We start from the raw sequence: 144,179 nt of genomic DNA, 5'->3' as shown, positions 1-144,179 counted from the left end.
CTTTGTTCAGACCATCGGAAGAAATAGAACAAATGTGCGAGTGATATCAACTTACCTGGCTGTTTCTATCAAAGGATTCCAGACCAACACCAGCGCAACTGCCACAAAGGTACTTACTATTCACTTTGAAATTTGAAAATAACGAGGACTTCCAGTTTGTTATTTTAAGATAAGTGACAGTGCACTGTGGGATTTGTATTTCAACTTGTAGCCACGTGATCCTAGAACTTTTAAAAGCAAGCACGAGCGCACCTGGCAATTAAATCGTCTACCTTCCACCTGTGAGCAAGGCCAAGTGAGGCCAAAACGTTAGGAAACTGGAAGGGTGTCGTGCTGCAGGATACTGAAAAAAAGCGTAATTTCCAGCAATGGGCCTCATCTCTTTTGTTACACTTGCTGGTGTTTAGATGGGCTGCTCCGTGCCCATCATTTTAATGAGGTCGCCCTGAAGGGTCGGGGGCTCCGGAACAGGAGAATGCTGCGTTTGGATTTCATGGAGGAGCATGACCCACTCATGCGCCCAGCCTACTTAGGAGCGCCACTAAGGTGAAAATATGAGCGCATGTTGGAAGGGATTCGGAGATGTTTTACATCCATTTCTGATCGTGCTGGTGAAATGAGACTTTGTTCAGACCATCGGAAGAAATAGAACAAATGTGCGAGTGATACCAACTTACCTGGCTGTTTCTATCAAAGGATTCCACACCAACACCAGCGCAACTGCCACAAAGGTACTTACTATTCACTTTGAAATTTGAAAATAACGAGGACTTCCAGTTTGTTATTTTAAGATAAGTGACAGTGCACTGTGGGATTTGTATTTCAACTTGTAGCCACGTGATCCTAGAACTTTTAAAAGCAAGCACGAGCGCACCTGGCAATTAAATCGTCTACCTTCCACCTGTGAGCAAGGCCAAGTGAGGCCGAAACGTTAGGAAACTGGAAGGGTGTCGTGCTGCAGGATACTGAATAAAAGCGTCATTTCCAGCAATGGGCCTCATCTCTTTTGTTACACTTGCTGGTGTTTAGATGGGCTGCTCCGTGCCCATCATTTTAATGAGGTCGCCCTGAAGGGTCGGGGGCTCCGGAACAGGAGAATACTGCGTTTGGATTTCATGGAGGAGCATGACCCGCTCATGCGCCCAGCCTACTTAGGAGCGCCACTAAGGTGAAAATATGAGCGCATGTTGGAAGGGATTCGGAGATGGTTTACATCCATTTCTGATCGTGCTGGTGAAATGAGACTTTGTTCAGACCATCGGAAGAAATAGAACAAATGTGCGAGTGATACCAACTTACCTGGCTGTTTCTATCAAAGGATTCCACACCAACACCAGCGCAACTGCCACAAAGGTACTTACTATTCACTTTGAAATTTGAAAATAACGAGGACTTCCAGTTTGTTATTTTAAGATAAGTGACAGTGCACTGTGGGATTGGTATTTCAACTTGTAGCCACGGGATCCTAGAACTTTTAAAAGCAAGCACGAGCGCACCTGGCAATTAAATCGTCTACCTTCCACCTGTGAGCAAGGCCAAGTGAGGCCGAAACGTTAGGAAACTGGAAGGGTGTCGTGCTGCAGGATACTGAATAAAAGCGTCATTTCCAGCAATGGGCCTCATCTCTTTTGTTACACTTGCTGGTGTTTAGATGGGCTGCTCCGTGCCCATCATTTTAATGAGGTCGCCCTGAAGGGTCGGGGGCTCCGGAACAGGAGAATGCTGCCTTTGGATTTCATGGAGGAGCATGACCCACTCATGCGCCCAGCCTACTTAGGAGCGCCACTAAGGTGAAAATATGAGCGCATGTTGGAAGGGATTCGGAGATGGTTTTCATCCATTTCTGATCGTGCTGGTGAAATGAGACTTTGTTCAGACCATCGGAAGAAATAGAACAAATGTGCGAGTGATACCAACTTACCTGGCTGTTTCTATCAAAGGATTCCACACCAACACCAGCGCAACTGCCACAAAGGTACTTACTATTCACTTTGAAATTTGAAAATAACGAGGACTTCCAGTTTGTTATTTTAAGATAAGTGACAGTGCACTGTGGGATTTGTATTTCAACTTGTAGCCACGTGATCCTAGAACTTTTAAAAGCAAGCACGAGCGCACCTGGCAATTAAATCGTCTACCTTCCACCTGTGAGCAAGGCCAAGTGAGGCCGAAACGTTAGGAAACTGGAAGGGTGTCGTGCTGCAGGATACTGAATAAAAGCGTCATTTCCAGCAATGGGCCTCATCTCTTTTGTTACACTTGCTGGTGTTTAGATGGGCTGCTCCGTGCCCATCATTTTAATGAGGTCGCCCTGAAGGGTCGGGGGCTCCGGAACAGGAGAATACTGCGTTTGGATTTCATGGAGGAGCATGACCCGCTCATGCGCCCAGCCTACTTAGGAGCGCCACTAAGGTGAAAATATGAGCGCATGTTGGAAGGGATTCGGAGATGGTTTACATCCATTTCTGATCGTGCTGGTGAAATGAGACTTTGTTCAGACCATCGGAAGAAATAGAACAAATGTGCGAGTGATACCAACTTACCTGGCTGTTTCTATCAAAGGATTCCACACCAACACCAGCGCAACTGCCACAAAGGTACTTACTATTCACTTTGAAATTTGAAAATAACGAGGACTTCCAGTTTGTTATTTTAAGATAAGTGACAGTGCACTGTGGGATTGGTATTTCAACTTGTAGCCACGGGATCCTAGAACTTTTAAAAGCAAGCACGAGCGCACCTGGCAATTAAATCGTCTACCTTCCACCTGTGAGCAAGGCCAAGTGAGGCCGAAACGTTAGGAAACTGGAAGGGTGTCGTGCTGCAGGATACTGAATAAAAGCGTCATTTCCAGCAATGGGCCTCATCTCTTTTGTTACACTTGCTGGTGTTTAGATGGGCTGCTCCGTGCCCATCATTTTAATGAGGTCGCCCTGAAGGGTCGGGGGCTCCGGAACAGGAGAATGCTGCCTTTGGATTTCATGGAGGAGCATGACCCACTCATGCGCCCAGCCTACTTAGGAGCGCCACTAAGGTGAAAATATGAGCGCATGTTGGAAGGGATTCGGAGATGGTTTACATCCATTTCTGATCGTGCTGGTGAAATGAGACTTTGTTCAGACCATCGGAAGAAATAGAACAAATGTGCGAGTGATACCAACTTACCTGGCTGTTTCTATCAAAGGATTCCACACCAACACCAGCGCAACTGCCACAAAGGTACTTACTATTCACTTTGAAATTTGAAAATAACGAGGACTTCCAGTTTGTTATTTTAAGATAAGTGACAGTGCACTGTGGGATTTGTATTTCAACTTGTAGCCACGTGATCCTAGAACTTTTAAAAGCAAGCACGAGCGCACCTGGCAATTAAATCGTCTACCTTCCACCTGTGAGCAAGGCCAAGTGAGGCCAAAACGTTAGGAAACTGGAAGGGTGTCGTGCTGCAGGATACTGAATAAAAGCGTCATTTCCAGCAATGGGCCTCATCTCTTTTGTTACACTTGCTGGTGTTTAGATGGGCTGCTCCGTGCCCATCATTTTAATGAGGTCGCCCTGAAGGGTCGGGGGCTCCGGAACAGGAGAATGCTGCGTTTGGATATATATATATATATATATATATATACATATTGTTTTTTGTGTGGTCAAGACACCGTAGAGTGTCGAAAAGGGTATTGAGGAATAAACCTTGGTGATTTGCAATCTCCCTTCTGAGCGTGCATCTTTATTTCTTTGGAACTTTGCATATTTCGTACTGGTTTGGGGCTCCTGCCGGCCGATGCGCCACCTGACTATGGGACTGATCCGAAGCACCCAGACTGCGCATATGTATATATATATAGACACTGAGGAAGCCTTTACGGCGAAACGCGTTTGTCATCTTGGGGGCAGGGGGGTCTGCCAATAAATCATTTTCATGCACTGAAGCTCGGAGTGCAGTCTACTTTTTTCTGAAGAGAAGCAAGTGTTTGTCGATATATATATATATATATATATATATATATATATATATATATATATATATATATATATATATATATATTCACTGAAAAAACCATAGGTTATAGACCATATATAGTTAGGAATTTGCATTTACAAAACCTTGAAAATTCACTGAAAAAACCATAGGTTAGAGACCATATATAGTTAGCTGGACATTTTATTGACATAAAACCAATGAAATTCCATATATAGTTAGTTGCACTAACTATATATCGCGCACCCGCAATCCACTGCTGATGATGTCACATATTACATCATTCATGACATGGTCAGTGACATCACTGATGACATCACTGATGACATCTCAAATGACATCACTGATGACATCACGGATGACATCTCAAATGACATCACTGATGACATCATCTAGTGTCTGTGTGTTTTTGTAAAGTTTAAATATGTTTTACATATTGAAGAATGAGTGGATGTATGGAAGACTGAGTGTGTGTGTGGCTGGCTGGGAGGTGTGTGACTCTGTGCATATCAATGTGTACTTGTATCAGTGATTGTATAAGAGAGTAAGTATGTGTTAGTATATGTGTGAAAAGTATGGTGTTCTGTGTTTAACTGTATAGATGAGGAAATCGAAGTGTGATTGATTCTTCACAGGACTGACTAGGTGTATGAGTGCATATGATAGTCTTGTAATAATGAGTGACTGTATGTATGAGTGATTGTATGGGTGAATGAGTGAATGTGTGTGTAGACGTAGGAATCAGTGAGTGCGTATGTAGTAACTGGTATTGGTGTGTCATGATGTCATCAGTGATGTCATTTGAGATGTCATCAGTGATGTCATTTGAGATGTCATCAGTGATGTCATCAGTGATGTCACTGAAGTATGGTGTTCTGTGTTTAACTGTATAGATGAGGAAATGGAAGTGTGATTGATTCTTTACAGGACTGACTAGATGTGTGAGTAACTCCATGGATGAGTGGCAGTGTGTGAGTGTCTGCATAGGTGTATGAGTGCATATGATAGTGTTGTAATAATGAGTGACTGTATGTATGAGTGATTGTATGGGTGAATGAGTGAATGTGTGTGTAGACGTAGGAATCAGTGAGTGCGTATGTAGTAACTGGTATTGGTGTGTCATGATGTCATCAGTGATGTCATTTGAGATGTCATCAGTGATGTCATTTGAGATGTCATCAGTGATGTCATCAGTGATGTCACTGACCATGTCATGAATGATGTAATATGTGACATCATCAGCAGTGGATTGCGGGTGCGCGATATATAGTTAGTGCAACTAACTATATATGGAATTTCATTGGTTTTATGTCAATAAAATGTCCAGCTAACTATATATGGTCTCTAACCTATGGTTTTTTCAGTGAATTTTCAAGGTTTTGTAAATGCAAATTCCTAACTATATATGGTCTATAACCTATGGTTTTTTCAGTGAATTTCATTGGTTTTTTAAAAGCTAATATCTATAGCTGTAAAATATATTCTTTATTACGTGACGTATCACGTAGCCACGTGAGACGCCTCATGACGCGTCGCATAACCGTGACGTATCGGCTCTGCAGCGCAAACAAAACACGTAACGTAAGCGTGCCGGAGCACGCTTACAGATATATATATTTTTTTTAACCTTAATTAGACAAAATCCACACGTGCACATATCTTGAGGCCTTGCAAAGGCACATCAAACAAACAGTCCCTACAATTTTGTCAAGTTTGCTGGAAATCTATTCCCTTAATTTTTTTTTTACTGTTTCTCTTGGTTTTCCCCTTGTTACGCTTACCGGGACGCTACCCGGTACGCGAACCGGACGCTCCAAAAACACAAGATGGCGGACTCCCGTTACGCTGCCGGTTAGCTGCCCGGTTCGCGTACCGGGAAGCGCCTCTACCGCGAAAAATCGCGGGGGACTTTAATATCCCCCTCATCAATCCTAGGGGGTCAGGAGGGGTTTACCTTGCCCCCTTTCCTTCATTTCCCCCTTCTTTTTTCACCACATCTTGTCTCTCGAACCTACCGAGAGACAAGATGGCGGCCGCTCCGGACTGTTTACAATGTTGACAGCTACGCTGCCGGTTAGCTGCCCGGTTAGCTGCCCGGTGAGCTGCCCGGTTCGCGTACCGGGACGCGCCTCTACGGCGTAAAATCGCAAAAAAATTATTATTTTTTTTTTTGCCCCGCGGGGCACTTTAATATCCCCCTCATCAATCCTAGGGGGTCAGGAGTGGTCTACCTTGCCCCCTTTCCTTCATTTCCCCCTTCGTTTTTCACCACATCTTGTCTCTCGATCGTACCGAGAGACAAGATGGCGGCCGCTCCGGACTGTTTAGAATGTTGACAGACACCGGAGAGCCAATCAGCTTCGCTTCGCGAAGTTCCGTTACGCATCAGGTACGCAAACCGGGGCGCTAACCGGAGCGCTGTCACAGATATATATATATATTTTTTTAAACGTTAATTTCTCAAAATCCACTGGAGCACATATATTGAGACATAGCAAAGGCACGTCGGGCAAATCATATCTACAATTTTGCCAAGTTTCATGTAAATCTATTCAGCCGTTCGAGCTAAAAGTGAGTCCAACCGCCCTATGGAAAAATGAATGGGAAAAACGTGTTTTGGGACCCCCCTTGTTTCTCGGCCCCCCTTGAGGAAACCCCCCCAAATTTTCAGGGGCTGCTCAGAAACGAAATGTGCCATTTTCCTGAAAATTTCAGCCAATTCCGTCCACAAACGCCAAAGTTATTAGACATAGAATTTTCAGAAATCCCATAGAGAAAAAATCCTAACTATATATACCCACTGGCTATCGCCAGTAGGTAATATACATATATAAACATATATAATCTGCATATCTATATAAATATAAATGCATGCATACATATACATATATGCATACATATGCATGTTATTTACATGAAAGTTTTAAAAACACTAATAAAAGCAAAGCTAAAAAGCCACCTCATTACAAACAGAATGGCTTTAACTTAAACGAGGGCGAGATCTATTGCATTTTCAATGCTTGTTTACTTTGGTTCTATCAAGAAGGCATTCAGATGTTTCACACATTTGCCATGAATTCTGAATGTTAGCACTCTAGTTGCTCATTAGATCACTGTAGTAAAGCTAGTGCTCACCAGGGAAGTCTGCTGCTAATCATGGTTTGCAGCCATTTTCCCGCATTTTTTATCCCGCAGACTTTCAGTCCGCATACCATTATCCCGCAAGGTCATTGACCTCGCATACCATTATCCCGCATTTTTTCAAAACGCATGTGCATTTATCGCGCATGCCTTTACAAAGAATTAAGTTTTAAAGGCATGTATGGTAAATGCATTTGCGTTGTGAAAACCACGATGACGAGAGAGGTAAGTGGGTTTGTGTTAATTTTTTCGTGGGTTAGTGATTGTGTAGTGTAGTGTAGTGTTGTGTAGTGTAGTGTTGTGTTAGTGTAGTGTAGAGTTGTGGTGGTTGTTTAGTGTAGGGTCATGCTGGGGGTAGTGTTTTAGGGTTTAGGGTTGTGTTGTAGTGTTTGCGTAGTGTAGGGTCATGCTGGGGGTAGTGTTTTAGGGTTTAGGGTAGGGTTGTAGTGTTTGCGTAGTGTAGGGTCATGCTGGGGGTAGTGTTTTAGGGTTTAGGGTTGTGTTGTAGTGTTTGGGTAGTGTAGGGTCATGCTGGGGCTAGTGTTTTAGGGTTTAGGGTAGTGTTGTAGTGTTTGCGTAGTGTAGGGTCATGCTGGGCGTAGTGTTTTAGGGTTTAGGATAGTGTTGTAGTGTTTGCGTAGTGTAGGGTCATGCTGGGGGTAGTGTTTTAGGGTTTTGGGTAGTGTTTTAGTGTTTGCGTAGTGTAGGGTCATGCTGGGGTGTAGTGTTTTAGGGTTTAGGGTAGTGTTGTAGTGTTTGTGTAGTGTAGGGTCATGCTGGGGGTAGTGTTTTAGGGTTTTGGGTAGTGTTGTAGTGTTTGCGTAGTGTAGGGTCATGCTGGGGGTAGTGTTTTAGGGTTTTGGGTAGTGTTGTAGTGTTTGCGTAGTGTAGGGTCATGCTGGGGTGTAGTGTTTTAGGGTTTTGGGTAGTGTTGTAGTGTTTGCGTAGTGAAGGGTCATGCTGGGGGTAGTGTTATTGGGTTTTGGGTAGTGTTGTAGTGTTTGCGTAGTGTAGGGTCATGCTGGGGGTAGTGTTTTAGGGTTTTGGGTAGTGTTGTAGTGTTTGCGTAGTGTAGGGTCATGCTGGGGGGTAGTGTTTTAGGGTTTTGGGTAGTGTTGTAGTGTTTGCGTAGTGTAGGGTCATGCTGGGGGTAGTGTTTTAGGGTTTTGGGTAGTGTTGTAGTGTTTGCGTAGTGTAGGGTCATGCTGGGGGTAGTGTTTTAGGGTTTAGGGTAGTGTTGTAGTGTTTGCGTAGTGTAGGGTCATGCTGGGGGTAGTGTTTTAGGGTTTAGGGTAGTGTTGTAGTGTTTGCGTAGTGTAGGGTCATGCTGGGGTGTAGTGTTTTAGGGTTTTGGGTAGTGTTGTAGTGTTTGCGTAGTGTAGGGTCATGCTGGGGTGTAGTGTTTTAGGGTTTTGGGTAGTGTTGTAGTGTTTGCGTAGTGTAGGGTCATGCTGGGGGTAGTGTTTTAGGGTTTAGGGTTGTGTTGTAGTGTTTGCGTAGTGTAGGGTCATGCTGGGGGTAGTGTTTTAGGGTTTAGGGTTGTGTTGTAGTGTTTGCGTAGTGTAGGGTCATGCTGGGGGTAGTGTTTTAGGGTTTAGGGTAGTGTTGTAGTGTTTGCGTAGTGTAGGGTCATGCTGGGGTGTAGTGTTTTAGGGTTTTGGGTAGTGTTGTAGTGTTTGCGTAGTGTAGGGTCATGCTGGGGGTAGTGTTTTAGGGTTTAGGGTAGTGTTGTACTGTTTGTGTAGTGTAGGGTCATGCTGGGGGTAGTGTTTTAGGGTTTAGGGTAGTTTAGTTGTTTAGTGTATGCTAAAGGCATATTCGTTCTAAAAGTTTTCGTTATTTTAATTTGCGGCCTAATAGTACATGCGGGATTTTTTTTGCGGACTGATGGTATGCGGGATTTCGTCATATATTCGCTAATCATACTTTCTATGGCAAAATGAACCCCCTCATTTTGTTCCTTTTTAAATTAAATGTTTTAAGAGTTACCACTTTATTCCAATCAAGATGGCTTCAGGTGTGCCATACCTTTGTAATAAGTAGGACTGTTAGCACTCTAGTTGTTCTTTAGAACACTCTGGGACATTCTGTCATTGGGCTATAGTTGGGCTACATCTGGCTGATATTTGGGCTACATTTGTTTTTTTTGTCTCTGGTGGCCATCTTTGGGCTACATTGGGCTACATTGGGCTACATTTGGGCTCCAACATATATATAGCCCAATGTAGCCCAATATATATTTTTCAAAGTTAATTTTCGTAAAAACCACTGGAGCCTATATCTTGAGACATAGCAAAGGCACATCGGGCTACCAGTCCCTACAATTTTGCCAAGTTTGGTGTAAATCCATTCAGCCGTTCAGGCTAAAAGTGAGGCCAACCGCCCTATGGAAAATTGCATGGGAAAAACACGTTTTGGGACCCCCCTTTTTTCTCGGCCCCCCCTTGACGAAACCCCCCCAAATTTTCAGGGGCTGCTCAGAAACAAAATGTTCCATTTTCCTGAACATTTCAGCCAATTCTGTCCTCAAACGCCAAAGTTATTCGACATAGAATTTTCAAAAATCCCATAGGAAAAAAATCCTAACTATATATACCTACTGGCTATCGCCAGTAGGTAATATATATATATATATATATATATATATATATATATATATATATATATATATATATATATATATATATATATATATATATATATATATATATATATATATATATATATATATATATATATTCACTGAAAAAACCATAGGTTATAGACCATATATAGTTAGGGATTAGCATTTAAAAAACCTTATTTTATTTGCACAAAACCATTGAAATTCCATATATAGTTAGTTGCACTAACTATATATCGCGGACCCGCAATCCACTGCTAATGATGTCACATATTACATCATTCATGACATGGTCAGTGACATCACTGATGACATCACTGATGACATCTCAAATGACATCACTGATGACATCACTGATGACAACACCCAGTGACTGTAGGTTTCTGTAAAGTTAAAATATGTCTTACATATTGAAGAATGAGTGGATGCATAAGTGTCTGGATGAAGGATTTAGTAGGTGCCTGCCTGACTGTATGAGAGAATGATTAAATGTGTCTCACTGAGTGCATGGGTTAGTGATTAAAGTGTCTTAATTTGGCAATTATTATTTATGTTGTTCTGTAAACTGCTGCATGTTTAAATCAGTAGCTATATCAGAAACTATATGGGTTATTGAATGGTTGCCCAAGTATTTGTATGGGAGACTGAGTATGTGTGTGGGTGGCTGGGAGGTGTATAAATCTGTGCATAGATGTGTGAGCAGTTGATTCCCTAGGTGTATGGGTTCAAAAGTGCATGTAGAAACAGCTGTATGGACAGTTGACTGTGTGCATGAGTATATTGGTGAGTGAATGGATATCTCAGTGCTACATGTCAAAGTAAGTACATATGTAAAACACACTCCATGTGAGAGTTGACATATATAAATAACTGAACATAAGAGCCAGTGAATGTGAGAGTGGCTGTATGAATCATTGTGAACTTGTATCAAGGATTGTATAAGAGAGTAAATATGTGTTTGTATATATTTGAATAAGTAAGGTGTGTATAACTGTATAGTTGAGGAAATGGAGATGTGATTGATTCTTTGCATGACTGACTAGGTGTGTGAGTAACTCCATGGATGTGTGACAGTCTGTGAGTGCCTGTTTACACTGAGTGTATCTAAGGTTATATTAGAGTCTGAAGATGTATTATCACATAAATGATATCATCAGTGATGTAATCAGTAATGTCAAATAGATGTCAGTGATGTCATCAGTGATGTCATTTGAGATGTCATCAGTGATGTCATCAGTGATGTCATTTGAGATGTCATCAGTGATGTCATCAGTGATGTCACTGACCATGTCATGAATGATGTAATATGTGACATTATTAGCAGTGGATTACGGGTCCGTGATATATAGTTAGTGCAACTAACTATATATGGAATTTCAATGGTTTTGTGCAAATAAAATAAGGTTTTTTAAATGCTAATCCCTAACTATATATGGTCTATAACCTATGGTTTTTTCAGTGAATTTTCAAGGTTTTGTAAATGCAAATTCCTAACTATATATGGTCTATAACCTATGGTTTTTTCTGTGAATTTCATTGGTTTTTTAAAAGCTAATATCTATAGCTGTAAAATATATTCTTTATTAAGTGACGTATCACGTAGCCCGTGAGACGCCTCATGATGCATCGCATAACAGTGACATATCGTCTCTGCAGCGCAAACCAAACCCAAAACGTAAGCGCGCCAGAACACGCTTAAAGATATATATATATATTTTTTAACCTTAAATAGACATAATCCACACGTGCACATATCACAAACGTTCAAAAAACACAATATGTCGGACTCCCGTTACGCTGCCGGTTAGCTGCCCAGTTAACGTACCAGGAAGCACCTTTACCACGAAAAATCGCAATTTATTTTTTCTTTTGCCCCGCAGGGAACTTTAATAGCCCCCTCATCAATCCTAGGGGTTCAGGAGGGGTCTGCCTTACCCCTTTCATTCATTTACACCTTTTTTTTTTCCACCTCTTGTCTCTCGATCCCACAGAGAGACAAGATGGCGGCCGCTCCAGACTGTTTACAATGATAACAGCCAATCAGCTTCTCCTCAGACTCCCGTTACACTGCCGGTTAGCTTCCCGGTTAGCTGCCCGGTTAGCTGCCCGGTTCGCGTACCAAGACGCGTCTCTACGGCGAAAAAATCCGATTTTTTTTTTTTTGGCCCCGCGTGGCTTTATAATATCCCCCTCATCAATCCTAGGCGGTCAGAAGGGGTCTACCTTGCCCTCTTTCCTTCATTTCCCCCTTTGTTTTGGCCTCCTCTTGTCTCTCGATCCTACCGAGAGACAAGATGGCGGCCGCTCCGGAATGTTTACAATGTTGACAGCCAATCAGCTACTCCTCAGACTCCCGTTACACTGCCGGTTAGCTTCCCGGTTAGCTGCCCTGTTAGCTGCCCGGTTCGCGTACCGGGGCGCGCCTCTACGGCGAAAAAAACGGATTTTTTTTTTTTTTTGGGGCCCCGCGTGGCTCTATAATATCCCCCTCATCAATCCTAGGGGGTCAGAAGGGGTCTACCTTGCCCCCTTTCCTTCATTTCCCCCTTTGTTTTGACCTCCTCTTGTCTCTCGATCCTACCGAGAGACAAGATGGCGGCCGCTCCGGACTGTTTAGAATGTTGACAGACACCGGAGAGCCAATCAGCTTCGCATCGCAAAGTTCCGTTACGCGAAAAGTACGCGAACCGGAGCGCTGCCCGGAGCGCTGTTACAGATATATATCTTATTTTAAACGTTAATTTCTCAAAATCCACTGAAGCACATATATTGAGACCTAGCAAAGGCACATCGGGCTAACAGTCCCTACAATTTTGCCAAGTTTCGTGCAAATCCATTCAGCCATTCGAGCTAAAAGTGAGGCCAACCGCCCTATGGAAAAATGAATGGGAAAAACGCGTTTTGGGACCCCCCTTTTTTCTCGGCCCCCCCTTGACGACCCCCCCCCCAAATTTTCAGGGGCTGCTCGGAAACAAAATGTGCCATTTTCCTGAAAATTTCAGCCAATTCCGTCCACAAACGCCAAAGTTATTAGACATAGAATTTTCAAAAGTTCCATAGAGAAAAAATCCTAACTATATAGAGACAAGATGGCGGCCGCTCCGGACTGTTTACAATGTTGACAGCCAATCAGCTACTCCTCAGACTCCCGTTACACTGCCAGTTAGCTTCCCGGTTAGCTGCCCGGTTAGCTGCCCGGTTAGCTGCCCGGTTCGCGTACCGGGGCGCGCCTCTACGGCGAAAAAATCGGATTTTTTTTTTTTTTTTTGGGCCCCGCGTGGCTCTATATTATCCCCCTCATCAATCCTAGGGGGTCAGAAGGGGTCTACCTTGCCCCCTTTCCTTCATTTCCCCCTTTGTTTTGGCCTCCTCTTGTCTCTCGATCCTACCGAGAGACAAGATGGCGGCCGCTCCGGACTGTTTAGAATGTTGACAGACACCGGAGAGCCAATCAGCTTCGCATCGCAAAGTTCTGTTACGCGAAAAGTACGCAAACCGGAGCGCTGCCCGGAGCACTGTTACAGATATATATCTTGTTTTAAACGTTAATTTCTCAAAAACCACTGGAGCACATATATTGAGACCCAGCAAAGGCACATCGGGCTAACAGTCCCTACAATTTTGCCAAGTTTGGTGGAAATCCATTCAGCCGTTCGGGCTAAAAGTGAGGCCAACCGCCCTATGGAAATTAACATGGGAAAAACGCGTTTTGGGACCCCCCTTTTTTCTCGGCCCCCCCTTGACGACCCCCCCCCAAATTTTCAGGGGCTGCTCAGAAACAAAATGTGCCATTTTCCTGAAAATTTCAGCCGATTCCGTCCACAAACGCCAAAGTTATTAGACATAGAATTTTCAAAAGTTCCATAGAGAAAAAATCCCAACTATATATACCTACTGGCTATCGCCAGTAGGTAATATATATATATATATATATATATATATATATATATATATATTCAAAAGTTGTCCCTTATTTTCAAAGAGCCCACTAGCAGGTAGGTGTGGAATTTCGTTTTAATGGGCAGATTGCATCATAAACAGTGAAAACAAAGTCCTGATTAATTTTCAGCAGCCTGACGCGTTTCATGCTCTCCTAAGCATTTCTTCAGAGGCTAATCAAACTCTGTGTGGAGCTGGAGTCCTTTTCAATGAAAAGCACCTGCCCCAGTGGGCGTTGGCTCCTCGGAGCCTGCTGGTACTTGAAGTTCTGTGTTTTGCGCTCGTGCACTGCTCCAAGAGATGAAATAAAGATGACTCCACTTAAAACCCCAGTGGGTCCGGATATTCCTTCCCTCATGTTTATGATGCCATTAATCATCTGCACAAACGTCAACTCAATGATGTTTATATATATGTGTGTGTGTTTGTGTGTGATCAAGACCGTGGCATCGTGGTCGAAATGCCTCAGGCTGGGCATTGGCCAGTATTTGACTGACATGCTATATTTTTGTCTGCATTAAAGCACTGCAATTTCTAAAACTACAAGCAGTGGTCCGTAGCTGATTTCTAATCCTTGTATGGATTTGGCACATCAGGAGTTTAGCAGCATATATATATAAGTGCGTCCTGGGACCTGTGGTCAAAATCTACAACTACAGAGGGCGTGCACACAGTCGATCATGGGGCTGAGCTCTTAAACCAATGGGAGCACAGCAGGACATTCAAATGTGCGGGCGGAGCAGTGCCGTGATTGTAGAGGCATCTGAAGAAGGCGATAGCTCCATTAAATGGCTTCAAATTTGAACTCCTTGAGTGGCCTCTTACCTTTCATGACTGGAGGGGTGTGTTTGGACATTTTACACGCTGCCAGTGGCGTGTTGAAGAGGCCCCATTCTACCAAGTGGCCGAGAGCTTTGCCGGCTCAGCTTCACTGCTGTTTGTTTTACCAAGGTATTGGTTGCTCCAGCCCGCCTCGAAATGCGGATGAAAGGAAGGGCTGCTGCCAGGAGCAGCTTGTGACTCGACAAGGAGCCGGGAATCATTGTATCCCTACACACGGCCCTCCACGAATCCTCATGAGGGGCTTGAATGTAAAAGGGACCCAGGAAGCCTGAGGACACTATTTTCCCCACAGGGCCATCCGCCTTCATTACTCTCACCTTTACCCTGGCTATTTGCACGTGAACCTTGTCTTCCCCAATGCACAGCCTATCCCGACCACGTGCATCCTGGGACCTGTGGTCAAGATCTACAACTACAGAGGGCGTGCACACAGTCGATCATGGGGCTGAGCTCTTAAACCAATGGGAGCAGGGAAGGACATTAAAAGGTGTCGGCAGAGCAGTGCCGTGAATACAGAGGCATCTGAAGAAGGCGATAGCGCCGAAATGCATAATGCTTTAGAGCTCCAGTAAATGGCTTCAAATTTGAACTCCCCAAGTGGCCTCTTGCCTTTTGTGACTGGAGGGGTGTGTTTGGAGATATATATGTGATAAATGTCTTTTCTCATTTAACAGCTCGGCAAGGACAGCACTGTGCTAGTCCTATGCTTAAAGATTTGCTGTAAAAATGGCAAAAGACTTTGGGGCAGATTTATGTTAACTGGCGCATCCCCAGGGATGCGCCAGTTAACATGCACCACAGTGCGCCACACACATCTGTGCCGGAAATGTGGCGCATTGCTGGAGTTGCGTCGCAAGCGCGATGCAGCCTCAGCAAGGCTCGGGGGTGCCCCATTTTAACAATGCTGCGTCAAGACCTACGCCAAGCAGGTGCAGGCTTTTGACGCAGCATTGGCTTAAAAGTGACTGAGTGAAATCTCATAGATTTCACTCAGCCACTTTTGCGAGGCGCACCTGCCCCGGAACGCCCACCCTGCGCCGGAACGCCCACAAGCGGCGCAGGGCTTTACAACGTGACGCATCTGCCTAGATGTGTCACGTTGTAAATCGGTCGTAGGGATGCGCCACGTTTACGCCGCCTTGCGTGACGCAACAGCGGCGTAAACGTGGCGCAAGGGCCTCATAAATCTGCCCCTTTGTTCTTTTCTATCTCGGTGTGGATGGCACTGTGCTAATCCTATGCTTAAAGACTTTGATAGAATAACAGACATTTGAGGTGAGCAGATCTAGAGTGTCGCTGGTGTTGAGATTGCTCTAACAGGAGGTGCTTTCCACCTAAACTTGAGAACTACCCAGAGTTCTCTCCTTCTTTTTTGCATAATTTATGCATCACTCTATGCCTGAAAGGGTTTTGTTTTGACTTATACTGGGTGCTCCCTTGTGTCTGCACAAAGCTATACCTCTCTGAAGAGCTCTAATTAGAGCAAAACACTGTGTCAGGGGTTGCTTTTACTTATTTCAGGTTGGCTTGAGTGGGTATTTTACCAATTCAAAGCTGTAATACTGTGCCCGAAGTGATAAATGGCTTTTGTCATTTTACAGCTTGGCAAGGACAGCACTGTTCTAGTCCTATGCTTAAAGACTTTGCTGTAATAATGGCAAAAGACGTTGTCCTTTTCTATCTCGGCGTGGATGGCACTGTGCTAATTCTATGCTTAAAGACTTTAATAGAAAAACAGACATTTGAGGTGAGCAGATCTAGGGTGTTGCTGGTGTTGAGAGTGCTCTAACAGGAGCTGATTTCCACCTAAACTTGAGAACTAACCAGAGTTCTCTTCTTATTTTTTGCATAATTTATGCTTCACTCTATGCCTGAAAGGTTTTGTTTTGTGATATATATATATATATATATATATATATATTCACTGAAAAAACCATAGGTTATAGACCATATATAGTTAGGAATTTGCATTTACAAAACCTTATTTTACTCACACAAAACCATTGAAATTCCATATATAGTTAGTTGCACTAACTATATATCGCGCACCCGCAATCCACTGCTGATGATGTCACATATTACATCATTCATGACATGGTCAGTGACATCACTGATGACATCACTGATGACATCTCAAATGACATCACTGATGACATCTCAAATGACATCACTGATGACATCACTGATGACATCTCATTTGACATTACTGATCACATCACTGATGATATCATTCATGTGATAATACGATGAACCTCTTCAGACTCTAATATAACCTTAGATACAATCAGTGTAAACAGACACTCACAGACTGTCACTCATCCATGGAGTTACTCACACACCTAGTCAGTCATGCAAAGAATCAATCACACCTCCATTTCCTCAACTATACAGTTATACAAACTTTACTTATTCAAACATATACTAACACATATTTACTCTCTTATACAATCCCTGATACAAGTTCACAATGATCCATACAGCCACTCACACATTCACTGGCTCTTATGCACAGTTATTTATATATGTCAACTCTCACATGTAGTGTGTTTTACATATGTACTTACTTTGACATGTAGCACTGAGATATCCATTTACTCACCAATACACTCATGCACACAGTCAACCACCCATACAGCTGTTTCCACATGCACTTTTGAAACCATACATCTAGTGAATCAACTGCTCACACATCTATGCACAGAGTCATACACCTCCCAGCCACCCACACACACACTCAGTCTCCCATACAAATACTTGGGCAACCAATCAATAACCCATATAGTTACTCATATAGCTACTTATCAACACATGCAACAGTTTACAGAACAACAGACATAATGATGCACAAATTAAGACAGTTTAGTCACTAACCCATGCACTCAGTGAGACACATTTAATCACTCACTCATACAGTCAGTCATGCACCTACTAAATCCTTCATCCAGACACTTATACATCCACTCATTCTTCAATATGTAAGACATATTTTAACTTTACAGAAACATACAGTCACTGGATGTTGTCATCAGTGATGTCATCAGTGATGTCATTTGAGATGTCATCAGTGATGTCATCAGTGATATCACTGACCATGTCATGAATGATGTAATATGTGACATCATCAGCAGTGGATTGCGGGTGCGCGATATATAGTTAGTGCAACTAACTATATATGGAATTTCAATGGTTTTGTGTGAGTAAAATAAGGTTTTGTAAATGCAAATTCCTAACTATATATGGTCTATAACCTATGGTTTTTTCAGTGAATTTTCAAGGTTTTGTAAATGCTAATTCCTAACTATATATGGTCTATAACCTATGGTTTTTTCAGTGAATTTTCAAGGTTTTGTAAATGCTAATTCCTAACTATATATGATCTATAGCCTATGTTTTTTTCAGTGAATATATATATATATACATACATATATAAACATATATCATCTGTATATCTATATAAATACAAATATAAATGCATGCATACATATACTTATATGCATACAGATGCATGTTATTTACATGAAAGTTGAAAAAACACTAATAAAAGCAAAGCTAAAAAGCCACCTCATTACAAACAGAATGGCTTTAACTTAAACGAGGGCGAGATCTATTGCATTTTCAATGCTTGTTTACTTTGGTTCCATCAAGAAGGCATTCAGATGTGTCACACATTTGCCATAAATTCTGAATGTTAGCACTCTAGTTGTACATTAGATCACTGTAGTAAAGCTACTGCTCACCAGGGACGTCTGCTGCTGGTATTCAAAGTGCATGTTTCAGTCTGCATGTCACAATTTTTTTAATGAAATAGAAGAGGATTTGAGAAGTCACTCAAAATGATCCCTAATTTTTCTTTCTGAAGCACTAATCATAATTTCTATGGCAAAATTAACCCCCTCATGTTGTTCCTTTTTAAATTGAGTGTTTTCAGACTTACCACTTCATTCCAATCAAGATGGCTTCTGGTGTGCCATACTTTTGTCATAAGTAAGACTGTTAGCGCTCTAGTTGTTCTTTAGAACACTCTGGGACATTCTGTCGTTGGGCTATACTTGGGGTACATCTGGGTGATATTTGGGCTACATTTAGGCTCTTTTGTCTCTGGTGGCCATCTTGGGAGACTGTGTGTCAGAATTTTTTAATGAAATTGAAGAGGGTTTGAGAAGTCACTCAAAATGTGCCCTAATTTTTCTTTCTGCAGCACTAATCATAATTCATATGACAAAATATACCCCCTCATTTTGTTCCTTTTTAAATTAAATGTTTTAAGAGTTACCACTTTATTCCAATCAAGATGGCTTCAGGTGTGCCATACCTTTGTAATAAGTAGGACTGTTAGCGCTCTAGTTGTTCTTTAGAACACTCTGGGACATTCTGTCATTGGGCAATACTTGGGCTACATCTGGGTGATATTTGGGCTACATTTGGGCTCTTTTGTCTCTGGTGGCCATTTTGGGAGACTGCATGTCAGAATTTTTTAATGAAATAGAAGAGGATTTGAAAAGTCACTCAAAATGTGCCCTAATTTTTCTTTCTGCAGCACTAATAATACCTTCTATTGCATAATATACCCCCTCATTTTGTTTCTTTTTAAATTAAATGTTTTAAGAGTTACCACTTTATTCCCATCACGATGGCTCCAGGTGTGCTATACCTTTGTAATAAGTAGGACAGTTAGCGCTCTAGTTGTTCTTTAGAACACTCTGGGACATTCTGTCATTGGGCTATACTTGGGCTAAATCTGGGTGATATTTGGGCTACATTTGGGCTCTTTTGTCTCTGGTGGCCATTTTGGGAGACTGCATGTCAGAATGTTTTAATGAAATAGAAAAGGATTTGAGAAGTCACTCAAAATGTGCCCTAATTTTTCATTCTGCAGCACTAATCATACTTTCTATGGCAAAATATACCCCCTCATGTTGTTTCTTTTTAAATTAAATGTTTTAAGAGTTACCACTTTATTCCAATCAAGATGGCTTCAGGTGTGCCATACCTTTGTAATAAGTAGGACTGTTAGCGCTCTAGTTGTTCTTTAGAACACTCTGGGACATTCTGTCATTGGGCTATACTTGGGCTACATCTGGGTGATATTTGGGCTACATTTGGGCTCTTTTGTCTCTGGTGGCCATTTTGGGAGACTGCATGTCAGAATGTTTGAATGAAATAGAAAAGGATTTGAGAAGTCACTCAAAATGTGCCCTAATTTTTCATTCTGCAGCACTAATCATACTTTCTATGGCAAAATATACCCCCTCATGTTGTTTCTTTTTAAATTAAATGTTTTAAGAGTTACCACTTTATTCCAATCAAGATGGCTTCAGGTGTGCCATACCTTTGTAATAAGTAGGACTGTTAGCGCTCTAGTTGTTCTTTAGAACACTCTAGGAGGCTGCAGTAGAACACAAAGGAATCAACTGACAGTCTCTGTCCTTGTTGGATGTACATGTTTTACTGAGAATGTCAGACTTCATTTTCACATGACTGAGAAAGATAATGTGAATTTACAGAAAATATGCTTTCAGTTTAGCTTATAGATCCCCTTCCAAACCACTGTGGGAAAATCATGAGATATTAGTTTTCTTTCAAACAATATTCATGATATCACAGCAGAAGGTTTTTTCACATGGTAAAATCACCTTAGAACCCACCACAATTCCTAAAACGAGTATGGTACCATCAACAAATGATTTATAATGTAACTAAAGTCCTAAAACCCTCTATTAACTACAATGCTTTTTAATGAGGTGCTATCATGTATATTGGTCCCAAGATGGCTGCCAACACTTCTTGGATGAAGTGCTGACAGCCAATCAGATCAGATGTGTGGTTAGGCTCCGCCCAGATATATATCTTTTTTTGAACCTAAATTACTCAAAATCCACTGGAGCACATATATTGAGACCTAGCAAAGGCACATCGGGCTAACAGTCCCTACAATTTTGCCAAGTTTCGTGCAAATCCATTCAGCCGTTTGAGCTAAAAGTGAGGCCAACCGCCCTATGGAAATTAACATGGGAAAAACGCGTTTTGGGACCCCCCTTTTTTCTCGGCCCCCCCTTTATGAAACCCCCCCACATTGTCAGGGGCTGCTCAGAATCAAAATGTTCCATTTTCCTGAAAATTTCAGCCAATTCCGTCCACAAACGCCAAAATTATTAGACATAGAATTTTCAAAAATCCCATAGAGAAAAAATCCTAACTATATATACCTACTGGCGACCGCCAGTAGGTAATATATATATATATATATATATATATATATATATATATATTCAATGAAAAAACCATTGGTTTTAGGCCATATATAGTTAGGGATTTGCATTTACAAAACCTTATTTTACTCGCATAAAACCATTGAAATTCCATATATAGTTAGATGCGCTAACTATATATTGCGCACCCGCAATCCACTGCTGATGATGTCCCATATTACATCATTCATGACATGGTCAGTGACATCACTGATGACATCACATGTCATCATTAAATTAACAAAAGTAAAATGAACCAATGAAAAGTTTTATTAACAAGTCACATGACCTGTTATGCTTACGTTACGCGCTGCGCGCCGCGCCTCGGATCACTTCCGGGTGCGCTAACGCGGCGTGTCATATAACGCATTACGCGACAACGTAGGTCAAGAATATAGTCAAAATGTCTCCACCAACCAGCGTTCGGAACACAACCCCTTTCAGCAGTCCAAAAAGTTCTGTTAAATGACAACAGAGGGGACAGGCAACAAGAACCATCAGTCAAAGAGGGGAGGGCAAGTTCTTCTCTTCCGGGTCATGTTGGGGCGCTACCGTAACTGATCGAATTGGTAGTCTACAGTGTTTCTGGATGTTTCAGACTAAAGCTGGCGTCAGCATGAGACCACTACCATCTCGTAGCTCCGTCGTGGCCATTCCACGAGCAATCATGGCAGCCGCTCCCCACCAGAAGCCTGCGGGAGTCGGGGGCCCCCAAGACTTTTGTAGAATCTTCACGGCTGAGGGGACGCTTTTCGAGAATGGAGCCCAAGCCCTAGCAGGCAAGCGTCCGAGTTCCAAGGTGTCCCAGGGCCATTTCAGTGGACCAGGCCCAAAACCGAGGAGCCGTCCGCCATTTTAAGAGTCATGTGGCAGCCGCCTATCGCTGCACTGCAAGAGTGGGAGCAACTCAACAACATGGTGAGCGAGACGCTGTAGCCGCAAGAGCGGGCGCAACTCAGCCGGATGGCCGCCACCTGGGGAGGCCCGTTCACGCCGCCTCCCCCACGCCCCCCCCCCCCCCCGGGCCGCCGCACGCCAATTTTCGGAGCAGCATTGTAGGATACCAAAACCAGTGCGGCAGTTTACTGGACATCACCTGGGTGCCTGTCGTACATGTTGTGTCAGCCATGGGACACTGGACACAGTGCCATCAACATCTCAACGCGTTCTGCTGCCTTGGGACTATTCGCACAACAGACCGCTACTGACGAGGCCTCCCCCCGCACCACCCGGGACGCCCCACGCTGTTTTTCTGTGCTGCATTGTAGGATCCCAAAACCAGTGCGGCACCCAGGCGACATCACCTGGGTGCCGTCCAGAACTCTGCACGTTGTGCTGCCTTGGGACTATTCGCACAAAAGACAGCTTCTAACCATTGTTGCTTTTTGGGTTGAAAAATGTTTAAATGTTTTTAGTTTTTGTTCCGTTCATTATAGTTAAAAGTTAATAAAGTTTTATAATCTTACTTTGTTGGAGTGTTATCTATTTTTTTTAAAACGGGTGAATGGGGCCTTGAATCGGGTTATTGTCATGTGTGGGCTTTGGAAGTGTGCTGCTGCAGAATCGGACATTTCAAACTCAAATGCACGTTCTTTTTCTTACCTTTCCGAAGCATGGAGCGCAATAGCAGGCAGAGAAAGGGTGATGCACGTGTTGAACACTACCTGACCTGGCAAGTTGCTGGCAGTGCCCCCCCGCCCGCTCCTGAAAGAGGGCACACACACACCGCCGCCCCGAGTACTTCACAAATCTTTAAAAGACCATGCGCTTGTTCATGAGGCTTAAATGGTTTATCACCTCTTCTAGAACCCCTGCATCGACCCTCTGACGTTTCCTGGAAAAATTACCATGTAACACAATACCAAGCCCTGTCAGCTGAAACCCCCAAGGAATCGTGGGGCATATTATCAAGGGGGTTTATCTCCGCTTTTTTGGCTTTAAAAGCCATGAAAGCGGAGATAAAATTATCTCCCTATTACCAAGCTGTCGCTAACACCAGTTAGTGACAGCTAAAAGGAGATAGCGACCATCTTGGGCCCCGCTTTGCATGTCAGTGATACTTATCACTAATGACATGCAAAGTGACGTGCCAAGATGTTAGCGACTGGAAACAGTCCCTAACATCGCTATCTCCTATTACCAACTTTTGGAGATATTCGCGCTAAGCGCGAATATCTCCAAAATCTAACACCTGCCCTGAGCAGTTCTTAGCCATGTTATCCAATGGGAGGTGGATAACATGGCTAAGAGCATTTGCTCGATAATACATGAATATCGCTGACTTTTCTGCGATAATAGCAAGGTTTATCTGCGATAAAAATCGCCGATGTGCGGCGATAATTTTTGTCTCTAAACAAGTTAGAGACAAAAATTATCGCTAGTTGTTCGTAATATGCCCCCGGGTTTTTGCTTGCAGAAATCGGGAGGCGGGAGACTAGCACTGAAATCAGTAGTCTCACGCCTGAATCGGGAGGGTTGGCATGTCTGAATTCTCTACAGCTGGGGCCATAAACTACATCCGCAGGGGTAGGTGATAGCCTGGGACCAGCCTGGCATCTAAAATGGCTGCTGTGCACGACAAAATTGTGGCATTGGAAAAAAGGCAAGATGGCGCAGCCGCTGGAAGAGATGTATCAACATATATCAGCCTCCTCAGCCACCCTCAGGAAACATAGGGGATTAGGATACGTCTCCCGCACCCCCTTATACCTAGTAATTTAATTAACGAAGCACAAAATGGCGAATTCCCGTTTCGCTACCAGTTTGCGGCCCAGTTCGCGGCCCGTGAAGCGCTTCTACCGTGAAAAATCATTTTTTTTTCTTTTCCCCACGGGACCCTTTTATAACCCCAACAACATTCCTAGGGGGTCAAGAGGGGGATACCTTGCCCCCTTTCAATAAATTCCCCCTTCGTTTTTCACCTCTTCTTCTCTCTCGATCCTACCGAGAGACAAGATGGCGGCCGCTCCGGACTGTTTAGAATGTTGACAGACACCGGAGAGCCAATCAGCTTTCTGCGCGCAAAGTTCCGAAACGCGAAAAGTAAGCGGACCGGATCGCTGCCCGGAGCGCTGTTACAGATATATATCTTGATTTAAACGTTAATTTCTCAAAATCCACTGAAGCACATATATTGAGACCTAGCAAAGGCACATCGGGCTAACAGTCCCTACAATTTTGCCAAGTTTCGTGCAAATCCATTCAGCCGTTCGAGCTAAAAGTGAGTCCAACCGCCCTATGGAAAACTCAATGTTAAAAACGCGTTTTGGGACCCCCCTTTTTTCTCAGCCCCCCCTTGACGAAACCCCACCAAATTTTCAGGGGCTGCTCAGAAACAAAATGTGCCGTTTTCCTGAAAATTTTAGCCGATTCCGTCCACAAACGCCAAAGTTATTAGACATAGAATTTTCAAAAATCCCATAGGGAATTAATCCTAACTATATATACCTACTGGCGATAGCCAGTAGGTAATATATATATATATATATATATATATATATGTTTCCAAAGGACCGCTTAATTCGTAAGAGATCAGAGGCCACTGCGGGGAACTGTTGGAGGAACCTTTATTGACAGGATGCAGAGCGTAATGCATTTCGGCATATCAAGCCTTCTTCGGACGCTGTAGCAAGCAGGAAACGCTGACCAACTCCTCCTTTTGTTCTCCTTCGGTCCTCCCCCTATCCAGGGAAAGTCAGCTGACCACGCCGATTCATTGGCAGCTGCAGTCCGGTGTCTGTGGACCACAGATCCCATCATGCACCTGGGTGGTAAGTGCATTGGCGAGGTTGTTGCTTGGTGCACGCTGTAATACCTGGCAAAAGCGAAGCGATAATTTGACTGTTGGTTGCGCTGTGTTCAATGTCCAGTACCTCCTCAGGTCCCCAACACTCTGCCTGAGTACATCGATGTCGGGTAGGGCTGAAGGCGGCAATTTTAGTGATCCCACCTTCTCCCAATAGTGAGCTGCTCCTGGCAGTCGCCTCTTGCCCACGCTGATGCAAACGGCTGTCCTGCGGTAATCCGATACCTCGGAAGTTATTGTATATATATATATATTACCTACTGGCGGTCGCCAGTAGGTATATATAGTTAGGATTTTTTCTCTATGGGATTTTTGAAAATTCTATGTCTAATAATTTTGGCGTTTGTGGACGGAATTGGCTGAAATTTTCAGGAAAATGGAACATTTTGATTCTGAGCAGCCCCTGACAATGTGGGGGGGTTTCATAAAGGGGGGGCCGAGAAAAAAGGGGGGTCCCAAAACGCGTTTTTCCCATGTTAATTTCCATAGGGCGGTTGGCCTCACTTTTAGCTCAAACGGCTGAATGGATTTGCACGAAACTTGGCAAAATTGTAGGGACTGTTAGCCCGATGTGCCTTTGCTAGGTCTCAATATATGTGCTCCAGTGGATTTTGAGTAATTTAGGTTCAAAAAAAGATATATATCTGGGCGGAGCCTAACCACACATCTGATCTGATTGGCTGTCAGCACTTCATCCAAGAAGTGTTGGCAGCCATCTTGGGACCAATATACATGATAGCACCTCATTAAAAAGCATTGTAGTTAATAGAGGGTTTTAGGACTTTAGTTACATTATAAATCATTTGTTGATGGTACCATACTCGTTTTAGGAATTGTGGTGGGTTCTAAGGTGATTTTACCATGTGAAAAAACCTTCTGCTGTGATATCATGAATATTGTTTGAAAGAAAACTAATATCTCATGATTTTCCCACAGTGGTTTGGAAGGGGATCTATAAGCTAAACTGAAAGCATATTTTCTGTAAATTCACATTATCTTTCTCAGTCATGTGAAAATGAAGTCTGACATTCTCAGTAAAACATGTACATCCAACAAGGACAGAGACTGTCAGTTGATTCCTTTGTGTTCTACTGCAGCCTCCTAGAGTGTTCTAAAGAACAACTAGAGCGCTAACAGTCCTACTTATTACAAAGGTATGGCACACCTGAAGCCATCTTGATTGGAATAAAGTGGTAACTCTTAAAACATTTAATTTAAAAAGAAACAACATGAGGGGGTATATTTTGCCATAGAAAGTATGATTAGTGCTGCAGAATGAAAAATTAGGGCACATTTTGAGTGACTTCTCAAATCCTTTTCTATTTCATTCAAACATTCTGACATGCAGTCTCCCAAAATGGCCACCAGAGACAAAAGAGCCCAAATGTAGCCCAAATATCACCCAGATGTAGCCCAAGTATAGCCCAATGACAGAATGTCCCAGAGTGTTCTAAAGAACAACTAGAGCGCTAACAGTCCTACTTATTACAAAGGTATGGCACACCTGAAGCCATCTTGATTGGAATAAAGTGGTAACTCTTAAAACATTTAATTTAAAAAGAAACAACATGAGGGGGTATATTTTGCCATAGAAAGTATGATTAGTGCTGCAGAATGAAAAATTAGGGCACATTTTGAGTGACTTCTCAAATCCTTTTCTATTTCATTAAAACATTCTGACATGCAGTCTCCCAAAATGGCCACCAGAGACAAAAGAGCCCAAATGTAGCCCAAATATCACCCAGATTTAGCCCAAGTATAGCCCAATGACAGAATGTCCCAGAGTGTTCTAAAGAACAACTAGAGCGCTAACTGTCCTACTTATTACAAAGGTATAGCACACCTGGAGCCATCGTGATGGGAATAAAGTGGTAACTCTTAAAACATTTAATTTAAAAAGAAACAAAATGAGGGGGTATATTATGCAATAGAAGGTATTATTAGTGCTGCAGAAAGAAAAATTAGGGCACATTTTGAGTGACTTTTCAAATCCTCTTCTATTTCATTAAAAAATTCTGACATGCAGTCTCCCAAAATGGCCACCAGAGACAAAAGAGCCCAATTGTAGCCCAAATATCACCCAGATGTAGCCCAAGTATTGCCCAATGACAGAATGTCCCAGAGTGTTCTAAAGAACAACTAGAGCGCTAACAGTCCTACTTATTACAAAGGTATGGCACACCTGAAGCCATCTTGATTGGAATAAAGTGGTAACTCTTAAAACATTTAATTTAAAAAGGAACAAAATGAGGGGGTATATTTTGTCATATGAATTATGATTAGTGCTGCAGAAAGAAAAATTAGGGCACATTTTGAGTGACTTCTCAAACCCTCTTCAATTTCATTAAAAAATTCTGACACACAGTCTCCCAAGATGGCCACCAGAGACAAAAGAGCCTAAATGTAGCCCAAATATCACCCAGATGTACCCCAAGTATAGCCCAACGACAGAATGTCCCAGAGTGTTCTAAAGAACAACTAGAGCGCTAACAGTCTTACTTATGACAAAAGTATGGCACACCAGAAGCCATCTTGATTGGAATGAAGTGGTAAGTCTGAAAACACTCAATTTAAAAAGGAACAACATGAGGGGGTTAATTTTGCCATAGAAATTATGATTAGTGCTTCAGAAAGAAAAATTAGGGATCATTTTGAGTGACTTCTCAAATCCTCTTCTATTTCATTAAAAAAATTGTGACATGCAGACTGAAACATGCACTTTGAATACCAGCAGCAGACGTCCCTGGTGAGCAGTAGCTTTACTACAGTGATCTAATGTACAACTAGAGTGCTAACATTCAGAATTTATGGCAAATGTGTGACACATCTGAATGCCTTCTTGATGGAACCAAAGTAAACAAGCATTGAAAATGCAATAGATCTCGCCCTCGTTTAAGTTAAAGCCATTCTGTTTGTAATGAGGTGGCTTTTTAGCTTTGCTTTTATTAGTGTTTTTTCAACTTTCATGTAAATAACATGCATCTGTATGCATATAAGTATATGTATGCATGCATTTATATTTGTATTTATATAGATATACAGATGATATATGTTTATATATGTATGTATATATATATATATTCACTGAAAAAAACATAGGCTATAGATCATATATAGTTAGGAATTAGCATTTACAAAACCTTGAAAATTCACTGAAAAAACCATAGGTTATAGACCATATATAGTTAGGAATTAGCATTTACAAAACCTTGAAAATTCACTGAAAAAACCATAGGTTATAGACCATATATAGTTAGGAATTTGCATTTACAAAACCTTATTTTACTCACACAAAACCATTGAAATTCCATATATAGTTAGTTGCACTAACTATATATCGCGCACCCGCAATCCACTGCTGATGATGTCACATATTACATCATTCATGACATGGTCAGTGATATCACTGATGACATCACTGATGACATCTCAAATGACATCACTGATGACATCACTGATGACAACATCCAGTGACTGTATGTTTCTGTAAAGTTAAAATATGTCTTACATATTGAAGAATGAGTGGATGTATAAGTGTCTGGATGAAGGATTTAGTAGGTGCATGACTGACTGTATGAGTGAGTGATTAAATGTGTCTCACTGAGTGCATGGGTTAGTGACTAAACTGTCTTAATTTGTGCATCATTATGTCTGTTGTTCTGTAAACTGTTGCATGTGTTGATAAGTAGCTATATGAGTAACTATATGGGTTATTGATTGGTTGCCCAAGTATTTGTATGGGAGACTGAGTGTGTGTGTGGGTGGCTGGGAGGTGTATGACTCTGTGCATAGATGTGTGAGCAGTTGATTCACTAGATGTATGGTTTCAAAAGTGCATGTGGAAACAGCTGTATGGGTGGTTGACTGTGTGCATGAGTGTATTGGTGAGTAAATGGATATCTCAGTGCTACATGTCAAAGTAAGTACATATGTAAAACACACTACATGTGAGAGTTGACATATATAAATAACTGTGCATAAGAGCCAGTGAATGTGTGAGTGGCTGTATGGATCATTGTGAACTTGTATCAGGGATTGTATAAGAGAGTAAATATGTGTTAGTATATGTTTGAATAAGTAAAGTTTGTATAACTGTATAGTTGAGGAAATGGAGGTGTGATTGATTCTTTGCATGACTGACTAGGTGTGTGAGTAACTCCATGGATGAGTGACAGTCTGTGAGTGTCTGTTTACACTGATTGTATCTAAGGTTATATTAGAGTCTGAAGAGGTTCATCGTATTATCACATGAATGATATCATCAGTGATGTGATCAGTAATGTCAAATGAGATGTCATCAGTGATGTCATCAGTGATGTCATTTGAGATGTCATCAGTGATGTCATTTGAGATGTCATCAGTGATGTCATCAGTGATGTCACTGACCATGTCATGAATGATGTAATATGTGACATCATCAGCAGTGGATTGCGGGTGCGCGATATATAGTTAGTGCAACTAACTATATATGGAATTTCAATGGTTTTGTGTGAGTAAAATAAGGTTTTGTAAATGCAAATTCCTAACTATATATGGTCTATAACCTATGGTTTTTTCAGTGAATTTTCAAGGTTTTGTAAATGCTAATTCCTAACTATATATGGTCTATAACCTATGGTTTTTTCAGTGAATATATATATATATATATATATTTATATATATATATTCACTGAAAAAACCATAGGTTTGACACATGTTATAGTTAGCTGGAAATTTTACTGATATAAAACCAATGAAATTCCACGTTATAGTTAGTTGGACTCACTATAACTTGCGCGTGCAATGCACTGCTGATGACGTCACATATTACATCACTCATGACATGGTCAGTGACTGTGTCATTCTGTGACTGGAACAGAATTTACCGCCCAGGCCTAGTTCTAACTCAAATTTCATCAAATTCTTTCTCAACACTGAAAACTCATTAGGTACAGTAACGTTTCCTCCTCTTTCATGGCAACAAATCTCATATTGTTTCCTCCCAGCCAATACTGTAAATGTTTCCCATTCCCTCACTAGAAACAGCTCTATACTTCCCTCTTTGTTAAGCCATATCTATATTCCCCTACCAAGTTGGTCAGTTTATCCTCAGTTAACTTCCCAATTGAAACTATGCTCCCAAGCTCCTACCATTCCAGCCAATAACTTTTCCTTGTGCATTCTGTGATTGACTTCTCAACTACCTCAGCAACTCTTACTCCCCCAAGCCCAAATATATTGTGATAACTGTATCTTCAGGTCTTCTGCTCTTGGTGCCAGCCTCCGCATTCGCTGCCACTGTGAATAAGATAAAGCATTTGCCTTAAATGCAATATTTAACTGCAAAAACATTAGCATAAAATGTCTCAGCAAATGCAACACCTGAAAGTCATGTGCTTTCTATCTGTTCACCAACTCCACCACTGTTGTGTTATCCACATTGATTTTTTATTTTTTTACTTTGGAAAAGGTGATGGACAGAGTTTCTGAATGATGCAGAATACTCCTACCCAGTCAAGAGATCAGGGCTTGATCCATCACCGTTTTTTAGCTCACTGCACCATCCCAGCTCAGAACCTGGCTACATGCAAATTAGTCTGTTCCTGTCCCAGTGCATGATGGGAACAGGGCAGACCAAACTACCAAGCCAATTCTTCACTAGAAAGGAGACAATCTACCGGGGACAGGTTTCTGGCATTTCAGCCGTCATCGGCCCGGCTTGCTTGAATCCTGATGGTGCAATGAGCTAGGGACTCACGTCTGAGTATACCCTCCCACACTTAGTGTGGATAAAATCAATTTTGGAAAAGGTGATGGACAGAGTTTCTGAATGATGCAGAATACTCCTACCCAGTCAAGAGATCAGGGCTTGATCCATCACCGTTTTTTAGCTCACTGCACCATCCCAGCTCAGAACCTGGCTACATGCAAATTAGTCTGTTCCTGTCCCAGTGCATGATGGGAACAGGACAGACCAAACTACCAAGCCAATTCTTCACCAGAAAGGAGACAAGCTACCGGGGACCGGTTTCTGGCATTTCAGCCGTCATTGGCCCGGCTTGCTTGAATCCTGATGGTGCAATGTGCTAGGGACTCACGTCTGAGTATACCCTCCCACACTTAGTGTGGATAAAATCAATTTTGGAAAAGGTGATGGACAGAGTTTCTGAATGATGCAGAATACTCCTACCCAGCCAAGAGATCAGGGCTTGATCCATCACCCTTTTTTAGCTCACTGCACCATCCCAGCTCAGAACCTGGCTACATGCAAATTAGTCTGTTCCTGTCCCAGTGCATGATGGGAACAGGGCAGACCAAACTACCAAGCCAATTCTTCACCAGAAAGGAGACAAGCTACCGGGGACCGGTTTCTGGCATTTCAGCCGTCATCGGCCCGGCTTGCTTGAATCCTGATGGTGCAATGTGCTAGGGACTCACTTCTGAGTATACCCTCCCACACTTAGTGTGGATAAAATCAATTTTGGAAAAGGTGATGGACAGAGTTTCTGAATGATGCAGAATACTCCTACCCAGTCAAGAGATCAGGGCTTGATCCATCACCGTTTTTTAGCTCACTGCACCATCCCAGCTCAGAACCTGGCTACATGCAAATTAGTCTGTTCCTGTCCCAGTGCATGATGGGAACAGGGCAGACCAAACTACCAAGCCAATTCTTCACCAGAAAGGAGACAAGCTACCGGGGACCGGTTTCTGGCATTTCAGCCGTCATCGGCCCGGCTTGCTTGAATCCTGATGGTGCATTGAGCTAGGGACTCACGTCTGAGTATACCCTCCCACACTTAGTGTGGATAAAATCAATTTTGGAAAAGGTGATGGACAGAGTTTCTGAATGATGCAGAATACTCCTACCCAGTCAAGAGATCAGGGCTTGATCCATCACCGTTTTTTAGCTCACTGCACCATCCCAGCTCAGAACCTGGCGACATGCAAATTAGTCTGTTCCTGTCCCAGTGCATGATGGGAACAGGGCAGACCAAACTACCAAGCCAATTCTTCACCAGAAAGGAGACAAGCTACCGGGGACCGGTTTCTGGCATTTCAGCCGTCATCGGCCCGGCTTGCTTGAATCCTGATGGTGCAATGACCTAGGGACTCACGTCTGAGTATACCCTCCCACACTTAGTGTGGATAAAATCAATTTTGGAAAAGGTGATGGACAGAGTTTCTGAATGATGCAGAATACTCCTACCCAGTCAAGAGATCAGGGCTTGATCCATCACCGTTTTTTAGCTCACTGCACCATCCCAGCTCAGAACCTGGCTACATGCAAATTAGTCTGTTCCTGTCCCAGTGCATGATGGGAACAGGGCAGACCAAACTACCAAGCCAATTCTTCACCAGAAAGGAGACAAGCTACCGGGGACCGGTTTCTGGCATTTCAGCCGTCATCGGCCCGGCTTGCTTGAATCCTGATGGTGCAATGAGCTAGGGACTCACGTCTGAGTATACCCTCCCACACTTAGTGTGGATAAAATCAATTTTGGAAAAGGTGATGGACAGAGTTTCTGAATGATGCAGAATACTCCTACCCAGTCAAGAGATCAGGGCTTGATCCATCACCGTTTTTTAGCTCACTGCACCATCCCAGCTCAGAACCTGGCTACATGCAAATTAGTCTGTTCCTGTCCCAGTGCATGATGGGAACAGGGCAGACCAAACTACCAAGCCAATTCTTCACCAGAAAGGAGACAAGCTACCGGGGACCGGTTTCTGGCATTTCAGCCGTCATCGGCCCGGCTTGCTTGAATCCTGATGGTGCAATGAGCTAGGGACTCACGTCTGAGTATACCCTCCCACACTTAGTGTGGATAAAATCAATTTTGGAAAAGGTGATGGACAGAGTTTCTGAATGATGCAGAATACTCCTACCCAGTCAAGAGATCAGGGCTTGATCCATCACCATTTTTTAGCTCACTGCACCATCCCAGCTCAGAACCTGGCTACATGCAAATTAGTCTGTTCCTGTCCCAGTGCATGATGGGAACAGGGCTGACCAAACTACCAAGCCAATTCTTCACCAGAAAGGAGACAAGCTACCGGGGACCGGTTTCTGGCATTTCAGCCGTCATCGGCCCGGCTTGCTTGAATCCTGATGGTGCAATGTGCTAGGGACTCAGGTCTGAGTATACCCTCCCACACTTAGTGTGGATAAAATCAATTTTGGAAAAGGTGATGGACAGAGTTTCTGAATGATGCAGAATACTCCTACCCAGTCAAGAGATCAGGGCTTGATCCATCACCGTTTTTTAGCTCACTGCACCATCCCGGCTCAGAACCTGGCTACATGCAAATTAGTCTGTTCCTGTCCCAGTGCATGATGGGAACAGGGCAGACCAAACTACCAAGCCAATTCTTCACCAGAAAGGAGACAAGCTACCGGGGACCGGTTTCTGGCATTTCAGCCGTCATCGGCCCGGCTTGCTTGAATCCTGATGGTGCAATGAGCTAGGGACTCACGTCTGAGTATACCCTCCCACACTTAGTGTGGATAAAATCAATTTTGGAAAAGGTGATGGACAGAGTTTCTGAATGATGCAGAATACTCCTACCCAGTCAAGAGATCAGGGCTTGATCCATCACCGTTTTTTAGATCACTGCACCATCCCAGCTCAGAACCTGGCTACATGCAAATTAGTCTGTTCCTGTCCCAGTGCATGATGGGAACAGGGCAGACCAAACTACCAAGCCAATTCTTCACCAGAAAGGAGACAAGCTACCGGGGACCGGTTTCTGGCATTTCAGCCGTCATCGGCCCGGCTTGCTTGAATCCTGATGGTGCAATGAGCTAGGGACTCACGTCTGAGTATACCCTCCCACACTTAGTGTGGATAAAATCAATTTTGGAAAAGGTGATGGACAGAGTTTCTGAATGATGCAGAATACTCCTACCCAGTCAAGAGATCAGGGCTTGATCCATCACCGTTTTTTAGCTCACTGCACCATCCCAGCTCAGAACCTGGCTACATGCAAATTAGTCTGTTCCTGTCCCAGTGCATGATGGGAACAGGGCAGACCAAACTACCAAGCCAATTCTTCACCAGAAAGGAGACAAGCTACCGGGGACCGGTTTCTGGCATTTCAGCCGTCATCGGCCCGGCTTGCTTGAATCCTGATGGTGCAATGAGCTAGGGACTCACGTCTGAGTATACCCTCCCACACTTAGTGTGGATAAAATCAATTTTGGAAAAGGTGATGGACAGAGTTTCTGAATGATGCAGAATACTCCTGCCCAGTCAAGAGATCAGGGCTTGATCCATCACCATTTTTTAGCTCACTGCACCATCCCAGCTCAGAACCTGGCTACATGCAAATTAGTCTGTTCCTGTCCCAGTGCATGATGGGAACAGGGCAGACCAAACTACCAAGCCAATTCTTCACCAGAAAGGAGACAAGCTACCGGGGACCGGTTTCTGGCATTTCAGCCGTCATCGGCTCGGCTTGCTTGAATCCTGATGGTGCAATGAGCTAGGGACTCACGTCTGAGTATACCCTCCCACACTTAGTGTGGATAAAATCAATTTTGGAAAAGGTGATGGACAGAGTTTCTGAATGATGCAGAATACTCCTACCCAGTCAAGAGATCAGGGCTTGATCCATCACCGTTTTTTAGCTCACTGCACCATCCCAGCTCAGAACCTGGCTACATGCAAATTAGTCTGTTCCTGTCCCAGTGCATGATGGGAAAAGGGCAGACCAAACTACCAAGCCAAATCTTCACCAGAAAGGAGACAAGCTACCGGGGACCGGTTTCTGGCATTTCAGCCGTCATCAGCCCGGCTTGCTTGAATCCTGATGGTGCAATGAGCTAGGGACTCACGTCTGAGTATACCCTCCCACACTTAGTGTGGATAAAATCAATTTTGGAAAAGGTGATGGACAGAGTTTCTGAATGATGCAGAATACTCCTACCTAGTCAAGAGATCAGGGCTTGATCCATGACCGTTTTTTAGCTCACTGCACCATCCCAGCTTAGAACCTGGCTACATGCAAATTAGTCTGTTCCTGTCCCAGTGCATGATGGGAACAGGGCAGACCAAACTACCAAGCCAATTCTTCACCAGAAAGGAGACAAGCTACCGGGGACCGGTTTCTGGCATTTCAGCCGTCATCGGCCCGGCTTGCTTGAATCCTGATGGTGCAATGTGCTAGGGACTCACGTCTGAGTATATCCTCCCACACTTAGTGTGGATAAAATCAATTTTGGAAAAGGTGATGGACAGAGTTTCTGAATGATGCAGAATACTCCTACCCAGTCAAGAGATCAGGGCTTGATCCATCACCGTTTTTTAGCTCACTGCACCATCCCAGCTCAGAACCTGGCTACATGCAAATTAGTCCGTTCCTGTCCCAGTGCATGATGGGAACAGGGCAGACCAAACTACCAAGCCAATTCTTCACCAGAAAGGAGACAAGCTTCCGGGGACCGGTTTCTGGCATTTCAGCCGTCATCGGCCCGGCTTGCTTGAATCCTGATGGTGCAATGAGCTAGGGACTCACGTCTGAGTATACCCTCCCACACTTAGTGTGGATAAAATCAATTTTGGAAAAGGTGATGGACAGAGTTTCTGAATGATGCAGAATACTCCTACCCAGTCAAGAGACTCAGGGCTTGATCCATCACCGTTTTTTAGCTCACTGCACCATCCCAGCTCAGAACCTGGCTACATGCAAATTAGTCTGTTCCTGTCCCAGTGCATGATGGGAACAGGGCAGACCAAACTACCAAGCCAATTCTTCACCAGAAAGGAGACAAGCTACCGGGGACCGGTTTCTGGCATTTCAGCCGTCATCGGCCCGGCTTGCTTGAATCCTGATGGTGCAATGAGCTAGGGACTCACGTCTGAGTATGCCCTCCCACACTTAGTGTGGATAAAATCAATTTTGGAAAAGGTGATGGACAGAGTTTCTGAATGATGCAGAATACTCCTACCCAGTCAAGAGATCAGGGCTTGATCCATCACCGTTTTTTAGCTCACTGCACCATCCCAGCTCAGAACCTGGCTACATGCAAATTAGTCTGTTCCTGTCCCAGTGCATGATGGGAACAGGGCAGACCAAACTACCAAGCCAATTCTTCACCAGAAAGGAGACAAGCTACCGGGGACCGGTTTCTGGCATTTCAGCCGTCATCGGCCCGGCTTGCTTGAATCCTGATGGTGCAATGAGCTAGGGACTCACGTCTGAGTATACCCTCCCACACTTAGTGTGGATAAAATCAATTTTGGAAAAGGTGATGGACAGAGTTTCTGAATGATGCAGAATACTCCTACCCAGTCAAGAGATCAGGGCTTGATCCATCACCGTTTTTTAGCTCACTGCACCATCCCAGCTCAGAACCTGGCTACATGCAAATTAGTCTGTTCCTGTCCCAGTGCATGATGGGAACAGGGCAGACCAAACTACCAAGCCAATTCTTCACCAGAAAGGAGACAAGCTACCGGGGACCGGTTTCTGGCATTTCAGCCGTCATCGGCCCGGCTTGCTTGAATCCTGATGGTGCAATGAGCTAGGGACTCACGTCTGAGTATACCCTCCCACACTTAGTGTGGATAAAATCAATTTTGGAAAAGGTGATGGACAGAGTTTCTGAATGATGCAGAATACTCCTACCCAGACAAGAGATCAGGGCTTGATCCATCATCGTTTTTTAGCTCACTGCACCATCCCAGCTCAGAACCTGGCTACATGCAAATTAGTCTGTTCCTGTCCCAGTGTATGATGGGAACAGGGCAGACCAAACTACCAAGCCAATTCTTCACCAGAAAGGAGACAAGCTACCGGGGACCGGTTTCTGGCATTTCAGCCGTCATCGGCCCGGCTTGCTTGAATCCTGATGGTGCAATGAGCTAGGAACTCACGTCTGAGTATACCCTCCCACACTTAGTGTGGATAAAATCAATTTTGGAAAAGGTGATGGACAGAGTTTCTGAATGATGCAGAATACTCCTACCCAGTCAAGAGATCAGGGCTTGATCCATCACCGTTTTTTAGCTCACTGCACCATCCCAGCTCAGAACCTGGCTACATGCAAATTAGTCTGTTCCTGTCCCAGTGCATGATGGGAACAGGGCAGACCAAACTACCAAGCCAATTCTTCACCAGAAAGGAGACAAGCTACCGGGGACCGGTTTCTGGCATTTCAGCCGTCATCGGCCCGGCTTGCTTGAATCCTGATGGTGCAATGAGCTAGGGACTCACGTCTGAGTATACCCTCCCACACTTAGTGTGGATAAAATCAATTTTGGAAAAGGTGATGGACAGAGTTTCTGAATGATGCAGAATACTCCTACCCAGTCAAGAGATCAGGGCTTGATCCATCACCGTTTTTTATGTTATGTTAAGTTATGTTATGTTAGTGCTATTTGTATTGCGCACGGCTGCTCCAGCGAAGGAGCGTCCCGGCGCACCGACAATGTGGCGAACACAACACAACTGGGGAACAGAAATAATTATTAAGAAATTGGGGAGTGAAGGATTTAACAAAGCTCAGAAAATAAATGAGTTTTAGCGGCCTAGCGGAAGGAGAGCAGGTCACCAAACGGTCCGGAGTTTCAAAGGGAGAGCCTTCCAGAGTGCGTCTGCCCGCACCTTAAAAGAGCGACCCCCCCACCCGACTGAGTTTGAACCGAGGGGCTACCGCCAATTCTTGGTCTAGCGAGCGCAGAGTGCGGCCCGGGATGTAAGGGCGCAAGAGTTGGTGCAGTAAGGGAGGTGATAGGCCCTTCAGAATTTTGAAGGAAAGGCACAAAACTTTAAAGTATATCCGCTGCCTAACGGGTAACCAATGCAAGGCTCGCAAAGATGGACCGGCCGAGCAAAACCTAGGAAGACCTACGATCGCTCTGGCCGCAGCGTTCTGCACTCTTTGAAGTCGGGTTAACTCAGCCTGGTTTAATCCTATAAAAAGGGAGCTGGCATAGTCCAACCGCGCCAAAACCGTTGCTTGCACCACCAATTGACGAGTTGCGGCATCGAAGTATTTAAGGCAGGGCGCAGATTGCGCAGGATGCCAAAGCAGCAAGCCGCCGTCCTTTTGGTGTGGCCAACGAAGTTGAGGGAAGGGTCCAGCCAAACACCAAGGTTTTTGATCTCCGCAACCGGAGTGGGGGTCGGCCCCAGCTCAGAGGGGCCACCAAGTATCTCCCCATAGGTCCGTCCACTTCCCAAAGATCATCACCTCTGTTTTTTTGGCGTTTAGTTGGAGACAGTTGGACGTCATCCAACCAGCCACCGCCCTGAGTCCTTCTCTGAATCTTGGGGCATTCACCCCAGAGTCCCCGCTAATCGTGACCGCTAGCTGGGTGTCATCTGCGTACGACACCATGGTCATACCACAGAGCTTCACAACCTCAGCCAGCGGCCTCACGTAGATGTTAAACAACGTGGGGCTCAGTGAGGAACCCTGTGGGACCCCAAGAGACAGAGGATGACATTTGGACTGGTAGGGCGGGGACGCCACACAGAAGGAACGATCCCTGAGAAACGAACGGAACCACTGGTGTGCAGTGCCAATCACCCCTATCTCCTCAAGACGTTGCAGGAGAATGTCATGGGAGACTGTGTCAAAGGCGGCGCTTAGGTCTAACAAAACAAGCGCCGCCGTTTGACCTGCATCCAGAACTACCCGAAGGTGCTCGACCATAGATAACAGTGCTGTCTCCGTACTGTGGCCAGCCCGAAAACCATTCTGGGTGTTGTCCAGAATGTTGGCACGCCACAGATGACCAGTGAGGGCGGTGTTGACATGCGCCTCCGCGAGTTTGGCTGGCCACGGGAGAAGCGAAATCGGGCGGTAGTTCTCCGATTTTGTAGGGTCGAGAGATGTTTTTTTTTTTTTAGCTCACTGCACCATCCCAGCTCAGAACCTGGCTACATGCAAATTAGTCTGTTCCTGTCCCAGTGCATGATGGGAACAGGGCAGACCAAACTACCAAGCCAATTCTTCACCAGAAAGGAGACAAGCTACCGGGGACCGGTTTCTGGCATTTCAGCCGTCATCGGCCCGGCTTGCTTGAATCCTGATGGTGCAATGAGCTAGGGACTCACGTCTGAGTATACCCTCCCACACTTAGTGTGGATAAAATCAATTTTGGAAAAGGTGATGGACAGAGTTTCTGAATGATGCAGAATACTCCTACCCAGTCAAGAGATCAGGGCTTGATCCATCACCGTTTTTTAGCTCACTGCACCATCCCAGCTCAGAACCTGGCTACATGCAAATTAGTCTGTTCCTGTCCCAGTGCATGATGGGAACAGGGCAGACCAAACTACCAAGCCAATTCTTCACCAGAAAGGAGACAAGCTCCCGGGGACCGGTTTCTGCCATTTCAGCCGTCATCGGCCCGGCTTGCTTGAATCCTGATGGTGCAATGAGCTAGGGACTCACGTCTGAGTATACCCTCTCACACTTAGTGTGGATAAAATCAATTTTGGAAAAGGTGATGGACAGAGTTTCTGAATGATGCAGAATACTCCTACCCAGTCAAGAGATCAGGGCTTGATCCATCACCGTTTTTTAGCTCACTGCACCATCCCAGCTCAGAACCTGGCTACATGCAAATTAGTCTGTTCCTGTCCTAGTGCATGATGGGAACAGGGCAGACCAAACTACCAAGCCAATTCTTCACCAGAAAGGAGACAAGCTACCGGGGACCGGTTTCTGGCATTTCAGCCGTCATCGGCCCGGCTTGCTTGAATCCTGATGGTGCAATGAGCTAGGGACTCACGTCTGAGTATACCCTCCCACACTTAGTGTGGATAAAATCAATTTTGGAAAAGGTGATGGACAGAGTTTCTGAATGATGCAGAATACTCCTACCCAGTCAAGAGATCAGGGCTTGATCCATCACCGTTTTTTAGCTCACTGCACCATCCCAGCTCAGAACCTGGCTACATGCAAATTAGTCTGTTCCTGTCCTAGTGCATGATGGGAACAGGGCAGACCAAACTACCAAGCCAATTCTTCACCAGAAAGGAGACAAGCTACCGGGGACCGGTTTCTGGCATTTCAGCCGTCATCGGCCCGGCTTGCTTGAATCCTGATGGTGCAATGCGCTAGGGACTCACGTCTGAGTATACCCTCCCACACTTAGTGTGGATAAAATCAATTTTGGAAAAGGTGATGGACAGAGTTTCTGAATGATGCAGAATACTCCTACCCAGTCAAGAGATCAGGGCTTGATCCATCACCGTTTTTTAGCTCACTGCACCATCCCAGCTCAGAACCTGGCTACATGCAAATTAGTCCGTTCCTGTCCCAGTGCATGATGGGAACAGGGCAGACCAAACTACCAAGCCAATTCTTCAGCAGAAAGGAGACAAGCTACCGGGGACCGGTTTCTGGCATTTCAGCCGTCATCGGCCCGGCTTGCTTGAATCCTGATGGTGCAATGAGCTAGGGACTCACGTCTGAGTATACCCTCCCACACTTAGTGTGGATAAAATCAATTTTGGAAAAGGTGATGGACAGAGTTTCTGAATGATGCAGAATACTCCTACCCAGTCAAGAGATCAGGGCTTGATCCATCACCGTTTTTTAGCTCACTGCACCATCCCAGCTCAGAACCTGGCTACATGCAAATTAGTCTGTTCCTGTCCCAGTGCATGATGGGAACAGGGCAGACCAAACTACCAAGCCAATTCTTCACCAGAAAGGAGACAAGCTCCCGGGGACCGGTTTCTGCCATTTCAGCCGTCATCGGCCCGGCTTGCTTGAATCCTGATGGTGCAATGAGCTAGGGACTCACGTCTGAGTATACCCTCTCACACTTAGTGTGGATAAAATCAATTTTGGAAAAGGTGATGGACAGAGTTTCTGAATGATGCAGAATACTCCTACCCAGTCAAGAGATCAGGGCTTGATCCATCACCGTTTTTTAGCTCACTGCACCATCCCAGCTCAGAACCTGGCTACATGCAAATTAGTCTGTTCCTGTCCTAGTGCATGATGGGAACAGGGCAGACCAAACTACCAAGCCAATTCTTCACCAGAAAGGAGACAAGCTACCGGGGACCGGTTTCTGGCATTTCAGCCGTCATCGGCCCGGCTTGCTTGAATCCTGATGGTGCAATGAGCTAGGGACTCACGTCTGAGTATACCCTCCCACACTTAGTGTGGATAAAATCAATTTTGGAAAAGGTGATGGACAGAGTTTCTGAATGATGCAGAATACTCCTACCCAGTCAAGAGATCAGGGCTTGATCCATCACCGTTTTTTAGCTCACTGCACCATCCCAGCTCAGAACCTGGCTACATGCAAATTAGTCTGTTCCTGTCCTAGTGCATGATGGGAACAGGGCAGACCAAACTACCAAGCCAATTCTTCACCAGAAAGGAGACAAGCTACCGGGGACCGGTTTCTGGCATTTCAGCCGTCATCGGCCCGGCTTGCTTGAATCCTGATGGTGCAATGCGCTAGGGACTCACGTCTGAGTATACCCTCCCACACTTAGTGTGGATAAAATCAATTTTGGAAAAGGTGATGGACAGAGTTTCTGAATGATGCAGAATACTCCTACCCAGTCAAGAGATCAGGGCTTGATCCATCACCGTTTTTTAGCTCACTGCACCATCCCAGCTCAGAACCTGGCTACATGCAAATTAGTCCGTTCCTGTCCCAGTGCATGATGGGAACAGGGCAGACCAAACTACCAAGCCAATTCTTCAGCAGAAAGGAGACAAGCTACCGGGGACCGGTTTCTGGCATTTCAGCCGTCATCGGCCCGGCTTGCTTGAATCCTGATGGTGCAATGAGCTAGGGACTCACGTCTGAGTATACCCTCCCACACTTAGTGTGGATAAAATCAATTTTGGAAAAGGTGATGGACAGAGTTTCTGAATGATGCAGAATACTCCTACCCAGTCAAGAGATCAGGGCTTGATCCATCACCGTTTTTTAGCTCACTGCACCATCCCAGCTCAGAACCTGGCTACATGCAAATTAGTCTGTTCCTGTCCCAGTGCATGATGGGAACAGGGCAGTCCAAACTACCAAGCCAATTCTTCACCAGAAAGGAGACAAGCTACCGGGGACCGGTTTCTGGCATTTCAGCCATCATCGGCCCGGCTTGCTTGAATCCTGATGGTGCAATGAGCTAGGGACTCGCGTCTGAGTATACCCTCCCACACTTAGTGTGGATAAAATCAATTTTGGAAAAGGTGATGGACAGAGTTTCTGAATGATGCAGAATACTCCTACCCATTCAAGAGATCAGGGCTTGATCCATCACCGTTTTTTAGCTCACTGCACCATCCCAGCTCAGAACCTGGCTACATGCAAATTAGTCTGTTCCTGTCCCAGTGCATGATGGGAACAGGGCAGACCAAACTACCAAGCCAATTCTTCACCAGAAAGGAGACAAGCTACCGGGGACCGGTTTCTGGCATTTCAGCCGTCATCGGCCCGGCTTCCTTGAATCCTGATGGTGCAATGAGCTAGGGACTCACGTCTGAGTATACCCTCCCACACTTAGTGTGGATAAAATCAATTTTGGAAAAGGTGATGGACAGAGTTTCTGAATGATGCAGAATACTCCTACCCAGTCAAGAGATCAGGGCTTGATCCATCACCGATTTTTAGCTCACTGCACCATCCCAGCTCAGAACCTGGCTACATGCAAATTAGTCTGTTCCTGTCCCAGTGCATGATGGGAACAGGGCAGACCAAACTACCAAGCCAATTCTTCACCAGAAAGGAGACAAGCTACCGGGGACCGGTTTCTGGCATTTCAGCCGTCATCGGCCCGGCTTGCTTGAATCCTGATGGTGCAATGAGCTAGGGACTCACGTCTGAGTATACCCTCCCACACTTAGTGTGGATAAAATCAATTTTGGAAAAGGTGATGGACAGAGTTTCTGAATGATGCAGAATACTCCTACCCAGTCAAGAGATCAGGGCTTGATCCATCACCGTTTTTTAGCTCACTGCACCATCCCAGCTCAGAACCTGGCTACATGCAAATTAGTCTGTTCCTGTCCCAGTGCATGATGGGAACAGGGCAGACCAAACTACCAAGCCAATTCTTCACCAGAAAGGAGACAAGCTACCGGGGACCGGTTTCTGGCATTTCAGCCGTCATCGGCCCGGCTTGCTTGAATCCTGATGGTGCAATGAGCTAGGGACTCACGTCTGAGTATACCCTCCCACACTTAGTGTGGATAAAATCAATTTTGGAAAAGGTGATGGACAGAGTTTCTGAATGATGCAGAATACTCCTACCCAGTCAAGAGATCAGGGCTTGATCCATCACCGTTTTTTAGCTCACTGCACCATCCCAGCTCAGAACCTGGCTACATGTAAATTAGTCTGTTCCTGTCCCAGTGCATGATGGGAACAGGGCAGACCAAACTACCAAGCCAATTCTTCACCAGAAAGGAGACAAGCTACCGGGGACCGGTTTCTGGCATTTCAGCCGTCATCGGCCCGGCTTGTTTGAATCCTGATGGTGCAATGAGCTAGGGACTCACGTCTGAGTATACCCTCCCACACTTAGTGTGGATAAAATCAATTTTGGAAAAGGTGATGGACAGAGTTTCTGAATGATGCAGAATACTCCTACCCAGTCAAGAGATCAGGGCTTGATCCATCACCGTTGTTTAGCTCACTGCACCATCCCAGCTCAGAACCTGGCTACATGCAAATTAGTCTGTTCCTGTCCCATTGCATGATGGGAACAGGGCAGACCAAACTACCAAGCCAATTCTTCACCAGAAAGGAGACAAGCTACCAGGGACCGGTTTCGGGCATTTCAGCCGTCATCGGCCCGGCTTGCTTGAATCCTGATGGTGCAATGAGCTAGGGACTCACGTCTGAGTATACCCTCCCACACTTAGTGTGGATAAAATCAATTTTGGAAAACGTGATGGTCAGAGTTTCTGAATGATGCAGAATACTCCTACCCAGTCAAGAGATCAGGGCTTGATCCATCACCGTTGTTTAGCTCACTGCACCATCCCAGCTCAGAACCTGGCTACGTGCAAATTAGTCTGTTCCTGTCCCAGTGCATGATGGGAACAGGGCAGACCAAACTACCAAGCCAATTCTTCACCAGAAAGGAGACAAGCTACCGGGGACCGGTTTCTGGCATTTCAGCCGTCATCAGCCCGGCTTGCTTGAATCCTGATGGTGCAATGAGCTAGGGACTCACGTCTGAGTATACCCTCCCACACTTAGTGTGAATAAAATCAATTTTGGAGAAGGTGATGGACAGAGTTTCTGAATGATGCAGAATACTCCTACCCAGTCAAGAGATCAGGGCTTGATCCATCACCGTTTTTTAGCTCACTGCACCATCCCAGCTCAGAACCTGGCTACATGCAAATTAGTCTGTTCCTGTCCCAGTGCATGATGGGAACAGGGCAGACCAAACTACCAAGCCAATTCTTCACCAGAAAGTAGACAAGCTACCGGGGACCGGTTTCTGGCATTTCAGCCGTCATCGGCCCGGCTCGCTTGAATCCTGATGGTGCAATGAGCTAGGGACTCATGTCTGAGTATACCCTCCCACACTTAGTGTGGATAAAATCAATTTTGGAAAAGGTGATGGACAGAGTTTCTGAATGATGCAGAATACTCCTACCCAGTCAAGAGATCAGGGCTTGATCCATCACCGTTTTTTAGCTCACTGCACCATCCCAGCTCAGAACCTGGCTACATGCAAATTAGTCTGTTCCTGTCCCAGTGCATGATGGGAACAGGGCAGACCAAACTACCAAGCCAATTCTTCACCAGAAAGGAGACAAGCTACCGGGGACCGGTTTCTGGCATTTCAGCCGTCATCGGCCCCGCTTGCTTGAATCCTGATGGTGCAATGAGCTAGGGACTCACGTCTGAGTATACCCTCCCACACTTAGTGTGGATAAAATCAATTTTGGAAAAGGTGATGGACAGAGTTTCTGAATGATGCAGAATACTCCTACCCAGTCAAGAGATCAGGGCTTGATCCATCACCGTTTTTTAGCTCACTGCACCATCCCAGCTCAGAACCTGGCTACATGCAAATTAGTCTGTTCCTGTCCCAGTGCATGATGGGAACAGGGCAGACCAAACTGCCAAGCCAATTCTTCACCAGAAAGGAGACAAGCTACCGGGGACCGGTTTCTGGCATTTCAGCCGTCATCGGCCCGGCTTGCTTGAATCCTGATGGTGCAATGAGCTAGGGACTCACGTCTGAGTATACCCTCCCACACTTAGTGTGGATAAAATCAATTTTGGAAAAGGTGATGGACAGAGTTTCTGAATGATGCAGAATACTCCTACCCAGTCAAGAGATCAGGGCTTGATCCATCACCGTTGTTTAGCTCACTGCACCATCCCAGCTCAGAACCTGGCTACATGCAAATTAGTCTGTTCCTGTCCCAGTGCATGATGGGAACAGGGCAGACCAAACTACCAAGCCAATTCTTCACCAGAAAGGAGACCAGCTACCAGGGACCGGTTTCTGGCATTTCAGCCGTCATCGGCCCGGCTTGCTTGAATCCTGATGGTGCAATGAGCTAGGGACTCACGTCTGAGTATACCCTCCCACACTTAGTGTGGATAAAATCAATTTTGGAAAAGGTGATGGACAGAGTTTCTGAATGATGCAGAATACTCCTACCCAGTCAAGAGATCAGGGCTTGATCCATCACCGTTGTTTAGCTCACTGCACCATCCCAGCTCAGAACCTGGCTACATGCAAATTAGTCTGTTCCTGTCCCAGTGCATGATGGGAACAGGGCAGACCAAACTACCGAGCCAATTCTTCACCAGAAAGGAGACAAGCTACCGGGGACCGGTTTCTGGCATTTCAGCTGTCATCGGCCCGGCTTGCTTGAATCCTGATGGTGCAATGAGCTAGGGACTCACGTCTGAGTATACCCTCCCACACTTAGTGTGGATAAAATCAATTTTGGAAAAGGTGATGGACAGAGTTTCTGAATGATGCAGAATACTCCTACCCAGTCAAGAGATCAGGGCTTGATCCATCACCGTTTTTTAGCTCACTGCACCATCCCAGCTCAGAACCTGGCTACATGCAAATTAGTCTGTTCCTGTCCCAGTGCATGATGGGAACAGGGCAGACCAAACTACCAAGCCAATTCTTCACCAGTTATCCACATTGCACATAACTGATCGGGTTGATAATCCTTTTCTCCAAACTACTAGAGCTACTACAGTTGCGGGGATTCTGCTCATGCACAGAACCATCTGCAGGAAACCACGACCTCAGTGTATTGTGGTGTACCAAAAACCCACCTAAGTGCCCAGAAGGCCTATCCGACTAGCATCAGTGTCTTATGCGTTCTCCATACTACTGCGAAGCTACCAATGATTAGAAAACCCAAATAAGCGACTTTTGGACCTCTCAGGAATAGTGGAAATCAAGAACACTCTTTCATTTTTATTCTCATAAATGTCCACAACGTGAGTAATCAGAGACGCAGTATAGTTTAAAATGTTTATTTCAACTGCTTGCTCTAAGATGCAGTATCTTTGCTAACATAAGTAAAACGATACATAAAATAAATACAATCAGCATTGTTACAATTCCATAAAATACAAAGGGAGAAATTATATTATATTGATAGAGGAACAAGGTCTATAGCGCCGTGTGTACCAACCTCCCCTTGCTAGGAGCTAGGTATTATAACAATAGAAGATCTCTAGGTTAAAATGGGGAGCCCAATACCTCCAAAGTCAGGTGAAGTGAATAACATCCTAGATCTGCACAGCTCTTTGTCGATGGAAAGGTTTCTTCCAAGTGCTTGTCTCATGCATGCAATGCAATATTAAAAGCACCCGACTTTCAGAAATGAGCAGCTGTGTTTGTGTTTTGTCTAGAGTGTGGGCTAATCAACTTGCATCAGCAGCATACATTGTTATTTTAACCTTGAACACATTGTGCAGACTTGAGGTCGCAGTGTGAGTCTAGGGATGTGAAAAACAGGAAGTTCTCATGTGAAAGAAAGAAAGTAGTTTGTCTTTATGAATACTAAGACATGTAAAAGCAGCAAAATGGCGTTTCAGCAACTAACCCACTTATGCTAATATACCAATATATGCAGGCAGAACCATATACTCACTACACTATTAAGGGAAAAAATCCAAAAAGGTAATGCTCTTGCTTTGTCTGATCCAGTGTTCCCACCATTTCTCAGCACACCACCTTCCTTCCCAAAAACAACCAAAACCATGTGAACCTGAAGCATCAGAAAAAGTCTGAACCTGCCAGAGGGTGTTTTCATCAAAAAAAAACATAGTAACTCCATTAAATCCTTCCAAAACTTTTCCCCAAGTGCATAAATCAGCTCTATATAATCTTTACTTTGTGGTGCGGAAAAGTCACCCATGACATGTCCATGCCCAATATCCTTTAAAATGTTCTACCTTCTCAATACTCTACAAGCAAAATTAAGGAAACCCAGAAGCATTTGAGCCTGCCTCAATTCTAGCCTCCTCATGCCTATCATGCTATCCCTAAAAAATCACTTATTTCTACAATGCCACTTAGAGCCCAAAAATGTAAATACTGTGCTAGGCCCTTCCGGTTTTTTCCAGGGTCAAAGAAACCCCTAAGTCCATTGACATGTCCTCAAAATATGTTAAAGCTCCCCTATATTCTGCCTTCCATTGAACAAAAAATAATCCAAATAACGTAACACTGCTCTGTGCCCACTTCTTTGTGAAAAGGCCCACTGCAAAAATGTATGAAACATTTCAAATAGGGAACAAGCTATAACATATCCCTTGACAGAACTCTATCCACGTAACTTGTCGTTTCCAAAATATATGCCTCTTAGACATGACATCCTTGGAGTGGTTTCCCGTAGCTTTTTGCTTTCTTACCTCCTTTTCGGCTGGCTTTAGGATTTTGGGCACTTTATCACTGTTGACCTGTGCTAAAGTGCAGTTGCACTTACCATCAAAATATGGTAACATTGGCTTATCCACAATTGGCATTTTCAATTTACTTACAAGTCCCTAGCAAAGTGTACTGTATGTGCCCAGGGCCTGTGCATTAAATGCTACTAGTGGGCCTGTAGCACTGATTGTGTCACCCACTTCAGTAGCCCTTCAAACATGGTTCAGGCCTGCTATTGCAGAGCCTGTGTGTGTAGTGTTAGACTACCATGTTGAACTGGAAAGTTAACCCTGTTGCCAGGCTCAAATCTTCCTATTTAATACATATAGGTCACCCGTAAGGTAATCCCTAGATAGCCCTAAAGGTAAGGTGCAGTCTGTTTAAAAAGTAGGACATGTGCTTTTAAGTTTTACATGTCATGGTAGTGAACAACTATTACATTTGTTTTTCACTACTGCGCGGCCTATCTCTCCTGTAGGTTAACATAGTAACTACCTTATTACATTTCATAAGTGTAATTTCCAATTAGGAAAAGGTAGATACTTTGAGTTTGGTGTCTCTGGACTCAATATTTGAAATCACAACTTATGGTAAAGATGGATTTTACGGTGCAAGTCAGAAAATGCCACTTTTTAGAAAGTTGCCATTTTCTTTCTTGACCATTTAGTGCCTTCTGCCTGCCTCTAAATACACATCTGGGGTGGATGACAGCTGGACATTGTGCATTATATCCAGACAGCAACACACAAAGAGAGCTTAGATGTGATTGATGGGCCATCAACATCCTGATGGGCCATCCTGGGCAGGATGGGAGGGAGGAGCTGACACTTCCACCTGAAGGGGCAATGCCTGTCTCCACACAAACAGCTGCATATCCCCCTGTAGTGAGTCTGGAGCCAGGACAGAAATGGCAGGGACCTTATGTACTTTAAAGGCCTCTCTTTGAAATCTCCCTCACCTCAAAGGCACAACTGGGTAAAAGTACTGGGCATCAGACACCACCACTTTTGTACATTTCTGGACCTTAGGACATTCTGTCAGTAAAAAGGACTACTGTATGGCTGAAAGAACTGTCACTCTGCTGGACTCTGCTTTGCTGTGCCTGCCCTGCTGCCCTCCCTGGTGAAAAGGACTGAATGTGCATCTATTCCTCCTCAGTATAATCTTTAAAATTTCATAACTCCAGGTCTACTTATTAGATTTTTGTTGTTTTGGTCTTGTTTTACTCAATACAATTTCTATACTTTTCTAAACAGTTGTAGAGTTTTTTTGTTTTTTTTCCCTGTGTTCCCTGCTCAAATACTTTACACATTGCCTCTTAAGTTAAGTCGGATTGCTTTGTGCCAGGCTACCAGATAGTATGCACAGGTTAATTTAGGGTGCGTATCTGACTTACCCTGAGTGGGATTGTGGTCCCTACTTGGACAGGGTGATACCTCTGCCAACTAGAGACCCAATTTCCAACAATGACTAAAAGGGGAAAATCCTCTGGATGTACCGTTAATAGTATAAACACACATTTTTTGCCACATTTCGCTAGCTCTGCTCCTTTTCCACTCTTTCTCACCAGCGTCAAAGTATCATCAACTGATGCATAAACTACCCTTGTGTCTTCCGGAGAGATGAAATCATGAACTGATGTCCCCGCACGCCAGAATACGTGATGAATTAATCTGAAATCTACTGCACTCTTTCCGGGAGCTACTAAAGTGGAAACTATGAAATCTGGCATAGGCCATTCATAAAATGGACCTGCTACCTTCCTTTCCTTCAATGAATTTCAATTTGTTCTGCTGCAAACCATGTGAAAGATTTAGCCAATTGTACATTGTCAGTCCACCTTTGAATTCAGGACCTCAATACCCTAATCTGAAACCCCACTCAGGCTTAATAGCATCTTTCCTGTCCGTGTATGTCCTTAGGAGCTCACTTAATTTTGTCACATTGACTGGTGTATGAGTTCTTGGTAATAGAATGTGCATGATATATACTGCCTCTGGGGATCCCTGCCAGTTCTCCCAGATTGCCCATTGAGAAAAATTGTGAAATCCAATGCTCCCCCCCACATTTCAAACAATCATGCTTAAATCTGCAGAACTGCCTTGAGCAAAAACATTTGTTGAAATTCCAGCATGCCCCCATATTGGGACCTTGTCCTCTTGCATAAGCCCCTGCCCACTGCTGGGTGGGGTGGTACTGAAAGGGGTGGTTAGTCACCAAGAGACTGCTTACCCTATGGGTCATTGCTGGGGACTGTGTAGAGGACATCCACTGGAGCCATAACTCTGAGTCTGCATCCACCAATGATTTATCTGGGTTCAAACTCATCCATGTTCTAAACTCATCATATCTAGGCTAAGCGTATCCCTCAAAATGCATCGGTACCTTATTAGTTTTATCCATACATTTAAAAATCGCTACTGCCTATGCCTCTACATGCTTTTCACAGTACACACTGGCATATGTTAAAATGCCAATGTCCACTTTTCCATATGATTGGCACTCTAGGACGCCTTGGCAACTTCCACTTCTCTTTCTTAGTCCTCCTTAGAATGAATGTCCATATGTAACAATTTAAAAACTTCCACATATCAATGTTTCCACATCCGGCTTGTGTTTTCTCTGCTAAGTGTGAACCTAAAGGCATTGCTAATCCCATGTACGGTAATTTCTTCTTATGAAGTAATTCATCTCCACTTTCTTCCCCATTGTGTTCTCCACGGATTTTGTATCCTCTACAGCTTCACTCTGTATTTCTTTGTCACACAGTATTGTAGTCAACTGGTTTGTTTTGTCGTGACTTGACGTTCCAAAATTTGTGCTGTCATTACTCTTTTGCTTTTCGCCCACTTTTGCAATAACTCTTTCCCCCGCACCAAATGATTTACTCCTTTTGTTGACCAACTTCACATCTCTTGCCTACCACTCAGACATCCAATTGTCATTACCTTGTTCAAGTAATCTTTGACTAACTCTTTGTATTCAAGACTAAGATAGATTCCTTACCTCCGTCACACAAGACTCTGTGGTGCTTCCTTTGTCTGCTTGTGACATCCAAAAAGCACTAACTCTTTGCTCCTTATTAGTTAGCTCATCTTCCTCCCTCAACTTTTGGCCATGCAAAAAAAACTGTTCCTGCCCCATATCTCCCCTCAGCTCTCCCTCCTCCCATTCATCACTCTCATCCCCATAATCTAAAAAACAATTCATCCAGACCAGGCAAATCTTTCCACGCACACGTACCCGAGGGTACACCTTCAAAGGCCCCAACACCCAACAAAATGCTTCCCAGCAAATATATTCAGATTCAAATCACAGTCCGTGTGTAACATATTCTACTATGTGGGAAAGGCCAGTGATGACCCTCCCCTCAGTTCTTCAAGCCAATGTCCGGGAGATGTTGTAAGCTCTTTTGGCTTTCCCACCTGTTTGCCAGTTTCTCCTATTGGACTTGCAGAAACATCATGCTTCAGGTTGCACCAACCTGAAGGTCCCCTTTCACCACGTGCCCCATGAGCTGCCCCCAATCTCACTAAACCTCACTGCGTCTCTATATTGTCTGGCACCCAAACCCATTTCCATTAAAAGTAAGCATGGGTGGAAAATCCGTTCCGCTCGCGGATTTTGCGGATTTTCGGTAAATTCGCAAGATTTGCGAATTTCCCGCAAAATCCGCGAGCGGAACGGATTGGGTCAAAAGTTCAAGCTGACTTTTGTAACTCTTTTAGAATGGCGCCGGCAAGCTGCCAGAGCCATTCTAAAATGGTTACAAAAGTCAGCTTCAACAGGAAGCTCTAATAGATAAAGTAAAGCAGGTGCTGCTCAAATTCAGTTACACAATCATTAATCACCCCAAACTTGGGGTGATTAATGATTGTGTAACTTAATTTGACCTTCAACTGGAGCACCTGCTTTACTTTATCTATTAGTGCTTCCTGTTGAAGCTATTTCTAGCTATTTTAGAATGGCGCTGGCAGCTTGCCGGCGCCATTCTAAGTGGGGCTGAGGGCAGAAGGGCACAAAAGGGGACAGAGGGCAGAAGGGGACAAAAAATGAGTGGGGCAGAGGGCAGAAGGGCACAGAAACGAGTGGTACAGAGGGCAGATGGGCAGATGGGCATAAAAACGAGAGGGTGGCAGTGATTAACCAGGATAAAAAAAAACGCGAAAACTCAAAGCGCCTCCCGAACACGCAAAAATAAAAAAATCCGCAAATTCGCGCGAATTCGCGAATTTTGCGGATTGCAAATTTGCAAATCCGCGGATTGCAAATTCACAAAATTCGCCCATACTTAATTAAAATAACTATCCTTATATGACCTCTGAAAAGTTGCCTCATACCTTTCTGCTTCAAAATAACAGACTTAATGCTCTCATGTTCTGTCCTACCCTCACTGCGACTGCATAATTGCTCCCATTCCGCCTCATGTTACTGTAACTGCAACCTTTATTTTTTTATTCGGACCTCTGTCTACAGTTTGCCATTTGTTTGCTTCCATGTGTGCTTTGTTAACTGTAGGTGTGTTTGTATTGTTTGTTGTAGCTAAATGGACTACAAATCACATGATGCCTTCCTCCACTGTGCCTTCCACCTGTGAGACTGCTGAGTGTTTCTTATTTGGTGCCCCCTGATGGTCACCGCCGCTTTCCACATTCTCTAAAAGAGGCCCAGTTTGCACTTAGGAAAAAGATACAGGCCCCTTCTCGCGAGCATGTCTGCTTTTGCCGGTGCTGCAGACCACAACTCTGATGGCTGCCTGAGGCACTGATGTGCCTGTTACCTCAAAAAAAGCTTTGTTGAGCAGAGCTCCAACATTCTCCTCCAGCAAAAGACGAGCTGTAAGTTTTTCCTTCTACTCGGGTACACTTAGAACCTCACTTTACCTGAGGCTTCCTTTTTTATACACGCTCCCTGACTCCTGCGCGTATAGCTGAGGGGAGCATGCTGCTGTTGCCACCGCCACTCTGCATCTACGGCATAGATCTCACTGCGCACACCTGCTCAAGCATTTCTTACCTAATAAGGTACTCTCAGCCCACAGATCGCGCAAAGCTTTCCTCACTTTGTCGATTCCTGCATTATAAAGTAACACCTTGCAGAGTTGCCATAAACTTTAGTGCTGTTCCCAGCACTATTTTAAATAATTTCCACCAAAAACTAACCTCAGAGAAAAAACACTATTGCTCTAAAAAACTTTCCCTGCCTGCTCACAGTGAATGGAGTCAGCAAGAGGCTGTATTCATCATCATCTGTCCCTAAATACCTTGCTAATTAACCCAGCCCCTATTGTCCCTAAACCTATCACCTTCCTAACTGCCTGTGGCCTGTTCTACCTGCATGAATACACCAGGGGGATGACTGGCGCTGCCCTGCTCCCCCAGGTTCCCTCACTGAAATTTGTCTAATTGGGGGACTAGTAGGATATTAGTAAAGACAGCTCTGGGGTCGCAAGAATGTTCAAATATACAATGGGGTCCTGGGGGGCAGCCGACCAGAGGTAGGTCTGGCCCAGGGGTGTTTGGGGAATTAATTTGTTCAAAGGGGTGACTACTCCTCCCATTTGGACTAGTTGGGCGGCTGTTTTAAAGCCTAAAGGATATATATATGCCCCCATTTTGTTTGTCCAGCCACCAATTTGTGTTTTTTTCGGGTAGGTTAGGGACTAGCTCTCTACTTGTGTCATGGCACTCTCACACTAACGGTGACAGTTCGATCCCTGACTCTTTTCTATTAAAAAAAAGAAGCTGGGCGTCCTGGCCTCGTCCCAAAAAAGAGTGGGGTGAATGATGTCGGCCCATTAAGTAGAGCTTGTAGCTGTCTTAGAGTTCTCGCTGCCACGCCGGACCCTACGGTACCTTGGTAACAGGTGAGGGCTTGGGTCTTTCTCGACTTTGGAGAGTGACCCTGGGGGGGCGTGCAACAGTCCACAGGGTGGGGCTTGAGCCCGGTTGGCCTGTAGAGGCAGCCCGACGCATGTCGGAGTACGGCTGAGGGGCCCTGTGGCCTTGGTGGTTGGCTCCTGTTAGGAGGGTAAAAGACCTGAGGCAATGGCAATCGATGGTAAAGAGGAATGTACTGCGCCATCAATGGTGTTGGATTTTCCTGGTGGGGTCAAGGTTAATCCATGGGAAGGAGCAGCACAAACCCAGGAAGATTCTATGGGAAGGGCACTAGGTGGGCAACTAGTACGATCGTCCAAGGGCGAGTTGAGGTATTTAGGGAGTAGAATAGATTTGGTGGAAAGGTAGGTGAGGGAAAAAGCCAGGTCAGGATGCAGTTAGTGACCAGCACACTGGACCATATAGATTTTTACAGCAGGATAATTTCAGCAGCATTCCAGATTCAGGGGATCTCTATGCAGCTCCATTACCCCGTGATGAAGAGAAGGCTGGGCCCAGTACCGCCGACTGGAAAGTGGCAGGGGATGGCAAGATTGCTGCCCCATGAAGGCCTGCAATGGACTCAGCGTTTCACTGGGCCAAGGGGGTCAGTACTGCCCTTGGTGGAAGTGGACTCAGAATGCGATGCTCCTCATCAGTTGTAGAGTTGGGAGAGTATGGTACGTGCACCTAACATAGGCATGAGGTGTCCACAGATAATGGTGAAGTTGTTAGGCCGAAGTGGCAGACGGGAAATGTTGCCACACGTTGGAAGACCCAATTATTGATTGCGAGGAAAGTTTAGAGGTAGGGGAGTGATTAGATGATGATGAACAGCAAGAAGTGGAGATTTTCCGGAGCGGGGGAACCGCGGCATGGGGGTGAGGGTGGAATCTCACCAATCTGTTCATTACATTTTCAGGGTACTACAGCTGGCAATCGGCGACAGGAAGGACAGAGGCATCAGGACATCTGTGGAGGTCCCAAAAAGAGGAGCATGGCACGCTTCAGAACGGGCACTGATCTGGCACCAGGTAAAGAGCACAACTGCATAATCAAGGTGGTAGTAATGGTGGTGGTGGGTGTGGATACAATGAAGTTGCATGCTGAGGGTTGCAATGCAGATGCATTTGGGTTGGTAGGTATCAGGCAGAGTAGTTGGCAAGGACGAGCCAGGCATAGTTGAGGAAGAAGCCTCGAAGCCAGAGAACAGGAAGGGGTTAAGGTACAAGGGAAGAAAAACACTGAGCTCAAGACCAAGGAACTTACCTACCTGGGTGGTTAGAACCTGTTGGAAACCCAAATGATGCTGACAACTAAAGAGAAAATCTGGAAGGGGGTCAGGAGTGATCTCACTTGTGCATGTTTGAGCTTTAATACTGAAGGTCTGCACAAAGGTTTAAAGGCACTGAAAGCCCACCCCCTTCCCAATTCTTACGGCACAAGCCGCCAGCTCAGTCTTTCAGCCAGGCAGTGGCCACAGCAGCAGGTGTCCAATGGGACACAGCAGCACAAACTAGAGGGGGGAGGGACGAGGATTTGGAGATAATAGCTCATACGCCCATTAAGCTTGCCCTTTAAAATAATTGACAGGTTATGTTGATTGACAAAGGTGACACCATGTTTTCCGGCTAGGATACAGAGGTACTAGAGTAAGGAAGTGGGCAGACAATATTACATCAGTTAGTGCATAAGACCATCTGGTTGAGAGAAACTGTGCAAAGATGTAGAAGGGGAAAATGGCCAGCCCATTCAGTGATTGGCCTAAGTCAGACTTTGTTGTATCTGCACTAAGGTTGAGGAAAAGTGTTCTTCTGATCGGCATCATTTATACCGAGACTTCATTGCTTTTTCATTGCCTTCTCGTGTCAAAAAATTCCACACGACCCACCTGGTCGTTTCTGCTGATGTCTGAGGAAAATCTAATGAACACAACAACAGTCATCTTGCCGCCTGCATTTTTGCCCAGGAACTGTCGCACACCCAGCCCCCCCCCCTGTTCTTCCAATTCAACAGAAAGCCATGAGACACTCACACCCTGTGTAAATGATTTGTTTTTCATCTCCTGCTCCCAGCCTGGTAAACATCCTTGACACAGTGATCAGGCTATCTGGACAATGGTCTGACTGCTGGGCCTTGATCAGGGTGATTAAACAATGATCTGATAATTGCGGATCCTAATGCAGGTATCCTTACTAATTCCTTTTTAGAATTCAAAAATTCTTAGGATTTCGAGGACTTCATGGATGTTGTCTTCCCGATTTTAGCCCGCAAACTTTTTATCCAATGGCGACATGGCACTTTACCCCTCAAGGCCGTCACAAGTAAGTGGACGGCCTCTTCTAATAAGTCTTGCCCGGGCTGCAGCTGTGACTAAGAAGATGAGCTTCTTTAAAATATTGGTTGATACCATTGTGCAGAAATCTGGGTTTTAAACATTGCTTGAATGCTTTTAGAATTTTTAAAACAAGTACATTGAGCCCTATTGTGTTTGCACTATCTAAATTTCTGCTAGCTATGTGGTGCAAGCGGCGTAAATTAATTGATATTGATTGCTAGCCTTCATGTCGAGAAATAAGTGCTCAGAATTTGACATGATTTTTAAAAAATTTCATTGAAGAAAGGGTATTTTTGCCTGTACAAAAATATTACCATGTGTACATAAATTAATTTTAAATGTTACCTGTTTTCTCCCATCCCTCTTTTTATATACCTTCCCTGACCCACTTTTCCCGTCTGTGTTTTATATTGTACTCTTTTATGGCCAAACTGGCCGAAATAAAGAATTTTTGAATTAATTAAACAATGACCTGAATGACTGGGCTTTGATCAAGGTGATTAAAGAATGACCTGAAAGACTGAGCCTTGATCAAGCAGAGTGAACAGTGATTTGTGTACCAAGCCTTGACCAGGGCACCATCTACAAACGTCGTCTGGATCTGGTTATCAACTGCAAACATTGCCCTGATTGAACAATGAACTAACAGACAAAAGACTGAGATGAAAAAGTATAAAAGGCTTGTAAGCTGCGGAGTAAAGCAGCAGCCTCCTCTGTCTTGTTTCTGACGAGCTTGGGACTCTGTTCCAAAGCCCGGACTATTTGAATAAATCTGGGTTCCTCCTGCAGACGAAGGCTCCTGTGTCTCCTTTTACTAAGTATGAAGGGTATGGAAGGCTTGGGCGGTTCTCCTGACGCCGAGACCCAGTAAGTGGGTTAATTCGGTTCTTCAAATGGCGCCCAAACAGGAACTCCACGAGCACGAAGGTCAGGCCCGGTGGGTGTGAGGAGGTGCACGGAGAGACTCCGATGGAGTTACCCTACCCGAGGGATTCTTGCAATCCGGTAAGCCGAACGACTCGCCAGCTGTTCCTCCCCACCCGGTCTGGGCCACATGACCGCGTTCTCGCTGGAGTCCCCTAGCAAATAATTTATGGAGCAGGACTCAGCCCTACATCTGCAGAAGAGAACTACCCCTGTAAGGTAAGGGTGGACTGATCACCCACCAAGTCTGTATGATTCTGTTATTGACTTCTGCAAAAGCCAAGCTGTTATTGACTTTTGCAAAAGCCAAGCAAGCGAGGTGAGTTTTTTAAAACCCGCTGGTGTCTGTTTTGTATGATTCTGCTGTTATTGACTTTTGCAAAAGCCAAGCAAACGAGGTGAGTGTTAAACATGCTGGTGTCTGTTATCTGTTTTCAAACATGCCAGTCAGTAGTAAGTTCAAGAGTTTATGTTGTTGTATGTGTACGCAGGACTCCCAGCTGGAGACGGGTTGTCCGCTTCCTCCAGAAGGGACTGCTGGCCATATGATGTATGTTAAACATGGCCCTTCTGCCATAATGTTTTCCTCATTCTGGGTAAAATATACGAAACAAAGTAACGCGGAATTACAGTGGCCACTTTATAGCTCCTTTAATTCCCAAGTTCTCGCCAATTTAGAGGAACAATTAATGAAAAGAAAAACACGCCTGTCTATGTTTGAATCTGTCTGATTTTGGAGGAAAGAGATAGAGTAGAGAGCTAGAAAGCAGAAGGCTCAAGAAAGAAAACAAGATCGTGTGTAAATGGCCGACCACGGCAGAGAAAATTTACAAAATCAAATGACAAAATCAGTAGAAATAGCCGATAGGGAGCATGGGGCCCGGGTACAAAAATGTTATCCAGCTCGTGAGGAGAAAGGAAAGGGCCATATGGAAGGGGAAGAAGAAGGTGATTCCTTGCTTGATACCATGCTAGAAAGACCTCCTGCATATGCTCCAATGTACCCTGTCCTGACGCCTCACACCCGGCATGTCCCCCACCACCGCCCACTCCTGCTCCCACTGCCCCTCTTACTGTTCTCCCTGTCACACCATCCCTCCCGATTTTTCTTACGACACCAACCACGCCCGCTAACCCTGTCCTTGCTGCAGGAATGACAACAAGTCTCCATCCGCCCAAACCCTGCGGCTTTACCCCTACACGCCTTTTTCCTACTTCCTCGTGGTCTACAGTTAAGCAGGATTTATATAAATTGTTGAATTCCCCCCGACTGGTCTCTTTGCGCTCTGCAGTCAGCTTTTCGACCTACAGAGGCAACAGTGTGAATGTTGGATAAGTAACGGGAATATTTATGCCATTAAGAAATGTGGTCCACCTTTTATCCGTGGACGATTATGGAACATACCACCTGGGCTGAATACATGTGTACCCTGGTCATGCAAAGATTTGAGAATGCGCTTATGCAGATACCCACAGGATTAATGGACCTTAGGTCGCAAATAAAAAGAGGCGATGTTCAGGGAAGGAATGTATGTAGGAGGTCCCGCTAGGTGGGTGGCAGACGAGGGCATGGTTGAAAACACAGTACAGAGTGTGCTTGATATTCAGTCCCATACTACTCCTGAGGAACTAAGGGTGTGGAAGGAGCAATTAGCAAAGGAGGGAATTGATGGTTGTTGGGTCCGTACGACTATGTAAAGACAATGGATGTTACCTGACACTCACGTGCTACCAGTAGTTACGATGGCCCATGGTCCTGCTCACATCAGTGCAAAAGGGATATGTAATCTGTTGGAACCTACATGGTACAACTCTAAGATACCAGCATATACTGACAAGCTGGTCAAAACATGCATGATTTGCCTAATGTATAACCCAGGAAAAGGCACAGTTACTCCTGAGGGAGGATTCTCTCCTCCTACCTTCTTCTTTTAAAGTCCTCCAACTGGATTACATCCAGATGGACTGATGTAGCAATTTGAAATATGTCCTAGTGGTGGTCTGTACCTTCAGCCGATGGGTGGAGGCCTACCCCGTCAAAGACTGCACCGCTATCAGTACAGCCAAAGTGCTATTAAAAGAGTACCTCCCACGATTCGGTTTGCTCCGCTTGGTCTGGAATGACAACGGGACCCACTTTACGGCCCAAATGATGGAATATGTCTGTACAGCATTGGATATAAAACAAAAATGTCATGCAGCTAACCACCCCCAGTCAGCAGGTCTAGTGGAGGTGTACAATGGCATCCTAAAAACTAAAATGGCCAAAATAGTAGCCGAGACAGGTGTCACTTGGGTTGATGCTCTGACCTTAGCCCTACTGTCCACATGAACAACGGCCCACAACAGAATAGGGCTATCCCCCCATGAAATTGTGTTCGGGAGGCCTGCTAATGTATGGGGTGTCCCGTGGCCTAAGAAACTTTCTGATGTTGAATACCCTGTATTAACTGATTATCTGTACAGTCTGACTAATACCTTTCGTACTCTTTATCGCCAGGTGCATGAGGCCATACCTGACAAAAGCGAGGGACCAGGACACGTCATCCAACCTGGGGATTGAGTCTTGGTAAAAAAATGTCAACGGACTAAGAGCCTCGAACCCCGCTGGACACAGCCCCGTCAGGTGTTACTGGCCACCCGCACCGCAGTGAAAGTAGAAGGTCAGAAGAATTGGGTGCATTCGTCGCACTGCAGGCGTGTGCCTCTGCCCCTCCCCTATGATCATTGGGTGAGGGAAGGACAAGGAGACTCAGAAACAGAAACAGTCCCGACGTTTGTCCCCTTCAGCGATGCCAGACTGCATTCTACATCCACGGAAGCAGAGAGTGACAGCATACTGAAAGTAAGGGTGGAACCCTCCCTTAACTCTGCTCAACACCAAGAACAATTGTTTCCCGACCATACTGTCCCTACTTCCGACCGATACAACTTGCGCCCCCAAGGGAAGGCTTGCCCATGACTTCGCCAAGTGCCTATTGGCTGTACGGCTGTGATCCTCCCTGGCTGAGAGTAGTGGTGCTGGTGTGTCAGACTGACTCAGGTACGCCATAGGGCCCTTGGTACCTTCACCCAGTGAAGCAACCACCAATGACAGACAGCCATTAGAGGTCCCTGGCTTAGCACAATGGCAGCCATCCAAAACACCCGAATCCAGAAACAAGATGTCCGTCTCCGACATCGTAAATGCTTCATGGCCACCGTGGTGACACTGTTTGTCTCCCTCATCCTGTCTACCCTTGGTTGGCTGTTACTAATCTACCATTCTGTTACCTCACCAACTCCTACCCCGACTCCTGCAGAACACCAGTATTTCACGCTACCAGCACACAAATTACTCCGCCGTGCAGAATTCTTCAACAACACCTTCATCCAAATGTTGCATCATCACCAGCTGATCATGAACACTTCCAACTGCTGGGTTTGTGGACTGATGCCGCATTTCATGATACACCCTGTCCCATTCTTTCCCTAACCCTTTTCCATCTCTGGGTCTTGTCTTGCATGGTGGATGTTGATGCAGGAGGCCTACACTGTCAATGGTTCTGCCAATTCTGCACTAGGAACATTTCGGGATGACTTCTGGCCGAACAGATCTGGCCATGTCAATGCTCCTTTTTGCCCGACCAGCTCATCCACAACGCTACTATCACCAGATGAACTCGGTGAGATGGTAGTATTCAACTCAACTGATCAACAAACATTTTCAGATTCCGCACAAGAAGGATGCTGCCTGATGAACAGACACTGTGAATGTCATAAATGTGCAAGGCTGTGTCTGCATTCATGACCTAGGGACTAAGAAAGTTGGTACCAGTATGTGTGATATCATAAAAGCTTTAAAATCCACATCTCCTCCTAAGCTGGTGGCATCCCCCAACACCTATTTCATCTGTGGCACTGCCGCCTACACTTGGCTCACCCGTAACTGGTATGGTACCTTCTATCTGGCCTTCCTTCTTCCACCAACGTATTCTACCCATGAAGGTTATCACCTGTCAATGAAGGGCCCTCTGCGCCGCTCATGTAGGGGCATCATATCAGCCAAGGATACAGCAGGCCAGGAAACCGGGGACTTCTTTAAAGGTTTCCTTCCTTTCTGGAGCCCCTTGGCCAAGAGTCGGGCTGTTATAGGACTGACCAGGGTCCTTGAAGCCACCTTCACAGTAACAGCTGGTGCCCTTCTCCAACAGCACTGCAGAGCTGCAGGCAGACCGTCTCATATTTAAGCATGGGCGAATTTTGCAAATCTGGCGTTCGTGAATTTTGCGAATTTGCGAACTCGCAATCCGCAAAATCCGCAAATTCTCGCGAATTTGCAGACTTTTTTTTTTGTGTTCGCAAGGATTTCTGCCACTTCGCAAGGATTTCTGACAGTTCGTGAGGGTTTTGTAACAGTTCGCAATTGCGAACTTACATGTCGGCTCTCAACGGTCACGATTATGTTGTTTCTACGTCTGGTTCATCATCACAGGTTCCCAGCACCCTCTGTTTCACCCCTGCCACCCTCTGTTTCACCCATGCCACCCTCTGGTACATCAATGCCTTATGCCACCCTCTGGCTCATCATCACTGTAGATTATGGGGGGAAAAAGCAAGCACACCTGCCTGCTTCAACTGACATGAATTAATTTGGGGTTGATTTATTAATGTGTCACTGTTTTAACATTCCAGTCTGGCACCTGCTTCCTTATCTGTAATTTGCTTTCTGTTGCAGTGCAATTTTTTTTCCAGGACCTTTGTGGCCTACTTGTAGCTATTCTATGAGCCTGCTGTGAGGGTCAGAGCAGGGTCATACAATTGTTGCAACTAGCAACTGAACTCTGGAGGGGCCCTTGTCAGGAAGCACTACAGGGAACGGTTACTAATGATGAGTTTGAACTTTTGAACCTGCTTTCACTTTTGCAAAACTCGTTTTTCTGCAGAACAGCATTACAGCAACTGTAATGCCCCACCAAGCTTATATGAGAAAGTTGATTTCTAATCCAAAAGTTATCCGAAGAAAATCAAAAGGCCTCAAATCCAAAAAAGTGCAGGCAAATGTCAACCTGAGGAGTTATTCTGAAAAAAATCATCATTTTCAGAAGGTGTATGCTGCTTGCTAGTAGATTTCTTGTGCAGAATTGCAATTTTTGTAATTTCGCGAGTGCGAGATTGTTGCTGCCCGCCGCACCTATTCTTTGCGGTGTAAGTTCGCAATTGCGAACTTACACCGCAAAGAAAAAAAATCTGCTGCGTGCGAATTTGCGGATTTTGCGGGAAATTCGCGAATCTCGCGGATTGCGAATTTACAGAAAATCTGCAAAATCCGCGAGCGTAACGGATTTTCCGCCCATGCTTACTCATATTGCTCCAGAACAGAATGGTCCTAGATGTCAACCTTTCTGATCGTGGTGGTGTGTGTAAATTGATCGCCTCCAGCTGCTGCGTGTACATCCCAGACAACGCACCTACAGTGTACGATGCCATCCAACGTCTGCATCACCTTTCTTCCGAAATTCATCTGGATAAAGGCAACTGGTCCCTCACAGGCTGGATCTGGGGCCTCCTTTCCCAGTGGTGGTGGAGGATCCTCATCTTCCTTGCCTTGGGAGTAAGCATGGGCGAATTTTGCGAATCTGGCGTGCGCGAATTTGCGTATTTGCGAAATCTCAATCCGCAGAATCCGCAAATTCTCGCGAATTTGCGGATTTTTTTTGTGTTCGCAAGGGTTTCTGCCACTTCGCGAGGGTTTTGTACCAGTTCGCAATTGCGTACTTACTTGTCGGCTCGCAACATTCGCAACTTTGTTGTTTCTACGTCTGGTTCATCATCACAGGTTCACAGAACCCTCTGTTTCACCACTGCCACCCTCTGATTCACCCATGCCACCCTCTGGTACATCACTGCCACCCTCTGATTCATCACTGTAGATTATGGGGGGGGGGGAAAGCAAGCACACCTGCCCTGCTTCAACTGACATGAATTAATTTGGGGTTGATTAATGTGTCACTGAATTTAAAGTTCCTGTCTGGCACCTGCTTCCTTATCTGTAATTTGCTTTCTGTTGCAGTGCAATTTTTTTTCTCAGGACCTTTGTGGCCTACTTGTAGCTATTCTATGAGCCTGCTGTGAGGGTCAGAGCAGGGTCATAGAATAGTTGCAAGTAGGCAACTGAACTCTGGAGGGGCCCCTCAGGAAACACTATAGGTAATGGTTACTAATGATGATTTTGAACTTTTGCACCTGCTGAGTGCTTTCAGTTTTGCAAAACTCGTTTTTCTGCAGAACAGAAACTGTAATGCCCCAAACAAACGTAGGCAACTGAACTCTGGAGGGGCCCCTCAGGAAGCACTACAGGGAATGGTTACTAATGATGAGTGAACATTTGCACCTGCTGAGTGCTTTCAGTTTTGCAAAACTCGTTTTTCTGCAGAACAGCAACTGCAATGCCCTAAACAAACTTACTTGTGAAAGTTGATTTCTAATCCAAAAGTGATCCAAAGAAAGTCAAAAAGGCCTCAAATCCAAAAAAGTGCAGGCAAATGTCAACCTGAGGAGTTATTCTGATAAACATCATCATTTTCAGAAGGTTTACACTGCTTGCTGGTGGATTTCTGGTGCAGAATTGCAAATTTTGTAATTTCGCGAGTGCAAGATTGTTGCTGCCCGCCGCATCTACATGTTTGCAATTGCCAACTCTCGCGATGCGTCGCCAAACTCCCGCGGGATCCTGAAGCAAGATCCAAAATGGCGCAGCACTCGCAAAATATCGAGAAAAACAACTCGGCAAACGCTGAATGACGGTAAGTGACCGCCGCACGCCGCAATATTGTATCACCAAGCAAAAAAATCTGCTGCGTGCGAATTTGCGGATTTTCGGTAAATTCGCGAGAGTTTGCGGATTGCGAATTTACCGAAAATCCGCGAGCGGAACGGATTTTCTGCCCATGCTTACTTGGGAGTAACTTTCCTGGTCTCCTGCTGTTTGTGCTTTCAGTGTTTGCCATTGCTCTGTACAATGTGTGTCCAGACCGTCAAGCCTCCACCCTCTAACTTTCCCAACACCAATATGATGATGATGCTCCAACAAGAAACTGATGGCCTTATGAACATTGACATTTCTTAAAGTATTTGCCACTCAATGGCTGAGGAAAAGTGTTCTTCTGAACGGCATCATTTGTACCGAGACTCCATTGCTTTTTCATTACCATCTTGTGTCAAACACTTTCACACGACCCACCTGGTCGTTTCTGCTGATGCCTGAGGAAAATCTAACTAGCACGACAACAGCCATCTTGCAGCCTGCATTTCTGCCCAGGAACTGTCGCACCCCCCCCCCCCCCCTGTTCTTGCAGTTCAACAGAAAGCCATGAGACACTCATACCCTGTGTAAATGATTTGTTTTCCATCTCCTGCTCCCAGCTGGTAAACATCCTTGACACTGTGATCAGGTTATCTGGACAATGGTCTGACTGCTGGGCCTTGATCAGGGTGATTAAACAATGACCTGTAAGACCAAGCTTTGATCAAGGTGATTAAACAAGGACCTGAAAGACTGAGCCTTGATCAAGCCGAGTGAACAATGATTTGTGTAACAAGCCTTGACCAGGTCACCATCTACAAATGACTGTCGTCTGGATTTGGTTAACAACTGCAAACATTGCCCTGATTGAACAATGAACTAACAGCCAAAAGACTGAGATGAAAAAGTATAAAAGGCTTGTAAGCTGCGGAGTAAAGCAGCAGCCTCCTCTATCTTGTTTCTGACGAGCTTGGGACTCTGTTCCATAGCCCGGGATATTTGAATAAATCTGGGTTCCTCCTACAGACGAAGGCTCCTGTGTCTCATTTTACTACGTATGAAGGGTATGGAAGGCTTGGGTGGATCCCCCGCCGCCAAGACCCAGTAAGTGGGCAATCCGGTTCTTCAGGGTGATTCCCAAGAAAGAAAAAGGTCAGCACCGGCTTCCCATCAATTTTCCTGACTGGAGGGGAGCTCGCTTAATAGCTACATATCAGATGAAGAGTCTTTCACTGCTTATTCTTCAGTGGAAGTTTCACAGAGTACAAGGCATTTGCAGGTGACACACTACCATGAGGACTTTTCTTTGTGGGGAAGCCAGTTTTCTGCAGACTGCCAGAGGATGCTGGACAGTTTAGGGAGCTCTTGGGGGATTTTGGTGTACCTTTGACATAAGAGCAGACACCTGGACCATGTAGGGGAGATGTCATTCTAGGACATTGATATCGATTCTGTGGCCATTGAAGCCCAGTTACCAATGGTGATAACGCAAACATGCCCAGTTCCACGGACTGCCAGAGGATGCTGAACAGTTTAAGGAGCGCATGGGTGATTTTGGTGTACCTTTGGAAACATAGAAGACAGTTTACCCAGTACAGTACTGTCATTGATTCTGTCGCCATGGTGGCCTGGTTACTGATGGTGATTAGTGGTAACAAGCCTGGTTCCGTTGATTGCTAGAGGATGCTGGACAGTTTTGAGAGCTCTTGGGCAAACTTGGGGTACCTTTGGCAATGGAGAAGACAGCTGAACCCAGAATGGTGGTGCCACTCCTGGACATTGTGATTGATTCTGTGGCCATAGAGGCTCGGTTACCGAGGGGATGGAACTAACAAGCCAGCTCCATAGACTGATAGAGGATGCTGGACAATTTTGGAGAGCTCAGGGAGGACCTTGGTGTACCTTTGCCAAAAGAGAATACAGTTGGACCCAGTGCAGTGCTGTCATTCCAGGGTATTGAGAATGAGTCTGTGGCCATGGAGGCCTGTTGGAGGAAAAGCTAACAATGCAATTGATATGGGACACCATGCTGGTTAGAAAATGGTTCTGGCAATGAGTGACAAACCTTCTGGGACATTTAAATTTCACAAGAAAGTTTTAGTTTGCATTGATGACGTAGCGTTGGGGTGGGTCTCCATGCTGGTTAACCACGAGGTTCTGTCAAAGAGGGGCAAACTTTCTGGGACATCTAAGTTTTGCAAGAAAGTTTTATTTCACATTGATAACATAGCAGTGGGGAAGGTCGGTAATAAACAGGCTGCAGGGTATTCGCGGGGGCTGAAATTGTTGTGGGCTTTTGTGTGAAATGTTTGAAATTTGATTGCATGTTCAGAACATGTCATGTGCTGGGGGATGACAATGACATCACAGATGCTTTCTCTTGTTCACAGTGGATGAGGTTCCATGGGATGGCCACGGTTAAGAAGGCTTAGGGGAGGTCTTGATTAGTGGTGAACAAAGGAGACAGGAGGCCTGAGGATGTGGTACAGTTTAATTTACAGCTGATTGAACAGGGACAGTCTAGAGTACCTAGTGCTGGAAAACAGACAGGCATTGCCTTCATGGGTAAGCTTTTGTGGAGATATGCCCTGACAACAGGCAAGTGGTGTCCAGGATTTGTGAGGGCTGGGTTAGAGAATCTGGGAGTGTGATCCCCTCTGGGAAGCCACTGACATGGGAGCTATTCTCTGAGGTTTTTGATTCTTTATCAGTGATAATCTCTAGGTAGCAGAGAAAGGTGTTGTCCTTGACCAACCTCATGACTGGGATGTTTTTGGGACATTTTGGTGTATCTATATTATTGAGGGCAGGGGGATTTAAAGGGGTTATTTGGGAGGAAGTCTTTCCGGGTGCAGCTGGCATCCAGATTTGGTTGCATGAGTCTAAGATGGATCAGATGGGTCTTGGCAGTACTGTGTTGTTGCATAAGTACTCACTTTAAATTTTGCCCTGTAAAGTGAGCCACTTCCCTCTGAGAAGAGTCGAACAGTGATGTGTGTATGTTTTTTTTCTACTATGGTGGTGCACAAGTGCCAGCTTTTTCATTTTTATCTGTACTTCTGAGGAGCTGCCAACACACAGGGGCTTGGGACACAATCCTGTAGTAGGTTCAGGTTTCAAGTCTTTATTTCGATTTTGACAAATCATAAAAGACACATTATAGTACATTAATAAAAACAAAAGTTAAAAAACTTTTTACAAAGAAAGAAATACAAAATGTTAGTAAGCAAAGGCTACATACATGTAAGGCAAACCATATGAACCACACAATAATAACCTGAAATAAGTTGATTTTAAAAAGGTTAAGAAAAAGTATTAAACATCTAAGGTGGGAAATCTGAATAAAACATAAAGGTTAATAATTACATAGCGAGTCATGACAATCAATGGGAACCCATTTCTTACTTAAAGTGCAAAAAGTGCAGATAGTAGAAGTCGGATGTTTGAGCAATAAACAGAATATGTCACTTTATAAAGCGCTATTGGGGGGCTCTGACAACTTTGACATGTGTTTTAACCTTATGAGCCAAGCCCACCCCAAATATTTGGCTAGGCTCACTACAAAGACCTCAGAGGTATTAGTCTTTAGCGCCCAGATGGCATCGGCAGATTTTCTAAATGGTAGACGCTGAAACAGTGGTTTTAACCATTTGTTTCGCGGCACCGAATAACTGGGGCAAGCAAAAAGAAAATGGCCCTCTGATTCCTTCTGGCCCCGGCAACCTTTACAAAAATTTGATACCCCCGTGGACCATTTGTTTATGAAGGTATTCAAAGGCAAAGCACCCACTCTGAACTGGTGGTACAGTTTCTTGTCCAGCGGTTTGGTAATAACATCCCAATAGGGCTCACGGGACAGGTCTAGCTTGAATGTAAGGAACCTGCCCGTGAGGCTGATATGGCTGGAGAGTGAAACTCGATTTTGACGAACAGAAGCCCAATACAAGGCTTTGAACTCTTGTTTAGAGGGGAAAGCGTTAGATGATGGAGATGTCCAAAGCTGTTCTAAACCCATATCTATGAGGATGTTTTTTACAGCTTGGAGCCATGGGATTTTTCCAGATCCACTAATTGACCTGACTTCTGCTAGTTCTTTCGCGAATAGAGACAGGTCAGGGGAGGTCCATATTCGCCTCCACAGGGCCACCAACCTAAATCTGGCCATCTCGTTGATCGGTTGGCACCCCAAATCCAGGCAAAGGGGGATTGATGGAGACGACTGCGGTAGGCCTACCAGGTTCCGTAGGAACTTACATTGGGTTTTAAAGAGATTAAGGAGATCCATGTAGCCCCAAAGATCTGTGCCATATAAGATTGCAGTAGTAATTTTGGCGTCATAGATCTTGAGAGCTGGGAGGACCCGCTTGGTGATGGATCTCTTTTGCTCTTTTATAAGACAGCCAGTTAACCGTGCTAGCTTGAGATGTTGTGTGCTAATTTGGTCCTTCCATCTCAAGCGGCTGTCAAGGGTAACCCCCAGGTAGGTCATATCTCGACTTGCTCGAGGTTGACTCCATTCAAGCTCACAGAGCTCCGAACAGGATGATTTCTTGAAAAAACCATGAACTTTGTTTTGGCCACGTTCACCGCAAGATTGTTAATGGCACAGAACTCCTCAAAGCGGTCCAAGGCCCGCTGCAGCCCGCTGCGTGTTCTAGAGAGGAGAAGGGTGTCATCGGCGAAGATGAGCAGTGGGAATCTCGTCCCAGCCAGCATTGGGGCATCAGTGGGTGTGTCCATAAAAAATTTCACCACTTGATCGATAAATAGGAGGAAGAGTGTTGGTGCCAGGACGCACCCCTGACGGACACCTCTGGTTACGGGAAATGTTTCTGTCACTTGACCCTGGCCTCCCCACCTCACCCTCGCATAGTTATCCTCATGGAATTTAATTATGAGGTGAAGTAGTTCTGGTGGACAACCCAAGTTTTCCATCTCTCCCCACAGTTTGTCCCTTGGCACTAGGTCGAAGGCGGACTTTAGGTCAATGAATGCAGCAAAGATGGTACCGCCGCCAAGCAAGACCACTTTCCAGTAGATCAGGCATAGTCTGAACACCTGATCAATGGTGCTTATGCCTGATCTGAAGCCCGCCTGCATAGGAGATAATATGTCCTCAGATTCAATCCAGCCCTGAACCCGTCCCAAGACCATACATGCGATAATTTTTTGTATGGAATCAATGAGACTGATAGGGCGGTAATTCCCTGGATTGGACCTGTCGCCTTTTTTGAATATTGGTATTATCTCGGCTCCCTTCCATGATTTTGGGATCATAGCTCCTTTAGCTAATGAGTTAGCGATCATGGTTATGTAGGGGAGCCACAAGGGTGGGTTTGATTTAAACAGGTCCGCTGGGATGAGATCCATGCCCAGAGCTTTCCCTCGCAGGGTCAAGCCCAAGGCCAGCTCAGCCTCTGATACTGAAAAAATGAGTTTGTCCCCGTAGGTGAGTAACGGGGGTGCCGTTCCCGGAGTTTTTAAGGGTTCGGAATTTTCGGCTCTGAATTGGGCAGAATAGAATGTTACTCACTCTTCTAGGGGTACATGATTTGCCGGGGTACTCGAGTCTGGATCCTTCCCCCACTTGACTAAGTCCCAGAACTTTTTCTGATTATTCGAGGTGGAGGCATCCAAGAGATCTGACCAGAACCAGTCCTCCCACTCCCGTTTAGATTCCCATTGGGTTTTTCTATAATGTAGCCTAGCCGCTTTGACTGCACCCATGTCACGAGATTTAATAGTTTTGATAAGATCAGAATGGGCCTCCCTGCATTTTTTGTTGTACCATTTCTGGCGAAGGGAGTTGGCTTTGGTGAGAGCACTCCGGCAAGGGAGGGAGAGTAGGGACTTTAGGTGGTCAAAGCAACTAATGTGGAGATTAATAACATTGTTTGCCAAGTCCGGACTTCCCCCCAACAAATCAATTTTTAACATGTCATTGTACACATTTTTAGCCATTGTGTTAACATTGTCCCATAAAGATTCATCCTCCATATTCCTGGACCATTTCAACCTCCTCCTGTCATTGGTTAACAAAACATCCCCTGTTTGTGAGGTGGTGGGCTCCTCTAGTCTCTTTATATCTGGCAGTTTCAATGATAATAACAGCGGGTTGTGGTCACTTTCTGGGCGCTGTATTACTACCATGTCCACTAGTGAGGACCAATATTCCAATTTTAACAAAACGTAATCAATGCGGCTCCGCCTTAGGCCATTATCAAAGGTACAGTTGGCTTCTTTATCCGAACTTGTGCGGCCATTACAAGCTCGGAATCCCCTGTTTAGGCAAAGAGCCATCCAGTTCACTGCCGCCTCGGTTGCTTTAACCATTTTATCAACCATCAGATCAGGAATGTCCCAAACAGCATCCTCAGCCGAGCTCCAACTGTCCCCCAAATCAAACAATGGCTCGATGGTGCAATTTAAGTCTCCAGCTAAGAGGGTAACGTTCCCACTACCCATTTCAGCAAGTTTGTGGTCGATAACGTTCAGCAACGGCGGACTACGGTCACCAGGCAAACCTCTGGCATATATGTTGAAGATATACAGATCCCGTTGGTTAGCCTTACTCAGTTTGATTAAAAGAAGATCCGGGTGCTGAGCAGGTAGCTCTGTTGGATAAAGTCCCAATGACTGCTTCACCCATATCAATAAGCCACCTGAGGCACGCCCTTTACCCCCTCTAATCGCAGGTTTGAAGAAATTAGCATAGCCCAGCTTGAAGACTGGTTCAGTTGCCCAGGTTTCTTGGAGCAGGATAATGTCAAATTTGTCCACAAATTCCAGCCAATCTGCAGAGAACATACAGGCCTTAATTCCTGCGATATTCCAGGATAGGATTTTCAGGTTGTCAAAGATTGGAACCACAGGGGGAGGTGGCAAGGATGAGACTAAAATAGGTGCCTGGTTGCACCCTCTATCCTTCTTGTTCTCCATGAGCTTAAGATTATCCATGGGATCCCCACTTGTCATAGCCTCTGGATCGTCTTTGGGTGCAGGTAAATTATCCACCCTTGTAACTAGGCCTCCCCCAACTGCATCTAAGTTATCAATTAAATGCAAGGTCTCCCTACTCCACCTTATCGGCTCATGACCAACTACTTTAGCAGGGGAAGACTCACAGGATGTTATATGAAGTCAATCTATGGCCTCAAGGTCGGAGAAGGGGCCAAAGTGGTTAAAGAGGAATGGGCGTTGGCAGTCAAGAGGGGTTAATGCCAAGGGGAATCTTATAGCTGGGGGCTGACGGAAGGTGGAATGTGGTTGAATAGGTCTTTGCCTATGAGGATAAAAATACGATAGGCCCAAAGTTTGGACGTCCCCCTGTCTAGCAAATCTTGCTTCTCTTCGAATGGTATCTACCACCCATGGATCCTTGAACGAAATCAAAATACAGTCTCCCTCCAGATCCTTGGTCCCATGGCCCACCCAGTCCACTCTCCTTACAAATAAAATTTCAGTTGGAGAGGAGGGGGGTAGAGGTCGATTTTTATTTAACCAGAAAATGACTTTGTTACGGAGGTCCCCATACGACTCCTTACTGCCAGGTTTTAATGGGGCAACACCTGTCAAGACTATTGTGTGTTGTGTTGCTTCAACCGGTAAATCAGCGCGAGGGGTGGTAAACCTTCTGTGTCTCCCTTCCCTATGGTTGGTGTAACTGCGTTGGCCAGCTATATCTCTTTCTGCCGGGGGACGATGGGGGGCAGGATTTATTTTAACTTGTGGGGGTGGCCCAATGCTTTGATGCCCACAAGATTTGTGTTTGTCAGTAGCCTTTGTCTTGGGTGCCTGTGTTAAGGTACTCGCGGATGGCTTAGAGGATGTGGCTTTTTGCTTCTCCCCCCCTATGGTCGTATTGGTATTTAGCCTTGATGTTTTATTATGGGCAGAGTTGCTCGTTGGAATATTGTTTGTGCCTAGGATTTTTTGGGCTGTTTGTGTTTTGCTAACTCCTATATGACTAGTGCCAGCTAATTTTTGTAACACAGCATGATTTGAGTTGATTACAGCCTCCATGCTGTCAATTTTTGTGGTCATTAGCCTTGTCCGCTCCAAAACAGGTAGTAATAGAGTTTTGAACATGGCCTCCATTTTTACTAACAGTATTTCATCGCTGTTAAGGCACATAGGGCAGGTGTTTGAAGAGCCCAAGGTAGTGAGGGAGGGGCACAACATATTAGAAAATGCAGAGGGATTTTGTGTGTCAAAAGGATGCTCGGGGCCCTGACTCCCTTTATCTGTGGCATCTTTTATTTTTGGGATCTTTCATTCTCTCCCCCCCGACAGTCTGGAGTCTTGCTTTCTCTTTCTAGTATTAACTTCAGTGCTTGAAGAATCTATAGTGGCAACGGTGTTAGAGACGTTAAGGGGTAGGTACCCAGATATCTGGCTAGGTTCAAGCCCCCCGCTTGTCTGTAAATCGTCCCCCTGGCTAGCTTGTGAGTCATCTATGCTGTACCCATCTTCCTCCAGAGTACAAACAGTTGGGCTCACCCCCACGCTTTCTAGATGGACAATGGCGTCCGTGGAAGAGGTTTGGACACAGTTGAAGGCGGCATGTGCTACGGGGCTGGTGGTGGTAGCTAGTCCCCCCAGCGATGAGCGCTTTCCGCTGTTAAGGTCAAGCGAGAGTCTTTTTTCGACCATGGCAATTTCCTTCTCCAATATCCCCGTGGCCCGTGTGATGAAAGCGTCAAGGGGACCTGATACGACTCACTTGGTGGTTTGGATTTGGACTGTGCGTTCTTTGCCTGACCTTAAGGGCATTGTAGGATGTGGGTGATAAGAAAAATCACACAGTTACTTTTAATCCATCCTCGCAATACCAAGAGGCAAAAGTTTGTATGCTAAGGCGCGCCGCCTACCTTAGGTACTTCCAAACGGCCAGGGGGGGTGGGCCCGGGCCGGACTCTGCCGTACTCGAACGGCCTCAAACGGCCCGCTCTTTGCCCGGTCTTCGCCCCGGTCGCTCCTGCGCGCTCCCGCGCAACGGATGTTCCGTCCTATGAAATAGGGCAGGGCAGGGGGCGTTGCCAGCAGGGAGAGCAGCCACAGGTGTAGCATGCAGGGACTCCTGGGCAATGGAGTCCCTGCTAGGCTGCTCGCAGCCCTGCCGGTGACCAAAGAAGTTGCTGGGTATAGGGCTCCCCTTCTGCGCCCCACAGGGTGTCTTTGTGCGCAGCGGGACCCGCGCAGCGGGTCCGGCAAGTAGTTGCTGGTAAATCCGATGTAAATCCAATGTCAGGCAAGAAGTCGCTTGAGCCTCCTTCAGTGCTCCGTGATCCGATAAGGTTTCCCGCTTTGGCAGGGGAAACGCTGGACTTTCAATCCGCTGTCAGGGGGCGTTGCCGGCAGGGAGAGCGGCCACAGGTGTAGCACGCAGGGACTCCTGGGCAATGGAGTCCCTGCTAGGCTGCTCGCAGCCCTGACGGTGACCAAAGAAGTTGCTGGGTATAGGGCTCCCCTTCTGCGCCCCACAGGGTGTCTTTGTGCGCAGTGGGACCCGCGCAGCGGGTCCGGCAAGTCGTTGCTGGTAAATCCGATGTAAATCCAATGTCAGGCAAGAAGTCGCGTGAGCCTCCTTCAGTGCTCCGTGATCCGATAAGGTTTCCCGCTTTGGCAGGGGAAACGCTGGACTTTCAATCCACTGTCAGGGGGCGTTGCCGGCAGGGGGAGCGGCCACAGGTGTAGCACGCAGGGATTCCTGGGCAATGGAGTCCCTGCTAGGCTGCTCGCAGCCCTGCCGGTGACCAAAGAAGTTGCTGGGTATAGGGCTCCCCTTCTGCGCCCCACAGGGTGTCTTTGTGCGCAGCAGGACCCGCGCAGCGGGTCCGGCAAGTCGTTGCTTGTAAATCCGATGTAAATCCAATGTCAGGCAAGAAGTCGCGTGAGCCTCCTTCAGTGCTCCGTGATCCGATAAGGTTTTCCCTGTAGTATAGACATGGCCACGGAGACAGGCAAATTGGGACACAGCAGGGCGGATATTATGGGCCTGGGTAGATGGGCATTGAACTGCTTTCATTGATATTCACGGGTCGGGGAGAGGGTTTGAATGAATGAATGAATGAATAAAATATTTAATAAAGCGCGCGATGGCCAAGCGGCTTCCTGGCGCTGGGGACCTGATCAGAAACTCGGCAGAGGGGACCCAGGAAAGATTTAAGAGGGAAATGCCTGAAGGAAGAGGAAGGTTTTAAGGGCTTTGCGAAAGTGGGAGTAGATGGGAATGGAGCGAATAGAGAGAGGAAGGCTATTCCAAAACTGGGGGGCAAGGACTGAGAATCGGGTTCCCCCGGTTCTGGATTTGCGGAAACGAGGGGTGTGAAGAAGAGAGAGAGAGGAAGAACGGAGGGTGCGGACAGGGGCATGGGAAGAGACAAGAGAGTTGATGAACAGGGGTGCGGAGCGAGAGTGAGCCAAGAATGCTAGACAGGCCAGTTTGAAAAAGGATCTGAGACGAACAGGGAGCCAGTGAAGTGATTTAAGAGCCGGGGTGATATGAGAGGATTTGGGGAGGGAGAGAATGAGACGAGCGGCTTGGTTTTGAATGGCCTGTAGGCGGCGAGATTCGTAAGCAGGTATGCCCACATACAAGCCATTCCCGTAGTCAAGGCGAGAGATGACGAGGGCCATGACTATGGATTTGAGAGCATCAGAGGAGAAGAAGCGGGAGATTTTCCGGATTAAACGGAGAGAAAGAAAGCAGGAGGACACAACCGAGCTGATCTGACTGTGCATGGATAAGTCATGACTGACTTTGATGCCAAGAGTGCGGACAGAAGAAGAGGGAACAGGGGGGGGACCAAAAGAGAGGGGCCAATGTGCGGGAGTCCAGGGGTTAGAAGAGCCACCGGTGAGAACAAGTTCGGTTAAGCTAAGACATATAGTGTTCTCAATTTTAATATTGTATTCCAGGTTCGGCTCTAGGTTCAGAGGTCACCGGTTTGTCTGTTTGGATAATTGAGCATTTATTGGTACCATATGCTGAACAGCAAGCAAACAGGAGCAGACTCTGGTTCACCTTGGGATTCGCCCCTTGTCACTTTCACATCCAATTGTATGGTAGAGGGGGATTGGGGTGGAAGCCACTACTAACCTCTTTGAATAGATTATTGGTAGGGGGTGATATCAGGAATTTGCTATTACCAGGGTGACAATGATCTAGTGGTGGGAAAGAGCGTATTTTTGCTCATAGCAATGTAAGAGGGCTTGCAGATCGATTAAAGTCAATGGTTAGGTTTCCCGCTCGGTGGACTGAGCTTATTCCCCGCAGGGAGTGGCATAGGGCTGTGAAGCGGATGGGAATAAGAAAACAAAGGGTTCATAGAGAAATTAAGTATTTTTGTAGAGACAAAGCGACAGGCGCACTTGAGCAGTCTGTCTTTAATTATGACATGATTAAATCTTTAAGGGGTTTGTGCATCTTTTTCTGATTTTGGGATGGAGTCGTATTTGTTACAGATTAAGGATTTCCTTGCAAAGGCTTAGAACGTGCCTTAGGTTTTGGGGGGGCATAAAAAGGGGTAGGTGCACCCTTTTGCTGGGTTGCAGTTGGTAGTCAAGTCGCCAAGTTTATTTGTAGTTGACAGAGGTAGTCCAGGCTGAAAGGGAATGGGAAGACAAGTTCTCACCTGGAGGAGGTAGGATCTTTAAGGTGCATAAGGAAGTTAGAGGTTAAAGGTGAAAGGTTAAAGGTTAATGGCCAAAGGTGAAAGGTTAAACTTCAAAGATTAAAGGCTAAATGTTCACAATGGCCGAGGAGCAACCTAGGAGGGGGCACTGAATTGCAGGTTTAAACTGATGTGGGGGTGAGGAACTTTAGGGGTGGGGGTAGTTTAACCTAGGTAGCATCTTGTATGGTGAGGCTGTAGTTTTGTAAAGAATCCAGCCAAGGGCTTTTAATTGTGATGTGCACCTGTTTCAATAAAAACGTCCTTTTTCACACTATTCTGGTGTCAATGGTCTGTGGTGCTCCCCATATTCCCCAATATAAAATATTATATAGAGTTAAGTATGAATTGGTTTGGACTTAAACTGACTTACGGCCACATGCATCATTGCACCCGTTTGCGATTCCTAAATTGCGAAAATTAAGGAATCGCAATTTAGAAATGGCAAATGGCAATGCATGAACCAATCGCATTAATTTTTGCGATTCGGTATTTTTCCTTAATTGCGATTCACAATTTGCGAATCGCAATTAATGAAAACCCTTCCCATTGATTCCTATGGGCCAAAAGGCCCATAGGAATGAATGGGAAGGCATTCACATTTTGCGAATTTCAAATTGCGATTCGCAAAATGTGAATGCAATTTCAAGGGTGCAGGGAGGGGTCCAAAGAACCCCTCCCTGCACCCCTGAAATTTAACTTTAAATGCAATTTACACACACACATGCCCCAAGAGCATGTGTGTGTAAATTTAAACTTTCAAAAATGCAATTTATGCATATTTGAAAGTTTTCGGTAAATTAGCATAAAGTTCAACTTCATGCTAATTTACCACTTCCAAATTGCGAATTCGCAATTACAAAATGATCATGCATTGCATTTAAGAAATCTGAAATTGCGATTTCTTAAATGCAATCGCAATTTTAGAAATCGCAACATGGTTGCGATTCCTAAAATTGAGAAATGCATGATGCTTTCCAAATTAGTCAATTGCATTCGCAAACGGCCGAAAATTGCTATTCGCACCGTTTGCGAATGCAATTGACTTTGATGCACGTGGGCATTAGTTTCTTTGTGAAAGCTCGGAAACATTTCCTAAGGGATTCTACAGGCTCTGTGAAAATAAATACAGACAGATCCCTCCCAGGACTTTTTATCTTAGGTGAGCACCCTCGTATCATTTGCTTCATGGGTATTCTGCAAGGGCCATTTATATATCTATATATATGATTTTGTTTCCTTTTTGCTCCAACTTAAACCTCAATCCAAGTCTCCTTTAAGATTTCCGTAGAAGATACATCCCGAAAAAAAATGTAGCTGCGGATACATGAGGCTGGGAATTCACCTGTGATACAGGATACCGTTAAAATCTGGACTTCCAAATATTACAAACAAATAAAGACTTTAATTTCATGTTTACTTTGAAGCCAATGTAAGCTGCAAGGGCATTTAATGTGCTGGTCTTTTGTTGGTAGGTTTTTTTTATATTGTTGTATCAAAAGTTGAAGACTTGATTAAAAATAATTATCTTCAGTTTTTATTATCTTCATCAAAGACTACCACCTGTCCCCTTCAGCGACAGAGTACACTGTATCGCTTTTACATATGTAAAAACACATAATTACCCGATCGACATGGGAAGAATTGAACTCGTGCTTTGAAGTCATTGTAATGTCAGCTCCAAAGAGAAGATACAATTAAAACACGATAAAATCCCTTTTAATTAAACTACACAGATAATAGAATCAGCGGTAATACCTTTCAGGGAAGCGCGGCTTTTCTTTGACAGCCTCCTGGTGTAAGATGGCGCCGGGAATCAGCTTAGTGTATTCAGAAAGTGGTACCTTGAACGCTGCTGGCATTAAACATGAAATTGCATTAGAATTACGGCACGGCAGCCTACTTCCATCACTCACAAGCCACTGTTTAAGCTAAATCAGTCTAAAATAAGAGGAATACATGACCTAATCCCGACCCCGGGCTTTTTTCAAACCTTCTTTTAGGAGGTACATTCTGTGCTAAATAAAATGAGATATGTTTCTAATTTTGCTCCAGTCTATGTTTTGCCTATCAGGGCAGAGACAGTTCCACGCTGCAAGGGAAGGGAAAAGGAAAGACATGGTGGGTGCACACAGATTTGTATCTGCTGAGACAAAAACTGAGAATTACAAACGACTCCTTGACAGTGACTATGTTTTGTCACTTAAAACCATGTAATATATACAATATTGATGCATTTCTCTGAGTGGATTAGATGTTGGTTTTACACATCGCCTCAAAATGAAACGTAATAAGAAGTTAAAGTTATGTAGCCTTTCCAGCGCGATGTTAAATATTTAAAATATAAATTGCTAATTCCTCCTTGTAGTGTTTTTGTGCTTATGTAGGTAGCAATAAATAGTTCATATATTAAACACCAACTTTTCACTAACACTTTGCTAGCGTGGCGTGTGACCTGTGTAATTCACAATAGGGTGATGACTGAATTTGTCAATCCTATTTTTTATTAATTTAAGATTAAGTGGGATCCACAAGAGATTCGTGTTTGGATAAGAATAGGTTTGTCTCATTCTTTTTTAATTTAGTCCACATAGTTAGTGAAATACCTTCTAGGTGTCCTCTGAATATCGAATCAACAACATCGATCTGATGGAATATTAAGGATAGAATATTAAAAGTATAATATAGACAGGTAAGTCTAGATTTTCTACACCTAACTCCATATGTGTGTGTATATATATATACATATATTCACTTAAAACATAGGTTTCAGACTTTATATAGTTAGGAATTAGCATTTTTTTAAAAAAAACATTGAAATTGCTCCTATATAGTTAGTTGTACTAACTATATTTCGCGCACCCGCAATCAACTGCTGATGATGTCACATATTACATCATTCATGACATGGTCAGTGACATCACTGATGACATCACTGATGACATCTCATTTGACATCACTGATGACATCACTGATGACATCATCCAGTAACTGTGTGTTTCTGTAAAGTTTAAATATGTTTTACATATTGAAGACTGAGTGGATGTATAATTGTCTGGATGAAGGATTTAGTAGGTGCGTGACTGACTGTATGAGTGAGTGATTAAATGTGTCTTACTAAATGCATGGCTTAGTGACTAAACTGTCTGAATGTGTGCATCAGTATGTCTGTTGTTGTGTAAGCTGCTGCATGTGTTGATCAGTAGCTATATGAGTGGCTATATGGGTTATTGATTGGTTGCCGAAGTATTTGAATGGGAGACTGAGTGTGTGTGTGGGTGGCTGGGAGGTGTGTGAATGTGCATAGATGTGTGAGCAGTTGATTCACTAGGTGTATGAGTTCAAGAGTGCATGTGGAAACAGCTATATGGGCGGTTGACTATGTGCATGGATGTGTTGGTGAGTGAATGGATATCTCAGTGCTACATGTCCAAGTAAGTACATGTGTAAAAGACAGTGCATGTGAGAGTTGGCATATATAAATGACTTTACATGAGAGCCAATGAATGTGCGAGTGGCTGTATGGATCATTGTGTACTTGTATCAGTGATTGTGTAAGAGAGTAAGTATGTATTAGTATATGTTTGAATAAGTAAGGTGTTGTGTGTATAACTGTATAGTTGAGGAAATGGAAGTGTGATTGATTCTTTGCATGACTGACTAGGTGTGTGAGTAACTCCATGGATGAGTGGCAGTGTGTGAGTGTCTGTATAGGTGCATGAGTGCATATGATAGTGTTGTATTGATGAGTGACTGTATGCATGAGTGATTCTATGGGTGAATGAGTGAATGTGTGTGTAGACCTAGGAATCAGTGAGTGCGTATGTAGTAACTGGTATTGGTGTGTCAATGGTTTCAAGAATGGTAGTCTGTATTTAACACTGGGTGTATCAAAGGTTATATTAAAGTGTGAGGAGGTGCATCGTATTATCACATGAATGATATCATCAGTGATGTGATCAGTGATGTCAAATGTGATGTCATCAGTGATGTCATTTGAGATGTCATCAGTGATGTCATCAGTGATGTCACTGACCATGTCATGAATGATGTAATATGTGACATCATTAGCAGTGGATTGCGGGTGCGCGAAATATAGTTAGTACAACTAACTATATAGGAGCAATTTCAATGGTTTTTTAAATGCTAATTCCTAACTATATAAGGCCTGAAACCTATGTTTTTTAAGTGAAATACAAGGTTTTTAAAATGCTAATTCCTAACTATATAAGGCCTGAAACCTATGTTTTTTTAAGTGAATTTGCAAGGTTTTTTAAATGCTAATTCCTAACTATATAAGGCTTGAAACCTATGGTTTTTTCAGTGAATTTGCAAGGTTTTTTAAATGCTAATTCCTAACTATATCAGGCTATATCAGGCGTGAAACCTATATTTTTTTCCATAAATTTCAAAGGTTTTGTAAATGCTAATTCTATTAGCGGATAACTTCTTGTTTCTCAGGAGAAGTAAGGCACAAGAGAGCACAAAACAAGAGTGGAAAACGAAAAAAGGAGGCAGGGTTTTGTTTTTAAATCGCGGGGTACGCACACGGTACGGTGCGCGTACCCCGCGATTTTATTTTTTTTGCCCTTGTTTCGGGACCCCCTGAGATGGGCTAAAGGGTTGGGGGGTTCTCTACCCTGCCCCCTTTTCGTGTATTCCACTCTGGTTTTGGGCTCTATTGTGCCTCAGTTCTCCTGAAAAACAAGATGGTGGCCAACACTTCCTGGTTTGGACAGTTTGGAATGTTGACAGTCGACTGCCAGTCAATCAGAAACTCGCTTGCGTACGGTGCGCGTACGGTGAGCGCATATAGATATAAAATGTGCTCAAATTCAATTTTCTCAACAACTACTGGAGGGATTTTCACCAAATATAGAAAAGGAACTACTGCATACCTGTCCCTACCATTTTGCCAAGTTTGGTGTAATTCCGTTCAGCCGTTCGGGCTGTAGCCGTGTCTAAAGGTCCCATAGAAAATGCCATTTGAAAAATTTCAAATTCAATTTTCTCAAGAACTACTTTAGGGATTTTCACCAAACATAGCAAAGGCACATCTGCATACCAGGCCCTACCATTTTGCCAAGTTTGGTGTAATTCCATTCCAAACACATTTTGGGACCCCCTTTTGGGCCCCCGCTTGACGAATCCCCCGAAACTTTCAGGGAAGGAGCGGAGCGGAGCTGGCCAAAATTCTGGAAAATTACACACAGATTCCTCAATCAGCGCCAAAGTTATTTCCAATAGAATGTTGAGCGCATATAGTTATATAATTTGCTCAAATCAAATTTCTCAACAATTACTGGAGGGATTTTCACCAAATATAAAAAAGGCACCTCTGCATACCTGTCCCTACCATTTTGCCAAGTTTGGTGTAATTCCGTTCAGCCATTCTGGCTGTAGCCGTGTCTAAAGGTCCCATAGAAAATGCCATTTGAAAAATTTTAAATTCAATTTTCTCAAGAACTACTGGAGGGATTTACACCAGACATACAAAAGGCACTGCTGCATACCAGTCCCTACCATTTTGCCAAATCTGGTGTCATTCCGTTCAGCCGTTCGAGCTGTAGCCTTGGTAGAATGTTCCCATGGAAATTAACATGGGGAAAACACGTTTTGGGAACCCCCTTTTTTCTCGGCCCCCGCTTGACAAATTCCCCCCAAATCTTTCAGGGAAGGAACGGAGCGCAGCAAGGCAAATTTAAGGAAAATTACAGGCAGATCCCTCAATCGGCGCCAAAGTTATTCCCAATAGAATGTTCGGAATTTCCTATGGTAACTAGGTCCTAACTATATATACCTACTGGCGACCGCCCGTAGGTTATATATATATATATATATTTTGACCCCCGATATTTTGTCCTCAATATTAGTACGCCACAATATTGTGGGTGTTGATATTCAGTGTTTGCATCATCAAGTGTAAAGCAGTTGTATTTTTAGGTGATGTTATATAGGAACAAAATTGTTTTTTACACCCCAACCTAATTAATCGGACTCGTCCGGTCTACTCCAGTAGACAATATATTTATAACAAAGAAGAGGCAAAGTCAACTTATGGCCAATGATATCATGGATAGTTCCATTCGGGCTTTCAATCTTTTGTCCACAATGATTTGCTGTAGGTGGGTTGGCCATCTTCTCCGTACGCCACACTATTTGGATGCAATTGAAATGATTGTTGACTCTTCTATTATGGTAAACCATGGATTCTTCTAGTTTCATGTGGTAGAAAACATAAACCATTGTGGATTTAGCCAATGCTTCTTGGGACAAGATAGCTTCATATAATTTAATTGAAAATCTTATATCAAATTTCAAAACAAAAACAATCATTAGGGAATATATGTATCTGCCCTACCTTTTTCCAGGAAAGTATTGTTCTAAAATTCACTAAACAAAGTAAGGTGGAAGCAGGTACATTAAAAGAGTAAGATGACACACATATATGTATATATTATGAGGCTTGCCAAATTTATCTAATTATGGAGATTCCTCAATAGCTAGGCACTACATCAACAAGATGTGTTAGGGAAAAGTGTGCATTTTGATAGGAGGCATTGTCGATTGAGAGTTATGGGGAATGTTCTAGAAAAGCAGTTATGGTATGGGGGCAACCACAAAATTGCTTTCTAAAATATACCAAACTCTCTTTATGATTCAGTAAAGCATTTCTGAATCACAAAATGGGATTACTGACTCATTCCGAATTGCAAATAGGAGTGCATGAAATGAGCCTGCCCTCCGCTTTGTGACTGGCAATCGTATGTATCAATATTTTGCATTGCCAATTGCAACCGCAAACCATTGATAAGTTAACAACTCCTAGGGGTATGGCTTGAATAACGTAGAGGCCTAGTTGTGTCAACCAGGGCTCCCGCACTACAATGATATGAGAATGGCGTTTTCTGAGACCAGTGATAGCAGGTGGAGGCCCTGACGGGTTCAAGTGGAAAGTAAAGGGAGAAGCGTTGACCAGGGCTGGCTTTAGCGCTGATGGCGCCCAGTGTGACAATCTTTTTTGGCACCTCCCCCCATATGACCAGTTTGGATTCCCTCACTACCACCTGACACAAGGGCCCCTCCTCTCTCCATTGACCCTCTCTCTAATGCATTTCATTTGTTTTAAAGCGCTGGTACAGGCTAGCTTTACTAATCCACACAACTAACCACATAAAATGCAGATCTGTTCTTTGCAGCTGGAATATTAACCCTCTGCGTTACTTTATGGTGAGTCAAACCTACAGATAGGCAGAATTCTGTTCTCTCTCTAGCAGGAACATTATTCACAAGAGTTATGACATTTGCATTGCTGCCTGAAAGCTGGATGTACAGGGAACTCTGCAACAGGTGCTTTCAAATTGTATGTTATTGCTAAACACAGTCCCCCCTGGTCAGGGCCCAGTGTGGTTGCACTGGTTGCATTGCCCTAAAGCTGTTTCTGGAGCTGGCTAAGCAAGCCAAGACTGCATGGACTAAAATAAATGAACTGTGACCTACCAGAGCTGACTTGACTCAGCATGTGCAGAGTGCACACATGAATGTAGAGCTGCTGTGTGGAGACCCTCTCTAGCTGGAGGGGACCTGCAGCAGCAGCTGTAGCTGAAGACCGGATGAGCCGTGGAGAGCACACAACGAGCTCAACCTTGAGGGTAAGGCTCCCCACTGAGATGTTCAACAGGCTTGGTAGGTGCTGGAGGGGTGAAGCCTGCCGGGTGAAACAACCACCAGCTACCAAGACCAGGCCTTCCGTAGGCCTGCTCCTGCGATAGATAAGGTGGATGCACTTCCAGAGGAATGACAGGTATGGGCTGCACATAAATAATAAATTAAAGGAAAAAAAGAAAAAAAGAGAATAGTAATAAAGGGCATGTACCTGCCTTTGAGATGGTTTCAAGTAGGAATTGAATGGAAATAGAGAATGTTAGTGCGCAACTGTGTTACTCAGGCAGTAAAAACATTTTTAAAACACTTCTCATTATTGTACTCATTCTTAGTCGAGTTAGGTTTAACTTATGTTCACAACTCGAATTATAGTGCCTGATTCACAAACTGCGCTTTTGAGTAAGTTTACACTCCTGAGTAAATTTACACTTTTGAATAAGTTTGTTATTTGACTTAAGGTTATTAAATATTTTGCAGTTAAACAATTATTATCTACTATTTTGTATATATTTTCTTTAACATTAGTTTATATTTATTTGTGTTTTAACTATTTAGAATAATTGATATTAATATAATATTATTTCCTTTGGGGTTTTAGTTTAAGTCCCTACCACCCTTTTGTTTTATGATAGGGTGTTACAGTATCAGTGGTTGGCCATGAGTCATAGTGGACTAAAGTGTAAGTTACAAAAAAAGTGCAGTTTGATTTCCCCCCCACCCTGCTCCCGGTATTTAAAGCTAGTTTCATAGCACAAAATGGAATCTGGCATTGAAAAATGGTTTTCATGATACATTTTATGCTAGGAAAATAGCACTTAAAGCAACAGGTAATAAACAGCAGGGTGAGAAGCCATTCACACTCACCAAATGCGCTCTTGTGGTAGGATCTTCCCACTAAATAACTCGTAAATGTGCAAGTGGGCATATTATCAGTAATTCTGCATCAAAGAGTAATGCTGAAAACGGCTAAATTACTCTGATTACCAGAGCATGGTTACAATTATTCCTAGGCTTGTAAAGAAGAATCCCCTTGGTGTAACTGAGGAAAAGCATGCACCCAGCAAGAAGCGAGTCAGAAACAAGTACTAGTCAGAGCAGAGACAAACAATGAAACAAGCCAGACGGGAGAAGCAAAACAGTAACAGATTTGATGGAATTGAAGTAGATTAGGCGAGCAACAACAGACACTCCAACAGAGTTGAACAGTGCAAGATGATGTCGCTGCCTGAAACACCATTAGTGGGCTCTGATGCAGAAGGAGTGCCCCAGGTGACGCCAAGGACTGTAGATGACCTGTTGTGAAGCAAACACTTTACATACCGTTGAACTTGCATTGTTAGAAGCCATCGATATGAAAATGGAAACTGAACAAATGCTTCGTAATGAGAGGAGAGAGAGTTGGTTTTGCAACAGAGGTGCCTGGTGTGGTTGAATACCTGAAATTGGAAAACTCATATGAGACTGCGTAGAATATGATAGGTCCGCAGACCTACGATGGAGAAACATAAGTGCAGGAGCCCCTTCCTCTTTCACTTTGATCGGAGGCATACAATTACACAAGGTGGAAATAGATCCAAATGGCAGCCATGTGTTCTTAAGTGGGTGGTAGACCCCTGAATCTGATCTGTATTGATGTGCTAAACTCAGACCAAGGCTTCATTCTACTCTCACTGTAGCATGATTTCCATGCCATCCATACGACCATTATATTCTAACAGTCTGCCGGATAGGGTACCTCTGCCAGGCACAACAGCATCAATGGTCTTAGAGGCTCTGAGAGCTTGGCTTAAACAGTGGGGGCTGTGATACTCCTGGCAATTGGCCTATGTCCATTACCTGTACTGCAGGCTGGATTTGGTCTTACACTTGGATGGCTTATTGGGTGCAACAGAAAGAACAGTGTGTCTAGCAAGAGTTGTGTACAACAATGCACTGGTATTGATTGTGTTTAAATGGTGGCAGATTAGGCCATGTATTGCAAATTGAAGACTAAGGGTAGACACATTGGAGGACAGAGTATTCAAGGAAATGGTAGGGAGGCACATCAGACAATACTTTTAGCTGAGTGAGGCATCAACAACTGACACCAGAGTAGAATGGGACACCTTTAAGGCAAATATATGGGGCATATGAATCATTACATCATATGGAGTGAGATTATTCTTAAATCGGGAACTAGATCAGGTGAAAGAGAAATTGCCTAGTTAGATGATGAGGTGAGCTCATTTGAGATGTTGTTGCAAACCTGAAAGAAAGAAAAAAAGAAAGAAAGAAAGAAAGAAAGAAAGAAAGAAAGAAAGAAAGAAAGAAAGAAAGAAAGAAAGAAAGAAAGAAAGAAAGAAAGAAAGAAAGAAAGAAAGAAAGAAAGTGACTTGACAAGTCATGTGTCCAACCTAGATAATAGATAAAGGGCCCTCCCACATAGATATTGTCCCGAGTTGTGTCAAAGGTGTCTGGAAAAACCATGGGCCCTACACCATTCTGGTTAATAACTACCTCGGAATATACCCCCTTACAAAATATATCACTTGTAAATCAGGCCAATAAAATCTGATTTTTAATTTCTTTAAATTCTGTGTCCAGTTGTGTGTGTTGATGGTCTTTATTGGTGTAAGGTTACATGAAGTAGAGCTGTTTTGTTTGAAATAGCTTTCTCAGTTTTTTACTGCTGAGGCAGATTGGAGTGAATTCATGTGTTTGAGCATTGAGAAAAAGAGTTCATCAAAACGATGATAGCAGATTTAAGTCAAACGGAGAAGAGGCATGAGGAGCTCGCCCGCACCGTTGCCCATAGTATGGACTCTCAGCTGTGAACGGACTTAGTAACGGAGGATCCCGCCACCTTCCTGCGCCACAGGGATACCTGGAGAAGGTTTTCTGCAGGTGGGCCCGAGCCATAGCAGCCGCAGCTGTGGACGCTGCTCCTGCCCGCGGGGGCCCGGCGCCAGCAGATGGGTTCCTACTCCTGAGCTCTGAAGTCTAGTTCCAGCAATCTCGCCTTCTCCTGCAGATCGGCTCCTGCAGACGGTAGGAACACTTGCACAGATCCCTGACGCCATTGACCAAGTTTACCCCCGCAATGGAGTCCAGAGACCAGTGAGCTTCCGCACCTGAATGCTGTGCTGCAGTGCTGGCACTCTGAGTTTCAATGTTTCAGCATTTAGTTTTTGCCGATCAGCGTCCTCTGGATTCTCCCCGTGCTCAGTTTTGTTTTCTCATGGCCGGGACGGGCCAGGGGGGGGCCGAGATCGGGTCCGCTGAGACCGGGTGCGTGGCTCATGGGGAGCATCCCGGTTTGGCTTGGGAGGTCAGCGATCCTAGTGGAGTGTGGCGCATGAGCCTAGGCTTGTCCCTGAAAAAAGGAGAAAGGAGTCTGTTAAGGCATTTCTTCCAAAAATAATAGAGATGACCCACTGAATCAATGTATGTGGGTGGAAGTTGCACTCGATTAATCAAAAGAAATCTTAGTCAAACGTTTATGTGTGCTATGTTGTATTAATGCCTGCTAAGCATTGAGTTTATCAGTGAAAGTGGCCTAACCCCAAGATTTGGCAGCTAGGGCTACAACATGCATCAACTAAAAAGAGATTTACAAAATCATTTGAACAATATTTTATCGGTTTTCATCAACACATTTAATATGTTATTTTCTTCACATATTACACTTTTTGTGATTTATCACTACGAATCCATAATACATTTTCTTTGAGCATGAATACTACCAGCAATTACAATTCTTGAGAACCCAATGCATTTCGGGACTCACAAAGGTCCCTTCATCAGGGGCACCTGAATTGTGAAAGAGATAAAGAAATTGCCTGGTATCACCGTGATCATCACGGTAAATGATAATATAATCTGCTTGAATAGCGTTTTAATCCTTCGAATAGCGAGAGCAGGGTTCGCCGACCTAGTGCTCGAAAAACCGCAGCCCGGTCGCTAGGTCCTCGGAAGATTGTTTCCGGTCCAGGGAAGGCATGGCTTAGCAGTTCGGGCTGGACTGTTTCCTTGAGGCACAGGGTCAGACTGATTTGCATATGGCCATGTCTGAACTGGGGTTGTGTGGAGTGCAAAAAAACGATGGATTTAGGCCCAGATCTCTGTACTGGGGTGAATGTATGACATTGTTCTGCATTCTGTCCATCAACTGTCGGTTTTGCACGAGACTCCATTGCCCAGCATTACTTGTGGCGGAAACGGCCGCCAACACAAACTGCAGCGCCTGGAGGCGCCTAAAATCAACAGGGGACTCCCACAGAGCCAAGGGCGGACCCGTCTGAACCCGATCAACACTGCACTGGGCAACCTCCCTTGACCCCTTGTGTTTAGCCCCTTGTGTTTCTACTCCAGGGGCTTATTTAACTAAGATATATTTACGAGCGGAAGACACTAAGGGGCATATTATCAAGGGATTTATCTCCGCTTTTTTGGCTTTAAAAGCCAAGAAAGCGGAGATACAATTATCTCCCTATCAGCAACAGGGTGCTAACATGCAAATTCGCATGTTAGCACCCTTTTTCTCTACGCTTCCCCTTGCATCTCTAATGAGATGCAAAGGGGGCGTTCCAGAGAAAAATAATAGGAGAAATGTTGTTAAGCGACATTTCTCCTATTATTCGCATGTTAGCACCCTTTTTCTCTACGCTTCCCCTTGCATCTCTAATGAGATGCAAAGGGGGCGTTCCAGAGAAAAATAATAGGAGAAATGCTGTTAAGCGACATTTCTCCTATTATCAAGGATTTCGCTAACCATGTTAGTGATAAAAACAGCAGCGCTAACCGCGGTTAGCACTGCTTTTTTTACACCTGGTATTTTCCTGACTTAGCCATGATATCCTATGGAAGGTGGATATCATGGCTAAGTTTGTGAGCCCCTATCATCAAGCTAACGCCACACTTCGAGAGATTATCGTTGGTTTTCCAGCGATAATCTCTCAATTGGCAGTTAGTGCAAGGATTTTTATCACCTCTGAGATAAACCTTGCTAATAGCAAGTTATCTCTGCGATAACTTCCGGCAATGCTTAGCGTTAAAAAATTCGTTGCTAAGCATGGATAGCGATAAATATCGCTAAAAGTTGGTAATATGCCCCTAAGTGAAGTGAAGGTATCCCACTTAATGATTGTTTGACTGTTTGTTTATTTTCTTCTTGAACAATGGGGAAACAGAAGCCCACTATCAGGTCTAAAACAATAGATACAACATTGGATGGTTTTTTACAAAAAGCGGTAGGGGCTCAAATGAAGGAGATCGAAATAGTTGAACGTAGACTCTCTTCTGCTCCCTGTGTGGTTCCTACCGAACATGTTGACTCTGAGATTACCATACTGGGACTGATGGGCATAGGACACACCACCTTTATTTCCTGCTGTAAATGCCTCAAGACAGAGAGTTTTACCTGCCCTAACCCAAGGAACTGACCTGCTTACTGGTCCCGCGGAGAGATCTACTGAGTCTTGCGTAGAGAAAGGAGGGAAGAGAAAAAGAGCTGATGGAGCAGGACCTGATAATATATTGAGGAGTCTTTCGCCAAGAGGGAAGAGAACTTAGAAAACTACCCCAATTGGCAAGAACTCAAGAACTCGGCTGTGAGGAGAGAGGGCAAAGGTATCACAGGTATCAAAAGTTCCAGTTACTAATGTCAATGAAATTGATGACAATGGTAATAAATTTGGTATAGTTATAAGAGAGGCTCTGAGTCCCATTTTGACTATACTAGCCAGTATTGAAAAACAGTTAGCTGGTATTTTAAGAGGTCTGGTTGATAGGCCGGGCTCCAACCAATCTGAAAACATTAGTTATCTGAGAGGTTCTAATGTCAGTACTACTACATCCAGTGTCCCATCAAGGAGATTGAACCTAATAAATGCAATACCTACTATGAATGATGTACAGGCCCCTCTCTTTGACACACAACCTATTAATGAGGGTAATGGTGAAGCAACCCGGGTAAACCCTGAGCAAGTCTTGTCTAGGAACACTACAGGGAATAACATGACACTTGGGCAAGGGAATATAAATCACTCTCTGACACCTGTGACAGCAAGGGCCGGTCTGCCTCAAGTTAATATAGTTGGTTATGCGACTGATCGAGAACATAGGGTCCGGAGGGGTGCTAAAGATGTGTTGAGTTTGCCTCCACAATGTACACCATATATCCTGGTCTTGAAGTGTGTTCCCTGCTTGGAAGTAGGTCTGGAAGAAACTTGCCAAAGTCTCATAAATAAATCAGCCCCTTGGTGTTCCAATAAAATTTCATCAAAGATAAACTGGCTTAAAAATATAATCATGGCCAGACGAGTGAGCTGGTTGGGCCACACCACCAAAAGCGGGGTCGGGGATTGTGTTGTACTTAACTTCAATAATGCTTGGTGTGCACATTTTGTATTGACGCATTTCCAAAGCCCACATGCTGACTCTATAGAGGCTTATCCATTAGGCTTTTTTTAATCCATCGCTATACAAACGCAGGACAAGGGAAATTACACATAGGATGGGTCCTAGAGAGAACATGCCTATGCAGCCACCCTCCTTTATTCATCAAAATCGTTTTGATGTCCTCTCAGGGGTGTTCGAAATTGATTGACTAACTGGGTGCTCTAACACTCCTGTAGCTCCGGTGACAGCAGGGTCTTCCCATAAAGATCAGGGGGTTGGAGCTCAACTAGATTTAACTGTTGTTAGGGCCTAAGGTGTTCCACCAGAATCCCTCACTAACAATGTAATTCTTAATATGAACAAATGGGACAACTGTGAAAACTCACCCTCTACCAAAATGTATCCTTAAGTGAGACCTTATCTATGGACGCTTCTGGGTCGTTTAACATGGACACAAGTTATGCATAATGTAGCCACTCAATTGGATAAATGTGGCGAACCAAAGTTTCTTCTCAAACTCTTCTCATGAAATATTGCAGGTTTTGGCTCTAAACACCTGGTACACAAAGGATATTGTAATGAATGGATATAGCTCCTACATAGTTAATGCTATTCCTTCACCATCAGGAAGGGCTGAAGGCAGCGGCGGTCGGTAGTGGGAGTACTTGCCAGGCGGTGATGTGGGAAGGGGGAGGGGCATGGTGGGGGGTAGCAAATGATGGATTACGGAGGTTTACAGGTAAGTAAACATATAAATAGATCAAATGAATTTTGTTGCTTGCACTGCATCCCCAAATGAGATGCAGTGCGCGCAACGAAATTTGTTTTATTTATTTATTTATATTTTTACTTACCTGTAAAACTCCGTAATCCATAGTTTACTACCCCCCACCCTGCCCCTTCCCCTACCCCTCCCCAGGTTACCGCCCAGCAGGTACTCCCACTACCGACCGCGGCATACCGTGCCAACTTAGGGCGAACAAAGCAATACCAAAGTTGATGATGGATGGAGCGCTTGAGCAAATCAAACACTCACCCCCAGTCAACTGCTCTGGGTTTAATCCATTACCATTCTTTAGCTCACTACACCACCCCAGTTCAGACATGGCTATATGCAAATCAATCTGACCCTGTGCCTCATGGGAACAGTCCAGCTCGAACTGCCAAGCCATCATCACCTTTGGTATCGCTTTAGATTTGACCTCAGCACACCATCCAAGTGCATCAATTTCTGTAGCTGAGGTTCAGGTAGCCATAACTAAAGGAATCAGCATGAAAGCACCTGGCCCGGATGATGTCCCACTGGATCTTTTTAAAACTAATCCTGAACTGTGGGCCCCATTACTGTCTAATGTTGTTAAGGCTGTGGTGATTGGCCCTATCCCGGCATCCTGGAAGGAGGCTACAGTTATCCTTGTGTTAAAAAAAGGCAACAGGTCAGATCCCTCTTGCTATAGGCCTATTTCCTTAATTGATGCACCTGCAAAAGTATTGATTAGGGTCGTCCTTGCGAGATTAGAAAAGTGGACCAGAGACTCAGGGATTATTGAAAGATCACAGTATGGCTTTAGGAGGGGTCTGGGTACCACGGAACATTGCCTCAACTTGTCACTGATTGTGGGCAAGTACATGTTACCCAGGAAGGTTTCTATCCATCTGGCCTTCATGGACTTGTCCAGTGCCTTTGATACGGTAAATCGGTACAAGTTATGGGACCTGATGGGAAAAATGGGAATCGAGGAACCTTTGGTTTCTCTTCTCCATAGGCTCCATACCTCTACATCTGTAAGCATTAGATATGTTGTCAATGACGAAAATACTAGGCGCATTGCATGAACAGAGGGTGTCCGCCAGGAATGCATACTAGCGCCTTTTCTTTTTATAATTTACACTAATGATCTAGAAGCATTCCTGGAACAGGAAAATCTTGACGGTCCGCACATTGGAAGCGTCCAAGTTCCACTCCTCTTGTATGTGGACGACACTGTTTTCATGGCCATAACGGCAAATGGCCTTCAAAAATCTCTTGATGCATTCTCTGAATTTATGCTACCGCTGGACTTAAAGGTTAATTTAGTCAAATCTTATGTTATGGTCTGTGGACCTCAAACGACCAAAACCAGAAATCATGCATTTGTTTCAATGAGAATTGATAAAATGAAAAGTTTTAATAATCTATTGACTATTTTTACTAACATGCTGAAATGGGATTCGCTTGTGACATCAAGAATTCATAATGCTAGTAGGGTGGTTGAAGGACTTTTTCGTTTTGCATCTAAATTACGGCAAAAACCTGTGACTGAGCTTGTTACAATTTATAAGGCCAAATGTGTCCTGAGGATAACATGTGGTGCAGGTGTCTGGGGGTACCATAACAGCAGCCAGCTGCAAACTATGGAGAATACATTTATTAAAACGCTACTGATCGCTCCAAAAGGTGCCCCTACTACCTTCTGTCATCATGAGGTGGGACTTGACTTTGTTGAAGATTCTATAAACATTGCCACCCTACTTTTATGGGCCAAAATTTGGCTGTTGGAGGAGCTAACATTTACTATAGATATTATCACAGACGGTCTTAATCTTGATGGTGTTTTAGATATTCGCTGGCTAGTTTTTGTCAGGGATTATTTTTATAAGTTGGGCCTGGAACAATATTTTTATTGCCCTGCAAACATTCCTGAGAATGCAAAAAGAATTATTAAAGAGGCATATTACAGCAGGTCAAAAGCCCATTGTTACCAATCAGAGGTAGCAGGTCCTCTGTGTTTATTTCCGGCCCAACAGCAATTTTATTTAAAGTTTACCTCAAATATCCAGACTCCCTTTTACCTAACTAGATTGTGGCTATTGACCCTGCATTTTTTAGTAGCTTTTCCAACACAAGCTGGTTGGACAGACAACCCAGTGCCCTGCCCTTGCCCAATTTGGCAGTTAGAAGCATATTGCACCTTATGCTTTTTGCACCCTATATAAGGAGCCTAGGAGCAGATTTTTAGTCCCTATTTTAAAAAGCTCTAGGCCAAGCTCTTATACTGATGGTTTTAATATCTTGCATTCTTTTGCCACATCAGACACATGTATTGGGGTTTCCAATTTTATTATGGTGGTAATTGCTATCAGAAAACGAAATTGAAATCTGAAATTGATTCACATTATTTAGAATTAATAATGAATTTCCTTTTAGTGTTGTTTTAGACTGATTTTAAGGTGGCATTTTTAATTTTTATTCCTTTTAATAATTGAAATAACTGAAGTGATTATCATGTGTATGTAATTGGGCTATGGTAACTACAAAATGTATAATTGATTTTATGTGCTTTTATGTATTTTTTTCTCTGAAACCGAATAAAGTTACCTTGATGATGATGATGTAGTCAAACTAAATTTGAGAAAAAGTTTCTCCTATGATTTTCTCAAGGAAATGATAGTTACGGACACGCAAAGTTTAATTCAAGACACAAATATGTTTCTTGTTCATTTGACAAAATGTCTGACAAGCTCAGGAAAATGTCCTTTCAACATCAGCAGCAGCCGGGCGCTTAGGGCCATATGTAGGAAGCATAATTAAGCTTGCAAATGCTGAGATTCACAGAATTTCAGCATTTGCAATCGCAATTAGGGTAGTGTGCTATGTAGCACACAAAAAACCACATGCAAAAATAAGGAATCGCAAAATTTGCGATTCCTTATTTTGCTATTGCATTTAAGGAATCGCAAATTGCGATTCCTTAAATGCAATGTAGAAAGCACTCAAGTTGTGCAAATTTTGGCTTAAGGAATCGCAAAATACCACCAACTTCAGGTTGGTGGTATTTTGCGATTTCTTTGAATAATGCACCTTTTGGCATTTTTCAAAGCGCCATGTGGGTCACATACATGCCCTTAGGGCATGTATGTGGGCCACATGTGCACACATGTTCATTTCAGGTGTGCAAAAGGATGTCCTATTGACACCCTTACAACCCTGAAATTGCATTCTCAATATGCGATTCTCTAATAGAGAATCGCAAATTGAGAATGTCTTCCCTTTCATTTCTATGGGCCTTTATGTTTCTTAAAGGACATTGCAGCTAAGTTTTTCTTTCAGGATATGCTGTTTGCCTGGGAAACGTTATTTTTCCTAAAATGAGGGTGAGGTAATGACAGAGTGCCCCACTCTGTAAGTTACAAAGTGTTTTGCTTAGAAACCCTTCCAAGGACATTAAGTGTGCTGAGTAAGTTTGATAAGATCAGACCCTATATGATGCTTAAACACCTGGCTTGAGCCACTCTGAGATTTGAGCAAATATTAACATAGCTTGACTTGAAAATTCACTGCTACTTTAGCAATAAAAACTTGAGACAAATTTAGGACTGGGACATTGCATCATAGAGCCCAAAGAGTAGCCTGTATGTACAGTACTGGAGAATATCAGCCCAAGATACAAATTCGCACGAAATACTCAAAATGATAAGTTAATGGAAAAACCTTTGCAGTGACCACTTGTAGTTGTGCAACACAGAGGAGGTAGAAAGATTTTTCCAAAGTTGTAGGACAGCTATATTTTATGCTATTGTCTTTAAGAATAGCCAGTTGGTCTCATCCAGAATTTCATTCAATTTAGTTTAACCTCACTGACTTGACTATTTAGTGCCCCGGGATCACACTTAGACTCTACTTCCTGCTTTGGTCTTCCACAAGTGAGTCCCCTGCTTTTATAATAAAGTTGGGACTATCAGTTGCCACCATGGCTTAACAAATTGCCAAACTGGTGTCACAGGTTAGGCAAAATTAACAGAAAGTCAAAGCAAACTGCAAATAAGTTGCACACCATAAACAATAAGCTGATCTAGAATATAAGAATGGCCATGTCTAGGTATCTACTAGACATCAGAAATTACCTAGATCCTTTTTTGATAATTCGATAAATAAACCCAGCCTCTTAAGAGTCACCCCATATTTCACCCATAATTAGTCAAACTTGCTTCTGACAGGGCCAATTATAGACCCCTCACCTCGACCGATAATGTGGAGGTCTATATAGCATGACGTTTGCCCCATTAAAGACCCAAGATGGCAACATTGGGAAGTTATGGTACTTAATTTCCTGGGTCAGGTATAGACCTGAGAATGATTCTTGGGAGCCAGTTGTCTCAGTTCATGCTTTGGCCTCAATCAGAAAGTTTCACAGAACATATCCTGACAAACTCAGATAACTGCTGCACGATGAACCTGAATGTGGCCCAACTTTCACCTACTGTTGTAGACGCATTTTTTTACCGGCCTAGCAGAAGTAATGTTCTCCCCTAACAACGAGAATAATATTTGAAAACGCGAGCTCACAGCGTTCCCTGAACTCTGAATTCGGCCTTCAGTTTTGATAAACAGAACTCTAAAAAGACAGTGGAACTATTTTTTTTCTCCATCCCCGAGAACAAAATTATTTTTCCCAAATTTCCAAAATATTTACCATTTTCTTGGCACATGGTACTCTGCTTAAAGTAGAACTATTCTTAGAGAACAGAACTTTTATTTTTAAAGACTCTAGAGACAATATTTTGAGTCAGTCTCTAGCACATGTACAATCTTGTATGAATATGTGATGAAATGGTCTCAACCTTTTTTCTGTATTTAGAGCCATTTCATAAATGTAATTTTCGCAATTCATTCAGCCAATATTTATATTTGCATTTCCTGAATGATAACTCTGCTTGAAAGCGTACAGTATAATACTCATTTTCGTGAATCTATACCATTTCAAATGCATCCATTGTATTTAGGGGTGGGTTGGAAAACACATGCATACCTATATGTTTATATATTGCTTAGTAAAGCCGCTCCCCCTCAATCCCCCTCCGGTGTGGAGTGCCTCAGGGCTCCTCATTAAGCCCCACGCTTTTCAACGTGTATATGGCCCCACTGGAGGAGCTGGTCGCCCCATTCGGAGTCACGATCGTCAGCTACGCTGACGACACTCAGCTGGTGGTGACTCTCTCACACCCCAAGCTAAAGCCCTCCAACCTGCGAGACTGCCTCTCCACCGTCCATCGATGGATGAGCGACTCCGACCTAAAGCTGAACGGGTCAAAAACTGAGATCCTGCTCCTCGGTCACAAAACTTCGAGTCTCCCCCCTAACATCTGGCCCGACTGTATGGGTGACCCCCCCCCTCCCCTAAGACAGAGGTTAAGAGTCTGGGAGTGTGGCTGGAGTCAGACCTCACCTTCAGGACACAGGCTAGGAAAACAGCCGGCACCTGCTATGGGCTACTTAGATCATGCAGGAAAGTGCTTCCCCTACTTCCACTCCAGTCACGCCTCCTGCTAATCCAAGGCTTAGTGCTAGCAAGGCTAGATTATAGCAACGCTATCTACCTCGGTGCGCCGGAAGCCACCTTCCAAATACTGCAAGAAACCCAAAATGCCGCAGCCCGCCTGCTCACAAACACCCCAGCAAGAACATCGGCTAAACCTGCTCTGAGAAAACTTCACTGGCTCCCCATGAGGGAAAGAGTCGCCTTCAAGGCCCTTTGCCTGGCACACAAGGTCCTGCATAACGCTGGTCCCCCCATTCTGAGTACTTGGATCACTCCATACAGACCGCCGAGAACGCTCCGGTCTGAACAGGGAAACCTTATCGTTGTCCCTAGGGTGAAGAAAACCCGCATCGGCGGCCGCAGATTTTTGGTAAACACGGCCAGAAAATGGAACGCTCTCCCCCCGAACCTCAGAGCTGAACCAAACCTCCTACGATTTAGGAAGTCCCTCAAAACCCTCCTTTTCCCCTGATTCATTCGAAGCTTCCCTGTGCCCCCCCCTTAGGATTCTGAGGTTTCAGCGCTGGGATACTCGAGGGTGACTACGCGCTCTATAAAAACCTAAAATAAATAAATAAATAAATTTAGTAATGATGGACATTATACATGGAGTGGGTGTTTTGAATGTATCTAGGACCCTAATTAAATATTCCTGATTCATGCCCTTATGTGGTTATGATAAACCGTGTCCTTATGAAGGCATAAGAATCTTACCCATATTTAGTCATAGCCCACGCAGCCCAAATACGGCAAGGCTACTTCCTTAGATTCCTAGAGAGCACAACAAGTTCTTTCGACACACCAAACCTCCAGCAACCTGAGTATTCCCCATGTCTTTGTTTTGATTTGTCATTGAACTCCTGCGAGCACTAGAGGAACAGTCAGTTCTTAGTGACATCTTTTATTGACGTGTTATGTCCAACCTTACGTCAAACACGGCACCTTCCAGGTATAAATATACCAACACTTGCCTTAAGCAAGACAGGGTATTGTGGAGCAGAGCGGCTATCTACTTATCCGAAGTCCAGCTGATGTGAGAGCCGAAGGCAGCCATCCCTCCCCTTTTTGACACATCGAGAAAGAAGCTGCCTTTTCTCACGCCGAGAAATCCAGCTCCGGTGTTTCCAGTCACCCTCGCGGGTAACTGGGAGATAGAGTCCTGAGAAACGAGATACAAGACCTCCTTCATTCTATAGCCAAGGTATGGAGCTGATTCAAACCTTAGAGAGAATTCTTGATTCAGATTCTTGGCAAAATCCTAACTTAACTTAAAACTGCAACTTACTTACTCCTTCCCACGTATTAGGCTTAGGTCAGGTACACCGGGGTAGGCGTATCTTAGAAGCACCAGTTGAGTTCGTTAGTCAATGTTTTTATGTATGTAAATATTTTATCCGTTTTAAAGTATCATATGGCTAAGAAACCATATCAATGCTTTTACAGTATTATTTCATAATATTCCTTTTACTGTACGCCCTTTACTTCATGATAAGTATTGCAATTGGGGCAATTCATTTCTCTTGCATGAGAAAGAAGACTGCTAAATAAAATAACACCATTTATTGAAAACGCCTGTCTCTCTATTTTCTCTGCACTCTGGTGAGAACTAAGCATGCACGATTGACTGAGTGAAATAGCTGTCTATTGTTTTCACACGACTCTGGAGATATACTCTTTATTCTGGGGGAGCAAAGTTGTCATGTTATATGGTTGTCAGGAGCTAATCACTTCTTGTCTAAATCAGGGAAGTTAACCCCTCCCTATTCATTCGAGAAAGTTTCTTGTGACCTCTGAGCTAGCTAGCAAAACTAATTAAGTCTAACATAGTCAGTAGAGACCTAGATGACCTCAGTCCTATGTCTACACTGCTGTTTATGTTATTCCAATGCGCAGAGCCTATTGGGAATATAGGAACTACACTACAAGTGTATTGCCAAGGATGCCCATGTTGCCCTTATGCATGCCCCACTGCTCTCATCCTGAATATAGAAGCCTGTCTCGCTCACTATCTTACCTTTAAAAATAATTTCATATATGGCAAGGCACATTGGTGAGCTCGAGCATTAATGTGAAGTCAAATATTCCTATAGAGACAGGGCACCAAGAAACTTTGTAAAATGGCTAAACAGGAAATGCTTTGCATTCATTGTCGGCGGCATTTCTTTTCCAAGTGTGAGAGCAAGTCTCTCTTATTTGCTACTCATGTGATGTTTGGAAGGTTACAGCAGCCATCTTGGCTTAAAGTGTATAAATAGAGATGGCCCCCTTTCAGCAATCCTTGATATTCTGGACGATTTGTGCGTGCACTAAGAGAGCTGCAGTCCAGAAGGGGCCACACTCGGAAAAGCCTGATCAACAGTTAAGAGTCAACATTGCCCACACCATGTTCTGCTTATGATCTCACAGATTGCATCAAATCATAACATGTTTCTTGACATAAATGATGACATTATTGACAACATCTCAATCGACATAATGGATGACAATACTGAGCATAGTGGGGGCATAGTTCTAGTTGACTGAATAAACTGTAACTGGTGATTTACATCTTCACCTAACTATAATGTCACATTAACCTTCAGTTTTTCAGTAAATTTCTGTGGTTACTTTTTAACATAAAAGTCTGAGCTAACTATAACTGCATGTCAACTATATATTACATAGGGGTTGTCGTTACTGGGTAGTTATAGTTAGGGCCATGTTTCCATTATTCATTAAACTTTCCAACAAAAGTCTCATCAACCTCAACTTCCTGAAAGGTTTTGGGGGTGATCCATCCAGTGGGGGCTGAGAGAATAGGTGGTCTCAAATGAGTTCTCCGTCAAGCAAGTTGCCCATGGAAAAATGAATAGTGATGCTGCGAAAACTGCTAAATGTAATTACACAAAATTTGCCAAAAATCTAGATCTTGATTAAATAATCGTGCTTTTTGGGATTGGATGTAAATCCATTCAGAAGCTTTGAGAAATTAAGGTAAATAATTCATGTACATTTTTTTGCACAGCAGAGGATCTGCAGAACTGACAAATTGAAAGATAAGAGCTAATTAGCTACTATAACATCAACAACGATTTTGCAGCAGCTATTTTATGATTCAGGGACTCAATCCTGTGTCCTAAAAAAGGAGAAAAAAATAGGTTGGGGCAGGGTGTAGATACCATGACCCAACCACTGTGGCCTGGTGGAGGATCCCACACAGATCACTCTGGGCCAAAAACAGACACTATAACTAGTGCCCTTGCCATGTTTTGCTTGTAACTTCAAATATTACATCACCCAATACATGTTCAATGATTGCACTGATGACAGTCCTGAAGAGATCTTAAATGATAACATTGATAACAACACAGTTCATGGCCGGGATATGAGTGATATTTACTTTAACAAATGAGTTACAGTTACTTGAGATAACTTAAAATGTTATGTTTTAACTGACATTTTCGCCTAACTATAACGTTCCTTCCACCTTTGCTGTTTTTCAGTGAATATATATATAGATATTTTTACTGAAAAAACTAAAGGTCAAAGTAAAATTATAGTTAGGTAATGGAACATTTTAGGCTACAAAACACTGAAATTGACCAGTTATACTTAACTGAAGTAACTATAAGACGTGCCCCCACCATGCCCAGTCTTGTCCTCAATGATGTTATCTACAATGTCATCAGTGATATAAATAATGATATCTTGAAACATGTCAAGACTGAGGTAATATGTGAAATCATGAGGACGCAGGTTAGACGTGGGATCCTTGGAGTGGTTTCCCCTGACCTCCTTTTTTGATGACTTTATGTTTGCTGGCTTTAGGATTCTGGGCACTTTACTACAGCTAACCAGTGCTAAAGTACATATGCTCTGTACTCAAAACATAGTAATGTTGGCTTGTCCACAATTGGCATATGTAATTGACCAATTCGTCCCTAGTAAAGTGTATTGCATTTGCCCAGGGCCTGTTAAATAAATGCTACTAGTGGGACTGCAGCACTGATTGTGCCACCCACCCAGTGACCCTTTAAACATGGCTCAGGCTTGCCACTGTAGAGCCCGTATGTGCAGTTTAACCTGCCAATTTGCCCTGGCAAGTAAATCTACTTCCCAGGACCAAACCTTCTCTTTTATTACATATACGTCACCCTAAAGGTAAGCCATACGCAGCCCTATGGGCAGGGTGCAGTGCACTGAACAGGTAAGACACTGCCTTTTGAATTTTACATGTTCTGGTAGTGAAAATCTGCTAAATTCGTATTTCACCTCTGCAAGGCCTATCTATCCCATAGGTTAACATTGGGATTGCCTTAAAACATTGTTTAAGTGTAATTCCCAATTGGAAATCGGTAGTGATGTAGAGTTTGGTGTCTCTGGACTCACAATATAAAATCACAATTGATGGTGAAAGCGGATTTTAAATTGTAAGTCTGAAAATGCCAATTTTAGAAAGTTGGCATTATTTTACTTTAACCATTCTGCGCCTCTGTCTGTTTCTGAATACACATCTGGGTTGGGTGACAGCCGGACTTTGTGCATGCCCTTCAGACAGTCATACAAGGGGACCTGAGATGTGACATTTGTATCCTGTTGGCCCATCACCAGGCTGAACGGCCTTCCTGAGGTAGATTGTGAGGGAGGAGCTGACGCACTTGAATAGGACTGTGCTTGTCCCCACACACAAAGCTGCATACCTCCATGTGTTGAGTCTGGAGCCAGGGCAGAAAAGACAGGGACCTTGTGATCTTCAAAGGCCTCTTTGATGTCCCCCATACTTCAAAGGCACGTTTGAGTATAAGTACTGACACATCAAATCAGAATTATGCTGGAACCAAGGACATTCTGCCTGGAAGAAGAGCTGTTGTGCTGTAGGACGGACTGTCACTTTGCTTCCTGCATTGCTATTTTGGCCTGCTGCCAGCTGATTGTTATGCTGTAGAAGGGACTGCCACTTTGGTACCTCCTCTGATGTGTTTGCCTGCTGCTTCTTGATTGGAGTGAGAGGAACTGAACCTGCTCTCAACATCTTTGAACAAAAGTTTCTCCAAAGGCTTGTTGCCTTGCCTTCAGTTCTCTGAAGTCAAAGGGTCACAAAGGACATATTGCAACTCTGCTGGTGCTGCTGGACTCTGCCATCTGTGAGTCCTCCCCTTGTCTGAGTTGCCCATCCAGTCATGGGCTTCAAACATTTATTCTGCATCTGTTTCCTGCAAAAGTCAATGCAGTGACCCCTTTGGGCTGATCGGAACCAAGGCAGTGCCCTCTGGGGCAGTGCCAATTTGACAACTACGCAGGTCCCAACTACAAGGTTCGACAACGATGCAGCACCAATCCTTCAACACCAACTGCGCGGATCGACTCCGACACATTGACTGGACTGCATGAATCAGAGCCAATGCAAGGAGTCCTCGACACTGATGCTTGGTACCCACAAGGCACCTTTTCAGCGGGTTCTGCACAGGTCCTGTACCTGGCCTACCCTCTATCCCGGTCGGCCTGAACTTTGAACTTGTCCTGGTCTAGCAGGACCTCTATTAACCTTTTTTGCGCTATTGCGTTTTAAGCTGGTGGACCTTGAATCTGAGAAAATGGGTTCGAGTCTCGGCAATGACGCTGAACATCCTGTGATTCTGGGCAAATCACTTAATGTCCCCGTGCCTAAAAAAAATGAATGTTTCCTCACGTAATGCAACTGGTGCTATGCATGATACCCGATTCGGGTCAAGTTTGCACTATATAAATCTGTAAAACAATAAAAAATAAAAAAGCACTGTTTTGGGATTTAATCTTTAAAAGGGGATTTCTCAAGTTCTACGTATTGGATTTTTGTTGTTTTGCTCTTGTTTTACTCGGATTAATATTCTCAATTTTTTAATACTGGTATGGAGTCTTTTGTGGTGTTTTTACTGTGTTACTATAATTAAAGTCTGCACGAATACTTTACATGTTGGCTCTTAATTTAAGCATAATTGATCTGTGCCAATCTATCAGAGTGTGAGCTCAGGTTAATTTAGGTTGTCTATCTGACTCACCCTGACTAGAATTGTGGCTCCTGCTTTGACAGGGTGTATTTGCTGCCAACCAGAAACCTCAATTTCTAACAGTATGATTTACAGTTACCTCAGTTAAGTAGAACTGGTGAAATGTTGTGGTTTCTTTTAATTTAAAATTTTATGTTGCCTAATTATTACATAACTTTAACCTTTGTTTTTTTCAGTGACCTTCTAGGGTTTAATTTTAAGCCATAGGAAATTATTACTTTGTTCAGAGATCACCACATCGACATACAAGGCCAGCCTATTTGTTTAGTCAAAGGGTCACTCATATTGAAATTCAAACTTTAAAAACATTCCTCATTAATAACAAGTATTGTAATATGAACACAGTGTTACTATTAAAAAAAATGTGGTGAGCTGATTCAGTCTCTACAGCCCTCCACAGAACGTATAAAGCAGCTTAGTGGTGGCCCTGTCCAGATTGAGGCACCACTAGACCCAAAAAAAATTATAATAAGCAAATTAGCCTATGAACGTCATTACGGGGTGCTCCTTACAGGAGCAGTAACTAAGCCGCTTCGACCTCTCATTTAATATTGCTTTTATGTAGCCTCGAGTCACATTCAAAAATATATATTTTTGATAGGTTTCTCAGTCCCTCTCTGGATAGACACAGCTTGTTTTTTTGTTGGGAGCTGCGATGGGCATTCCAAGGCCCCACGTGGTCCTGCCAGCACCACTCATGCGTCCCCTGCCATATAGATTAATGTGAGAGCTGGTATTCTGTTTCTGCTTCCACTGGGTGGGGGCATCTTTTTCTTTTCACTCCCGCTGGTCAGAGCAAAACAGTGTTTCACTGCCTTCCAACCCATGTTGAGGGCCGGCAGGGAAATGTATTATTAGCACGACGCCCCTGGTGGAGTGCAGGAAGGTGAAGGCTGCTTTGTGTCCCAAGAGATGGGGTTTTCAGGATGCCAGTTGCCAATCGGCCGCCGGAAAGGGGTCCATTGGGCTATTATATGGTTCAAGGACAGGGCCCACGTCCCTTCTTCAAAATATATAAAAAATGTAATATAAGATACATTAGTCTCCAGGGTATTGGGTCCCAGGGGCCAATAAATGGCTTGGAGAGGGCCCACTCCCCAATAAATTAAATTTGTGCCAACCCTGGGCACCATTTTTTAATGGATCCTGCTGGAGAATTGAGGGATTGCAGTACAAAACAAATTATTACATTTTAACGCACCATGTGATTCCCTTACGGACCTCTCCCACAAGGGCTATGTGGCAAAAAGCTCACTTTCTGGGTAAACATCTAGATTTCTGTCAAATTTGGTGTAATTCCGTTCAGCCATTTTGGTTGTAGTGGTGTTTAAAATTTCCAATGGCAATTGCACTGGGGAACAGCATTTTGGGACATCTTTTTTTCCCAGCCCCCAGCTTGATAGATCACCCCAAAACTTTTAAGAAATGAGATGAGATGGATGAATGTTTTATTAAGGTTGCAGGTAGGTTCATGAAATGGTTATGAGCAAACCAAAATATCAATTTTAGATGGTCACCAAACTTTTTTCTTATTTTGTCGAGGTGGTGAGGAAGTAATCAACACCCCGTCAACATTAAAAAACACAGTAAATCTCCTTGGTCATTGAGTCCATCTACCATGGTCGGTTTACCATCATCGGGCTAATTCCCACTCTGTTTACCTTTCTAGGGTCTTATTAATCAATTCCGTTGTTTTAGAGAAGATCAGATGCTCTACATCACATAAATTATAATCTAATTTCAGTTAATAAAGAAAACTTGATATGAGTTAAAGAGTTCTATTAATCAAATCTTTTTGTAAATAATCTTTATTAAAGTCACAAGTTAATTTGTATTTTAATTTCAATGATACAGAAAGCAAGGATCCATACTAATCCGTATAATCGTAATAAAAGGCATTGAGCTTGTTCCATGAAGGAAAGAGCCCCCTTGTCTATGAATCGGGGAAAAGGTATCAGCCAGAACCCATAAAGAGTTTTAGTTTGAGAGAGTGAGTGAAACGCATAAAGCTTTAGCATTAAAGTTAACACAATTGTTCAAAATTAGTTCAAAGCAGAACTTCTCACAAAGAGAGGGTTAAAAGAAACTCAGTCGGGTCTCAAAGCAGCATGAACGCTGGCCAGGGTAGAGGGCATGGTAAATAGTCTAAAAGGTGAGTAAAAAGCTCCTGGGTCTGCCCTAGGAACTTGCAATATTAGAACATTGGAATGTTTGAAACTCCATTGAAGACTATGGAGTTCTCCGAGCATCCAATGGCCGGGCAGAAGCCTGGAGTTCCAACATTTCAATGTTTCAATGTTTGTTCACAGCTGTTGCTGTGAACTAAAGGCCTCACAGAGCCCAAGTGGGTTTCAATCCCCTCAGACTCCCTGAGGCCTTTGTTTTACAAATTAGAACAATCTACCCTTTAGGGGGCAGAATGTTTTAATAGCCTTGGAGTCCTCCATAGTGGGCTCTACTGGCCATTAAAGGTCTGGTCTCTTGCTAAAGGTCCTCACCTCAATGCTGGAGCTGCCTTTAATGGCCGGTAGAACCCACTACAGCTGGCTCTAAGGCTATATTTCAGACTACACATTTCATGAAGCTTGCAACATTTTGCTTCTTCTGTCTTTAGTCAGTAAATCAGTTTTTTGAAGGTCCCCTGGGAACAGGATCACTTCTAGTCTTCTCATAGAAATACAATAGACCACAGACAGCAATGTAGGGGTGAGCGGGAAATCCGTTACGCTCGTGGATTTTGCGGATTTTTGGGAAATCCGCAATCCGCGAATTTAGCGAATTTCCCGCAAAATCCGCAAAAAAAAAATCTGCGAACGTAACGGGTTCAAAAATTGAACCCCCACTCATGCAACTATTTTACAATGGCACCAGCAAGCTGCCAGCGCCGTTGTAAAATAGTTACAAAGTTAGCTTGCACAGGAACCACTAGATAAAACGAAGCAGGTGCTGCTTTATTTTATCTAAGTGCTTCCTGTGCAAGCTAACTTTGTAACTATTTTACAACGGCACTGGCAGCTTGCTGGCGCCATTGTAAAATAGTTGCATGAGTAGGCTCACTCAAGGGACCCCTGCGCCCTTCGGGGCGATTGCATAGTAATAACACACACATGGTCGCTCAAACTAGTTGATGCTCAAATTCAGTGACTCATTCATTAGCCCAAAAACAATCGTGAGCATCGTCGAGGCTGGACAGGTGTGTCTCTTCCCAAATCTACCGTGGAAAATCAGCAGTGATGCTGGATAGGCTTTGCATCCTTGACTTTCACGAGCGCAATACCCGTGCTGTTCCTGTGACCAGGAGCTTCTTTCTCTTCATCGGCTGAACTGATCTTTCTCTGACCTTTTATTCACACATGAGGCACATACCCTACTGGGCACATTGTGTTCGCACGGGTTTCTGCAAGTTCGCACGCGTTTTGTACAATTTCGCAATTTGCGAAATTGTACAAAACCCTCGCGAACTTGCAGAAACCCGTGCGAACATAAAAAAAAAAAACAATCCGCGAGGATTTGCGGATTTTGCGGATTTTCGCAATCCGCAAATTCGCAAATCCGCAAATTCGCGGATTGCCAATCTGCAAAATCCGCTCATGCCTACAGCAATGTTTAGTTTGCAAAAGATTTTATCATTCAGAGTTTCGGTATAGATCATTCTCTCATTCAGCTCTACTTTCCCACTACAAACTACATTGCTAACATTCACACATATCAAGGTTACTAATAATGGTCTATGTAGAAGTTGTAACAACAATATACAAAAAGAAAACATTTAACTGAACCATACAGTTGAAAGAAAATACATGTTGAAAGGGTCAATATCAAGTTTAAATGCTGAATGTACATGTTTGAACGCATTATATCCCCATTAAAAAACAAATTTTTACCTGATTTTCTTTTGTAACCTGATTTTCTTTTGTAACCTGATTTTCTTTTGTATCATAAAGCGTTTATTCTTAAACAAAGTTCGTTATGGTTTAATATATCTCCTATGCTTACTCCCCCTATCTGGTTTCATATTGAGACTTCCCTTGTCAAACCTTTTCCTTTATTATCCCTGTTAACCATGTCCCCCGTATCTAAAATTGTACATTCTTCTTCCATAATTAAATCATCAAGATTAATTTTTAATGATTTAGATTCCAATTTTGAATCCCCCTTACTCTCTACAGTACATTTGTCCTTGTGGCATAGTGCCTTGCTCAAATTAAATAGGAATATTTCCTTTTGGTCTTCCTGGATTGCTAAAGGTATTTTTTATCTTGGAGATGTTTTCAAAGATGATGAGTTTATTCCATTTATTCAACTCCAAACGAAATATAATCTGCCTTTATCCGATCTCTTAAAATATCAATATCTCTGTAATTCTATTTTAGATTCTTTCCCCAATGGCATCCCTTCAAAAATGACACCTGATTTTCTGCTTTATGTTAATACTGTTTCTTTATCCTCTAAAGCGGTGTCTGTATTTTATAAAAAACTTACCGTATCCTTAGGTTCCAATGTTGATACCATTTCTACTTTCTGGAATAGTGAGTTATCTCTATCATTGCCAAATGATTCCTGGTCTTTAATATGGTCCCTTTCTATTTCTGGATGTTTACCAGTATCTATTTATCAAACTAATGCTTACCTTTTATTTAATTCCTTATGGACACCATTGCGTTTATTTAAAGCTCGTTTATTACCATCTAATATATGCTGGCATTGCAATTTACACCCTGGTTCCATATGTTATTTGATTGTCCGACTATTTTGAAATTTTGGTCTGAAGTATGGAACGTGATACAGAAAATTTTGCCTATTTCTGATTTACCCTCTTATAATTTAGTTATATGTAAATCTGTCGCTTTGAGTGTACCCCTTGATGATATTGAAGCAAAATTATTTAATTTTCTTGTATCAGCTGCGTTAAAATCCATCACCTTTTGTTGGAAGGATGCTTCCTCTCTTTCAGTCCATGCTTGGTGGTCCTGGATTGTCTTTACAAGAAGAGGTGCACAATTGTCATTACAAGGTGTTCATCAAAATTCTTCGACTTTTCAATCTTTTTGGTCTCCTGTAGATTCATATGTACAGCTATAATTATTATTGTTGTATTGCTCATGTAGTAATCGTAACTCTACTTATTTAAGTATTTATGCTATGAATTGTATATTTCCATTCCCTTCTCCCTTCCCCTCCCTTCCCCTCCTTTTCCCTTCTTCTGTTTTCCTTTGAATTACAAATTTTGTTATGTTGCGATACATTTTATTGATGACTGTATTTTTATGATTATTCTTTTTCGCTTCTTTGTATTTTAAGGAATTTCTTCGCTTTTTTATATGTCTTTCTGTACTACTCCTTTCTTAAAATTTCAATAAAATCTTACTGAAACTAAAAAAAAAACTAATTTTTAATACTTTTTAACAGTGATCTTTGTATTAGTAGAATAATGTTGTAGAAATATATGAAAACATTTATTCAACTATTAATTATTATTATAATAAAACATATTCATGGAAAAGTTCAAGAAATAAAAAAAATAGGTTATATCAGTATTCTTTAATCATGTCAGCTTTGGTACAAGCAATGCCATTCTACCTTTTCAGGCCTAGTGAGTAAATATATTATCCTACTACAAATGTTGACATTTAAACGCATTTAATTTTTCTTTTAAACTACATGTTAATTCTGCACATTTATTATAAACTATAATAATTTAGATTTTATTACAAATGCTACCCCAATACCTACAAGGTGCAAATCCTGCCTTTGTTGCTGCTACTAAATTCTATGTATGATTCTAAAGTTTTCATTTAGTTTTGTCTCTAGGGGAGAAGACTGCTGCCGGTTGGGAGCGAAAAGAGTGACAACCTAGATGACAGGGGCATATTTCTGGATTATGAATGTTAAAAATATTCATCACAATCCATTTGCTAATTGATATATGTAACTCAAGAAAGCCACCTGTGCTTCTATTGCCACCTCACAATATTCAATTCTAGCTATCAACAATGAGGCTCTTAGTGTCAACGTGGTGTTCATACATCACGTTAGGCTAGCACTATAGCTGCGGCACATGCACTGAATGTGAAAGCATATGCCATTAACACTGAGCATATTGACTGAGGCATGTTGAGCAAACATCGGACAAGCAAGGGTCAGAACTGAGGGGTCTAGAAAGAAGACAATTCTCAATCTAAATGGAATTTACTATAGTTGCGGGGGATTGGAGGAAATTGAGAGAGGCAGCCCTCATGCATGTTTAAAGCAAATTCTGGGCTGGCATTGGATGTCTGTGTGAGTCTTCTGTTCTCAGGGTTTAGACTTTATGAGACTGAATGTGATTGTTGAAATAGCCAAAGTTTGAAACTAAGTTCTGGTTTTCACTTGTATAGCTAGACGGTCCCTTTGTGCCACTGAATGTTTTTTGTAGGTGAAGTGGAGCGAGTAGGTTGGTTTTGTGATTCATCAGACTTCTCTTTACACTATGGTTTAACAAATAATGGTCTACTCAGGAAAATTTGTACCCAGTATCTTTCTACTTACTTCCATTAGACTGGTGACAGGTAGCAAACTTTCATAGTAGTGCTACCAGTTACAACAATGCAGTCAATTAATCAAATTGACCTTAGCTGTCCCTAGGCTGCAGTAATTGGTTGGGTATAAAATACTAACTGTGTGATACACCTTGCAACCACATACTTTTTCTTTTCTTAGTCATGTGCCTGTGAGAAAACCATCTAGGTGTAAAGTGGCATGTCTCTCCAGAACCTACAAAGTATGAAGACAATTTCTCTCCACAGCTCTAATACTGTATTAGCTGACACAATATATTTATTTTCATATTGCATAGAAGAGGGAGGTTACCTGAGTATGGCACTGTGGGAGTTAAGGACACAAGCAAGCTAGCATCATCTGAGATAGACTTTACTTTTTATGTAAATGGTAAATTATTTAACTGTTGGTGGTAATTTGGAACTTATGAGGCATAGTTATCCAAAAATCATGCAGCGCAGCAAGCCACCCTACTGTGCTGTGTGAAAGGAAAAGGACAAGAATGTGCGGTATTTAATATCATACGGTGCATCCTTTTCTTTTCCCTGCTCTGGCACACAATGTGCTGCTTAGCACCAATGCAGCCAGCGTTGTAAGCAGAATTGATTTTGTGCAGGAAGGGACACCTTCCTGCACATAAACAGTCTCCTGAAGCAGTTTCCTCTTTCTATGTGAGCTGACTTAACATGTGAAACATGATTCTCCCCGTTATGCTTTTCCTGGGGATAAGTAGCATTTTGACGCATTAGCAGGTTTACTAGTATTGATAAATCTGGGAATGTGGCAAAATCCATAGGTGTGTGCATAAGAACACCCACGCTCCACCCTAGGAATGCTTCTCTGGGGCAGAGTAACACAATCCCGCGGTTTGCACTGTGTTGCGTTACTCCAGCTTTATCGAGTCATTTGGGCAATGCAAGGTGTCCTTCGGATGCTTGATAGATCTAACTTAGGATTTGTGTTGTTCTTGCACCCCGTTGCATGACATCAAGGGTGACGCAACTTGTTGATAACTTTGGCCATGGGTTATCAATAAGAAACCTTTTCAGAGTGGGAAAATATTGTCTTCAAGGGTAACTCACTCGCCCAAATTACCATTGGCCTTAAAATTAGAAAGGATGGTGAAATGCTTTGCAAACCACTGTAACTTCATCACCACAGACTTTATATTACAGTAAATACAACAATGAAAAAATAATATGACTTACCACTGAAAATATGTTGAGCACCTAGCTGGTCTTATGTAGCATCACCAGGAATTAACCAAGGTTACAAGACATTCAGGTAACAAACAGTATTAGCATGTTTGTGACACAGGGATACAACACAGGGATACTGTCACTCTAGATTTAATTTCCACTTTTATTACGAGCCCTCTGTTATTTCACCATTTGCAAGGAATTTGAAGCCCTTTGACTAGTACTTTTGTACAAAGTAATTTTTATATGGCCATATTTTTACAGTAGGCCCGGGTGAAATTTAATTTACGCTGGTGAACATAATTATGCCATTATGCCACTTTGCATAATTATGCTACTGTTTGTGACAAAACTTTAGAGCAGGAGCATAGGAGCAACATGAACAGCTGACCGCAAGCAGCTGTTGTTTGCAGCAATTGTGTTTGCACTTTTGTTTGCGAAAATTTCATCCTTGCGTCACAAATTGACGCAAGGATGCATATCATGCTAAGAAAAGAGCTAAATGATGGATTTGTTTTTTTGCATAATTTTCCAAAAGTTTTCCATATTTATATGAATCCGATGTCTGCAACTTTTGCACACACCTGCTTTACATTTGGAATTTAAGCGACACCACCAGCTAAAATACACAAAATTAATACCAACAATATCACCACCGAGTTGCAATATCAGCACAAATGTAATATAAAGCCTGCTATAGGCATAAGGTTTTAAAGCAGGCAAACACGTTATTTGAAATTCAATTTATTGTATGTTTGCGCACCATATTTATAAGAACTTTTTCAGGAAATGTAAATAGCTTCTCTCAAAGAAGGAAGTCCAAAGGAAATTGACTTAACCATTTGAAAAGAGCAACATATAGATTTCAATTTGAAATTCAAATAAATAAAACAGGATTTCAAACTGAAATAGGAAGGTACTCTCAATAACATTTGAAAAACGTTGATGTCTCTTTGGCAAACTGACATAAACACAAGGTTAATAGTATAAATGCAAGGTTGTTTAGTCAACCACTGGTGGGGCTGCACTGGCATTCTAGTTAATTTACTATTAAGGTCATGTACTTGCCATTTCCCCTGGCTTTATCTGAACAGCCAGAAAATACATATCATTTGGGAAAAAAACGACAAGCACTTTATTGTGGCAAATGCTTCCTCGTGTGGCGTAACTACATTTATGAGTTGTTGCTTCAAAATTGGAAGGTACCAAACTAGCATACATTGCCATTCACAAAGAAAACAGACTTAACAAACCTCTAGAATATAGTGAACTTCTTAGCTAAGGCCACAAGTAAAATGTTGTCCTGAAAAATATCATACGGGCTAGTTAGTACAAAACAGATCAACTGATCTGAAAACACCACAATTCATGTTACATATCAAACAATGTACCAACACGGGTGTATAAAACCAGTAGAAACAAGTATTATAATTTCAAACAGAAGATCATAAACCCCAATAGCGTTCTGGTCTCAGCTTTTTTCAGAAACCATAGTGTGTGTAATTTGCGGGGTGTTCACTCAAAAGAGAACTGAATGCCTCAGATACAAACACCAGTAACAACTCACTTCAAATACTTTGCGAACGAAATTGCTGAGGTTGAGGATGGAATGGAGCAAACTATCGAAGCCCTGGACAGGTAAGGTGTAACAAACGCCACCCGGAACCCTCCCCCCTAACCCTTTGCGGAAGCCCGCGAAGAAGAGGAGACCAGGATTGGTCGCCCCAGGGTAGGTTACAGCACCCTCCAATCAGGGGTCACGATGGCGAGCAGCTGTGGGGGATAAGAGGGGCTCTGGGCCCAAGGTAAATGCATACCCTCCCCTGCTGGAAGAAGGAAGAAATCCCAGCCACCCACACCAAAAGGATGCGGGCGTCGCAGCTGCAGAGAGGGAGGTGAGGCAGAAGAAACCCAGGAAAGACATGCATAAGAGAGTACATTACTAGAGGTAGATGGAAGGCTCACACAGTGCCCTTGGGATGCCTCACGGCAGGAGCACTGAGGGGGCTAAGGACGGCACACTGCCACAGACAGAGTAGATGGTATGCTCCTACAGGGCCCTTAGGATGCCTCATGGCAGGGTTACTGAGAGAGCCAAATGGCAGGACACAGCCACAGGCAGAGTAGATGAAATGCTCACATAGGGTCCTTGGGATGCCACATGGCAGGAGCCCTGAGGAGCAGGCGAAGGGGCAAACAAGGGATCCAGGGCAAGCCGAACAGCACTTGCAGCCCAGGCAGGTCCTGACGGACACCCACCAAATTCAGTAATAAGTTGATGCCTGGAACCGCTGACACTGAAGCCTTGGAAAACGCCACCCAGCTGCAATATAGACTGCCTGGGAGCGCGTAACTGCAAGGAATGTACAAAGATAATCACAAAGGCAATGAAATTATGCGTTAGCATGGAGGCTGCTGAGTGACCAATACAATCGCAAAATGTACAACTAGGTTATGTATGTTTGAATAATCTGTAGCTTTTCTAGGCACCAAAGCAAGTTGTGAGTGGTGTAATTTAAAGGAAAGGGACACAGGAGAGAGTCAGGGAGGGGGAGGAGGACTCGCCGCCTGGGTGGGGTTTTCTTGTAGATTTCTGCTGTGGTAGCACCTGAAAAGTACGTGACAAAAATGTTGGAAAATGTAAGTGAACCTCCTAATTAATCATAGTGGTGAGAACTAAATGCATCAAAACCAAGGCAAAATCCTTATTTTTCTGCTAAGAAAAGGGCAGTTGTGTATCAAACAGACGTAAATAAGAGTAGGACAAGAGTTTCACTCATATCTCGATCTGGAAATGTGCCTATTTGTGAGGCCATTGGAAGATCAATTGAATGTTGGGGAACATGGGGTGGGGAGAGAACATTTTGGATTCTTCTGTGTAAACCATGCCTGAGACTGATGTATTGTATTTAGTTTTTGAAAGTCACATTCCCAAATGAGCATTGGCATATTGGAATTTGTGCTCATGAGTTTTAAGATGGCACATACATAAGTGATGGTGACATCAACACAAATGCACCTGAGGTGAACACTCTACTGGACATCCCTAAAGGAAGTCACAGGTCTTGGATGCCCTTAGCTTTGGGGAGGCCCTGATGACTTGCCAGCAGATCCACAAACCATTAACTAATACGGCTGTCCAGAGGGCATGCAAAGAACCCACCAGAGCGAAACGTAAGTGGGCAGGAGTTGGAGGAGCCCTTCAGTGTCTCTGATCAGCTCCTCTTAAGGAAGGAAAAATCAGTAGGGAGAACAAGCAGGTGCACAATTATAAGAGGTCTCCTCCAGGCAGGAATGGAGACTTTCTCTGAACATCTGTGAGAATCTATCACAGTACTGTGAATCTGTAAATAGATGCTATAGGAACCCAAAGAAACAAATGTCTATGAGGAAAATTGATATTGTATTCACCTCTTTGTTATCAGTTATCATTGCATTGCATCATACGTCATCTAATTGGTAAGAGTATGGAAGGAGAGATTACTGACAGATAATGTAGTGCCTTTTCACGTGGGCTAAATAAAGACAAAAAAGAAGTAGCATCAGGTTGCCACTTTCAAATATTCCCCAAGCAAACGTTATGAGGCTGTGCAGTTTTCTTCGTCTGTGGAATTTCAGTCATTTTAAGAAATTGGCAGATTGTGTGTGCATTGACAGCTGTGTGGGCTGAAGTCCGGCTGCGCTGATTTAGAAGAGATGAGCGGGTCACCAAGGGCAAATGGGTCAAAACGACCAGCTCATATTGTAGGTCTGCTTTTCCCCAGGACACATAGCCTGTATTTTCCGGAAATTTTTCGAGCAGCAACTTTTGTGTCATGTCTCACAGATAAATGTAAAAATATTCCCTTTTGCTCTTCTTTGGAAAGTGTCTCCTGTCACTGACATCAGCTAGATTCACTTCATGACATCTTTTCACTGGGGCATCTTGTTTCTCCTGACAGGTCTTACTCACTGCCGCTGCATGAGCCTCTGCGAAGCTATGTAAATTGGGGCGCTTTTCTGTGATGGTTTGTTCCCACAGCACTGGACAGAAGAGACCCGCGCTGATCCTTGCAGCAGGTGTCACTTCCGTCTCCTTGCAGCTCCCAGCGTCATAAGAGTATAACGTCCGCGTGGCGTCCGATTTGACACTCAGCACCTTGGGCTCTGCTGCTAATTTTAGTGTCCCTAGCTTCACGTGGAAATCAAAAAAATCTGAAATTAATATCACCTCCACAGTACAGTTATACAAGTGTATCACAACAACTAGCAGTTATTGGGTAAACTTTCTCCTCATGAAAACCGGGCGTACTCTGTCAAATAATAGTTTTGTCTTTCTTTTACACGTTTCAATATTGCTGCGCTAATGTTTCTAAAATAGCAGTTTTTGCTTTGCGAGCGTGTTTTTTTTGTTTTACACATATTGTATATTTTGCCTTCATTGAAACGTCCGTAAAAAGTGTTATTGTTTTGCAAAGTGTGTGTTTCATATCAGTATAGAGCTAATTCTTGTAACATTACAGTTTTAATTTTAAAGAGACTTTTTTGTTTCCAAACTTACTCTTTTTCTATAAATAATAACATGGTTCACCTTTTTTTTCCCTTGCATCTCTAGTTAGTTACTTTATTTTCAGCGCCGTGTTTGTTTCAGTTAAACAGTACTTGAAGGAGTCAGCCAAAAAGCACAATACATTGTATCAAATACAGGAGCATATTGCCAACAACTAGCGATAATTATCGCTATGTTGGCTTAGCGGCAATATTATTATCGCCGAGCTCCGCCGATTTTTATCGCAGATAAACCTTGCTATTATCACGGTTTATCTCAAAAGCGATAAAAATCGGCCTAAATGCATGAATATCGCTGAAAAGTCAGCGATATTCATGCATTACCGAGCTAATGCTCATAGCCATGTTATCCACCTACCATTAGATAACATGGCTAAGAACTGCTCTGGGCAGGCGTTAGCTTTTGGAGATATTCGCGCTTAGCGCAAATATTTCCAAAAGTAGGTAATAGGAAATAGCGATGTTAGCGACTGTTTCCAGTCGCTAACATCTTGGCACGCCCACTCTGCATGTCATTAGCGATAATTATCGCTGACATGCAAAGGGGGCCCCAAGATGATCGCTATCTCCTACTAGCTGTCGCTAACTGGTGTCAGCGACAGCTAGGTAATAGGGCGATAAAATTATCGCCGCTTTAGCGGGAAAAATTCCCGCTAAAGCGGCGATAAGGCCCTTGGTAATATGCCCCACAGTGGGTAGCTTTAGCGACAGTTTGCTCGAGTCCCAGAAAATATGTGCTAGCCACATTTGTAAAAAACGTTAATGCAAGGCCAATTGCACAGCGTGCTGCAGAATGCCCGTCCCAACACCGCTCACTGACCATCACTGTAATTTTAAATCTAATTCAGAATATTTTGGGTTATTTTGCCACAATATATGCAATACCATTGTAAAATGCATTAAGGGAAATAACTTTGCAATTGTTTTTTTTAAGTATTTTGTGACTCTTAATGATTTTTCATAAAGGTCTATAAAATTATGAAATACATAAAATGGTCATGCCTGTTCAGAACAAGCATTTGCAATGCAATTGGTCTTGCCTTTGGGACCTTGTAAGTGTTTAGCCATGCAGCCCCTTATCATGGGTGCTGTTCCACCAGGGACTGAAGCGCTATACAATTACTACACGCTGGGTCATGCAGTGTAGTTCAAGAATACATGCTTGCCTTAGAAAGGTATAGACACATTCCTAGGCTTTTGAACGCATGAACAGAAAGACAAGTGCCCATATGCACGTGAACAGCACTATGACATTCTGTGTGCGACTGCAAAGTACTATGAAATAACATATTATAAAATCATGTAGCTTACCTCTTCTGCGTCACTTTGGATTGTTGAAGCAACAGAAAGGCAGTAAAAGTGCTGCCCATGCTCCAACATGACGCACACAGAAGAGTTGCTATATTGTCAGCTTATTATGGGCCAGGATGCAGTTCTATTGCATCTGCTGTTAATGCGTATATTGGTAACACAAACAAAATCCAGCTTTGAAGATGGTGCTTTGTGTTTGATATGAGAATTGCGACAATGTGTATAATATGCTGTTCAGTGAATGATGAAGCTAAAAGCAATACTTCCCCTTGAAGAAAATGTGCATATATTGTAATCAAAGTAGGCAGAAGGCAAAGTGAACTCGAAAAACAGTGAACATTTATCTCCTAAAAAAATATTAATTTGAAAACAAGCAAAGTTTTACCGCTTTGCGAAGCCACAGTTGTATGACAGTAGCTGAGCGTCAGAAACATTGTAAGGGAGACAAAAATCAGGTGTGAAAATGGCCCTGTTTGTATTGAGTATTTTAAGAGTCGATCAAAAAATCTTGTGAAATAATATAAGGTGAAGAAAGCTAAATAAAAAAAAAACAATGTATTCCCCTAAAGAAAGGTAAAGAAAGCGTGCATATACTGAAAGGAGGCAGATGATAAAGTTAACACGTTAATGTGCATCATGGTCAGGTATGCAGTCGGACTTTAAGTGGTAGTGCCTTACAGCTGGCTGCAGTGGGTAAGAGATGGCCTTAGTTATGCCCTGATTACGAGTGATCCTCAGGGTTATTCTCTTCTTATCACACCCAATACAACCTGACACCATAGAGTTAAGGATTTATTGTGCGTGTTAGACATTTTGCCCTAAACATAGGGCATAACACGCAGATTTTAGTGCATTCCCAACCATATTCAATATGGTTCAATAATTACCATGCATTTTTCTTGTGGTAATTCTGGCATGTCTGGCCTACCATCATTTAACAGGGGCTGTGGATTTTTTCATATCTGTTAATTACCGGGTGTAATAAAGTCTGCACAACTCATAACTCTGAACCTGTACAGGGGGTCTGCTCTCTCTAGCCCCCTTGGTATCAGCGCTTGCCTGTTACAGTAGGCTCTTTTGTTCACAGATAATATGCACTCAATTATGTACTATATCGGTTTATAGAAATGAAGAACACATAACTCTCAAAAAATGAAAGTCTTTCAAGGAAGTAACGAGTTTTGATTAAAAAACGTATTTTCTTTTACTTTTGTAAACAATAAATGTGGCATCTACAATTTTATTGAGAACTGCACATGAACTTTCTATTCTTTGATACACATGGTAATGCTAATCATTATTTGCAATGCCAATGCCTTATCCATCACGCTGTAGTGGTGGGGAGCCAACAGCATAACAGCGAGCGAAGAAGGTCTAGCTGAGCTTTAAGAGCCCCGACATGAAAATGTTTGGCAGGTATATGATGTAACAAACACCATGTAAAAATATGAAAAGACTGTTCAAAATTTTAAAAAGCAAATGTTTTAAACATGCAATAGCTTTTCAATTTAGTACATCAGATTACATCATTGCATTGACAGGCATTTAGTAGAACTGGCAGTTTTTTATTTTGAACTTAAAAAGATCCCTGCCCCTCCACACAGCCAAAATGACAATGCTGTTAGTGAATTGAGGCAAGTCAGTTGTTCTGTGCGTTTTAAATGTGGCCGAGATTATTTAATGAAACAACATTGTAGTCGATTTCAATCAGGCACAAGGGGAGTGAGTGTTTGTGTACCACACATCATGAACTCACATATTGCTAAGAGCTTTTAAATGCAATAATGAGGAAGTGGAAGTAAAGTGAAATAAATGATTTTCATAAAATCGCAAACCTTTGGTCAATCGAAAAAGCAGTTTTAAATCCCACATTTATTGGTTTCACATTGTGCATTTCAGTCGCTAGGTGGGTACCTCTTTAACTTCCATGTGTACATCAAAGGTTAAAATGTTTTCTTAAATTCTCGTCACATTGGTTTAGAGTGTGGGTGGCTGGCAGAGGCCACATGAGAGCTTGCTTGGTTTGAGGCTCAAGGGTCCCTGAGGATCTCGAGCTGAGCCAGGCATCCCGCCAGAGCCTGGACAAACTTTGAATAGCTCACCCATGTTGATCTTCCTTTTATACAACAGAGCAGCAGAAAATCGTGCATGAATATTTCTAGTTTCAGAACTTCTTCTTAGATCAATTAACCGAGAGCAAAGGGGGAGTCGTGTGCACTGCGACCAAAAATGTCCGCCTAGCGATGGAGCTCCGCATCGCACCGGACTTCGAGTATATTTTCGGAGCGGTTCTGCTACTTTGTTCCTAATTATGCTGACATCTTCCTAAATCGGAATGCTGGCGCTTCCAGAGGGTGCCTTCTCCAGAATTAGTTTTCATGAAAAAGGATGATTTTGTGCAGGTGACTTTTGTATGCTGCCTGACGGCCTCCATTTTATTTCTTTCCCTGCCGGTTTTCTCTTCATGTTTCCCTACACAACGTTCCTCACTGCAATTTTCCAACATCTCCTGCATGTTTTGTTCACTTTTTCCCCTTGACTGTCCTTTTGCAGTAGGAGGTCCCCATTTTTGTCAATTTTGATGTCTCTTCTGAGGTGCTTTGCCCTCTCTCCTGTGTGGTGCCATTACTTTTCAGCAATTTTTTTACCACACTTCATGGGTAGGAGTAGACGCCTACTTCATCAATCCAAAACATTGGAAGTGCATGATCCTGATACTTCTGGGGCCAGCCTCTCTACTTTTAATAAATGTTCCTGTTTGTCTGGGGCTCATCACACGAGAACTGTCCCACTCTTACAGAAAGTCACAACACCATGGCGTCTAAAGTGATGTTACCTTCGAGCACCGGCAAGAGATTTAAAGCAGGATCCTCCATCTCTCCCTAAGTCTTCTTCTCCAGTTTCCTTTGATATGGTTTGGGAGGAATTATGTGCCCTCCAACCCTTTAATTGAGGAAAGCAACTGTCGCCTACAAACATTGTACAATAAATGGTCTTACACAGAATCCCGTATCACTTTGGTGGAACATCAACTTATTGAAGTACAGGATGCATCTTCAAAAATATCTTCATTGGAGAAGGAAATCTTACAACTGAAAAGAGCGACCGAAGATTTGGCAAATAGGAATCGTCGTAATAATGTACGCATTTATGGCAGCGACGGCTCGTGGAGGGAGTTACGGTGGGGCAGGAGGGTGGGGAGGGGGAGGGGCAGGGTGGAGGTTGCTAAAAACCGGCATATGGATAATTGCAGGTAAGTAAACAATTTAATTAATAAAACGAATTTCGTAGTGCGCCTTGCATCGCAAAATGCAATGCAGTGCGAGCTACGAAATTCGTTTTATTAATTAAATTGTTTACTTACCTGCAATTATCCATATGCCGGTTTTTAGCAACCTCCGCCCTGCCCCTCCCCCTCCCCGCCCTCCTGCCCCACCGTAACTCCCTCCACGAGCCGTCGCTGATTTATGGTCTTCCTGAGGGACTCGAAGGTGATGACCCTGTCACGTACTTTACATCTTTCTTGACGCAGTTTTTGGGTCTCCCTTCTGCAACTAAACTGAATCTACAATGAGCTCATAGACTGGGTCCTTGTCTTTCTTCCTCATCTGCGCCTTCTAATCCTCGTGGAGTAATTATTTTGTTGTTGTAATTCACTGACCTTCTGCTGGTTCTAAATGCCGCTAAATCCAAAAAGAATCTTTCCTTGCATGGCACCAAAGTTTTTATCTCCCAGGATATTTCTTCAATGATTGCCAAATGACAGAAGAAGTTTCTGGATCTTCGTCCAAATCTTTGCTCCTTAGGTGCAAGATATGGCTTGTTCCATCCCTGCCTCTTCAAGTCACCTTTCTAAACAACACTTCCACCTTTGAGGACCCAGCTGACCTCTGCAGATTTATCCAATCTCCCTCTACTCCGTCAATTGGGACGGCTCCTTCCTCTGGATCTTGACTTTCGTACTACTTCTATTACACTTCTGTATTGAAGTTATTGTTATAGTTTCTATTTTTTGAACTCCATTGGTCTTCCAGCTCTATTTTACATAACCATTTGTTTCCTTTTACCGGTGCTTTGATAGTTTACCTTATTCCTATTCATGTTTCTGCTCCTGCTCCTGCTCATGTTTATTTGACGTCCTGACGTAGTGTGCATCCCCTTGTTAGGGGTGATGTTTTCATTGTCCGTTATTGCCTCTTCCCTTTCCCCGTCCCATCACCCCGATAGGAACTGCTTCTCCTTCTTCTGGACCTTGACTGTAGTGCCCCTTTTGATATACTACTCCATTGTACTTGTCGGTATAGTTTATTTTATTGGATTCCATTTTTCTCTTTTGTTTTCTTTACATATTTCTTTGTTTCCTTTTAGAGGTTCATTGATATTCACTGTGCTTCTTTCCATGTTCCCGCTCCTGATCGTTTTTATGTAATTTTATGTCCTGGTGTGATGTGTTGCCCTTTTGCTGGGAGTGCTGTTTCCGTTGTCCCTTGTCGCCTCTCATCCTTTTCGTTTGTTTCCTGTAAGGTATGTACTACAGTTGTCGTATTGACATGTACTGTCTTCTTTTATTCTTACTCTTTCTCCTCTTCCATTCTTCCCTCCTTATTGTAACAATTCTTTTCTTTTTCCTTACTTGACTTGCATTCTTCTTTTTCCTGCTGGTTGCTTTATTTTCTTCCCCTTTCATCCCTTTATCTTTTACTTCACTTTTTTACTACTAAATATTTTGATCTTTAGTTTTTTTTTGATGGCTTTACATTCAGAGTTATTTCCTGGAATGTGAACGGTTTCATTAACCCTATTAAGAAACAGAGAATATTGTCACATCTTGCCTTTTATAACCCTGATTTGGTTCTTTTACAAGAGACCCACCTTACAGAAGCCGAGGCATTAAAATAAAAGAGAGGTTGGGTGGGTTCAGTTTTATTCTCCCCAACTTCTAATAAGAATTAATGTAATAAGAAGTTGAATTGTAAAATTATATCGCAAGAGAATACGAAGAGAAGATGGTTGTTAGCTACGTTGTTAATGAATAACATTTCTTTGACTGTTTTTAATGTTTATGGCCCTACTCATCCTGATTGTTCCTTCTGCCCCAGGATTACACAGAAATGTATTCAATTTAGGGATGATTATTTTATACTAGGAGGTGATTTTATTCAAGTTGTTGACCCCTTTCTTGACCGCCAATATCAGGTTCGCTTGACTTCTCACAAATCACATAAACATTTTCTTGACACTATCTCACAATCACACCTCATTGACACTTGGAGACTCTTTCACCCCGATTCTCTTGACTTCTTTTACTTTTCTCCTCCTCACAACTCCCTTTATACACCAGGTAAAAATGGCACTCGACTCCCACTTAACGGCATTGTCTGCAAAGTAACTGGAAGCCTTCGGCCCCAGTTATCCAACCTGGGCTGGTTTAAAGATCCATGAAGAAAGCATCTTTCGTCAACAGCCCTTGGTACATGAATTGACTCTACCGAACTTTCATGTGCCTCCCCTTATCAGTTGGGAAACACTGGTACAACCTATACATCACTCCTTTTAAAAGAACTCTGTTTTGGACAGCTAATCAGGACTAATATGTTAGTATTTTAACTTAAAGTGACTTTCACTTTTATGAGTGGATGGGACATGTGAGGGGGGAGTCGGGACGTTCATAAAGCTTTTTTTATTTTTTTTATCTTATACTGTAAAGATTTTAAGTAATCATGCAGTTTATTAATAAAATTGTCCCCAAAAAAAACTCCCTTTAGCATCTAGATTATATATTTCTCTTTCAATCTTTATCTCAAAATATGTTATCCACCTCTATTGAACCTATCATGATCTCCGATCATGCCCCAATTATAACTAATCTTGATTTACGTCCTCCACGTCCCAGGTCCTCCCGTTGGCGATTCAATGACTCTCTTTTTCTCAACCTTCTTTTCTCTTCCTCTTTTGTCACTTTCACTAATACATTTTTTTATCTAAACAGTGTCCCCTCTTCCTCTCCCCATATTTTATGGGACTCCTTTACGGCAACCGCGAGAGGTTTCATCATAGATTTTGTTTTTTTTTTAAAAGAAACGCTTTCTACAACAACATAAAGCTACCCTGGCACATATTAAGTCCATAGAGCATAGATTCTATACTTCATCGGCAGATTCTGTCCTTCCAGCTCTGATAAGTGCCAAATTAGCATTTAATAAAAATACTACTGACAATGCATCTTCCATTCTTCTCCGTAGTAGTGCTTATTACTATGGAGGTCGAAATAAAGTTGGGAAACTTTTTGCGAACTATCTTAAAACTCGTAAAGACTGTACTCTGATTGATTCTATTTACTCTTCAGATGGTTCTCTTCTTCACATAGATCAGAAGATTCTTAATGAATTTAAACTGTTTTATGAGGATCTTTATACCCCAGAATCTCCTCCTTCCAGTTTTCTTATTCAATCTTATCTTGACAACCGTCCAACACCATCTACTTCTCATCTCAGTCTTTCAGATCTTGAAACAGATTTAAACGCTTAAAAGAAAGGGAAAACTCCTGCCCCAGATGGTTTTTCAGTTGAATTTTATTTGCATTTTTTAACCTACTGCTTCCTAAACTGTTAAATCTCTTCCCCTCATTCTTTCTCTCCGTAAAAACAGAGGGTACTTTTCAAGAGGCTAAATTTTGCCTAATACATAAGGAAGGACGAGAGCCTATGCTTTATAAGAATTTTTCGGCCGATTTTCCTAGTCAATGTAAACGATAAGCTATTTGCCGAAATACTCACTTTGCCTTTAGACCCCCTTATGCCTCATTTTGTCGGTAAGGAGAAGTGTGGTTTTGTCAAGGGTAGATTAACTTCAGATAATTCTTGTCTCTTTCTTAATGTTTTAAACAAAATTCCATCCCTTTCCACATCTTTAGACGCCATTTCTGTTGATGCTGAAAAAGCATTTGATAGAGGTGATTGGACCAATTTATTTGCAGCTTTAGACTGGCATGGTTTTGGTCCCAAGTTGATCGCACTTATTTCTTTATTATATTCTGCCCCCAGAGCCTCGGTACTAGTCAATGGCTGTGTTTCATCCTATTTCACCTTCAATGCGGTGTCCGTCATAGTTGCCCCGTCCCCCCCTTCTTTTTGTCCTAGTTCTTGAATCCTTCTTATCCTCAATCTCTAATAATGATTCTATATCTGGTTTTTCTTATGGTGCACAACACTTAAAACTTTCTGCTTACACTGTCAGGAATATGCTCCACAGGATCCGGTTGTCGCTCAAAGGGGTCCACCTCCTAATGTTGCCAACTCCCTGATAGTATATACAGGGAATTCGAACCATTAGGTGAGGGAAAAAACAGGGAAGGGGAAGAGTCTGCTGGGATGTTAGGCTCTGAAAGACATAACCATACAAATAACATTAATCAAAGCATCAGTCATAAAGCCCTACTCTCATCAATTCTCGCTATAAGGAAGATGAAAAAGGAAGAATGGAAACACACCTCCAATGGTGAACCAAGTGTCAAGCCTCAGCAGAGCAGGACACGAAATAAAGCATAAACCCAAATGCACGACATACAAGAAGAAAGGATCTAGACTTGTAATCAAAAAGAATGGGCTTGGATAATTCTCCTATAACACGTTAGTTGCTAGGAAAATGTCTGGTCATTTGTCTTCCTTGCTATCACAATATATTATAGGTTTCATATATCGTGAGTAATGCTAGTACCACATTGTAATCCAGACAGTAACCAGTGGAAATGTTCCAAAACGAAAAGTAGAGAGGTCTACTCCGACCTAACACACTTGAGGCACAAATGTACATCCATTAACGGTAACGCTTGGCGGAATACACACAGCGCTCCGTTTGTCATCAAAGACCAGTAGCTTATCGTCCAGTAACATGTAGCAGCCCCTACAATTCTCTGTGACAGAATCCGAGTGTTCGTAGTTGCTAAATCGGTAACGTGTGGTCTGCCGACTCACTACGTTCCGCTTAGTGATCTCAAGCGCAGCCGCGCTTGAGGGACAACAAACAAATGTGGAAACCAGCCGTTCTCCATCTTGCGGAAACGGCAGCGCGTGGTCGGATAACACACAGCGCTCCGCTTCAAGCAGCAGGGGCAGCTGCCCCTTCAATGTATCAGACAGCTGAAGCAGTACCTGAGAGGAGAGGACGCGGGATCTCCAAACAGCACAAGGACATCCACGAGGAGCATCCACTCGCTGAACAGACAACCAGTCGACAGGAAACAAACACAGATTAACGCGCATGCTCCGAAGCACGAGCAGACAGGAAATACCCCATTGTCGCAAGTGCACATGTGGGTTGTAGTCTTAACACTAGGCAGGCGCGGTAAGAGGATTCCTGACATACACAGTTGACATTCTACTTTTTATTTCTGCTCCTTAAACATCCAACCCCCCTCTATTACATGAATTCACTTCATTCTCCCTTGTCTCTGGATATAAAATCAATTCAGATAAAACAGAAATTCTCCTTCTCACTAAATGTTGTCTTCCACATTCTTTTTCTTCCACTGGTTTTGCCTGGAGTGGTTTTACAATCAAATACTTAGGTTCTATTGACTCCTCAATTAAATTAAATATGACTGCGGTCCTGTCTCGGATTGACAAATTACTTTACTCTTGGAACCCTCTCTTCCTTTCGTTCTAGGGTCGATTAGACTCAATCAAGATGATTACCTCTATTTTAATTTATGCTCTTCCTATGCTTCCCATCGATATTCCTGCCTGTCATTTTAAACAAATAGATTCTCGCCTTTCTAAATTTCTCTGGAAGAACAAAAAAGCCAGGATTTCTTTATCTTTTCTTCACAAGACAAGACCTAATGGAGGTGTGAATTTTCCAGATTTTCGCCTTTATCAGAAATCATTTTGCCTTCGCCAGGCCTCGAAATGGCTCCTTTCCTGACTTCTCCTTTCACTCCCATTTAACTTTCCATTGAACGAGCCTTATTATTACCCTTTTCTTTTAAGGAAGTTCTTGCCTTTTCTGCCGAAACCCTTCATACCTCTCCCCCTTGTTTAAACACACTTGTTCTTTATTGAGACCTCTCATTCATCCAAAGTCTATGTCTAGAAAATCCTTTCTAGATTCTCCTTTTTGGCATAATTCTCTTATCATTATCAATAACAGAACCATCTTCTGGAAAACCTGGAGATCGAAAGGGTATAACTTGGGTTAAAAACCTTTTTGACGGCCTATCCCCAGGCTCCTTTCCCCAATTTCAAGCCATATTTCATTGTCCCCGTTCCTTCCTGCAAAAATTCTCTATTCTAATGGCGGTCATCCTGGATACTTTTTACTCTCTTCCATCTTCCTCTCTTCTCTCTGTCCAAAACTCTCTTCTCAAGATCCTTCTCGTGACACCCAAGGCTTTTCTTATCTATAAACACTTTTGAGCTCCTAATCCAGAATGTGCTAAGTCTTAGTTGGATCTTTCATGGGAATCTGACCTCGGATGTGAATGGGTCATCTCATTTTGGGACAAAGTTTGGTCCCGCTCTCTCAAAATTTCTCATTCTGCCTCTCTTACTCAATCTATGTTCTTTCTCTACCATAGACTTTATTTTATTCCTACCTCGATAGCTCTATTTTCCAATTATACTGATACAAACTGTTGGACCTGTGGCTCCTCTAATGCTGACCTTCTACACCTTCTCTTCCTCTGCCCGTCGGTTTCTATTTTCTGGGGGATAATTCGGTCCTATATGTCTCATCTGTTTAATATTTCCATTCCGTATTCCCTTCCTCTTCTATTCTCTGGGAGTCTATCCGATTCTTTAGATCTTCTCGCCCATAAACATGGTCTCTTTGACCTTAAGCTTGCTTTAGCTTTCCAACACATCACTCTCAACTAAAATAAACAATTACAAAACTCTCTATCCAGCACCAGTGGAACAGTCTCTGCCATTTACATTGACTTGATACTGCTTTTGCTTCCTCCTGCAGGCCAATGGCTAACAGAGATCTCTTTTGGTTGACTCTTACTACTTATTTAGACAATCTAGCATTTAAAGTTGATTCTCATTTAAATGCTGGACATTTTAAACCTCCTTGAATGTTTATCTTCTCTGCTTTTTATTTTTATTGGCTTATTATATATATATATATATATATATATATATATATATATATATATATATATATATATATATATATATATATATATATATATATATATATATATATATATATATATATATATATATATATATATTAATTTGACTAGGATTATCTCTTACATTCCTTTGTAAATATGCATTTATTTATCTTCTTCATTTTTTTATTCTTTGTCAATTTGTAAGAGTTGTTATTTCCCCTTTCTTCTCTTCCCCCTTCCCCTTACCTCCCCTTATTTCCTTACATTTTTTTAAACAACTTTCTCTTCTGTTTTTTGTACTAGCCATCTTATCATTATGTTTCCTTTTTAGTATGCTTTACTTTGTACTGCTGGCCTTCTGTATATTTTTTTTATTAATTAAAAACAGCTTTTAAACTTAAAAAAAAACAAAAAACCAGAGCATGGCTTTCTGCCCATGGAGTAAGGCCATTTCTTGAATACCACTCCAGTCGAAATACAATTCTGGCTTGATCCCCTTCTGGGATAATTACCCACAGCAAACAGAGTATACCCGCTAGACAAGGTGGTCTTGCATGTGGGACTACAGTGGTTGGAGGCATTGTCACATTGGCTGCACCAGAGGTGACCTTCCCATGGTTTCACCCATTACCTCTAGGATGGCGGGCAAAGTGTCAGGATGAATAGCACCACCCTCCATCGATTTGCTGTGATCAAGGGGGTAAATAGACATGGAGGCAATTATATGGCTGGATTTCTGTGGACTGGTTAAGGTCACTGATTCATACTCAATGAATGAGTGGGGCGTTTCTCCAAGAGAACTGCAAGCAGCACCATGTGCCAGGAAGCACACAGTGAGGAAATGGATAAATTGGAAAGTAGTGCACACAAACAAAACATATGACCCCCATCGAAAGGATCCATGTAGCCAGGGCAGGAATTAAAAATCCACAAGGTGGGACAAATGTACTGTATTCATAAATGAAAACTATTGCATTTCTAAAGGTAGACAAAGCAACCAATGAAAGCGGTCGGCGTGTGATGGGTGTAGTGACCTGGGGGCAGGGCACTAGGACCCTGCAAAGGAATGTGAGGACACTGAAGGAACAGGGCACCACATCCAGTCAAGGGTGTGGGAGGGGACATTGCAGAGCGAGAATAAGAAGTGGGCACACGTGCGTGGACACAGCACAACATCTTATATGATAATAAAGCGTTGAAGATCCTTACCTGTCTTCCGTGAATCTGTGCAGAGAAAGACATGACAACTAGTGAACGAAGGCGGGATCTGAAGGGCAGAAGTGGATCGGATCATTGTTTCCCCAAGAAGATGCGCGACGGAACCAGGAGCCCACCCTGGTCCGCTGGCCAATGCAAGGAACACCGTGCTCAGTGGGGTGACAGTGAGAAAGAAGAAGCGGAGCCAGGAGCCCGCCCTGGTACGAGTCTTGCAGCCAGAGAAACAGCGACGCGGGAGCCCAACCCGGCCGCCAAAACATCGGTAAGACCGCTGTTGAGGCTGTGCACAGGAAGAAATAAATAAAGCATCTGCCAGCGAGCAGAAAAGCATACAAGCATCAGCACCCAAAGGTACTCATAGGAAACTAAACCAGAAAGATGCGCGTTAGTTTAAACAAACTATCGCGAGACTACGGCGGCCATTCTGGAGTCAGGCAAATCGGGACAATCAGAAGCCAAATACGAGTGGCGGCCATTTTAAGAGGTCAGGCAAAGTGAGAGGGACCAAGATACCTTGCGAGAGTACGGAAGCCATTTTGGAGTCAGGCAATTGAGCCAATCAGAAGCAAGAAATAAGCGTCGACCATTTTGAAGTCAGGCAGCCCTTGAAATAGATAGAAAAATGGAAAAACAGAGCGAAAAGACTCAATAGGAAGTAGAAAACAGTGGAAATAAAGCATAATAAAGAGGAAACAGAAGAACAAATAAAGAAAATAGAAGAGGAAGACGAGCAGAGGAGTGCCAAGGAAGGAAATTGAGTGACAATGATGAGAAGCAGAGCAAGCAAGAAGTCTTCCGCAGGCCTTTACCATTTAGCCTATCGGAGCCGCAAGCGGGCATCCGGTGGGAAAGATGGATCAGAAAATTTGAGCGCTACATGAGTGCCATGGACGTCCCGGATAGCAAGCAACTGCACCTACTTCTCAATCTCATAGGGGATGAAATAGAAGATCTCTTGCTAACATTCCCTGCCGATCAAACTGCGGATTACAAGGGAGTGATAAAATGTCTCACACCGAAACTTGACCCCCAACGAAACGTTGACTTTGAAAGATATACATTCAACACTGCATGCCAGCAAGGACAAGAGAGCCTGGACAATTTTGCAACGAGACTAAGAAAAGTGGTCACATACTGCAAGTTTGACAAATTCGACAATGAGCAAGCAATAAGACTGCGCATCATCGAAGATTGTCAATCGGTGGAGTTCTGAGCACACATTCTGAAGGAACCAACGACACTGGAAAAGATATTGACGATGGCTCGCATGGAAGCACGGGCCACAGAGCACGCCAAGCAGATGGAGTTGGGAAAAGAGAAGAGAGTGGCGCTAGCACATCGGGTCACTGGGAACTTCAAAAAGAAAGAATTCCAGGAGCCGGTCATACCTAAGAAGGGCAAACACACATGCTATCGATGTGGCCTCAATTACCCACAGGAAGTGCAACAGGGACACTCATTTTTCAAGCATGTGCATGGCCAGTCAGTTCAGAAGTGAAAGAGGCAGAACAATGAGACCCCGGATGACCAGTAAGAGGTACGCACAACATATGGAAATGGCAAATCGCAGCTCCTCTGATGAGTCAGAAGAGACGGCAGCACCAAGAGAAGTTCATCTCGTGGAAAAACAACAAATGAAGAAAACCGTCACTGTGGACATCGGTGTAGGGAACCACCAAGCTAAGTTTGTGCTTGACAGTGGAGCAACATGCAACATCATGTGCATGTCAGAATAACAGAATATGATAGTGAAACCACAGCTATCACCGTCGACTGTGGATGTGTTCATGTGGGGCTTCAAAAGGCCAGTAGAAAATATGGGAAAATTCATGGAGACTTTCACATAGAAAGGCAGGTGCTACCAAGAAGAAATACATGTGCTTAAGGGTAACATTCCAGCACCATGTCTGCTAAGCAACGTGAGGGCACAGGTGATGGGGCTACTAACAATGACATACCACATGTTGGAAACGGAAAACATCCTACAAGAATACCCAGCTGTACTGAAAGGTCTTGGTAAGCTGAAAGGAAAACAGATTACGTTACATATCAATGAAACAATCAAGCCAGTGACTCAGCATCATAGACAAGTACCAATCCACCTACAACCACAAGTTGAAGAGGAAATAACTAGCTTACTGGCACAAAATATCATTGAACCTGCTGAAGGACCAACACCTTGGGTGTCTCCGATTGTGGCAGTTCCTAAGAAGAACACCTCAAAGATTTGCATCTGCGTGGACATGAGGATTCTAAATACCGCAATCACAAGGGAATGACATGATCAGCTGCCTCACTGGGGCCTGGCGGTTCTCGAAGCTGAACTTGTGCAAAGGGTACCATCAATTAGAACTGGACCACCAGTCCAGATACATCACGACATTCTCCACACACCTGGGTCTGTTCAGATACAAGTGACTGAGCTTTGAAATCTCATCGGCAGCGGAGATATTCCAGGAGATAACACGGCAAGTGATAAGGCCGGTACGGAACAGCCTAAACTATAGTGATGACATTTTGGTATTTGGAAAAACAGACAAAGAACATGACGCAGCTTTGCATCAAGTGTGCACACAACTGGAGCAAGCGGGCCTAACATTGAATGGAGAGAAATGCGAGCTGGGGAGAGCGGAACTAGTGTTCTTCCGGCACATTTTCTCCAAACAAGGAATGAGGCCAGATCCCAGCAAAGTAGAAACACTGAAGAATGCAAATCCCCGACGGATGTTGCAGAAGTAAGATCATTTCTAGGCCTCGCCAGCTACTGTGCGCGGTACATACAGGACCTCGCCACAGTGAACACACTACTAAGAGAACTGACCAAACAAGGACAGACGTTCATCTGGCATCAGGAATGCAACAAGGCATTCGAGGAAATAAGACAAGCAGTGGTGTCTGTGGAACATCAGGCCTACTTTGACCCCCTACTCTGCACTGAACTGACTGTCGATGCCAGCCCAGTAGGACTAGGAACAATCCTAGCGCAGCATCTGCCAAGGAGAGATTCACAAACAAAAATTGTTGCGCATGCAAGCAAAAGCTTAACAGACATTGAAAGGGCATACTTGCAACCAGAAAAGGAGAGCCTAGCAGTGGTATGGGCATGTGAACACTACCACATGTTTATCTATAGGAAGTCATTCACCATCATAACTGACCACCAGGCGCTAGTGACGATCTATGGCAGCCCGTCAGACAAAATGACACCCTGGATTGAACACTGGGGCATAAGGTTGATGGACTATGACTTCACGATTGTGCACAAGCCAGGGAAAGAACACAACCCGGCAGACTACATGTCGAGACACCCATTACCACAGGCCCACGAGACTACAACGATGGCAGAAGAATACCTCAATTTCGTACTAAAGCAAAACACCCTAGCACCGAAAAGACTAGCGGAGCTAGCAAGAGAGACCAAGGAAAATGCCACACTACAAATGGCCATGGAGATAACAAGAAGGCATAGATGGAGACATGTTAACAATAATTGTACCTTGGGAACAGGAGTGTGCAAGGAAGAAGTGCTAGCTGTCAAGAAGATCCATGAGGAACTGTCAGAGACAGACACAGGGATAATGATGAGAGGGACAAGAATAGTGATACCAAGCTCACTCTGGAGGCAACTAGTAAATCAGGCTCATGAGTCACACCGAGGCGTAGTAGCTATGAAGAAACTACTAAGAAAGTATGGTTCCCTGGCCTAGTTCGAATGGTAGAAGACACCATAACGACATGCCAACTCTGTCAAGTGACAGGACCACCGGCTAAGCATGAGCCACTACAAATGTCAGAACTTCCAAGAGCGGTGTGAGCAACATTAGCAGCTGATTTCTTTGGGCCCCTGGACACAGGAAACTACCTGCTTGTGGTCATCGATGAATACTCACGGTTTCCAATAGTACGACATGTCCCATTGACACCAGCAACAGGAACACTACCGATATTAGATGACATATTTGCAGCATGGGGTTCACCAGAAACACTAAAAACAGACAATGGTACTCCATTCTCAAGAGAAGACTTCTGCAGATTCTTGGCCTATCTAGGGATAAACCACAGGAAGATAACTCCGCTTCGGCCTCAAGTGAATGGAATGGTAGAGAGGTTCATGGGGAACATCAAAAAGGCAGTTCAAAGGGCAAAGCTAGCGCAGATATCACTTGGCCAAGCTCTGTGCCAAGTACTACGTGACTACAGACACACACCTCACAACTCCTCAGGAAGATGCCCAGCAGAGCTAGTACTGGGAAAAACAAGTAGGACAAGGCTACCACAAATAGAAGTAACTATGGCACCAGATCACAAGAACATTGCAGCAAAAAACAGAGAGGCGAAAGAAAAAATGAAAAGATATGCAGATGCCAAACGCCATGCCAGCTCGTCAGACCTAAACGAAGGAGACACCGTGGTAGTGCGTCAGCAACAACAAAGGAAGTCTGACAGTATGTTCTCCAAAGACCCGCTAATAGTAACAAAAGTGAAGGTCCCAATGGTCACAGCCGAGTTAGAACGTCAGAGGATAACACGGAACAGCTCACATTTCAAAGAACTAAAAGAAAAGGAAAGGGAAGACCAAGATAAGGAAACAGCAGGACAAGAAGAGCAAGAGCACAACAGGAAGGAAAGAGACAATGATGAGGGACCAGCAGAAGAACAAGAGGCGGAGGCCGGCCCACGAAGAGCCTGCAGATGGCCACAAAGACTAATAGAAGAAATGTAATGATGGGAGGCACACCGACCTATGTCCGGGCAGACTTGCATCTATCTCTATCTACACATATTTGTGTTTTCACTTTTCTTGTCACTTCTTTGTGATAAAGGGGGAGGGCACTTGGACCCTGCAAATATAGGAATGTGAGGACATCAAAGGAACCGAAGGAACAGGACACCACATCTGGTCAAAGGTGTGGTAGGGGACATTGCAGAGCGAGGGAAAGAAGTGGGCAGACATGCGTGGGCACAGCACAACATCTTATATGATAATAAAGCGTTGACGATCCTTATCTGTCTCCTGTGAATCTGTGCAGAGAAAGACACAACAATGGGCGTGTTCAATCTCCACAGAGAGATTACAGCATGCCTTGCAGAGCAGCACATGTGCACTGACTCTAGGCTCAACCAAAAAAGTAGGCTGTAAACATTCTTTTGTTGATTCGCAATCAATCTGTGTCCATGAACCAATGATACTGCCACCACCGAACTCTCCAGGTTTCCATCAATTATGTTCCAATGCAAAACCTGTGGGCAGAAGTGTGCCTGTCTCCAAGGTTTGGCCATGCATGTCATCCCGGATTGTCAGCACACTGAATACACGAAGTTCAAAGAGCTCTACTGATGTCAGGGCCATATTAACAGCATTATAGGCCCCTGGGCAAAGCAGTGCACTGGGCTCTGCCTACACAACCACTCCCAGGAAGAGAAATGTTTAACGGAAAATTAGTGTTAAACTTGGGTCTACATGGGACCTCCATGCTTGTGGGGCCACCGGGCAACTGCCCAGCATGCCCATTCGCTATGACGGCTTTGATTGATGTACCTCAAAGTAACTGAGGACAGCAGCTCCTGAGATTCCAGAGCTAAAGCAGCCCCATCCAGCAATGTCACTTCAACCCACTGTCTACTGCTGTTCCAATACTGCTGCATGGCATGATTTAACTCAGAAATTCCAAGTTATATGTATGAACTCTAGACACAAGAAACACAAACAAAAACAAGCACTCTGCTCTGCATTAAGCAGGTGCAGTTCTTTATAATGCGGTCCCTATGTCAGTAGCATGATGGGCTTTGCTTTCGTAACACAGAACCTAGCCCCTGCTTTTGTTTGCATGTCATGTGTAACGTCAACTCATTTGACCCAATATTTTTTTGTTAATTAGTGCTTTTTTCCCATATTGCAGCTCTGGAACTGTAAGCAATCTTCACTACGTTTTTCTTGCTTCTTTTTGTCAGATGGTCATTTACGGGAGCATAACTCATACCATCTCTTACGAATTTCATACACACATATGAAAGTGACAACAACTTGATTTGTTCGCTTTTGGGTTCTGCTTCACATGCCTCTTTTGGTTGCCTCGGGGCCTGTAAAAGAAGACTTTGCAAAGAGCTGATGAATGTGAGCAACACTTCAACTATGATATTAGCTCTTGTTCACTGAACTTTTGCTTCTTTTTCTGCACCACTTTCATTTGTTGTGGTTGTTAGGTAGCACTTCTTAAGCGCTCTTCTGCTACTCTCCTGTTATGTTCTCAGCATTTAGATGCGGAAAATCAGATTCACTTCCTGACTGTGATGTCATCAGAATCTGTCAGTACAGTCTGCTCAATTAAAGGAAACGTATATTGCATTCAATACAATTAGTTATTGGCAATAGCAATTGTTATCGATTCTCCATTTGGAAATGAGAAAGATGGAATTGCCAATAATAACAAATTACTTTTTATCAAGGAACCATTCCTAATAAATTGTGATTTGCAATTTGTAAACTGTGATTCAGAAAAAATTGCCAATTCAAAATTGCTAATATTTGGCTACTTGTTTCAAGTTATCAAAACCAACACTTTAACTAATAAACAACATTAGAGATATTGCTTTTAAGAACGTGGTATAACTAAGTGCGAGTGTTCCAACAGCCACCCCGGTAAGAAGTTAGCCCTATGAAGGCCCCTTTAATCACAAAAACATAAAACAATGGAGGCTAGCTTGAACCAAAAATAGTAGCAGTCTAGCACCAACTGCCAAGCCAGTTCCTCGCTGGACTGGAAACAGGCATCTTAGGACTGGTTTTGGGGTTTCACCCCTCATCAGCCTGGCTAACTTGACTTCAGTGGCATGGAGAGGACAAGACCCACATCTGGGCATACCCGTCCTATTCGGGGTGACAAATGCAAAAAGAAGAATTATGGACAGTATGCCGAACAATGTCATGTATTCACCCCAGTACAGAGATATGGGCCTAAATCCATTGTTTTTTTGCTCCCCATGCCATTCCAGTTTAGACCCAGCCATATGCAAATTAGTCTTAACCCTGCTTCCCATGGGAACAGTCCAGCCCAAACTGCCAAGTTAGGTCCTGCCTGGACTGGAAAAAAACAACCAACAGCTGGTTTCGGGGCATCATCCCTCATCAGCCAGGATAGCTTGACTCTGGCGGCATTGTGACCACGGGACCCACGTATGGGCACACCCATCTCACTTAAGGCAACAAATCCCAGAAGCTCAATAATAGAACAATGCCAAATACTCACCTGCAGTACAGGGATCTGGGCATAAATCCGTCCCACTTAGGGCGACAAATGCAATTTCCATTTGCCTCTAGTAGTAAGCAGGCTCAGAGCAACTTGTGTTGCCATTGCTTGATTGTATTGCAATTGTGTAACCAACAGATACAAGTTCCAAAATCTCCACCGGGCACCAGCAGGCATCCACATGCACAATAATACTCGGGGTGCTATCTTGAAGTATTTATATTTTATTACAAAGAGAATTTAAAGGTGGCCATCAGTGCAGAAGCACACATGAACAGACATGGGTGGCCATCTTGAATTTTGTTTTCTTAATCAAAAGCACTCCAGGACTGCAACAAATGCATGGTGGTGCATGTGAATGAGAATTGATGCACTGGTAGACATCATGGATTTATTTTTAATTTACCATTTTAAGATGGCTAATGGTCATTTTCGAAGGGAAAATTAAGAAATAAAGTATGGTTGTGATTCCATGTAGGTATTCATTTTCAACAGAGAGAGAGAGAGAGAGACGGGTGGACCAGTAGCAGTGTGCATTTGCCGGGCTTTCGTAAAAAATAACACAAAAAAATGAAAAATAAAAAACGTGTGGAATTGAGGGCAGGATTGGGAGGGGCAAGAGATAATTGGATGAGACTTGGGCAGAGGGGACAAGAGGCAGCAAGGGCATCAAGAAATGGGGGGAGGGGCAGAAAAGTCTAAAAAAATAAAAAAGCGGGGGTGGGAGATAACCAAACAAGCTGGAGTTAGTGGGGCTGAGATGAGCAGGGTCCAAAGAGCCAGGAAAAGCCCCTATAATGGAGCTAAAATAAAAATACTATCCTGAAGTCAGCAGTGAAGGAGTTTAAAGATAAAACTCATCTAATTAGACGCCACAGTAAAAAAAGAAATAGTTCCGGACCAGAATAAACACAAAAATAGGGAGGAAAGCCATTGACTATAGTGCAGGGAACTGAGATGGAAAGCCGTTCAGTCATGAGGAAGGCGTGATCCAAAGCTCAGACTGTGAAAATCTCCTGTAGCAAAACTGCACAAACACAGATCAATGATAGGAGTGGCCAAATACATCATTGACCTAAATTAAGCGAATTAGCAAAACAAGCCGTCGTGCGAGATCCCACAGACAATGCCCTTGGCAACAGATCTTCATGAGGAATATGTGAAGTGCAGCTGGCTACAAATAGGAATTTATTGCTATGTTCTTTCTACCTTTAGTTCATGCATAAACACAGGGCCTCATTTTTGAAAACTGTTGCATTGCTGCTGTAAAACAGCGATTCAACACTTTTCACTGCGCCCTCCTTGCGACTCCATGGATGTGCCGTATTTACTGTACAGCACTCTATGACGCAAGGATTGACAGATGGGTCAGGAATCCTGACGTGTCTGTCGGCGCAAAACTCTTGCATTGCTGGAGTTGTGTCACAAGCATGATGCAACTCCAGCAATGCATGGAGGAGGTCTATACCTATTGCACGGTATCACCCTTACGCCTGCTATGAGGTCGGCTTGAGGTTTTGACACAGTGGAACCTAGAAGTGGTGCAGCGAGGCTGTCTTGCAGAAAACGCCCACCTTGCATACATTATACCTGACACAGGTATAATGTGGTATAGGGGTTAACAAAGTGACGCATCTGCCTGAATATGGCGCAACGTGGTGCATTATTTACACCACTACTGATGACGAAAGGTCACACAACAGTGGCAAAAAAGTGTTGCAAGGGGCTCATAAATATTCCCCAAAGATTTTATATACCCGTTGAGCAGCCCTTCAATTAGAAGCTTCTGTGTTTCTATTGCAGTGCATTATGGAAGGAATAATGCACTGCAATAGATGTTTTCCCGGGGGCGAAGGCAGGGTCAATACTGATTTGCAAATGGCTGAATAAGTACTGGAATGGCATGGGGAGCAAGAAAAACTATGGATTTAGGCCCAAAGCTCTGTACTGGGATGAATGTATGACATTGTTCAGCATTCTGTCCATCAATTGCTCTTTTTGCATTTGTCACCCCGAGTGGGACGTGCATGCACAGTCGTGGGTCCTGTGTTCTCCATGCCACTGGGAGTCAAGCTAGCCTAGTTGATAACCCCAAAACCAGTCATAGGATGCTTGTTTCCGGTCCAGGGAGGACCTGTCTTGGTTGTTCGGGTTGGACTGTTCCCATGGGGAACAGGGTCAAGACTGATTTGCATATAACTGGGTCTAAACTGAATCATGTGGAGCAAATAAATCAATGGATTAAGGCCCAGATCTCTGTATTGGGGTGAATGTATGACATTGTTCAGCATTCTGTCCATCTATTGCTCTTTTTGCATTTGTCACCCTGAGTGGAGGGGTATGCCCAGACGTGGGTCCTGTGCTCTCCATGCCACTAGAGTCAAGCTAGCCTGGCTGATGAAGGGTGAAACCCCAAAACCGGACCTAGCATGCTTGTATCCAGTCCAGGGAGGACCTGGCTTGGCAGTTCCGGCTGGACTGTTCACATGGGGAACAGGGTCAGGACTGATGTGTAGATGGCTGGACCTAGACTGGAATGGCATGGGGAGCAAACAAACAATGGATTTAGGTCCAAATCTCTGTATTGGGGTGAATGTATGACATTGTTCAGCATTCGGTCCATCAATTGTTCTTTTTGCATTTGTCACCCCGAGTGGGACGGGTATGCCCAGACATGGGTCCTGTGCTCTCCATGCCACTGGTAGTCAAGCTAGACTAGTTGATAAGGGGTCAAACCCAGATAGGATGCTTGTTTCCAGTCCAGGGAGGACCTGGCTTGGTGGTTCGGGCTGAACTGTTCACATAGAAAACATGGTCAAGACAGATTTGCATATGGATGGGTCTAAACTGGAATGACATGGGGAGTAAAAATTATGGATTTAGGCCCAGATATCTGAACTGGGGTGAATGCATGACACTGTTCAGCATTCTGTCCATCAATTGTTGTTTTTGCATTTGACACCCCGATCAGGACGGGTATGCCCAGATGTGGTTCCCGTGGTCTCTATGTCACTGGAGTCATGCTAGCCTGGCTGATAAGGGGTGAAACCCCAAAAACCGTTCTAGGATGCTTGCTTACAGTCAAGGGAGGTCCTGCTTTGGCAGTTTGGGCTGGACTGTTCCCATGGGGAACAGGGTCAAGACTGAATTGCATATGACTGGGTCCAAACTGGATAATGGGGAGCAAAAAAAACTAATGGCCTTAGGCCCAAATCTCTGTCTTGGGCTGAACGTATGACATTGTTCAGCATTCTGTCCATCAATTTCTCTTTTTGCATTTCTAACTCAGAGTGGGAGGTTTATGCCCAGCAGGGGCGTCAAACAGGCCCGGCACCCCCTGCTGTGTGGGGGCCCTGAGCTGCAGCTGGCCCCTCAGCACAGTAATCAGGCATGATATCTCCAGATTAAATACGGAGCAGCCACTTTGTGTTACTTGCTTGGGCGCCCCTTCAACTTTCGTTACGCCATTGATGCCCAGACGTGGAGCCTGTGCTCCACATGCCACTGGAGTCAAGCTAGCCTGACTGATAAGGGATGAAACCCCAAAACCGGTCCTAGCATGCCTGTTTCCAGTCCTGGTAGGACCTGCCTTGGCAGTTCTAGCTGGACTGTTCCCACGGAGAACAGTGTCAAGACTGATGTGCATATTGCTGGTGCTAAACTGGAATGGCATGGGGAGCAAACAAACAATGGATTTAAGACCAAATCTCTATACTGGGGTGAATGTATGACCTTGTTCAGCATTCTGTCCATCAATTGTTTTTTTTCATTTATCACCCAGAGTGGAACGGGTATGCCCAAACGTGGGCCTGTTATCTTCATGCCACTGGAGTCAAGATAGCCTTGCTGATGAGGGTTGGAACCCCAAAACCGGTCCCACGATACTTGTTTCCAGTCCAGGTAAGAGCTGGCTTGGCAGTTCCAGCTGGACTGTTCGCATGGGGAACAGGGACAAGGCTGATTTGCATATGGCTGGGTCTAAACTGGAATGGAATCGGGAGCACAAAAACTATGGATTTAAGCACAGATCTCTGTACTCGGGTGAATGTATGAAATTATTCAGAATTTTGTCCATCAATTGTTCTTTTTGCATTTGTTACCCCAATTGGGAGGGGTATACCAAGGCATGGAATCCGTGCTCTCCATGCCATCGGAGTCAAGCCAGCCTGGCTGATGAGGGGGTGAATCCCTGAACCTGGTCCAAGCATGCTTGTTTCCAGTCTAGGGACGATCTGGCTTGGCAGTTCCGGCTGGTCAAGTCTGATTTGCATATGGCTGGGTCTTAACTGAAATAGCATGGGGAGCAGAAAAATTATGATTATAGGCCCAGATCTCTGGACTGGGGTGAATGGATGACAATGTTCATAATTGTGTCCTCAAGTGTTCTTTTTGCATTTGTCACCCCGAGGGGGATGGGTATGCCCAGACATGCGTCCTGTGCTCTCCATGCCACTGGAGTCATGCTAGTCTGGCTGATGAAGGGTGAAACCTCGAAACGGATCTGAGGATGCTTGTTTCCAGTCCAGTGAGGAACCGGTTCGGCAATTCGGACTGGACTGTTCCTACGGGGAACAGGGTGAGGAATGATTTGCATATGGTTAGGTCCAAACTGGAATGGCATGGGGAGCAAAAGAATTATGGATTTAGGCCCAGGTCTCTGTACTGGGGTGAATGTATGCCATTTTTCAACCAATTGTTCTTTTTACACTTGTTAACCCAAGTGGGATGGGTATGCCCATACTTGGGTCCCATGCTGTCCATGCCACTTGAGTGAAGCTAGCTTGGCTGATGAGGGATGAAACCCTGAAACCGGTCCTAGCATGCTTTTTTCCATTCCAGGGAGGACCTGGCTTGGCGGTTTAGTCTGAACTGTTCCCATGGGGAACAGGGTCAAGACTGTTTTGCAAATGGCTGGTTTTAAACTAGAATGGCATGGGGAGCAAAAAAACAAATGGATTTAGGCCCAGATCTCTGTACTAGGGTGAATGTGTGACATTGTTCAGCATTCTGTCCATCAATTGTTCTTTTTGCATTTGTCAACCCGAGTGGGACAGGTATATCAAGACATGCGTCCCATGCTCTTCATGCCACTGGAGTCAAGTTAGCCTTGCTGATTTGCCTATGGCTGGGTCTAAACTGGAATGGCATGGGGAGCAAACAAACCATGGATTTAGGCCCAGATTTCTGTACTGGGGTGAATGTATGGCTGCTTTCATAATTCTGGACAACATTTGTTCTTTTTGCCCTTTTAGAAAATTGGCATTTTCCTGCCCATGACATTTAGTGCCTGCAACCTGTCTTTGGGACACATGACCGGGTTTCGCTGATTGTTGGGCTTTGTGTATTCCTCCTAGACAGCCACACACATTAGACAGCTTAGGTGTTCCTGGATCGGCCATCATGTTTCCTGCCTCCACACAAAGAGCTGCATACACCTGTAGTTAGTCTGGAGCTAGGGCAGAGGAGGCAGGAAACCTGTGCACTTCAAAGGGAAACACCTAGAAGCCTATCCGACTTCAAAGTAGGCACCTGTTATAAATATTGGACCTCAGACACCAACTCAGTAACCTTTTGGACCTGTGGAGACTCTGCAGGAAGAAGGACTGCAATGCTGCTGAATGGACTGCCACTCTGCTGGGCTGCTGCCCTTCTGGACTACTGCCTTGCTGGACTGCTGCCTTACTAGACAGCTGCCCTCTAGCCTGAGCCAGAGTGATTGCACCTAGGCCTGAACTCAGGACTCCCAGATTGAATCCAAGGGTTAGTCAGCAGGTCTCCTGTTCAGAGTCACCGAGACATAATAGGGACACAACCACCTGAACCAGCCCCCAAGTCCAGTTGCAGCAAGCCTCACACTCTCAGTAGTGTCCCTCAGGTCCTAGACCCTTGGTGTACTCTCAGAGAGGCTAAATGTAAGTTTTTTGGGCTCTTCGTGACTGCCAATAAGACCATTCATGCCAAACCCTTGTCACTCGCACAGCCTGCCAACACGAAGTACCTTCAGCCCAACACTTTGCACTACAGCATCGACTGATCATGGGCAGTGCAACCGTGAAGCTTCAGCGACACCTGGCCTGATCTTTGAACTAGATTGACGACTGTCCATGATGTTTCCCTGCTCCTCGCGGTCCCTCCATTGCAAAGTGAACTCTCTTTGCTGGACTGATAATGTAACTTTATCAGGAGGACTAACTTAAATCTTTAAAACTGCATATCTTCCATTCTGCTGATTGGATTTTTTTTATTTTAATCTTGTTTTATTTTTTATAATTTACTCTGTTTTTCTAATTTGGTGTGGGCTGATTTTTGTGTTTATTTTCATTTTATGACGTGCTGCATAAATACTTTACGCATAAATACTTTACACATTGACTCTAAGTTAAGCCTGACTGTTCTGTGCCAAGATACCACAGGTTACTTTGGAGTTTCCTTGTGACTTCACATTGGGAAGGATTGTGGTTGCGGCCTGAGTTGGGGTTCTCCCCCATAAACTAGTAGCCCAATTTCTTACAACATGCAAATAAAATTATGTCAGCACAATGGATGTAAAATTCAGAACAAAAGGCAGCCAAGGTTTAATCAATCAAACCATGTAATGTATGTGATTCAACTATGGTCTTAAAATACAAGCTAAAGTATATGAATAAGAGAAAACAAGACAGCAGGCCTTTCCCATCTGTGCACCCATGATCAGAACAATATCCATGTATTAATGAACACTACATCACAATGCATTAACCATCCACAACCCAGCTTTCTTTGCTTTTACTTATTGACTTTATGTGTGCCTTTGACCATGTACAGCAGTCCAATGTTTTTTTGGCTCGGTTTGTGCTACAGAAATACCATAATCATACATATATACATATACATATATTTAAATGTGGTAATTGCCATGATACGGTCAAGCAACAGCACTTTATGGCAGCAACCCTCCTCAGAAATGCTAGAAAAATGACAGTCAGTATGAGCAAAAATAATTCAGAAATTAATGCACTATTAGAAGCACTCATAGTGATTCTAGGAACACCACAATTCCATGCCTATCTATTCAGTAATTATCTGAATCTAGCTAACTATCTCAAGTGTTTACCATTGGATCAATGCACTATCACACATTTACATATTTTTAGCATCATTTGTAGATTTTCTAATATTAATGGTAAAACGCGCATGAGTGCTTTATTTCACCCCAGCTAGTAATCCCAAATGAACTAGTAACTCTGGTTACCAGCCCAGCCAAACTGGAACTTACAAGATACACAGCATGAGGACATACATTGGAAACTTACTTCAAGTGCACCATAAAGCTTTGTGGAGCAAATTTCTGAATCGTCTCTTCTGCCCTTTGTGTAGCATGTTAGCTTTTTTCAATAAGCGCTCAGTGCCACACCTCATGGTTGTACATGCTATTCAATTACTATAATACAAAAATGCATACACAATCATCAATAGTTTCTACTAACTAATCAATTTAAATTTTACCAACTGAATACAAAGCTTAGACTCTAGCTCAGTACAAAAATATTGGATTGAAATGCTGGCAGCTACTGAGGGAGACAGGCTCACATTTGTAGATGGTTTTCCTTGGTCTACATCAAATATGGCTAATTAGTTCGGCCCCACAACATGGTTTCTTAAATCAAATCTACTTACTGAGGATATATTAGTAGTTAAAAGCAAATGGAGATGTCTTCAGGTATATTAGTAAGAGGGGCAATATAATTATCGCCAGTTTAACATCTGTTTTCGGGCAAAAAGCGGCGATAATTTTATTGCATTATCAGCAAGGTCTCGCTATTGCGTGAATCCTTGCCATAGCGCACTTTACCTGAACGCACAGCTTTGCATCTCTAATGAGATGCAAAGTGGGCGTTCTATCCCAAAATAACGTGAGAAATGTCGCTAACCGGCATTTCTCCAATTAACAAGCTGCACTCTAACGAGCATATCAATAAGAAAAGTAGCACTGACCTCGGTTATCGCTACTTTCCTTACGCTTGCTTTCAGTCTAACTTAGCCATTATATCCAATGGAAGGTGGATATAATGGCTAAGTATGCCCTGCCCTATCAACAAGCAATTGCAAACGTTGTGCGATTATCGCTGGATTTCCAGCAATAATCGCACATTTGGCTGCTTGAGCTTGGAATTGTATCGCTTTTGAGATAAGCATTGCTGATAGTGTGCTATCTCAGCGATACAATCCAGCGATAGCCAGCGATAATAATCCTTGCACTTATCACGCTGAGCGATAATTATCGCCGGCTCTTGCTGTTTTGCCCCTCCTTTTTTAAAACTGTGGTGGTCTCATCCACGCTCAGTTCTGGAATAAATGATGAGAGCTTGTGCTAACCCCGATAAATGAGTTGAATAAAACTCATATGGGTAGATGCATCAAATTATCATTTGCGATTCCTTATTTGCGAAAAATAAGGAATCGCAAAAAAGGAATCACAAATGGCAATGCATCATTAATTTCGCAATTTTATTGAGATTCGGTAAAAATCGCAATTTTTACCGAATCGCAATAAAATTGCGAGTTTCAAATTGCGATTTCACAATTCCCATTGATTCCTATGGGCCAAAAGGCCCATAGGAATCAATGGGAATTACGAATTCGCAATTTGAAACTCGCAAAATGTTAATGCATTCCATGGGTGCAGGGGGGGGGGTCCAAAGGAACCCCCCCTGCACCTCTGAAATGTATTTTAAAGTGCATATTACACACACACATGTCCTAAGGACATGTGTGTCTGTAACATGACAGTGTTTTAAAATGCATCTTTGGGCATTTTGACACATTTTAGCAAATTACCACGAGGTTCAACCTCGTGGTAATTTGCACCCCCTATTTGCGAAATCGCAAATTTAAAAATAATCATGCATTGCTTTTAAGGAATCGCAAATTTGCGATTCCTTTAAAGCAATCGCATTTTTGGAATTCGCTAAAAATTGCGATTTTCCAAAAATGCTTGATGCATCCCAGACACCTATTTAGGAAGTGCAAACGGCCGAATTTTGCAATTCGCACCGTTTGCACTTCCTAAATAGGTTGATGCATCTAGGCAATAGCTACATACCGCAAAAACATCACATACATTTCCAGATTTGTTGATTTGTAGCAGGTAGATATCTTCACATATTTTGCATAGAACTCATAATTCCTGTTTTGAGAGTTTTAATTCTGAATCTATAAGTTTTATTTACTCTTCGAAAGGTTGTTTTATCCTACACACATAAATAGACACGAGATATGCTGTGTGAAACATCACTGGGGTAAAAATGGTTTGCTTAACACAAGACAAATGCTTACCAAAAATCTTCCAACAAGTAAAGTAATGGGAGGAAATGTGCTGCCACTGAAGCACATAGTAACAAAAGTAATGTTAGTCTCCATCATCCACACCCCACATGAAAAACATTTAGGAGCTTATTTACAAGCCCCTTGCGCCGCTGGTGCGTCCCTTTTAACATGAGAAAAAGTGATGTACCTGGGGCGCAAGGGGCTTGTCAATAAGCCCCTGAGACCCTCATTATAAATTTGCCGGAATAGGGTAGGGTATCTTCCACATGTGGTAAGTACCAATACCTCAATGAGAGCTCTTTACCATGTGCGGTAAATACCTCCTATTCTGAGATGTCAACAGGAAAATAAGGCACAATATGTAGAATTGTTTTTAACACATTGAATTCCGCATATTTGGCCTTTTTTCTGGGTTTTTCCTCCAATACATTTTGACAGGTTTGAGTTGGAATTTATCAGGAAAAAAATGGTGAGGGTGATAATTATCACACAACTTGTAAATGTGATCCCTGTGCAAATACTTGCTCAAATACTTACTCAATGTGTAATGAGGGCCTATGTGCCTGTGTAGAGTTCCCATTGATCTGGTAGGACGTGATGTACATGTCCTACTTTTTAAATGTTATGCGAGCGCAGCAGGGTGTGAATAATCAGAATAAAGGGTTTTGTGTAAAGCACCTCATGGAAGAGTATTCTATGTATCTAAAAATTCAGTAATAAGTTGATGTGGCCTAAGGGCCTGAGTTGCTGACTTTGGAACCAGGTTTGAGTCTCAACATCAGTTGCAGCCGGCATGACTCACAGGTGGGGGGGTTTGATAGTCATGCGGAGAGAGGGGATTTAATTTAATAATACATTAAAAAAGAGTTTAACTTACCTTTCCACTGGCCGGGTCCGGCATCATCCTGCCTCCTGCTCCTGCTCTCCTGCCTCCGGCAGGAATAAGTGGCAGACAGCCTCCCTCCCCTACCTTTCGGGTTCCACTGGACAGTGTGCACACTATAACTTACCTTGGTATAGTTCATACAAAGCCAGTCTCCTACAGCAGCTAACTTGTTTCCCTCCAAGCTTCGGACCGTGTGAGTTAACATCACCTAAATCTGCCTAAAGGTTGGCCAGAAAAAAATTATAAAAGAAATAGAGCTAATACACAGCCTTGTTTTAAACGTGTCCATGTTTGTATTTTATTGGTAAGGAAATGACCATCCCTAATGTTGTAGTCAGGTATTTGAGTATAATGTTACAATGTCTTTTAGCAAGTGGAGCAGGATATTTCTTGCTGCTAATTTCTGCCAAATAAGGTTGCCTGGGACT

Source organism: Lissotriton vulgaris, chromosome 4_1, assembly GCF_964263255.1.
Source record: "Lissotriton vulgaris chromosome 4_1, aLisVul1.2, whole genome shotgun sequence".
Classification (NCBI taxonomy): Eukaryota; Metazoa; Chordata; class Amphibia; order Caudata; family Salamandridae; genus Lissotriton; species Lissotriton vulgaris.
Note: the sequence above shows the minus strand (reverse complement) of the source record.